Source organism: Lytechinus variegatus, chromosome 19, assembly GCF_018143015.1.
Source record: "Lytechinus variegatus isolate NC3 chromosome 19, Lvar_3.0, whole genome shotgun sequence".
In the NCBI taxonomy this organism is placed as follows: domain Eukaryota; kingdom Metazoa; phylum Echinodermata; class Echinoidea; order Temnopleuroida; family Toxopneustidae; genus Lytechinus; species Lytechinus variegatus.
In genome coordinates this window covers 21,648,581-21,768,401 of record NC_054758.1, presented here as the reverse complement: position 1 = coordinate 21,768,401, position 119,821 = coordinate 21,648,581, and the positions used below count along the sequence as shown (strand labels likewise).

The window sequence follows — 119,821 nt, the reverse complement described above, 5'->3', positions numbered from 1 at the left end:
ACTTGTTCACAGTTACCTGACAAATAAAATAAAATAAAATCAAATCAAATTTCATAACATGACATGAAAAGAACCAAAATAGTATGTTTTTAACGTCTTTATAAGTAAATTCAAGAATCCATATTTCAAAGGTCAAGTCACCCCCCAGAAAATGTTGATTTGAATAAATATAGAAAAATCAAAATATCATAATCCTGAAAATTTTATCAAAATCGGATGAAAAATAAGAAAGTTATGACATTTTAAAGTTTCGCTCATTAATCACAAAACAGTGATATGCACAACTATGACATGCAAAAGACAGTTAATGATGTCCCTCACTCACTATTTCTTTTGTTTTTTTTATTGTTTGAGACATACAATATTTTTACAGATTTGGCGATTTGGCTATAAGGACTGAATAGTATTAAACAATGCTAATTCCACATGTTCAGGGAGGAATTAAGCGTTGTTTCACTTGACAAAAAGGGGAGAAAATTAGAATATTTCATATTTCAAATAATAAAATACAAAAGAAAAAGTGAGTGGATGACAATCATCACCAGTCTCCTCGTTTCTATACCGACCATGCAGGATGTGCATATAACTGTTTTATTTAATTAAGCGAAACTTTAAAATGTCATAACTTTCTTATTTTACATCTGATTTTGATGAAATTTTCAATGTTCTGCTTGTTGGATTTTCCTCTTTTTAATCAAATCATCTTTTTGCTGGGGAGGATGTTCTTTAAAATGGGTACTGCACTAAAATTACAGGTTTGAAATGAAGAAAAAATATTTGCATAATATGCAAATTATAGGGCTACATGAACATGATGAAAATACAGGGCGGGAAGAAGCCTTATAGAACACAACATTAGGTTTGAACATGTTGGATATGTATATAGTTTCTGGAGGAGTTTTATTCTACGGTATACCATGTACATAGCAAACTGTTCTCGTGACGAAAATAAATGATGGATTATAAAAAAAGGTGTTTCTTTTTTTTCTTTCTGGCAAAAATGCAAACATGAGACTGAGTGTTGGTATGTGCACAGACAGTGCTTTGGCTGTTTGGAGAGATTACTAAAGTGTTGATGTTAAGTATTAAGATCTTAAAATATTTTCAATATCATTATTATATATGATATTTATTATCGGCATTATTTCATCATATACAAATCTGATTATCCAAATTAGTTTTGTTTCAAAATGTTCGTACGCCAAGCGACTACTCACTATACAACCTCCTAGCAAAAGCTGTTGAATAAAGTTCTTCTTCATCACTAAAACATGAAAACGAAGGAAAACATTGGAAAATCGAAATATCAAATATATTCTTTTCAACTGGAATACATAATCAACGGAAGACCGGTCCTTAATTCTTATACTGTGAATAAATGCAGGACGAATGGCCAAATGTTAACGTTGTAAATCATCGTAAACAGTGTTGCGGAAGTCGATTTTTATACATTACAACACGATTGATTACCACCGTTTTAATGGGAGGGTGATTTCTTACATATACACTCTTCATAATTATGTATACACTCATACTTAAAATGGAAAGAAATAAAATAAAATGGTCGAATACTATAACGTAGGTATGGTGATATCAGTTTATACTTTAATAATAATAATAACGTTTTATTGTCCCAGGGTAGCCACTTCAGTTAACAACTGCTTTACAATCGGGCCCTACATAAAAAGATATGTTATTATTGCTATAATAACCCTTCTCCTATCCAACTGCCTGAGCGCATAGCAAGAAGGCAGAAGGCCCCATTTTTTTTTAATAAGTTTTGGGTATGACTCGGCCGAGGATCGAACCCACGACCTCCCGTCGAGCAAATCAATCTGAATGGGCATCAGGAGAGATGCTGGTTCTATTTGGTTCTAAATACACATCACTGGAACTATGAGAACCATCAGAGGACGAGCTATAGGAAGTACTACAATAATATGACGAAGTATTGCCAACGGATTCCTCTGCCCCAGTCTTGCTATAAGGGTACATTCGGGTAGCAGACGAGAAAGCAGATAAACCTGGCAATTTCGGGTCGGATTCAAGGTTAGGAAAATCATACACGGGATCAAAGTCTTCACTTCGGCAATGGTTCTCGTTATCTGCTTGTCTGATGCTCAATTCTTGCCCTGACTGTGCATCATTTGAGTTGGTGATCTTAAAAAGCCTATATTTGACGTAGACCAAGAGAGCTACGATGCATGCCATAAGAACCAAAGCGCCCATGGCCACAAGAAGGGAAAAGGTAACAATGCCATTTGGCAGAGAGAGAGAAGAAGAGCGGTAGTCAAAAGTTGTAGGACTTGCTGTATACACGATGTCAGTGGCATGGTATGGCTTTGGAAATTGTTTGCTATTTCCAATGTTTTGAGTCAGGTTGATAACAGAAGACATGTACGTGAGATTATCAAGTACTACCGAACAGTATATTTCGCTTGGTGGGTTCCTCCCAACATGCCCAAGCGAATTTGAGCATGTGATATTTGATCTAAAGGGGCTTGTTTGGGTTATCCTGCAACTGATATTCTTCTTTTTATTCGTCTTTATGGCTCCACCGAAATGCCACTGGATCTCGACTGTCTCATGAAAAATAGTAATGTTTTCTAAATAGCAGGAAACTGTAACATCTTCAGTGCTCTCTGAAAGCGTTTCATTGAGTTTTTGTACCTCAATGCTCAACGTTACGTTTTCTTGTGATGGTACATGAGGTTCAACAATCGTCGGAGGAGTAGGAACACTTGGCACGTTCGGGTTAACAACAAAAGGCAAGACCTTCACGTAAGAACTGCCGGTGGCTTGGCCTACAGAGTTAGAAGCCCTGCAAATAATCTCAGCGTCTATGCCTTCTGGAGGTACAGCAGCATCAATACGGGTAGAAATGTCAGCCGTTGCTGAAATTGAATCACATCCTACAAATATGCCATCCGGTAGACAAGACCAGGTAAATGTGAAATGGTCAGGATATCCATCGACGACGCATAAAAAACTTGTTTGGCCATTTTGAAGCACTACGATTTTTGGCGGATGAACAACTACGTTTGGAGCATGATAGACCTTGATAGGACCTACGACACATTTCAACAAGCGTCCTGGAAATGCCATTTCACTAGTCACTTCACAGACAAGCTTCTTCAAGTGAAAGTCCTTCGTTATCGTCAATTCGAGTGACAAAGTACGGTAGACTGATCCATCGCGATGAGGTGGAAATGGTAACAGAGTGGCATCAGGAAACAGCTTCCACCTCATATCAACAGCCGGGTTACTCCTAGAGACTTCACAGAAGATTCTTAGGACGTCGCCTTGGCGCAACTTTTCTGGATTTCGTGGACCACACGAAAGCTCATTCTTCTTAGGAAAATACTCAGGCCTCAATTGAGCAAGCCGTGATGAGAAACAGATATGTTGATCCAAGGTAGACCGCACGTCACATCTGAAGTACTGGACTGATTTTGAAACGTTAACAGTAATAATGAGTGTTATTTCATCCTTTGCAGGGTCGTATAATTCAGAAACTTGAGAATTGTTCAAGGCTGGGTTGATATACGTGGTGATGAAACCAGAGGGCTGTTTCTTGAAACGACATGTAAAATTAAGAAAGTCTCCTTCCTTCTCAACTGCGTAATGGGGATCGATTGTAAGGACTCCCGATGAGCTCTGGCAAGCAGATGATGCTCTAAAATGAGTCATAATAAATAAAATGATCACAAAATATTTCACTTGAGTGACTAGATCGAATCGCGCTATCATCATCACCATTATGTATTTTCGATAAAGTTGGTATAGTACTGGTATTATAATGACTCCTTCCTCAGATTTAGTGTAAACCTTAAATTGGAGATGAGATCATGAAGCAATATCTAACAGAGATTTCTTGAAGCTCATGGGAACAAATTGCACGTATTTTACCGGTCACTTCCTGACAAAGGACCCAGATACTAATACACAATAATTATGATAATGCCTGGAAACGCGTAAACTTCGCTGCTGGGGTGGTTTTTCTTGCGCCAATATGAATGTGAAATTAGATCCTTCTTTGATTTTCTTTTTATTTTACATTTGGGTCATATATCTTGATCTTGTTCGAATTTAAACACATTTGTCAAATAACTACAGGAAATGAATATCATTGAAGAACACTTAACTACCGTCGATTTGTTTTGTGAAGATGCAATCATTCTTTCGAAAACAAAACGTAAGGTATTTGTATTGAGGACTATCGATAGTATTGAAATAAACGAGTCCAACCTATTTCAGGGGCAGAGGTGTTGGTTGCATGATGGGGAAAAGGGGGTGAGGGATGGAATTTGATATAAGTCCTTTCGCTTTACGTCATTGATGCTTGTCGAAAGATCTGGTAAAGATTCAATAATGTAGTCCGAAGTAGACCCTGTCATCATGATGAAAGTGATCACTTCCCTCTTTTCAGTACAATATGTTTCTAATTAGATATTTGCATCTTGTCACCCTTTTTGCATGTTCACATCATTTTCAGAATCTAATTCAATCGGTCCAAATAAAGGTCAAGTTTACTAAAGAAGGGAGAGGCGTCTTAGTTTAAATTTGATAAAGCATTAAATGATTCGCGCTTCGCGCGTGAACGAGAGAAATGACATACCCACTTCGTGCAACTGCCCCAAAGATGGAGCGCGCTTCATGAGCTCTGCATTTTTGTTTATCTTTATTTATTCATTAATTTGTTTTTATTGATTATTTTTGTTTATTTATCATATTGTTTATTTCTTTCTCTCTTTTTTTTCGGGGGGGGGGGTGTGCGTAATTAATTGGTTTACCCAAAAAAATGTTCTCCTTTCAATTTGGTACAATTGCCGCTTATGCTTGGTCTAATACCCACTTAATAAACTGATGTATGTTTTGATTCTTCTAAGAAGAAAGAGAAATAAACGATAAGAAATAAATTGGATCATGTGGATTTACTGTTTGAAACGGTAATCCAAAAAAATCCTCGGCGTCTGAAAGACAATAACTATTGAGCATCGCCACGCCACCAAGCGGCTACGATGATTTCCCGCCAATTCAAACGAGCTGAAGAAGCGTCCCGGATCGGACGTGAAACTTCTCTCCGTTTCAAACAGGAAGTCCCGATGATCAGTTTTTTTATTATTTCTAATCATTAAAATACCCACTTGTCTCATATCTTCTTTCAAATGCCCAGTTTGTTCGATTTCCGCTTCGTCCAATTTCTTTTGTTTTCTTTTTCAAATGAAAATTTGGGGAAAATAGTTCATCTAACCATGTAGACTAACCGTCCTTTCACACGGTAAAACAAAAATCGTAATTTGAATGATGATTCCAGTGAAAAATAAGCCTCCTGAATATTTAGCGCGTGTGAAACCAAACTTGAATATGCGTACACGCTAATCACAATCATGATTACAATCGCAATCATAATTACAATGATGATTCAAGATTCACTTGTCAAAAGGTCACAAGTGGTGTTAGATTAAGGGCTTTTTCACAAGTGATTTTTGAATCATCGTACCTTTCACACGTTCACTCAAAAACTGATTTGAATTCGAATTCCTGAGCGAAGGCAGTATGTGTCCTTGGAAACTTGTCGATCAAAGCACTGCATCGCAAATACAAAGTACGATGGGCAGATGAGTGCATGACAATTGTATTATCTCCGGAAGTGCTTAAGAGGTTACGTTAGCTCCGCCCCAAAAGATGATTTGGAGGTCAAGCCTTTCACACGCAAAATTCGTATCATAATATGAGTGAAATTTGACTGGAATTTACATCCGAAATATAATTTTAATTCGTGCTTTTGATTGGCTCGTGATTCTAATCATGTTCTAGTTTGGTTTCACACAATTGCTTAAAATTCTTCATTAGCCTTATTTTCCCCTGATATCATTCATATTATGATTTTTTTACCGTGTGGAAAGGCGGCAAGATATTATACCAAATGGGTAAGGCGTAACTTGGAGTGACAAATTTAACCTTTAATAATGGCAATATTAGACCAAATGTTTGATGGACGAATCGGCAATTTACCAAGTTTATCACGTTTCGGTTCATCCCTCCCCTTCAAAATTACACTCTGGCTGCAGTGTTTACCTGCTGTGGAATAACATGTATTATGTACATCAAAGTTATCACCATTAGCGTGCCAAATACTGCCGTAGCACTTGTAAATCCCGTTATCAGTTTAAGGTAATTGAAAATCTGTTCAAATTGGTCAGTGGTAGAATTTTGCCAGTTGCATTCATTTCTGTAAGATGTATCCTCAACCGTTGCTTGAGTTGCACTGTCTGCAATGGATACCGAATCTGAAGGATCTATCGTTTTTCGTCCTGGAGATGTTTTTCGTGGGCATGGATCCAATCCTGGCCATCGGGAATTAGTCACTGGGTCCCACACAAAATCATTACATCGACACCTACCCTTGGGCTTCCCAATCAGAGATGTACAACAGTAGATGCGTACTGATCTTTTCATTATAACAACCTGCCATATAGTTGTTCTATTCATTGAAATACCTGTCAGTAACGGCATCTGCTCACCATTTTGATAGCATTCAAATATTGCCAGTTCTGTTCCGGTACCAGCAAAACATTCAATAGCACTCCATATTTGCTCAACCGAGCCAGCGATATTAATGTGTGGATATGCGGAGTAGGGAAGTGATCTGCAAAATGCCTCCCCTGGCAGTATTCGAATGCTTAATTTTCTCTTTTGTTCGTATATTTCTACCGTATGTTCGAGAATAGCTAACGTAAAAGTTCCCGCGTCTTCTTTGGAAACGTTGAGTATTCGAACAACGATTATTCTACAATCTTCCACGCCCTGTACTACAGAAAACCGTCCCCGTTGACTTTCACTAAGTATGTCATCATATATGACACCGCTGTCATAAAAGGGTTTATGCTGGCCTAATCTAATCTGAATTCTCCTATTTTGTACAACGTCGATATCATCTAATCTAAAGGTTATGTTACCTGGTTTTCCTAAAGTTAAAAGATCCGCATGGTGTTCATTACATAAGGATATGTTGCTATTCAAAATCATTAGACTAATAAACATTATACAGTAAACTTCTTTTGCCCAAGTCATGACGTCGCTATGAACCTCTAAAAAAAACACACGAACCACCTATTCCCCTGTCGCAATTTTTTTGGGGAAAAATCAGCTGCAAATGACATCTATATATTGCTGAAACGGTTTTTGGCATCGAACCTGCAAATTATCAATAAAAACATACAATAACATTTAACATGCTATCTGAACCTTTGAAACTCAGTGGTCTTTCTTATTTGAAATGTATTATTTCGAAATATGTAGATTTTGCAAACAATTTTATTTTCATAACTAAATGTCAGTCATGAAAGAGGTAAAATTAAAAGTACTGAAACTAATACTGAAATGATGCTGAAATGAAACTTATGTTTATTATTAGCGTAATCTATCATTAATTCAGCTTCTTGTTAATGTCCTTGACGATGGATTTCCCAGACACATCAGAAATAAGAAAATTAATTGCACCACCGAGTGCTTTTGGGAGTATGTCAATTACTAATAAAACTGACGTTTTAGTATACACTATTGTGACTATCAATACTTTTGCAGAAGATTAATTACGCGAATCTATCTTAATATCTATCGTAACCGGAGAAAGTTTAATTTTTATTCCTCTCACATTTTCTTCAAGGTATTCGACTGTGTCTGATTAATGCAAAATTCACTTTCATAGTCGTCACTTTTTATTGGGGCCTTTGACATAATTTACAAAATCTCGTTGCCCATTTTACAATCGACATTTTACCTCATATAGAATTTGAAAATAAGACTCCTGCTACGAAAAAAAATCATAATTGTTTTTTGTCAAAACCAAAGGTTACTCATGTTATTATTTTCGTTGATTACTGCTTTTCTCCTAACTATTTAAATCGACAAATGTATAGCTCTATTTTTTTAACTTGGGGGGGGGGGCGGGGCTGCGTTGTGGAAGAATTTATAAACAGAACCCCCCCCCCCCAAAAAAAAAAATATGCTAATCAGCGATCAAAGTGTTTTTGCGGTTGTTAAACATTTGGAAGGAGACAAAAATAAAGAATAGAACATAACATTTTAATAAACGGAACATGTTTCGAGGTGTCGCACCTCATCCTCAGCCTGAAAATTATTAACAGAGTCATTGGTATTTATGCAGTTGAGATGTCAAGTAAAAATTTCAAGAATGTAGTTACACAGGATTACAAGGAATGCAATTGTTGAATGGAATGAAGTAAAAAGTTACAAAGTCTGGATTTATCAGATAGGAGTGGCTGAACATGCTAATTGGCCTAAAATAAGACTACCGAAAAATTCAATGCAGCACGCCCGGGCGGCACTACAAGTTGGGGTGGTAAAGGTGACAACCGCCGCATATGACTGTCAAAGTAGTGAAGAACAATATGAGAAAAAGAGGAGGAATGGAAAAGAAGAAAGAGCATAAAAGGGAAGGAATCGGTCATATAACTCTATTTCACACCCTGAATTAAATGGATACCCCCCCTCTTGAAGAAAATTTATATAAAAGATTATATTAATTATAATATAATTATATATATAGAAAATTTATCATCAACTTACATGCAAAATTATTCTTTTTTTGGTGGAGGTTGATCAGGAAATTCGTCGTCAATTTTCTTTCCCTGAAGAAAGGTCATAAATAAAACTACAGTCACTTGGCAACTGATAGAAGCTACGATCAAGTCGTTGCAAGGTCCATGCATGGACCTACTACTACTCAGAGTAGCAGGTCCATGTTGCAACAAACTGTTTTATGAGGAAAATAATCAGGAAATATTAACTGAAAAATATTTCATTTAAATGCACTAACACAAATGAACATAATGTGGGACATTGCATTATCATTGATTTTCGAAAAGCCCGACATTTGTTTGTGATGTCATGCTTATTTTGCTCATCTCGCAGAAATTAAACACATCTTCCAGAGTCATTTGGCACACTAAAATAAGTACAAAACATGGGTGTCATTTTAGTGGATTTTGTTTGAACTTGTTTTGAGATCAATTCCACAACTGGCATTTATCTTTCAGAAAATGAATATACTCATGTCAATATGATAGTTATATACAGTATATACTTGTATAAACATTATAATTATTCCATTGTTTTTATTCCTTTTAAAAATAAACTTACAACTAAGACGACGACGTTGCCAATTAATGAACCTACAGCACTGCCGATGACTGCTCCAAAGGGGCCAGCCACCAAGGCACCGACCCCTGCTCCTGCTCCAGTCGCTGTTGTGATAGTGGAAAAGGCCTAAAAGAGATATATGTTACAAAATATAGATATATTTTTGGGTCCCGCACATTGACAATGTCCATAATTTTATTTTTCATTCATTTATTTCCACTAAAAAAAATACGAATGTACATATATAAATGGATATATCAAACTGATTAAAACGATACAAATACCAAATATGATTTTACATAATATGCCAATGATATATCAAGAAATTAAGAAATATAATTCTAAAACAATAATGGAAAAGAGTGCATCCGTAACAGACAATACGGTTTAATGAATATGCACCAAAACGCACCATAATCATGACTATATTGGTTTCTCAATACAACGAACGCCCAGTTGAGAAGTCCCAGCAATGTATATGATTGATGAGATGAAAACTTAACCAAAAAGAGGGGGGGGGGGGTATTAGTACTTAAATGAATTAACACGTAGGCATCATAAAAAAGGAGAAGATCACTTTTATGGAGTGTTTTAAATGCATTATTAAAACGTACAGACCAGGGGCCGTGGAAGCGGGGGGGGGGTGCTAGGGGGCCTTCAGCCCCCACCTTTTCCAAAACCGTGTACAAAAACGCAGAAATGACTATTATGATTGTGATTTTTTTCATAGTCAGCCCCTCCCTTTAAAAACCATTCCGCGGCCCCTGCAGAGTGTAAAGAAGAAGGTAAAGCGTTCCATATTCTGGGACCAATGACAGAGAAAACGATGCAGCAAATGTGAAGAAACGTTCCACTGATGAAACTTAGAACGTGTTTAGGTGTATATACCAATAATATAAATGAATAAACAAATAAATAAATAACTAACTAAATAAAAAAATAATAAAAAATAAAAACAAATGAATAAATAAATGAATAAATAAATAGAATAAATAAATAAATGCCATCGATTCAGTTCTTTCTCTATAAGTGCAACATGCAAGGGAAAGAAAAAATGATACAGCCAGGTCTGAGATTTTGGGTCAGTCAATGTTCCCTTTTCTCAAAATGATTACCAAGTCAATGATATGTGTTTATCTCCAAAATAGTATGTTTTTATTTTTTTTATTGCTCACGTCACGCTGATACCATTTACCTCTACAGCTTGTGGGTTGAGAAATTAGAAGCAACTGAGGTTTCCACCCACATTTCTCTATGATTTCGGATTATTTTATCCTACTATTTACTTATCGTTCATTGTTCCATCATTTTTGTTTACACGCATAAACATTTAATACGCAGAAAAGAACAAAGTCTACTTCAGTATGGTATGTCTTGTTTGAGAAATAATGCATTCTTGCTAACTCACCAAGGTCTTCTTTATATCTTTCTGAAGAAAAAAAAGGAAAAAGAGAGGAATTACTCAAATATGAAAAAGTGATTTTGTGATGGGTTATCTCATCATGACAGACTTCCTTTCTTATGTTGAATGAAATGAAATTAATCTGTAGATAGAATTGATTTTACATTCTTTTTTTTGATTTTGTAAATAATTCTACATCTGTTTCAATTTAACAATCTGTTCTAAGAATGTATACTTTTTGCATTACTTTATGTATTTTTAGCAGCTTTTTATCATTTATGAAAGCAGAAAAAACAAAGCAAACAAATTCGACCTATTGTTCTTACTTTAACTTATGTAATAACTGAAGAACACTCTTTATTATTAGGTTCTTTGTTTTAGTAAGTAATGCATCTAAACATATATTGTCATTTTATACCGATTTTATTTTTGTATATTTGTTAACATCGACTAGTAAAGAGAGCTTCATAAGAGAAATTAGTTTTTCTTTTAGTCATCCTCAGGCACTAGTCGGTGGTAATTTCTTTCTGTTGTCTATATTCTTGTTTTTCTTTTGCCTGGAAATGAAATAAATAAATAAGTGAAATTTAGAGATAAATGGCTATAATACGGTTGAAGCATTTACGTTTCTACCATATCTTAGGAGTGAATCGAAAGCTTAGTTTAAGAATTATTAGTATTACATATTAATAAGTATGAATTCAGTGTTATATGATTATAATAAATTATATTTTATAGATCACGCTGTGTTGAAGATGCTATCTGAAATCGAAAACTCATAGGTGCAATTAATCAAACTACATTTTCCATTCCTGAAACTGTTCCAAAGTTGTACGACGTCTGAGTATGACTTCCATACTGGTTTTATGTTAAAAACAAATACTAGTTATGGTAATGCCTTGAAAATTTCGTGCTGAATCTGGACCGTCCGTGCATCTGTATGTATTCCTCAAACAGATTATGTAATTGCTGAGAAATTAACAAGAAAAACATGACATTTGAGCCCGATGTCGAGGTTTTTTCCAAGCAGTAAGATCGTTTTCAGCTTACATTATTTCGTCGTTACGAACATGTCAAAAAGTTCAGTCAATGTAATTGGACCCGCATGACGGGATCTACCTAGCTAGAACACCTTCACACTGTTAAATTTGAACATTTCAACAATTTGAATACATATTACCTATATTAGACCATGTTTACGCGCTGTGAACAGTAACACTGTCTAGGTGTCCATAGTGTAAAAATATCTTCACTGTCGAGTTTGAGCATTTCAACAGTGTGAATAATATTTCACATCGTCCACCGCGTGAAACATTAATAATGCAAATACAAAAGTGACGATTAACTTATGGTTTTTATAGACTTTCTCTTAAAAATATGTAGATTGATTTCCATCGTTTTTCGTTTCCGCTTTAAATAGAGTTTTTAAGACCACTTACCTTATCCATATCACCACCAATGTGTTGTAAAAAAAATCCTAAAACAAAGAGACAAAACGAATTAGTGAAAGCGATAATAAGCAAATGGCACATCAGTCATATCTGAGTTATTGTTGTTTTTTAAACACCACTTCTATGTTGCACGTTCAGGCAAAATTTGGGGAAGAAATTATTGTTCTATGGAAAGATATTGAAGGAAATGTGCTGTTAAATTGCATTGACGCCTAACTAAATGACGAACCCACATTGCTCATTTACAACAAACAATACTTTATAAATTAATTCCTTTTGCAAAAGTACAGCAATTATTCTGATTCTTATTCTAAGGTCTTGCAAGTAGCGTTTTTGTCGTTTGTAGGTTCCTGAAATTATATTAAGGAGTTTTTGCACCGCGGCGCAAAACACAAAGAGTATAGACATATATTGCCAAATGTCCTTCCAAGAAGTCACTTCCGAAACTGGTAAATCAAAATAGCAGTTTCGTCATGGACTCTGAACGGCATTTGCATTTTTCGTCAACTCCGAAACTTAGGAGGAACTGCTATTCCGTACCACCAATTTTGGACAAAGACCTCCAAGCTGTTAATTGTCAATTGAAGGAATTTTAATATATTTACTGTGTTCTTAAATTAGTTCTGCGTGGCAGCTCGAAAACTCGCTATTATATTATCTTGCAGATACTATTCTGTGAAATCATGCAGCAAACAAGGATGTCATGTATCTAGATGTTAAATTACCGGATAAGTGATGATGATGAGGAGGATTGAGAGATGGTGTTTGATGGTAACGATGATGATGATAGTGGTGATGGTGGTGGTGGTGTTGGTGTTGATAATGATGATGGTGATTAAGATGATGATGATGAAGTAAATTACGACGACGACGATGACGATGATATTGATGACGAAATAATGATGATGATAAAGATAATTACTACAACGATGATGATGATAGTAATGATGATGTTGGTGAAGATAATTACGACAACGATGATCAGATGATGATGATGATGATGATAATGAGGATGAAGATAATTACGACGACGACGATGATATTATTAATGATGATGATGGTGATGATGATAATGATAATAACGACGACGACGACGATGATGATTATGGTGACTATGATGATGATAATGATGACGGATATAATTACGACGACGACGATGATGGTGATGAAAATACTGGTGGCAGTAGTGTCGTTGATGATGATGATGATGATGAATATGATAATGACAAAGTTAAGACACATATAATTCGGGATGATGAAGTAAATGGACAGATGTGGTAATTTCATCATATGCAAATATTTAATGGAGTTTAGTTTCTTATATTTTTGTATAATAACTCACCTTTAGGTCGAGTTGAAACTCACTTATTTTTCATTTCATACATTTGATTATTAGGTTCTTCGGCCTCAAGGCCTTGATCTATTTCTTTTGTATTATTCGCTGGAAATTTGTCGTCAATTTTCTTTCCCTGTAAATTTGATATTGTTGAAATGAAAAAGAATAAATGCAATCAATTAATTTCGTAAATATTTATAGTTCAATTTAACAATTACTTGTATAATTACCATAATTACAATTGATAGTAAGGGGATACTACGACTACACCACCATCACCACCACCACCACCATCACCGCCACTACTACTTCTACTACTACTACTACTGCTGCTACTTCTTTTTACTAAGCTGCGACAACTACTACCACTATAACAACAACAACAGCAACAACTACTACTATTACTACTTATACTAAACTACGACAACTACTACTACCACAACTGCTACAACTACAACCAATGGCGTAACGTGCGTCATGGCATGGGGGGGGGGCACCAGCAAATTTTAAGTACGGTGCCATTAAACGGATATGTATCTCACTTGTCAAATAATGCGAGCGCGAAGCGCGAGCTGAAAATTTTTGATATTCAGACCTATAAAGAAAGGATATCATAAGCAATTTTTTGTAATCATGATACGTACCTCTCTCACAAAACAAACAATGCGAGAGCGAAGCACGAGCTGAAATTTGTTGTATATATTGACCCGAAAAGGGACATTTTAAGGACTGTTTTAGGGAATTCATAAAGAACATACATATCTAACCATAGTCATCTAATGCAAGCGCCATGATTTTGTTACAATTACACCTAACACATGAAACACCTTTTATAGTCATTGTTATCACGATCATTATACATATCTGACTAATCAAATATCGCGAGCGCGAAGCGCGAGCTGAAAATTTTTGAAATTCCTACCTGAAGAGGGGCATTCTAAGGCTTGTTTGTAGGAATTTACTAAGACCATACGTATTTCACTAACCAAATGATACGAGCGCGAAGCGCGAGCTGATTTTTTTATGAAGAGCAGACATCTCGCCAGTCCACTAATGCGAATGCAAACACGGACAGGAATTGTTTGATATTCTTGAAATTGTCATTAAAAAGCAATTATATCACTCCATAAAACAATAAATACTCGAAGTGCGAGGAAACATATTTGATGTATATTGACTTGAAAACGGGATGATTTAGCACAACATGATTATATATATATATATGTGTGTGTGTGTGAGGGTGTGTGTGTAAAGTTATACATGTACAACAGCTTTTGGCAACTCTTTTTTTATTCAAATATTGTAAATAAAATAATGGATGAAGAGAACATTGGTAGGCGTAGCTTAAATCAAGGTTCCCCAGAGCCATCTACCCTTTGGAAAAATGGGTGATGCCGAAAAAATGTCTCTGCCGGGAATCGAACCCGGGCCCCCAGCTTTCAACGCCGGTGCCTTAAACACTAGACCAAAGAGACGGGTTAGTGGTTAGGGCGAACCCAATCCGATTGACCGTCAGATAGACAGATTTACGACACTTTACCAATTATAATTTCCTTTGTTGTTCTAAACCCACCTTCGCCCAACAAAGGAAATTATAATTGGTAAAGTGTCGTTAATCTGTCTATCTGACGGTCAATCGGATTGGGTTCGCCCTAACCACTAACCCGTCTCTTTGGTCTAGTGTTTAAGGCACCGGCGTTGAAAGCTGGGGGCCCGGGTTCGATTCCCGGCAGAGACATTTTTTCGGCATCACCAATTTTTCCAAAGGGTAGATAGCTCTGGGGAACCTTGATTTAAGCTACGCCTACCATTGTTCTCTTCATCCACTTATTTACAATATATATATATACATATATATCATTACTCAGACAATGCGAGCACCAGAAATGATGAACACATTAGCCCTCTATATACGCCCTAAGCCAATTATTTTTCATAAATTGAGGAAAAAAAATCTTATGCAATATGATGTAATATATATGATATAATATAACATAATATATAAAATAAAATAATTTCTTCTTTCCCACCACGTTTCTTTTTCTTTCTCCTTCTTTTTCTCCTTTTCCCCCGTTTTTTTTTTGGCCAGCCGATAGAGGGGGGGGGGGGCACGTGCCCCATGCCCCCGTATTCACGCCACTAACTACAACTACTACTGCGACTCAACAGTTAATATGCTGTTCAATTTTATGTACGAAACCCTGTTTTCTACGTTATGACAGTAGTTGTTTAGGCGCTTTCAACAAGTAAACAAGGCTGTATGAATTTGTAAATAGCCTTTTACTGTTTACTTCTCTTCTAATATATTACAACCTGTTCAGCACCTATTCCACAGAGGAAAAAACTGAGTCTAAACCCCAAAAATATCTCTGTAAACAACGAAAAAAAATGAACGCCACTTACCGCTAAAACAACAATGTTGCCCGACAATGTACCAACTGCGCTTCCGATGGCCGCTCCAAAAGGACCACCGATTAAAGCTCCAATGCCAGCACCTACACACGTAGCAGTGGTGACTGTTGTGATGGCCTAGGTAAAAATAGAATATACTATATACTGTATATATATATATATATATATATATACATATACATATATATATATATATATATACATATACATATATATATATATGTGTGTGTGTGTGTGTGTGAAGTTATACATGTACAAGTTTGGCAATTCTTTTATTTAAATATTGTGGAAGAAATGGATGAAGAGAACAATGGTAGGCGTAGCTATAGGTAGAGTCATTCTTTCGGCATCACCAATTTTTCGAAAGGGTAAATAGCTCTGGGGAACCTTGATTTAAGCTACGCCTACCATTGTTCTCTTCATCCATTTCTTTCACCATAATATATATATATATGTAATAATCAAAATCACAATCAAATGGTACTTTTACCTTTTAATGCACGGTTTTGGAAAAAGTGGAGCTCAAGCCCCCACCCTCCCCTCCTTTGTTCCCCGATCTCTCATTAATAGAATAGTTTAAGTTAGAACAACAAGTTTTTTTTCCGTCGATGCAACGATAAAAAAAATTATTAAATGATATCCCTCATTACCATAAAGGAAATAAAATGATAAGTATTAGTAACTTACCAGTGTTTTCTTTACGTCTTCCTAAAAGCAAAGTTGTTCAAGAAAGAAAATAACGAAATGTCAAGTCACGTTTTTTTTTTCAGAGGAAATATATCACGTGAAGAGTAATGCTCGAAAATGTGTTCTGTATAATCATTAGCAAATCTGTGTTAATTTGCTAATAGTAGTTCCTTGTGTTTTTCTTATTGTCTTTCTCAGATCTTGAATTAATGATACTTTTAAATGATATAAAAGAATTCATTTGTTTTACAAGAAGGTGCTATTTACTCTTCGTATTTTGAATAGATGTTATATGATCCTTTAGACTGTTTGAAATTCCAAATGAAGAGCCTGTGAAAGACCTAAACAAACAAAAGACTTATGCGACGAATTTTCTTCTCAACAAGCATGACAAGCTATTTACGTGAACTAGTCTTGCCAGCATTAGAGGCGGAAGCCAACAAATTTAGGGGGGTCCACCTGAAAATTTGGGATGGGCACAGGTAAAAAAATTGACAAGCAAAAAAAACAAAAACAAAACAAAAACAGGGTAACAACCAAAATTTTAGGGGGTAACCACACAAAAAGGGTTATCAACAAAAAGATTAGGGGGGAACGTCCCCCATCCTCAAATAGATGGGGGGGGGGGGCAGGACCCCAGTCCGTCCGCTTCCGCTGCCTATGGTTACCAGAAGTAATGTATTTTTTATAGAGTTGTATTTCTACTAAGAACTGGATTTTTAAATAAACCTGGGGCGGTGTCATGTTATTTTAAATGCAAAGCGACCTATTTTTTTGTGTTTCTCGACTGAACTTCAAGGATATATCGTCACATACCTTTACCTCTCATATAGATCGGTTACTTCTCTCTCTTACTCTATCTCTCCCTATAACCTTCAGTTTCCGGGTAAAACACGTGATTGGGGGCAGTCACCCCCTGCCCCGTCGTAGCGCCGCCCCTGACATAAATGTAATAAAAATATGGAAATCCATACCTTTTCCATTTGCGTCAGTCTTGTGTAGGCATTGTAGAGAATGGAAGACCTATAAAAGTAGCAATCGAATAAAAGTGATAAATGTGATAAAAAGAATCATACGAATTAATTCGATCGCAAGGGAGCTGTGGGTGTATTTAAAGTATTTGAAAAAGATAGACCATTGGGAATCCAGAAGGTTTAGAAGATAATCTAGTTATGTACACTGGGTATCAAAAAAGGTAACACTATAAAAACTACATGGGAATTAAAAAATATACAACATGTGAGTATTTTTTTTCACATATAATCTTGGGTTTGTGTCTATCCAATGACAGTAAAAGTTTTGACAGAATGTTACACTTGAGTGAGCACTGTCCATTTTTGCAAGGATCGCAGAAATCTGTATTTAATAATTGTTTCTCCACACTTCTTCCAAGCTTGACAGTGATTAACATAATGAAAATCAAGCCTAAGCCATATCATTTACATCACAGCTCGGTGTAAAGCAAATATCGTCACGATGGCCTCGGTCACGTCGGTGTGCGGAGGAGTGGGGTGGAGCACAATGCACTCTTCGACATGTTCGAAGTGTTTTGGGCAAGGAAACAAGTTAAAAAAAGTAAAAGATATCTTCGAATCATTTTTAATTGCTAAATTTCACGTGTTCTTCATGAATAAGTTCTACTTTTATTCGCATAACTTTTTCAAAGTTCTGCGCAAATCATTTTCACTAACTTTTCAAAAGTAAGTGGTGCTCACTCAAGTAGAAATATTTTTCGACAGTTATACCATCATTCATTTAAATATAGGTCTGTACCAATGTTAAAATGTGGAAAATCTTCAGGATTTTACAATAATTTTCCAAGATTTTTTCAAAGTGTAAACTTTTTGATACGCAAAGTACGCAATGTCAAAGTTCATCCCGCTTTTCCTACATATGAATTAGAATATGAGAATATGAATTATCCTCCCTGTTAATCTAGTATTCCGGTATATTGCATATAATTTACGACCAATCCAATTTTAGATTGCTCTTCTTGCATGAGAACCTTTATCATTAAAATCGGGCTGATAAAATATTTGCACATTGCGCCAAAACTGCACATACAGCACGCATGAAAATCATGACAAGGTACAATGATAAATATGATAAACAAAGTTAATAGCACCCTGAAAAATCAGGTGCAATATTGAAGTCGAACTTTGTAATAAACATTACAATACACTGTCAGAAAATTAATCCTTAAAATAAAAAAGTTCCTGCAGCAGAATCTCGAAAACACCTGTAATCCGTTACAAGATTGCGTAATCTTACAGGAAATTTGTATTTAGCGTGTAGAACCTTACAAATTTCCTTAAATAAAACACCCTTTTCTCCTTTCTAAACAGACCTGTTCTGTTACACTGCAAAGAAATTCCTGTTTTATGAATTTACAGAATGATTCTGTTATTGCTTTTGCAAAAAGCTTCTTTTTCCCCTGTAATATCAGGGGTTTTTTTATCAGTGTGGTCTAACCACCGCAAAGCAAATATTCCGAATAACAGCATCTTAAATGAGTAAACATATTAAATTATTGCGAATTTACAATCATCTTAATTACAGATAGAAGTTGGAATACTTAACTTCAGCAAAACCGACGAAATTATTTATTCTTTTCCCTGGCTCACCGCTACACTATGCTTGGTCCCTCAAAACATACAATTTGAGGTTAAAATAGACTTAAACTCAGTGGCAGCACCAGGGGAGGGGGCACGGGAGGCATCCCCCTGTAAGGATCTTTGCCCCCACCCCCACCCGAAATTTCGAAAACTGAAAAAAAAAATGTATAGAATTGCTGTCACAAGCAGTAGCATCCTACTCATTAAGCTGTAAAGTGATCCGAAACATTATTTTCACTCTTCAAATTTTGAAAAGAAAATCACCCATTCACCGTTAGATCCCAACCATAGTCACTATTCAAAAATATTTCAGGTCATTATATAGAATTAAAAAAAATCGTTAGCGCTTCGTGTTCGCAGTTCCTGTTGAATGAGCGAAATAAATGATATGTTCAATATAATAACATGGGGCTTAAAATCCAGTGTTCAAGTCAATAAATATGCACAAATTAGTTTTCATGTGATTCAAATTTCCATCCGTTTTTAGCCAGATACTCATCCTGCGTGTTCATAATTACAAAAAAGTACTGAAAAATCCAGATCGCGGTACGAGCCTGCATCAAGTGTTTAGTTAGACACCCAATCCTTTAATGGTTACAAGAGCTTAGAAAGTTGGCAAATCATTTTGATCAACGAAATGAAATAACCTTCATTGTAATGGTTTTGATGAAACACTTTTCTTTCTTTCTTTTTGAAAGGGTAATCCTGCTGTAAGTCAGATAGATTATTAAATGAATACTTTAAAAAAAACTTAGTGAAAGCGTGCCCCTATTCCAAGGAATTCGGAAGCTGACCATGAAATTGGAAAAAAAGAACACATAGCCCCGTATTCTGATGTCAGGGTTACCTCTGTGCTAATATCATGGGAGCCAAAAATTCAGAAATTATGTTTATATTGCATATTTCTTATTTTTTCTTTACTATTTTGTTTCCTTTTGCTTTCACAACTGTTGCTTACGTAATGAAGAAAATACTTCATTTATCATTCCCAGACAATTATGAACAATTTGAGTGTCAAATGAGTTAATAAATTGCATGAGTACTTTTGAGGAGTTGTGCCCAAATTGGGTCTTTTAAACCAGGGTTTAATTTAAACCTGATCTGAGTTCAGAGTACAGGCCATATGTCATGTAGGTCCAATGCTATTCCTTACTTCCCGGTTGTACATACACCAACAAACAATATGAAATTTATGATATTCTTCTTCCTCCTTCTTATTTTTCTTCTTCTTCTTCCTTCTTCTTCTTTTAATTCTCTCCTTCTTCTTTTTTCTCCTTCTTCTCCTCTTCCTCCTCCTCCTTCTTCTTCTACTTCTTCTTCTCCTCTCTTTTTTTCTTTCTTTCTTTCTTTCTTTCTTCTTCTTCTTTATTCTTTTTCTTCTTCTCTTTCTCCTCCTCCTTCATTTTTTTTCTCCTCCTTCCCTCCTTCTTCTTTTTCTCCTCCTCATCCTCCTCCTCCTCCTTCTTCTTTTTATTCTACTTCTTCGTATCGCAAAATAAAAAAATGAAAGTCAATTTCAGGTCAAAATCAATCATTCTTCCAATTTATTTCAAATTTGCACTCAATCGATGATCTTCTTTTTGAAACAAGATTTGCAAATTGACTTGCTAAAGATAAACTTATACTATTTTATAATTTGAAAGAGAAATTTGCAAAAGATAACAAATATATTTTTTGCAACATCCTCATTGTCATGATTGTTGATGTTTTGAAGAATAACTTACTGCGCATGCTTGACTTGCCAACCATTTGCCATTTCTGTCTAATCGAAAAGCGAATACAGTTATAGCAGCTGGATCGGTTATTCTGAAAACTACTATAGTTACTTTCATCTTTCAATAAGTTTCATATGCTTTAGGTGTTAAAGAGTAGAGTACACGAACCGTCCATTACTGATGTACATTTTATAACGATAAGTTCTCTGACGCTATTTCTTTCTTTATTGTTTTAATACAAGTGCACACCTAGTTTCACATACATGAGGTGATGAAGAGTAGAGTGCCGCGGCCTGGATCGAACCCCGAACTTTCATGTAAAGCCAGGCGCCTTATGAGACCACTCGACCACGGCACCCTACTACATACTTTCTGTTGAGGTACACTTCACTAATTTCGGAGTATCCAGTGCATATGCTTTTTTTTTTTATTCAAGCCATTGCAGGTAATTATTCACGTTTACAGAAATACATATATATTACTGTTCAAATGACGAGAATTCACAAACATTTTACATGGAAAAGATGTACTTACCACCACTGACTTACAGACACCCACCCGCTGGACCAGCTTGTTCAAAAAGAAAGCAGGAGGCTTTTTTGGCGGAATTATGTTTTCCCGAATATCATAAAATTATCAAATCAGCACGTTGGACAGATTATCAGCGCTGATAAAGGGAACAAAGTTTCTCTATCTGTCTATGAAGTACTTGAATGAGGGTTAAAGGTTTGATAGTATAATACTAAAATGCAAACTTAAATTATGTTCAGTGAACAAACAAGACATTAATATCAGAAAGGTGATAGGCCTAGATACATGTACCACATTTGTCTGCATCTTCTTTGTTATGGGTCCACTGTTATCTCTAAATTCTGAGTATCATTACGAGCAGAGGCGGACCCAGGAATTTCCAGGGGGGGGGGGGCCAAAAGAGGTTTTCAACCATAAATGAAGAATATTTCGTGCCTAAAATTATTTGACAAGCAAAAAAAAAAAAAAAAAAAAACGGCTTTTAACCAGAAATTAAGTAAGCAAAAAAAAGAAGGTTTTCAACCAAAAAATTAAGGGTATTTCGTACCCAAAAATTTGACAAGCAAAAAAAAAGGTCTTCAATTTCAAAAGAGGGGGAACACCTTTGTTTTTATGGCATTTTTACATTACAGATTCTTAATTTTGCTTCTCAAAGGGGGGGGGGGCACGTGTTCCCTGTGCCCCCCACTGGATCCGCGCTTGATTACGAGTGAGCAATGTGTTGTTAGCCCCATTTCGGTTTATTAATCAATTAAGTTTAAAGTGTCCTACATCGGTACAAGAACTCGAGATGATGAAACTCGATCAGCACCCCCCCCCCCCTCAATAAGTGAAAGGTCTAAAGTTGTAAAAATATATATACGAAAAACGATAGAAGCCATTCAGGATCCTTCTTCGTTGTCTGCAGGGCAGAGCGTGTGTTTGTGTGTGTGTGGGGGGGGGGGGTGTCTAATTTTTAAACAAACAAAATTGACAAACCAAAAAAGCAGTGAATATTAGGGTATATCATAAGCGTTACATATCCGACACTCATCCATTTTGTGTCTCCGTTCCTTTTATCCCTCTTTTCTCCTCATTTTTCTTCTTTTCCCTTTTTCCCCTAAATGAAAAAGAAGGGGATAGGCCTAATGAAGAGACCTATTATGGAAAGTAAAGGAGGAGAAAAAAGAGTGAAATAAAAGAAAGAAAAGAGAGGTGTGTAATATGACAGGTCTTGGTAAGGCAATATTTGAATAGCAGTTGAGTAAGGAGCAAAAAAGATTGAAGGGGCAGGTATGGTGTATCAGACAAAATATAAAATAAAAGTAGGAAATAAACATTTCGACATATTTACAACGAAAATCCAATTTGTGATAGATTTTGACATAATATTCGTAAAATGATGTCATGTCTCACCCATCTCTCTTTATTGCCTGTTCTCTCTCTCTCTCTTTTTTCTTGGTCGTGAGTTCGCCACTTTTGAATAGACATACCTGTATTATTCTTTTGAACAAAAATGGCATCGCTCTTTGGTCAAACTATAGGGTCTACCTGTCCCCTCTCCCATAAAAATCAAGAATTAGCATTAGGGGAAGTCACCTGGCTTATTACTGTATTGTATCCTTATTTCTGCTTTATTCGAGAGAATGCTAATTAACATCTATGACGAACTCATCGTAGTGTCATTGATTTAGAATACACAATTATGATAAAAGTAGTTCGAGTTTATCTAACACCTGATTAAATAAACCTTTGGTTGTCTTGACAAAATAATGATGTTAGCTCACGTCAGGTCACAACATGTTTTATGATTATTATATATTGAGTCCAAATCAAATATTTTCTTCGTTTTAATCACCTCCATAAAATGTATTGGCACTGAAGGGAGTCATCACATGGGCACTCGCCACCCCGCCCCCCTCTTTCCCGGTCGTCCTAGTATGGCGCCACCCGATTCAATATTTAAACCGCGAAGTTTTCCCGCCACTTACGTTGACGTCGTAAATAAGTGTCAAAGATCGGAGGTGCATAAACCCTTTTCCTCCTACTTGTAAGTCTCAACGACAAAGATTAATTTTCTTTATAAAAAAAGGAAAACAAAAATTACCTCTGATCAAATTGTGTAGGTGCATTCTTGTACTAGGTCCAATATGCACTGGCCTTAAACGAGTACCCCAAGCTGAAAATAATATGATTTAAACAGATTTAGAAGAAAAAAAAACAGACAACCAAAACACTAAAAATTTCATCAAAATCGGCCAAGGAATAACAATCTTATGATATTTTAAAGATTAGCACTATTTGATGAAACAGTTATATGCATGTCTTCATAAATATTCAAGAGCAAACTGATGACGTCATATCCCCACTTATTCTTTGTATTTTATTATGTAAATCCATTCCCCCCAAGAATTAAACGTGGATTGATGACTGATTTAATGTATTTGATATTCAATGCTGGAACTCATTCTATTATAATGGATACATTATCATCCACACATGTACAAACATTAGATATTTATGATTTCTTTTAATGATATAAGAAAAATGAAAGTGGGGATGTGACATCATCAGCCCACTTAATGAATATTCATGACGACGTACATTAACGGTTATCACAAAATATTGCTAAAAAAAACTTAAAAATTCGATAACTTCATTTTGTTATCAGATTTTGATGACATTTTCATCATTTTGATCGGTAAATTTTACTCTATTTATTCAAATATAATTATTAAAAACTAACACAATAATGCTGAATTAAAAAAAAGTATGAAAATAAGGACTTATTCCGAGAAAAAATAAATTGTAAATACATTCAAAATCCCCATTCAACGTGGCTTATCAGAAGTATGGCGATGCTAGTTATCAAAAGGCCAATGACTTTTAACATGTCCATCGTGTTCTCGAGTGGTTACGTAATTTTGATTTGCGATGTCATTCTGTATGAGGATAATGATTAAAGTAACTCACGCCTTTAATGTGTCACTCGCCATTTAAAAAGGCCGTCGATGACTGAGTGCACACATAACCGATAACGGACAGCTTAACGTTATCCCGTTCCGATTACCTCTTGTGCATGTTCCATGTATTACCATGGACCTACTAGCAATGGTATTACAAATATAATAGTAGGCACGACCTAAAAAATACAACATCATGTAAGAGCAGCGTGATGGTAAAAATATTATGAGGGGGCCCACTTGTGGCGTACGGGAGGATCGAAAGCTGTGTGCAAAAAAATAACGGATTAAAAAAAAATCAAATTCTGTGAATTTGACGAAATATTCAGAAAATGATACGATATTTTATAATTTCCGTTCATTTTCTTTCTTTTTCGCATTATTATTCTTGGTCGTGAAATTGTCCGGGTCCCATGCCCCCAAGGCCCCCCCCCCGTCTGTATAGGACCTACCGAGTGACATGTAAGGAGATAATCAAAAGGCCCATTCTCTTACCACTTTCATGTTGGTACAGTTTACGGGAAAATCTAAAGCCCTGAATATGTTGTGACTTCATTACGCTCTCTAATATACTAGGCATGCATTTTCTTATTTCTTGCGAAAAAAATCCTTTAAAAAGCAGCTTTGAGAGGGGGGGGACAATCATTATAATGATTTTTTTTAATCTAGGGAGTGTCCCCCAATATTTATAATTGCTTGCCAAGTGAAGCTAGCAAATTAATTGCTGGGATAGCTTCAACGACGGCAAATAAATCGTTCCGTAAATCAATTTCATTGATTTGTCTGTATTATCGATTATATTGTTACTTTGATTATATTTTGTAAAAAAAAATTGTTGAACGAAAACAAATAAATCTAAATCTGATAATTGGGATTAACACCTGTTGTTCCAATATGCAGTATACGTTCCAAAACGATGAGCATATTTAGGCAAATGTAAAAGATAATAATAATAATAAACAGCCCTTTGTCTCGGATGTCATATTACCAGATTACAGGAGGAGCATATTATCATGATAGTCATGATAGTCACGATAATCAAGGTAGTTAATTTCCTATTTTATGTTACTCGTTAATTTATCGGTATTATTTCCCCCTTTTTAATGCGCTATTCATGACCCTTCAGTTGGTTTTCGCAATTCGCATAATACCGAGTCTGAAGTAGTAAAGACTAGATTCACATGTGGCTGGCTTTATCAAGGACACAGACGTCTGGCTTCTCACTCCAGAAATGGTATAATTGGTTAAACTGTCAAATATAAGTCTGAGCTTGTATAGTCGTGCCCCCCCCTCATCCTAACAAAATATAGTGGCCCCATCCCTGTGCAAAACAAATGTCGTGTAGTGATTTACATTGCCATACCCAGGGTATTAAAACTCTACACAAACTCTGAGCACAAAGAATGTATTTATCGATTGTTATATAACTCGAATAGGGCGAAGTCTGGAAGGCAAACGAATAGACCATTGTATTCATCTGTACGCTGCTCATTCGCGGAAATATTGGAGGCGTCGAGTTCCATACAGGTGAGTTTATTATGTTGTTTTTACCAATTATATTTATATTACCATATGCACTTAACAACAGCAGCAACAACAACTACTACTACTATTACTACTACTGCTACTACTACTACTACTACTACTACTCTACTACTACTATACTACTACTACTACTACTACTACGACTAGTACTACTACCACTGCTACAAAGAGTGCTACAACTACAAAGAGTGCTACTACTATAATTATATGATATTGACTCGCCTTGAGGGGAACATCAAATTTATTGCCAGCAAAAGAATCATATTGGCCCGAGTCTTTAGACGAGGGCAATATGGGTCTTTTAAGGGCAATATATTTGATGTTCCCTGAAAGAAGAGCCAGTCAATATTTTTATTATCATCAAATCAGATATCTAGAGCAAAAATCGTGATAATGGTGATATATTTCTTTTTAAAATAGTTATATTGTGTCTTGTTAATATAAGGGTCTAGGCTCTGCACTTTACCATTATGACGTACTTGCAAGCGCTTGGATCCAGTGATGATGTCTTTATTATGACGTATATCGTTGGCGTGTAGATCCTATGAAGCGTATCTCTTTATACGCATCCTCAAATGCCCGGATGTGAGACCAGGGGCCCGTTGCAGAAAGAGTTGCGTTAAACGCAAGTCAAAAAATCAATTGCAAGTCCCAAATGCGCGCTGTTGATTGGTTGAAAACAAAGGTTGAAAATCAAGTTGCGCATGATTTTTAGAGTTGGGATCGATTGCAACTCTTTCTGCAACGGGCCCCAGGGAAAATACAAAGGTATATTTTGCGTCGTCTCTGCATGCAAAGTAAATATGCGCATTGAGACCGAGGAAAATACAAATAATATACCTATATCCCTTCCCGATATTTATGAATCTAGGGCAATACGGTTTTGTAAATGACCAGCTCAGATGTCTGATACGTATGATAATTGCCAATACTATCACCATCATTTACTACTGCAGCTAGCTCATTTACATCTGATCTACTACTTAAACTAGGAGCGGATCCACAGATTCATTTGGTTTTTTTTTTCTAGTCAAAAATATGTATAAGGGGAAAATTTTTCATGTGATTGGTTCTAACCTTGTTTTGGTGATTGCTATTTTCATTCCTGTTTAAAATGTGTATGTTATTGATTTATTTATTCATTCATCCATTATCTTAATTATTATTTAATTATTTTTTTTTATGTATGTATGTATGTGTGTATGTAATGTGTATGTTATGCGTATATTTATTTATCTCGTTTTTGTTTCTTTATTAATTTATTTGTTCTTATTTATTTATTCATTCATTTAATTATTTATTAAGGGAGTGCGATTGTTGATGCAACTTGCTCCTGTCCTATCTGGTAAATCTTGCTCACTTAATTGACTATTCAAACGAAGTTGCAACTAAAAACAGGGTATAATTCGGTATAAGATTTTTAAAACTTGTAAGTAGGCCTATATATATATAAACATTAAATTGATTTTATATGAATATGTTATTGATTAAGAAATTAATAAAATGAAATAAAAAAATAGTCATAGGAATGAATGCGTAAATTAATTAATTGATTAATCAATTAATCGCCCAAAATGTCGCTTCTTTTCTTAAATGAACACAGAGTTGGGAATCATGGCTCCACTTATCACCCTCATCTCCGGGTGCTCCACCGGGATCGGAATGGAGCTCGCGGTCAGGTTGGCCAAGGATCCTAACAGCAAGTACCTGGTCTATGCCACGATGAGAAACCTAGGAAAGAAGGACGCCCTCACGGAGGCTGCGGGTGACAATCTGGACAAGACACTCTTCATACGTCAGCTTGACGTCACTATAGATGATCAAGTTAAGAGCATCTATGATTTCATCATGGAGAAGCACGGGCGTATTGATGTTTTAGGTGAGAGTGTGATTTGACCTAGCTCATGAGCAACTTTTATGAAATGACCTTGCTTATTTTTTGGACAGTAGCTAACCTCTCCAAGATGCTACGCATGCTTTCACAGACAAATCATTCAGGGGTAACCAAATATATACATACTATAAACAATTAAGTTGACTAGAATATTATAATCGATGATAAAATCTGGAAAACGTATTTGTTTTAGCAGATTGGATGTCTTCGGGCTAAAAATATCCAAAGTCTACTACCGTGATTATGGGCACTTGTTTTACTGCCCTTCGGTAAATGAGGCGAAAATGACATTTTACTGGAACAGATCCTATACTCACAAATGCTTATGGCTGTGACTGCCGCACTTTACCCTTGGTAACCAATGCGGAGTTTCAAAGTCAATACACTCCAAAAGAAATATATTCACAAAAATGGCGTTGGCTTATGTGAAATGGTGCTTTATTTCATCATCCCAGACGAACCAAGATTGAGATAAAATACTGCAAATACAAACAAAGAAACATATAATAAATCATAATGTATATATAACAACTGAAACTAATAACTAAAGCACTAAAGAATAAACTTGCCTATTCATACAAATACTATACTACCAAGGACTCTTAATTCTACAACAGAATGAAATACGTATTGATCTACATTACTTTACAGGTTAATTAAACTTATAGAGATAACTATTTTCTCATAACAGTCGATATGTCTGTTAACAAATACGATCCATTGCAAGTATGTCAGAGTTACATGTATATCGCATTATATAATACTAAAAATTACTGAAACAACTTACCAATTGGAGGCTTTAAGCAGATAACACCTTATATAGCAAACTTGTAAAATCTAGATGAGAAGCTTGTCAAAAGTACAAATTAGGAGTTCTATCTCTTTCTCTGAATCTCTGTCGCTCTCTCTCTCTCTCTGAAAACTTTGATACAACTGATAGCTGAAAGCTTTTTCTCTCTATATAAAGCATGCAGAAACTGAACCAACATAGATTATTCTTTTACTAAGTTCTAAAGTTACTTATTGTTACCCAATTAGAGTTGCTGGTACTTTGACCATGTCTTAACAGAAAACCAGACAATGAACTTGATTAACCCATTCAAATTGGAACAATATAGGGTGGACCTACAGTTTGCTCTTTGGCTTGGCTTTCTCTAAGCCTATACATTAACACATATAACCTGCCCTATGGGACTTAATGTAGAAAAGGATTAAGAATGAAACATCTAGGAAAGTGGAAATTCAATTGAAACAAAATATAACAAGAAATGTTAACGGCCTAAAAATTACATATATCTCACTGCACACTGCTGCAGTGACATGGCTCCTTTAACTGATTGCCATCAGTTACCTAACTAAAAACACACACAACATCAATTATGTCTGAATATCTCAAATCAACCAATAAACTCAAAACCATATATACATGTAAGATACTTTAACTTATGCATATGTACAGAAAAACTGGAAATAAAGAGAACTATAACACTAGAAGAAGATAAAGACTAGCATGTGAACAAGAAAATTAGAAAAGAGGAAAGATCGAAACCATATGAAAAACTGAAATGACAACTCCAGTGAAATGGTTAGACTAATACTGAAAAAGAAACGAGAAAAGGGAAAGAAGAGATTGAAAGAGATAAGAAAGTGGAAAACAAAGAATTACATCAAATCAAATGTTCATTTTGTGTTGTTGGCTCCTTGATCGGGAATTCCCTGGTCTTCTGTCTTTTTTGACCTGTCTTCATGTAGACATGCATGTTAGGTGTCTGCCTCTACAGATTCTACACATTCTCTTGTGCATACATTCCCTACCACGATGTTCACATGTAAGAGCACAACCAAAACACAACATTCTCTTCGAAAAGAATAACTTCCTTTCTGCGATAGGTTTCATCATGAAACTTGCACATGATTCAAGGTGATGGCTTCCATCACAGAAAGGACATGTCGAATTTCCATCCTCCATCCCAGAGATAGAAAAAATCCGTGCATTTTCGTTTTGAGCTCGCTTTGATAGGTTTAATCTTAAAGGTTCCAACTCAGGAATGTTCGCTCTGTCTGCTGCTTTCTTCACAAAACCAACGAAATACGAGAACGAGGGATAACTTTGGGGGCTCTTAGTCTCGCGCCAGCTATCAATTTCCTCTCGCCATTCATCTTCCAAGTACTCTGGCAACTTTGCTACGAGCTTTGCATTCTCTTGGGGAAAGTCTAGGATTCCAAGATTCTTGACCTTCGTCTTGGCTGACAAGACCTTCTGCAAGAAGTCGGAAAAGTCTCTCAATCCACTTGCATCTTTGCTTTCAATACTTGGCCATGAACAGAGCTTTCTGGTGTAAGCAACACTGAGAGCACTTGGGTTGCCAAACCTACTATCAATTTCTGCACGAGCCTTCTGATAACCATCATCCTCTCCTAATAACAAATAGTGTTCAACAATATCTTTAGCCTTTCCACAAACGTAGGTGTTCAAGTAGTTCAGTTTATTAGAGTCACTGATTGGCTTAGCATCCACCATGCAATCAAATGCATTCTTCCACAAAGGATAATTCATCGGTTCACCACTAAACATTGGAACATCGATCTTTGGTAGTTGGCTAGCTGCTGCCAACTGGTTACTTATTTCACTTTGTCCAATAGCAATGCGGGTGATTTGGGCGACAGAAGCTTCTAGCGATGATACTAAACTGTCCAACCCAGCTGGCACCCATGGGTTACTGAGATCAGATACTGCCTCGGTTTTCTGATGAACTCCTGTCTTTTCTGACTGATGGGGGTGGATCTTTTCTTGGGAATCAAAGAATCTCTGCATTCCCTCACTCTTCTCTTCCTTTCTCATTCCTCTAAATGAAATCTCTGAATCACTTTCGCCCAATTCTTCATCTTCAAATTCCTCTAATACTTGCTTTATGGCACTCAATTGAGCTAAACGTTCGCGTTTAGCTAGGCGATCCTTTCTCATTGCAATCTCCTTCTGTTGCCGTTTGAAGGTAGCTTCTTCCTTATCTAGTTGCTGTTGAAGAGCTATCCGTCGCTTTCTAAAAAGTTGTTCGACTTCTGTTTCTTGCTGCAACAGTTTTAGATGGTCACCTTCAAATGACTGCTTAACTTTAAGAGAGGCTTCATGTTTCTTAATGGACAGTCTCTCACTCTTCACTGACTGAAGAGAACTTGCATGACTCTTTGCCACTTGGCTAGTTCTACTCTTCATGCTGTGAACACTTATCCCACTTCGAGTAGATCTATCTTCACGTATCTCTTCTACTAAGTTAGACTCTTCTATAGCCGACATCTTCCCTCTCAGTTTCTCCTAAAAGCCAGGACTAGTGGTGTCTGTCACGAACTGCTTTAAGCACTTGTATTTTATTGTGACTGCCGCACTTTACCCTTGGTAACCAATGCGGAGTTTCAAAGTCAATACACTCCAAAAGAAATATATTCACAAAAATGGCGTTGGCTTATGTGAAATGGTGCTTTATTTCATCATCCCAGACGAACCAAGATTGAGATAAAATACTGCAAATACAAACAAAGAAACATATAATAAATCATAATGTATATATAACAACTGAAACTAATAACTAAAGCACTAAAGAATAAACTTGCCTATTCATACAAATACTATACTACCAAGGACTCTTAATTCTACAACAGAATGAAATACGTATTGATCTACATTACTTTACAGGTTAATTAAACTTATAGAGATAACTATTTTCTCATAACAGTCGATATGTCTGTTAACAAATACGATCCATTGCAAGTATGTCAGAGTTACATGTATATCGCATTATATAATACTAAAAATTACTGAAACAACTTACCAATTGGAGGCTTTAAGCAGATTACACCTTATATAGCAAACTTGTAAAATCTAGATGAGAAGCTTGTCAAAAGTACAAATTAGGAGTTCTATCTCTTTCTCTGAATCTCTGTCGCTCTCTCTCTCTCTCTGAAAACTTTGATACAACTGATAGCTGAAAGCTTTTTCTCTCTATATAAAGCATGCAGAAACTGAACCAACATAGATTATTCTTTTACTAAGTTCTAAAGTTACTTATTGTTACCCAATTAGAGTTGCTGGTACTTTGACCATGTCTTAACAGAAAACCAGACAATGAACTTGATTAACCCATTCAAATTGGAACAATATAGGGTGGACCTACAGTTTGCTCTTTGGCTTGGCTTTCTCTAAGCCTATACATTAACACATATAACCTGCCCTATGGGACTTAATGTAGAAAAGGATTAAGAATGAAACATCTAGGAAAGTGGAAATTCAATTGAAACAAAATATAACAAGAAATGTTAACGGCCTAAAAATTACATATATCTCACTGCACACTGCTGCAGTGACAATGGCAATTAATTTGGCGACCATCTTGACTGTTTATCTCAAATTACACTTTCTGATCATGGACAGAAATGCTGTTACGACAAAAGTTTATCACCTGTATAATTACAAACCATGTCTCTTCCCGAATACTTATTTAACAATGGTTAACATTATGTAAGCTGATGGGTCAATTAACAAAAGATCTGTTTCCAGAATGGCTCCTGCAATAAAACATTTCAGGAATTAATATTTGCCAAGAATATCGTTTTGTTTCCAATACTTGAAAAGGGTAGGGTTTCACACGCCAATACTTGTTAAGGGGTGCATTTTCAGAATATGGAAATTACGTGTTTAGGGTGCTTTACGAGACCCCATGGTCGCGCATGGTATCCACTTGTGAATGGAAGTGGCCCCACGGGGATAACTCCGAAACCTCGTTCCATCCCACCGTAAAGTCTGAAATAAGAAGTGCGAATTTATACAAGTATACATATCAAGTTTAAAGTGAATGCATGGGAAAATGGGGTTCGCTTTTACGATAGAAGGTTTTCGCATCATGACGCAGAATGCTTTCAAGAAGTGGAAAATGTATTGTCAAAAGCCCTTCATGACAATAGCGACGAAGGAGTCTTTGTCGAAAAATTGTGCATCGAAACAGCAGTCCTGTCCTGGACTCTATACGAAAGACTTATTTGAAATTTTTCGTCAGCTCAGAAACTTAGGGCAAAACTGCTCTTCCGGTTCACAAATTTTCGACAAAGACCTCCCAGCTGTTCATTGTCATTTAAATGACATTTTCAAAACATTTCCTTTGTTCTTGATTTGTTCCACATGACAGTTGCAAAGAATCCCTTATGTTAATTATCTTCTTTTTTTTCTTACAAAGTTGTTGAAATAGTGAATGAGGGACATCATCAAATCTTTCATTTGCATATCCACAGTTGTGCATCATTCTGTAAATATTTGTGAAAAATAAGCGAACATTTAAAGTGTCTTGAATTTTATTTTGCATCCGATTTTGATGAATTTTCATTGTTATTCTTCTTTTATTTTTCACTTTATTCAAATCAACATTCTTTCTGGGGTGGGCTTGACCTTTAATTTACAAGTATACTAATTAAGAAAAAAAAATAGGTTTCGGATTTTTTACAGCCCCTGTTCTTCTTATTCTTTCTCTCAGTTAACAATGCTGGTTATGGTTTCTTCGGACCTCTGGAGACGATGAGTATGGAGAAAGCTAAGATCATGTTTGAAACAAACTATTTTGGTACAGTTAGATTGATCAAAGGAGCTCTTCCAGCCATGAAGAAACAGAAGTCCGGTAGTATCGTCAATATCAGCAGCATTGTCGGACATCTTGGTAGGTCATAAATTCCAATTATTTTGCTTCATTTACACAGTAAGAATGATGTAATTTTGATCAATATTATGTAAGATATACACCGCTGTTTACTAAACTTTGGAGCAGTTGTTCAGCAGTTACAACAAACGTTTGAAATTGAAAACAACAATTTTGTTGTTAATGTTTAACGTTTTAATCGTTAAAGGCGTATGGTTGCTTATAATTTTTAAGAACTTTTTTACTCTACCACTTTCAATACTTAAATACTCTTCTCTAACGAGTACAGGAACAACACTGTATAGTCACCTGACGAAAACTTTATTCGGTTTTCGTCTTTTTAATCGCAAATACAGGATTGAAAGCAACCGCAAATCAGTCTACATCAAAGTCCGTCAAAATGTTGTCCAATAAGCCTATGGACAAATATTAGGGTACGATAGATTGATATTACGTAATGTGGACGTTCTATGGGTAAAGGGGTTATCGCACCAATAGGTTGTGGCAATTGATCTTCTTTCTCATCATTCTATTCTCGAAATCAATTAATATCTTTTAGTATCGAGATTAGAATTATGAGAATACGGATCAATCAATCAACGATTCTATATTATTGCATTTAGTTAAAGGCACAAATTATCACGAAATTAAATTCTTCATGTATATATATATATATATATATATATATATATTGTAAAGATTTTTTTTTCACTATTTCTCTCACCCCCATGCCCCCCTTTTTTCGGATACCTCTTTACCCCCTCTATATCTTCAGGTATTCCGTTTATGGACATGTACAATGCGAGCAAGTTTGCAATGGAAGGATTAACCGAATCATTAAGGCCACAACTCAAAGAATTTGGAATAGGGTAAGTGGTACAAACCAACGAACATTGAGGGGGTCAAAACTGTGCAATGTTGGTTGCAAACAAAACGCCCTCTGCATTCTTTGGTATGAATGTATGAAATGTCAAATACAATTGATATGTATTAACTACCCCTCTATTCGATTGAATGTTTTAGGTTACATTGATAGGAATGATAGCAGCAGTGCAGAATCAAACAAACGGGGTTGACAATCTTTAATTTTGAAAAATTTGGAGTTAAAGTGGAATCATTAACATTATTTTCCCTGATATAAAAAAATGCTGTTAAAGATAAATGAATAGAGTTGGAGTAAACAATGACTTTATGAGAATGTCTCTGAAATCAAGTTTAATTCTTTGTATGCGTAGATCAATATAATAGATCTGGGGTAGTTATAAGAACTGAGCTTTCGAAGGCATGAAATCTAAGCTGAAAAAAAATCAAACTAAAAATCACCAACACAGAATTCTAGATCACATGTTGGACAAAATGTAACATCTGGCAGGAATACCATGCCAATTTTGGGAATTCCTCAGCAATAACACAATATCTCCCAGAGTAGAAAAAACACTTTGAGTTTTCGATGGATTTTGTAGGTACCACGTTCGGTGGGTGTTTCATAAAGCTGCATGTTCATAAGTTAGACTGGTGATCCTGTCGTGTGGTCATGTACCTACGCCAAAATGTTCATTGGTGATGGTCTCGCATTTAAAGGTCAAGTCCACCTCAGAAAAAATGTTGATTTGAATAAATAGAGAAGAATCAAACAAGCACAATGCTGAAAATTTCATCAAAATCGGATGTAAAATAAGAAAGTTATGACATTTCAAAGTTTCGTTTATTTTTAACAAAATAGTTATATGAACGAGCCAGTTACATCCAAATGAGAGAGTCGATGATGTCATTCACTCACTATTCCTTTTGTATTTTATTATTGAAATATTTTTATTTTCTCTTCAATGTCATGTGAAATGAAGTTTCATTCCTCCCTGAACATGTGGAATTTCATTAATTTAACATTTCGTGCTTCAGGCAGGGGGTCCTAATCGTCAAATTCGTAAAAATTGCAATATTATATAATTTAAAGAATAAAAAACAAAAGAAATAGTGAGTGATGTCATCATATCCTCATTTGCATACCAACCGAGATGTGCATATAACTGTTTTGTGAAATGAAGCGAAACTTTAAAATTTTACATCCGATTTTGATGAAATTTTCAGTGGTCTGCTTGTTGAATTTTTCTCTTTTTATTCAAATCAAGTTTTTGTTCGGGTGGACTTGTCCTTTCAGAAAGGTTCACGAGTCATTCTTAAAATCGCTCTTTACTTACAAACGGCTTTATGAAACACATCCCTGGCATTTATTGTTAATGCTATGTTTAACTCAATGTTTATTTTCAAACATTCATGAATTCATGATTGATGAAATGATACCGTAGTTTACTGATTCATCAATTAATCTAAAACAAATCTTTTTTCCAACTCCTCCATTTTGGTTACTTTATTTCGCAGTATTAGCACCGTGCAACCTGGACCTGTAACGACTAAATTTGGAGAAAATATGATGGCGATCTCTGATTTCGATGATAACAGTGTATCTGAAGATACAAAGAAGGTAAAATTCACATTTAACGAACGCAGAGGAAGGGTGACGCCCTCTACGTTGCTTCTCCGTTTTCCTCCTGGTATCCGTTGTTGATTCGTTATTTTGATGATAATAATTAAGATCACCTCAAATGTGCAAAATCACTAATTACGTTTGTCTTGCCTGCATAGCAGAGTTTGAAATGGTAATAACTAAGAAATTATAGATCCTTTTTTTATGAAACTTAAACATATCGTAATCAGGTGTCATTGATCTTCTGGGAAGCGTTTGATCATGAAAGGACTTGTCGTACACTCTTAAAAAAAAAATTTTGGCGACCCTTTCTTGTGGTAAATGATATTCACCATTAATGTTCGTTGGTGATTATTTAGCGCATAAGAAAGGTTCACCTGTCGCTCTTATCTTACGAACAGCTTTACGAACAGGCCTCCAGTAGTCAGCTGGGTACAACTGATATGACAATCGCTGATAGTCACATTTCTGACATATATTCTAGTCAGAAATTACTATATATGTTCAAGTAAAATGCGACTAGAAAATAGTTAAATATGACAAGAACAACAGTCTCACCAACTGATCCTATTAACTAGTCATTTTTGACTGATTTGTTTTTAGAGTGTACGTTTAATCCTGTTTAAGTCCTGTTATTATCCGACAGCTATAGTAACATTGGTTCTCAGCCAATCAAAATCAAGGAAAGTTGTCAGATCTGACAACGTGTCAGATGAAAATGTTTGTGAGACGCTCTCCAGGGGAGCGTTTCATGAAAGGACTTGTCGGACGTTTTATCCGACAAGTCCCATTTTATCCGACAGTTACTATAGTAACAGTGCCTCTCAGCCAATCAGAATCAAGGAAAGATGTCAGATCTGACAACTTGTCAGACAAAAATGTTGATGAAACACTCCCATGGTTTGTGTTGCAGGTCACACAGTCAAGATCAAATGTCATTCTGGGTAAACGAGCTTTGACCATTTTGTGGTATCAGTACAAAGAGGCTTTACCGATGATACAACACTGTAAAAACTGTGGTGTTAAAAACTGACACCAATTGGTGTTAATAGAGGAACACACCCTGAGGTGTTAAAATTACACCCTAAAGATTGAACATAACACCAAAGAGTGTAAATGTAACAAAGAAAGGTGGTGTAATAATACCTATAGGTGTAAAACTAACACCATCAATTTAACACCGGTGTAAAATAACTGGTGTGGTCCTCTATGTATACCGGTTAACACCACAATTTTTGCTTTGAAGATTGTGGATTTTCAAGATAATTTTACTGGTATAAATTCCTTTATATAAAATGGATGAATGTAATTTCAGGACACTAAGCAAAGGTTGAAATGTCTTTTGAAAGTCAATAAACTAATACCGACTTAAAATAATAACCAAAGGTTAGGATCTCGCATTTTCCATGTTTTCAAAATGCTATAATTGTCAGCCCACCATCTTAGGCCCCCCCCCCGCTTCGCGGCCCCTGTTTATTCCTGAACAATTGCTGTAAAGGTCGTGCAGCGTATATATCATCATTGTAAAACTTACAGAGCGTTTTTACCAAGAGAAACAATAAATCAAATTGAATTAGCTTGGTTTAAATAAAAACTTTACATTTACCCGTCTAATTATCATTATAATTATTCTCTTGCAGCAATTTCTGGAGTTTCGGAAAGTTATTAGCAATCCCGACATTTTCAGTCCTCAGACAGCCGAGCCGGTCATTGATGTCATCGTTAAAGCCATTGAAGCTGAGAAACCACGACTACGCTACCCAACCAGTCAGAATGTAGGTGATTGGTTAGCCAAGAGATACGTCAAAGAAGATGTAACTGGCACGGAGGGTTGGTTCTAAGATCGGCGCGTGTCCTGTCCGGGGCGATTTTTTTTTCTTTTCATACGGAAACTTCGGCTTTTATTTGTTCCTGTATACCACAGATAGTTGCAACTACGTTTGAGAGACTTTGAATTAGGCTACATTGCTTTGACTTATCCAAAGGACCCCCCTATTTTGTTCTTAATAAAAAGACGGAAAAATTGTTAATCTGAAGTACCTGCCTTTATTTGGATTCGAACCCGCACCTTGCCATTGTAAGCAAAAGGATTATCCCATCACGCTACGCTGGCCGGTTTACTCAGTTGATGCCTAGCCTTACATTATTCAAATCCTATATGACGCCGGGAAGAAAATGTTCGTAAACTGTTAAAAAACCGTGAATTTACAGAAAAAAGAGAAGATTTAGCAGAAAGCAATAATCATGATAACAGAATCCTTCTGTAAATTCATAAAGCAGGAATTTTTCCGCAATTTAACAGAACAGGTCTGTTTAAAAAGGGGAAAAGGGTGTTTTATTTAAAGAAAAATCTGTAACGTAACATACACCAAATACCAATTTCCTGTAAGATTACGCAATCTGGTAAGATTACAGGTGTTCTCGAGACTGCTGCAGGAACTTCTTTTATTTTAAGGATAAATTTTCCAACAGTGTAGGATAAAAAATCGCGTCCAGGGCAGCGTTTAATGAAAGGACGTTTCATCTGTCAGTTACCGTAGTAGCAGTGTTTCTCAGCCATTTGTAATCAAGGAACGTTGTCAAATCTGACAACTTTTCGGACAATAAAAGATTAGTGTTCTCCTTTGTCATGTATGTAAGATCCTTTTCACAAATAGTTACAACTACGTAACTTTGTCATTATTGTAACTGCCATGTTAACCTTGATAGTGATAGACTGCTGAGGCCTGAGACTATTGTATTGGTCATGATTACAAAGTAACCATATTCTTAACCCTTTTTTTAGCTGAAATTATGTAAATTATGTATCAAAAGTAATGTGTTTCATAAAGTTTTTGGTATAAAGTCACGCACAACTTTAGCGTGTTCTCAGATGCAAAGTTTAACACAAGAAAGTGTTACCAGTCTTTTAATCCACAGGTGACCTATACGAGCAACTTTATGTACGCCCCCCAAAAAAGATACAGTAAATGAATGAATGAATTAATTAATCATTTAATAAAGTAAAATGATAAATAAAACGAATTGATAGTAACACTAACATTAATCAAATAATATTAATAATGATATTATATTATATTAAATAAAAAGTATATAATTGAATGAATGAATAGTGATGATAATGACATTATCAATAAATAAAGTAATTGTAATTAAATGAATAAGTGAATAAACAAAAAAGCCTTATTTTGTTGTGTTTGTTGAAAGTTCTTTGTTCTGTTTCATCATCAAACTGAGAATATTTCGCTATTGTTTGGACCGAAATGAATAAACGATTTTGAATTTTACTATGAATTTCTGACGTACTGTGTTTAATCTCGTGTTTGCCATCCCAAACTCCAAACCTTTGTAATTACTATAATGATCATAGCCCCTGGGCCCGTATTCCATAAACGAGATAAGCATGCTTAAGTCAAAAATCTAAGCAATTTGTCTTATTTTCTGTCTAAGATAACATTCTTAGCCAAAACGCGTATTCCATAAAGAATTGACTAAGAATTTTGTCTTAGAATTTGGCTAAGAGGTTTTCCACAACTAAGACAGATATAGGATGAATGGCTAAGTAACTTTTCTTAAAACAGCAGATTCTGTATTTCATAAATACAACATGGCTAAGAATTTAGCCCTAACTTTAAGACAGTTGTGAGCTCTCTTAATTGTTTTAGTTCCCGAGTGACATCAAGGCAATTTCAGCCAACAAAATTTTATAATTTACACCTATATTGCATTTCGAGCTCCTACCTCATTTTGTAAACCGATTTTCATGAAATTTGGAACACACATTGGTCTTAAGGTAAAGAGGTGGAAGAATTTTCTTTTTCTTTTTCAGAAAATGTTTCCAAGGTAATTGGTTAAATACCAGCTTGGCGTTTACCAGCAAAATGCTGTCCTGTCGAGTTCCTACGGGAGTTACCACTAACAGAAACAGAAATTGTGTTGCCATGGTAACAATATATTATGGCCAAAATTTTGTTGTTTAAAATAGTTCATTTATAGTTTTCTACCAATTCTCATGAAAGTTGGCTCACACATTGGATTTGAGGAAAAGATGCACAAGACACATTTTTGCATGTGTCTGAAATTGTGTTGCCATGGTAACGGTATATTATTGCAAATATTATGTATAAATCTTGCTGTTCCAACTACTTCCTCAGTTTTTAACAAATTTTCATGAAATGTGGCACAAACATTAGTCTTGATGTGAAGATGTGCAAAACATATTTTATACCTACATAAAAAAATCTTGTTGCCATGGTAACAAATAAAATACCAAAATATTTTAATGAGGGAGATTCAGCAAGCGAACGAAAAAAAAACTTTTTACATAAAATTGAAGGTCATTTCGTCTACGCAAAATTTGAAAAGCAAAAAAAAAAGAGTAAAAAAGCCCTCACTTGTGTATAAACGACATATTCCCATTACAATAGATGAGGTGACTTTCAAAAGGGGGGGGGGGGGGGAGGTGAGGCACTTGTGTTAGAACGGCATGTTTACAATGAAAAAAGTGATTATGGCTCTCAAAGGGGGGGGGGGGCACGGGCTGGATGTGCCACCCCCTCCTTCCCCTTCTGGATCCATCACTGAGTTGGTCCTTATAGCTCCGACGCGTCGGAGCAAGAAGCAGGTGGGGCATGGCCGTTTTTTTACAGTGTCGTGGTAAACCGAGATTTTAAGGGGGCAGATATGTCATAAAGAGCGGAAATTTCTTTTTTTTAAAGGTGCAAGAGAAGGCACCAAGCGATCAAAAACTTTTTAATGTAAAAAAGCTATTTTTGTAATACGTTTGACTTATTATTCAGAAAGTATATTTCACCCTCTTTCCCTTTCCCTTCCCCATTTTCTCCTCTCCTTTTCCTATGTCCCGAAGTTATGGGGTCATTTTGACCCCAAGTCCCCCGTCTATTTACATTCAGTAGCCAATCGAAAGCAAGACTTCCGTGGTATAATCAATGGAGAAGTGATTAAGGCCTAACAAACTTTATGAAATGGGAAACCTTACTCCTCTATGTCTAAAATAGCTTTTGATTGGTGGAAACATTCGACCAATCAATGTCATCACTATTACGTCATACTACATTATGCGCCTTGCGCAATTCGCGCGCGCGCATCATAAGTTTTTGGCGTGCGCCGCGCCAATTATAATTTTAATTGAGTTGGCAAGATTTTCAAATTCTATTCAAATTGCGTTGACTACGGTATGTGCAGCCTAGCACAGGGCATGCTTATCGTTCATATATTTTTCTTCAACATTGTTCCATCAGGATTCGAACTTTAAATTAAAAAAAATCGTTCTTTGTTTAAGTTGAACTTAAACCTCAAATCTCGGCCGTGTAACCATGACCGACGAAAGAGCACTTGAGTCAAATTTTGATCGAAATGGAAGAATCGTCCAATTCCAAGAAAAGATTCTGAACAAAAATGTCAGCAATAGGCCTACCCCACTCTTCATCGATGACCGGCAGCATAAGCGGTTTGATGTCGCAAAGCTATCTGCTGCAGGGGACCAAGCCAAAGTCGAGACTGTAGTCGATGCTGGTCTTGACAAATTTTACGAGAATGATGCAAAGTGTGAAGACACGAGAGAACCGCTCGGCAGTGAAGATACCCTCTCGGGTGGCTATTCAGGAGGGGAAGAAATATTTCTTGAAGGTGAGTAATAAAAGGGAAGTGAAGTGATTCATATGACTCCCTTGCATGGCCCAAATGATGATGATGATGATGATAATTATGACAATGATGAGGATAATGATGATGATGAGGAGGAGGAGGAGGAGGGTGGTGATAATGATGATGATGATGGTGACGATGATTATGATGGTGATGATAATGATGATATTGATAAGATGATGGTGATGATGAGGATGAAGAGGAAGAGAATGATGACGATGATGATTAGGATGATGATGATAATGATTGATGATGGTGGTGATGATGATGATGGCGATGATTATAATGAGCTTTGATGGTACCGTATGGGCACTAGATCAACCCGGCATAATTCAAAGATTTTGACATATTCCCCAAAATATTTAGAAATAGGGAATTTATCTTAATTTCATACTTTTGTTATTTCCAGGGTAATCTGTGGTAGTGGCGATATAATGAGGATTTATGAAAAGTAAGGGCCTTCGCCATGACGATGATGATGGTGCATGTTAAAGATGGTGATATTTATAGAGAATGATGCGTGTGCTGATGATTGTGATGATGACGAGGGGGTGACGTTAATGGTGATGTCGAGGATCATTACAGAGATGATAATGATGAAAATTAGGGGGTGGAAGAAGAAGAAGTTCTAGAAGTAGAAGAAGAAAAAGAAGAAGGAGAGAAAGAAGAGGATGAGGAGGAATAAAAAGGGGTGAAGCAAAAAAAAAAATAAAAAACTCAGGAGCAAACTCATAAGAATAATCTTGACCTACCAAGCCTCAATACCATGTCCGTTACTTGTAGATCATTCCCCGATGGACGAATCTGAATCGACCGAGGATGAAGTCGATGATGATGTCGGCATTGATGTTACTTACAAGAACAATCGTCAATGTGATAATCCATCATCTCTCGTGGTCATTGGTCGAGGAATTCGTCTCCACACTCCTCCTCGTGACGGACCAATAGAGAAAGAAGAAGGAAGCCAACGACCACAGCCGGAAGGAGAAGGTGATTTTTCTTCAAAGGCCTATTGGTTTTGTTTTTGTTTTCATCCTTCTCCCCCTCCCTCCCTACCTTCTTTCTAAGACAATTGATCAATTTTCTTTGCGTTATCAATAAAACATTGCAATTGCGTTAGAATTATTCCATCATTATTTTCCTTGGGGTATCTTTCATTATTTTGTTATGCATTATGTCAAGAATTTAAAAGTATGTATTATTAATGACCCTACCTTCAATCATTGAATCCGAACTGCACAATATCGTCACTTCATTACACTGTCAGATGCAATACTAATATTACGCGGGAATCATATCAAAGCCTCTCCAACAGATCTATATTTCTCTCTTGTCACAACACTAAGCAGAATCTGACGCCTCCTTTCCTGCAAGAGAAGATGTCCAGAGAGATCCTGAGATCTTCCTACCGTCACCATCGACACCCCCGGAGACCAAGCGAGCGGGATCGTCTCGACGTCCGACACTCAGTCCCGTCATCGAAGAAGACGTCCGTGAATACATGCAAACATGGCGTTACGAAGACGAGCAAGACGAGCGCGAGGATGATGACGATTCTGGGGCTGGAGACTCGACGTCGAACGTGGTAGAATCCGTCATCAACGTGGGTTCCGATGATGATTACGCCAACGAGATGTCGAGGGTTCTATCATCGGCAGCTGTGGATGCCGCACTCGCTGAGATTGATAATGGTAAATGTGGAGCATGAGGAAATAGAAAATTTTGATCCTTTCTCGTAGATTCATTATTAACCCAAAACAGATAATCACCGTAGCTAATTAAATTAAGGATGATGAAGCCAAATAGATTCATGTAAAACAAATCTACTACTTTAATTCTGGTCGGCGCGCCATGGCGAGGGTGGGGGCAGGTTTGACCACCCTATGATTTTTCAAGTACCAAGTACTAAAAAAGAAAAAAAAAGTTTAAACGAGTGAGTGAGAGAGAGAGAGAAGACAGAAAAATAAGAAGGATGAATGTCAAAAAGATAGGGTGGGTCTTGTTACTCTGTTCTATTATTTAAATGGAAAAATTATATAATTTTTCAGGTTCCTTGCCTACCATCCGCACCCCCCTCCAAAGCACTGCGGCGCTGCCCCTGCTTGGATTGATAAATTAATAAATTTTATATTAACGTAAGGATTAGACTATCTAATACTCGAATACTCAAGGAGTGAATAAATGAATTAAAAATGCTTTCTCTATAGATAAACGAAACAAATTAATTTGTCAAGCAATTATTTAATCAAACAATGAATTAACTGAATCACTAAATATGCATTTTAAAATCGCTTATTTCATAAACAAGTTTTTTATAATAATAGAACTACAGAAATTAATGAAAACTAGTAATTTTGATGAAATTTATCAAATATTTTAAAAATGATGTCTTATGATTTTTTTTAGAAGAAGAAAAGATACGGCAACCAAAAAATCAGCTGACCGGATGCAATGAGGACTTGGATGATAGCTGTGATGGTAACCAATTAATATATTTCATACATTTTTTTTTCAAATTTCAGATAAATTGATGATAACCAAAAGCAAAAAATAAAAAATAACTTCATCATATGGGTCTGTGCTATTGCGTACATGTAAATTGAGGCCTATGTTGAAATATTATAATCGATATTGATGGGAAATACTCATAGGCACAAAATATGTGCCTGTGTTTTTTTTCCAAGAACCTTTTCCAATATTTATGGTGGCTCTCATTATCCTCCCATCACCCAGACCCGCCTCCCCCTCTCTCTCTCTTCGTGGCAGGTGAGCACTTCTCGTCTGAAGACATGATTTTAGTCAGATGTTTTTTCGCTATTCTTGATAAATGTTCATTAAAAAGGGGCTAAGAGCCCAGCGATGATTCGAATGTTCTTTTTCTGAGGTTTGCTATGTTAAAAAATTAACTATTATCATTTGGGGTTTTTGATCATTTGATATGATAAACAAATCATTGAAAGACTTTCACGACGTTTATTTGTGTCAGTTAATAAATAAATAGAGGTGTAAATGTATAAATCTTCATAGAATATATTGTTGTAGTCGCTATTTGTGAATGTGTCATTTTATCTGTATTTTCCAGATATTGTCATCATTCTACCAGAGGCACAGGAATTAAACTACTACAACGTCCCAGTCGGGTGTAGTCTTGAGGACAGCCTCCAGGATGCGGCAAACGCACGGGCTCAATTGGACGCACAGGCAGATTTCTTAGAGAATAGTCTTAATTGCCTGGAGATCACTCTAGATCGCATGTCGCTCAATGAGGCCGTGATGCCGGATGGAAGTGTGGTGAGTGTCATCGTCCATCTCGTCATCGTTTTCATCCAGGGGCGGCACCACATAGGGGCAGGGGCTGCCCCTATGATTTTTGCTTTAAATAGTAATGAAATAAATAAATGAATAATAAAAAAAATTACTGAATAAATAAATAAATAAATAAATGAATAAATAAATAATAAATAAATAAATAAAGAGGAGAAAATGGGGGAGAAGAGTGAAAAGGGAATGTCAAATGACATCACAAGGTCTGGGCCATTTAACTTGTTCATAACCCTATAATTATATTGAAAACAAAACAAAAAAGACGATATGATATCTTGAACCCCTCCTTCCAGTCCGGCGCCACCCTTGATATATATAACATTCTCCTCTGACTTGAATTTATCACCTTGTCCCATTTTATATTCCATTTCATATCATTCCTTATAGCGTTTTTTTTTATCTCCCACTCATTATCGTTGTCGTCAACATTATCATCATAACCATCACCAATTTACCATCACTATCACCACCACCGCCGTCGCGTCGTCGTCGTCACCATCACCAACATGACAATAACTATCTCCTGATTACGACCAAATTATGCTGCTATTAGCCGCATAATTGGGTTTATGAAAGGGGTATTCATCGTCATTATCAGTCATCATCACCAACATCATCATCATCACAACCATCCACTCTAGTTTGTAACCGTTTAATAGCAAAGTCTACTTTCAAACTAAATTAGATATTCGAGCGTTTATGTCACGTCTTTATCTTGTGTGGCAAGAAACCAACTCCACACCTATCAAAGCTAATACGTTACTGTGAATAGCGAATCATAATCGATGTGTGGTCCGTTTTGTTGAAGTGACTTGGTCATTAAATCAACATTGGGAACTGGGTGAAAGTGTTCTGCTTACTTCTCTTCCCTTTCTTTTCTTTTCTTTTCGTCTCTCCTCTCTTTTTTTCTCTGTCTCTTTCTCTCCTTTTCCTTCTCTTTATTTGGAAACTGTGGTAATAGCCTTCTTTGGTTGTTTCTTTCTTCTCTCTTCTATTTCGAATGGAGGTGTTCTTGAGAGATCAGCTGAGGAAGGCAAAGACCGGTCACCTCTTGAGGGCCTGGGAAAAGACAAAAGATCAACCCACCGACGAGTATCTGTCATGTGGTACATACATTGTATGATGATGTAAATGATGCTGATGGCGGAATGGATGATGATGAGGAGGAGGATAATAATGATGATGCTGCTGCTAATGATGGGGATATTGATGATGATGATGCTGCTAATATTGAGGATATTGATGATGATGATGATGATGAAGACGATGATGGTGATAGAAATGGTGATGACGGTGATGATGATGATACGGTGTTGGTGGTGGTGGTGGCAGTGATAGTGATGATGATGATGGTGGTGATGATGATATTGATGATAGAAATGGTGACGAAGATGATGACGACTACGATGAAAATGATGAAAAAGAAGAGGAAGTAGGAGAGGTAGGAACATTTAAGGGGAAACGAAAAAAAAGGAGAAAAGGAGAAGAAAGAAGGATGATCGAAGAGTGTAAAAATGAGACGAGTGCATGTGTAATTCTACCATTTATCAAAAAAAAAAAATGATACGAATATTTTTTTTTATCCCCACCCATAAACCCCTGCCCCCTTATCGAAAGATCGTGGCACCGCTCAAGGGGTCACTCCTAGTAGGCAATAAATGACTGTAATCTCTCTTGTTTTGTCCCTCGTGAAATAAATCAGCTGAATTAGAGACTCCTCTAGCCCAGATACAGAGGGAGCTATACCAGGAACAGATCAAGAGTTACAACGCAGCCAACGAAGAGATGAGGACTGCAGTCACACAGGCAACACTGCAGGTAAATCAAAATGGTTTCAATCATCAACAATGTCGTACAAAAATTAAAATACAGACCTGGGGCTCGTTTCATAAAGGACTTGCAACTGTTGTAACTTTGCCATAATTGCATCTACCAAGGTAACAGTGCTCAACAGCCAATCAGAATCAAAGTAGCCAAGGTAGTTACCATAATGGCAAAGCTACAACAGTTACAAGTCCTTTATTAAACGGGCCCCTAATAGGATGGGAGGGAGGGGGGTGGGGGCCATGGACCCCCCAAAAAGAAGAAATTACGACCTTGAAAGAAGGGAAAGGAAATGAAAAAGGGTGAAATACGATTATTTGTTCTGAATATTACGTCAATATCTACCAACAAATTACATTTTGTATTTAACAAAAAAGTTAACATTTTTGCTTACATCCCAAAAATCAACGACTACGAAAAAACAATAAAGAAAACGATTGAAAAAAGATAAAAAAAAATATGTTAGATATGATGTTAATTTATTAATATCACGTCAAACTACAGATCACAAAATCAAGGTCACATTTTTAGCTCGCTCGCTTCTCGCTTCTCTCCCTCGGGACTTTAAAAAAGTTGCCACTGACATGACATGTAGTAACCTCTCAATTTCGGGTTCATTACAGCGATGTCCTTCGTTTATTTTTTAAGTAAATAAAGTGTTTTGATATGATATCAGAACATTGTTCTCGACATACCGGTGTGTTGGTTCAGTTGGTAGAGCGTCCACCTCACAACCGGGAGGTCGGGGGTTCAAACCCCGGCCGCGTCAGACCAAAAGACGTTAAAAGATGGAAGTTGCTGCTACCCTGTTTGGCGTTCAACGATTAAAGGGATAGAGCCTCATCGATCTGGCGCTGCACAGTAGCTGCCGGGCCCACGATCAATTGGGCAAAGCAAATTTTCGGAGTATTTCGTTTCATGTCTATTTCGAACAATAAAATATGGAGTTTCACTTTTTTCATATTTTGATTTGTGTGTGTATGTGGGGGGGGGGGATGTAGAGTTTTTTCCGCGCTCATTCCTGTTATGGAACACATACATTTTCTAAACATATTGGGTGTTTTTATCCAGGAACAAGCTCTCCGTGGTCAGGCTCGCCAGGTCCAGCAGACGTACAACGGCCTGGAACAGAACATCGCCAACCTATCCAATGAACTTGTTGGGCTCCAGAACAGACAGCATCACTTGCAGAATGCTATGATGGAAGAACGGGTTGCAAAAGAGGCTGCACAGCGTGAACATGAGAGGATCTATCGCAGAAGTAAGTTTTTTCTTTGGAATAGAATTTAAAGAAATATAATGAACAATAAAACGCGGAACACATGTGATTTTAACCAAACCGTTGTCTTTGAACATATTACTGATGCTTGTTATTTTCATCATTTCCATATTGTGCTTCTGGTTTTGATTTTCACAGTAAAACGCACCCAAGTTGTCCTAGCTATTTTTAAAATATTTAGGAATAAGTTTTGAATGAGTTTTGCACACAAATTGATGTTTACCATTTAAACATGTTTTGCCTAATAGGTAGTAGTGACGTCATCGACGCCAACAACGACATTCTGAGGGAGAGCCACATTCGACGACCAAGACAGCCCGAATGGATATCAGATCAATCTGCCTCGACGTCATCAAGCGAAGACATCCCAACATCGGGACCCTACCAACACGATGGTGGACAGCGATGGTGGTCGCAAAGGGGGAGCAGGCAGCGGGAATATGATTACATCCAGCCTCCCCCATGGCGGAGAGGCTACAGACCTTCAGGTGGGCGGCGCTTCGGGTTTGGCCAACGACCAAATTGGAGGAGCAACCACGGTAACTGGAGATGGAGCGAGACGCGAGATGGACCACGCCCATGGGAGCGTCGAAGACCACCACCACCGCCACACGTGCACCGCCCATTTGTTGACCGGCCACGCCCACCTCCTCCGGCGCCGTTCACGCCTCCGTTCAAAAGAGAGACGGAGGTTATGCTGACGCAGTACTTCCATGAGATGGGACGAGTGGAGAATCTCCTGCGGGAACGCGGTTTCGCCAAGGGTCCTGCGGCTACCGCGCCAGTCACGCCCTACCGCCCTCATCCGACGCGGTACCAGCGTTACTCCGGTTGTCACCGCGGAGGATGGGATCAGAGGATGGGATCCAGGTCGTTGCCGTCAATGAGAGGATATGGGTTTCCATACCGTGAACGATCTCAACGAAGCACCGATTGGTTTGACACTAGTCGATCGCAAACCAATAACCAAATGAGCCAAAGGTCCTCTGAGGAAGAGATGCCAGCCACTACTGTTGTACATGCTGCTGCTTCGGCTTAGGTCATTCTGCTTGTCTAACGATTTCATGAAAGATTAAAAATACTCTGAGATGAAAGGGGAAGGGGAAATGAGTCATAATAAGGCGAGAGGCCTCACTACTGGAAGAGTTGTAGTAAGAGATGGGTTTCACAAAATCAAGCACAACTCCCGAATATTCAATTCAGCCTTCAGGGAGATGGAACTTGTCGGACGTCTTATCCGACAAATCCTGTTCTATCCGACAAATACAGTTACAATGCTTCTCAGCCAATCAAGATCAAGGTTCCGTAACACAAAGATAAGCGAGGAATAGCAAATATGAGAGAACACTTCTGATTGGTTCCTGGTCAGTATTTTGCGCCTAATGCACGTGTAACTTTGATCTTGATTGGTCAATTAATTTAGCGATTGATCGCTAATTGTGTTATAGAGGCCAGAAGAGTTGTCAGATCCGACAACTAATTTGTAGGACAAAAAAAAAAATGTTGATGAAACGCTTTCCTGATTTGTTGAATCTATTGTGATTGAATCTTGAAGTTGCGTTTGATCGTAGCCATTTTATTCAAAGGCGACCGCACACCTTACGATTGGTCTGCGACCCGATTTTGGAATAAAACCTGGTAGAATTTGATGCTAATATTGAGACTTGGAATATCTTACTGTGTAGTGTTCGAAATCATCGTACGAATACCCATGTTCAAATCTGTGAGTATGCTATCATCCTCCTTAGAATAAAAGCAAATTTAATATATAGTCGTAATGACGTCATAGCAGTCGTAGGATTAGCTACGATTTGAAACTAATTTTGCATTTACTCCAAAATAAAGGCTTGCCATCTTTCAAAATGGTTATATATTAGTATCCTTTCAATTAATTTTAACCTCAAATAAAATGATATGCTTCATTCACATTTTCAGAAAATTTGCAAAATGCGATTTGTTTTAAAATCGGATCGCGAACAGTCGTAAGGTGTGCGGTGGCCTTAACTGGCCCCCGCGGGCCTTGTGAAGTTACTTATAGCTTTATAGCAGGCAAAAGTGACAAAATGATGACAATAGAATATCCCGAACCCCTCGAAGTCAATTAATGGGGGTATTTGACACCTCGTGAGCAAGTTGGCTTTGAGACATGAACAAGATCCGGAATTTTAATCCTTTCCAACTGATCCAGCGTGTAAGTTATAATAATTTTTTACAATTTATAATAAACGTATAAATATACTTTCATCATTAGGTGTATAAATCTATAATAGATTTGCAAAGGAATGAAAAATACAATATCTCTGAATAGATTTTAAAACATTGTTAAATGAATAATTACTTTCATACTGACAATGTATTACTTTTACTCAGGCAATGAAATGTATACTTCCTTACTAGGATGAGTTTATTGCACGGTGATTAATGCAAAAATAGACAAATTAAAAGATATATGGCCTATTAATCTACTTTTTTTAACAAAGGTAAATTTCATCAAATTTGTATATTGGTAGATAATGTTTATTTTTAGAAATGTGACAGATTTACAGATAATTATGTATATAGATATAGATAAATAGAGACATCTAGATATAAAAGGATTAATACAGAAGAAAAAAATAACAGTTATGATATGATATTTATTTTGAATTTGTTTATTAAAGTGATTACTGATGAAAAAGGGGATAGCAACATTCCTCTAGAAAAAATGTTGGTATTGATTAATATGAATGAAATATATTTGTTTATTTTTTTCCTGAATAATGTATATATTCATGTTTGTAAAACCGGTATTTTGCTTAAGAAGCTTCAGTCAAATATTCACTCTGTTTACTCGTGGTTAACCCTCCGATTGTCGTGGGTCGATATTTAGGTGAAAAGATATGAAGGGCCGCCGTTTTTCAAGTGACTTTTCACATTTTATAATAGATCTCTATCGGAGCATTGATACCTATTCACCTCCCGTTCCTTCCAGCTTATTATCTCCCATCCCTCATTTGTAGCAAATGATTATTATACTTTCTATAGATATTATATTTCCATAGTGTACAGCGAATTAAATGAAGAATGTGTTGTCAGTATGTGTATCGTTAAATCTTTGTCAACTTAATTATATTCGAATATCTTGTATTTTATCGCCATTTTAGAGTTTAATTTCGTTTTGATATTATTTAATCGCTTCAACTTGGATGATAAGAGAGCATGAAATTTATTGCAGTCTATTGTAATTCCATGCAGAGCTAATTCAATGTCAAATCTGCATAAAATAGAACTTTTGCATGGTTTACATTAAAACCTTTTTTACTCATTAAGTTAATGAGTGTGTTACATCATTGACTCTTTCATTTGCAAGCCACTCATGAGAGTCTTGTGAAGAAAATAAATACTTTGAAATGTCATTATACATCCGATTTTGATGGTTTGTTTTTCAGCATTGTGCTTATTTTAATATCGTTCATTAATTCAAATAAAAATCCACTTGAGGTGGACTTCACCTTAATTAATGAAAATAGAGAATAGCAATGAGAAGTTTAAAGGGGAAGTTTACCCTGAAGAAAACTTTGTTGTAAAAATAGCAGAAAAAATAGTAAAAAATATTGGTGAAGGTTTGAGGAAAATCCGTTGAAGAGTAAGAAAGTTATTAGAGTTCAAAGTTTTGGATTTGTGACGTCATAAACGAGCAGCTGCCCCATGTGTTATGTAATATAAAATGCATGAATTTCAAATTTTGTATGGTTCCTGATGACTTAATTTTGTTTTCTATTCATGATCGGTGTGAAATGATTTGTCTATTGACATACAAAAGTTACAGTGAAAACTATTTTCAATTTTCTGAGAAAATGACATTTCATTGATTTTTTACCATTCGCTATGTAGGAATGCTGCTCGCATATGACGTCACAAATCAAATAATTGAAATTCTAATAACTTTTTAATTACTTGATGAATTTTTCTCAAACCTTCGGCAATATTTTTTATTATTTTTTCTGCTATTTTTACAATAAACTTTTTGTCAGGGTGAACTTCCCCTTTAATAGGGAAGGAGAGTGACTGCTGCGAAACAGGATGTATCCGTGATGATTCTGGCATAACGAGGCAAGAATTCGTACGATGTTTAAAGACCACCGCACAAATAAAGGTGATCCGATTTTGGAACAAATCGCATTTTGCTCACTTTCTGAAAATGTAAATGGAACGTATCATTTTGCTTGAGGTTTAAATTAATTGAAAGAACACTAATATAACCATTTTGAAAGATTGCAAGCCTTAATTTCGGAGTAAAGGCCAAATTAGTTTCGAATCGTAGCCAATCGTACGACTGCTATGACGTCATTACAACTAGATATTAAATTCGCTTTTAATAATAATAATATAGGGTATTTATATTGCGCACATATCCACCTTGTTAGGTGCTCAAGGCGCTCCTATATTACCCGGCTAAGCTAGGCGTTCATAGCGCACACAGCTTTTTAAGGAATTACTTCCTACCGGTACCCATTTACCTCACCTGGGTTGAGTGCAGCACACTGTGGATCAGATTCTTGCTGAAGGCTGGGCTTTTATTCCAAGAAGGACGGTAGCATAGTCACAGATTTGAACATAGATATTCGTACGATGATTTAGAACATTACACAGTAAGATATTCCAAGTCTTAATGTTAGCATCAACTTATACTATATTTTATTCTGAAATCGGGTCGCAGACCAATCGTAAGGTGTGCAGTCGCCTTTACGATTGGTCTGCAACACGATTTTTAGCAAAGTAAAGTTAATTTTCAAATATTATTGTGATTTTGTGCATGGACAGCTCCCTCCCCCTCCACTTTGAAAACCTTTCCAAGGCCACCGATTTGTTAATTTAAGCTCCTATGATTCTCAAGTTTGTTGAAAAAAATTAATAACTGATATTTCCCCTCTTCATTTCTTTTTCCCTTCCACTTCGATGTCGCTTCTCTTTCATGTACCGTTTTCCTTCTCTCTCTCTCTCTTACTTCTATTTTTTCTGTTTCTTTCATTATGTTCTTTTATCTCTCTTTCTCTTTCCTTTGTCATTTTTTTATTTTCTGTTTCTCTTTTTTCCTTCCCCTTTCGATTTCCCTCTTCTGCTCCCCCTCTTTCTCTCTCCTTCTTCCTATTTCGTTTTCTCCTTATATTTTCTAAACTCTTATATCTCTCTATCGCTTTTACTCGCTCTATCTGCTACTTAATTTATCTAACTGCAAGAGAAACCACAATTGAAATACTTCTTGAGGTTAATTTACAATTTATTTACAATTATGTACAATTTCTTCAATCAAATGAACTTCAAGAGTGTCTCCTACGCCTTCGGCAACAAAAACAGCAATGTCTTTTCCACCAATTCAGTCTCCTTCCAGCCATTCCTCTACAGTCATCCCTGCAATCTTCAGCTCCTCCTTCTCCTCCTTAGCCATCAGGTCTATCTTTCCTGTCTCAACCTCCTCCACCAGCTCTGTTTCCAGCCCTTCCACTGCAGTCATCTCTGCAATCGTCAGCTCCTCCTCCTCCATAGCCATCAGCTCTGCCTTTCCTATTTCCACCTCCTCATCTTCCATTAGCCCCAGCTCCCCCACCGGCTCCATTCCCTGCCCTTCCACTGCAGTCATCCCTGCAATCGTCAGCTCCTCCTCCTCCATAGCCATCAGCTCTGCCTTTCCTATTTCCACCTCCTCATCTTCCATTAGCCCCAGCTCCCCCACCGGCTCCATTCCCTGCCCTTCCACTGCAGTCACCCCTGCAATCTTCAGCTCCTCCTTCGCCTCCTTAGCTGTCAGCTCTAGCTGCCTTTCTTGTCTCCACCTCCTCATCTTCCGTTAGCTCTAGCTCCTCCACCAGCTCTGTTTCCAGCCATCTCTTGCTGTCATCTCTGCAATTTTCAGCTCCTCCTTAGCCATCAGCTCTATCTTTCCTGTCTCAACCGCCTCCACCAGCTCTGTTTCCAGCCCTTCCACTGCAGTCATCTCTGCAATCGTCAGCTCCTCCTCCTCCATAGCCATCAGCTCTGCCTTTCCTATTTCCACCTCCTCATCTTCCATTAGCCCCAGCTCCCCCACCGGCTCTGTTCCCTGCCCTTCCACTGCAGTCATCCCTGCAATCGTCAGCTCCTCCTCCTCCATAACCATCAGCTCTGCCTTTCCTATTTCCACCTCCTCATCTTCCATTAGCCCCAGCTCCTCCACCGGCTCCGTTCCCTGCCCTTCCACTGCAGTCATCCCTGCAATCTTCAGCTCCTCCTTCGCCTCCTTAGCTGTCAGCTCTAGCTGCCTTTCTTGTCTCCACCTCCTCATCTTCCGTTAGCTCTAGCTCCTCCACCAGCTCTGTTTCCAGCCATTCCTTGCTGTCATCTCTGCAATTTTCAGCTCCTCCTTAGCCATCAGCTCTATCTTTCCTGTCTCAACCGCCTCCACCAGCTCTGTTTCCAGCCCTTCCACTGCAGTCATCTCTGCAATCGTCAGCTCCTCCTTCTCCTCCTTAGCCATCAGCTCTATCTTTCCTGTCTCAACCGCCTCCACCAGCTCTGTTTCCAGCCCTTCCACTGCAGTCATCTCTGCAATCGTCAGCACCTCCTTCTCGTCCTTAGCCATCAGCTCTATCATTCCTGTCTCGACCTCCTCCACCTGCTGTTCCCTGCCCTTCCACTTCAGTCATCCCTGCAATCTTCAGCTCCTCCTCCTTAGCCATGAGCTCTACCTTTCCTGTCTCCACCTCCTCATGTTCAGTTAGCTCTAGCTCCTCCACCAGCTCTGTTTCCAGCCATTCCTTGCAGTCATCTCTGTAATCTTAAGCTCCTCCTCCGCCTCCTTAGCCGTCAGCTCTGCCTTTCCTGTCTCCACCTCCTCATCTTCCATTAGCCCTGGTCAGCTCCTCCACCTGCTAGGTTCCCTGCCCTTTCACTGCAGTCATCTCTGCAATCGTCAGCTCTTCCTACTTCTCCTTAGCCATCAGCTCTATCTTTCCTGTCTCAACCGCCTCCACCAGCTCTGTTTCCAGCCCTTCCTCTGCAGTCATCTCTGTAATCTTCAGCTCCTCCTCCGCCTCCTTAGCCGTCAGCTCTGCCTTTCCTATCTCCACCTCCTCATCTTCCATTAGCCCTGGTCAGCTCCTCCACCTGCTAGGTTCCCTGCCCTTTCACTGCAGTCATCTCTGCAATCGTCAGCTCTTCCTACCTCTCCTTAGCCATCAGCTCTATCTTTCCTATCTCAACCGCCTCCACCAGCTTTGTTCCAGCCCTTCCACTGCAGTCATCTCTCTAATCTTCAGCTCCTCCTCCGCCTCTTTAGCCTTCAGTTTTGCCTTTCCTGTCTCCACCTTCTCCCCTTCCATTAGCTTTAGCTCATATACGGGCCCCGGGGGGGAGGGGGGCACTCGACCAAAAAAAGTGGTAGGGGTGTGCCGCGGGCGAGACAAATAACGGGGGCCTTGGAGCGGGCTTATTGTAAAAAGGAGGGTCCTCGGAACGGGCTTCTGAACTTCAATTTTGTGAAAACGGGGGTCTTTGGAACGGATCGCCAGCGTGTGTGTAAACGTGCTTATGCACCCCCATGGAAAGGCCATGCGTGCATGATGCAGCTAGCGCGGCCTCCGCCGGGTGCGCTCGCGCAGAGACGATGGTCGGACATTGCTCGGCGGCCGCTTTTCACCAAAATTGCAGCAGATCAATGCGACCGGTACGGCGTAACGAAAAATATGCGAAGCTTTGGAGCGGATTTCACTCTTCTTTTTTCTCGATAAGAAAAAAATACTATGCCTTGGAGCGGCTTTCTTTTTTTTTTCTCAATAAGACAAAAATGCTATGCCTTGGAACGGAAATTTGGGTGTAAAAATGGGGTCCCCCCCGCGGCACATACCCTCTATGCATTATATACTGAGTGCCCCCCCCCCCCCCGATACCGGCTCTGTTTCCAGCCCTTCCACTGCAGTCATCCCTGCAATCTTCAGCTCCTTCTTCTCCTCCTTAGCCATCAGCTCTATCTTTCCTGTCTCAACCGCCTCCACCAGCTCTGTTTCCAGCCCTTCCACTGCAGTCATCTCTGCAATCGTCAGCTCCTCCTTCTCGTCCTTAGCCATCAGCTCTATCATTCCTGTCTCGACCTCCTCCACCGGCTGTTCCCTGCCCTTCCAGTGCAGTCATCCCTGCAATCTTCAGCTCCGCCATAGCCATTGTTAGCTCTACCTGTCCTGTCTCTACCTCCTCATCTTTCATTAGTTCCAGCTCCTCCACCAGCTCCATTCCCTGCAATTCCACTGCAGTCATCCCTGCAATCTTCAGCTCCTCCTCCTCCTTAGCTGTCAGTTCTGCCTTTCTTGTCTCCACCTCCTCATCTTCTGTTAGCTCTAGCTCCTCCACCAGCTCTGTTTCCAGCCATTCCTCTACAGTCATCCCTGCAATCTCCAGCTCCTCCTTCTCGTCCTTAGCCATCAGCTCTATCATTCCTGTCTCGACTTCCTCCACCGGCTGTTACCTGCCCTTCCACTGCAGTCATCCCTGCAATCTTCAGCTCCTCCTCCTCCTCCATAGCCATCAGCTCTGCCTTTCCTGTTTCCACCTCATCATCTTTCATTAGCCCCAGCTCCTCCACCGGCTCTGTTCCCTGCCCTTCCACTGCAGTCAGCTCCTCCTTCGCCTCCTTAGCTGTCAGCTCTAGCTGCCTTTCTTGTCTCCACCTCCTCATCTTCCGTTAGCTCTAGCTTCTCCACCAGCTCTGTTTCCAGCCCTTCCTCTGCAGTCATCCCTGCAATCTTCAGCTCCTCCTTAGCCATCAGCTCTATCTTTCCTGTCTCAACCTCCTCCACCAGCTCTGTTTCCAGCCCTTCCACTGCAGTCATCCCTGCAATCTTCAGCTCCTCCTCCTCCTTAGCCATCAGCTCTACCTTTCCTGTCTCCATCTCTTCATGTTCCGTTAGCTCTAGCTCCTCCACCAACTCTGTTTTCAGCCATTCCTTGCTGTCATCTCTGCCATTTTCAGCTCCTCCTTAGCCATCAGCTCTATCTTTCCTGTCTCAACCGCCTCCACCAGCTCTGTTTCCAGCCCTTCCACTGCAGTCATCTCTGCAATCGTCAGCACCTCCTTCTCGTCCTTAGCCATCAGCTCTATCATTCCTGTCTCGACCTCCTCCACCTGCTGTTCCCTGCCCTTCCACTTCAGTCATCTCTGTAATCTTCAGCTCCTCCTCCGCCTCCTTAGCCGTCAGCTCTGCCTTTCCTGTCTCCACCTCCTCATCTTCCATTAGCCCCAGCTCCTCCACCTGCTAGGTTCCCTGCCCTTTCATTGCAGTCATCCCTGCAATCTTAAGCTCCTCCTCCGCCTCCTTAGCCGTCAGCTCTGCCTTTCTTGTCTCCAACTTCTCCCCTTCCATTAGCTTTAGCTCATCTACCGGCTCTGTTTCCAGCCCTTCCACTGCAGTCATCTCTGAAATCGTCAGCTCTTCCTACTTCTCCTTAGCCATCAGCTCTATCTTTCCTGTCTCAACCGCCTCCACCAGCTTTGTTCCAGCCCTTCCACTGCAGTCATCTCTCTAATCTTCAGCTCCTCCTCCGCCTCCTTAGCTTTCAGTTCTGCCCGGTTTCCTGTCTCCACCTTCTCCCCTTCCATTAGCTTTAGCTCATATACGGGCTCCGGATACCGGCTCTGTTTCCAGCCCTTCCACTGCAGTCATCCCTGCAATCTTCAGCTCTGCCTTTCCTGTTTCCACCTCCTCATCTTCCATTAGCCCAAGCTCCTCTACCGGCTCTGTTCCCTGCCCTTCCACTGCAGTCAGCTCCTCCTTCGCCTCCTTAGCTGTCAGCTCTAGCTGCCTTTCTTGTCTCCACCTCCTCATCTTCCGTTAGCTCTAGCTTCTCCACCAGCTCTGTTTCCAGCCATTCCTCTACAGTCATCCCTGCAATCTTCAGCTCCTCCTTCTCCTCCTTAGCCATCAGGTCTATCTTTCCTGTCTCAACCTCCTCCACCAGCTCTGTTTCCAGCCCTTCCACTGCAGTCATCCCTGCAATCTTCAGCTCCTCCTCCTCCTTAGCCATCAGCTCTACCTTTCCTGTCTCCATCTCTTCATGTTCCGTTAGCTCTAGCTCCTCCACCAGCTCTGTTTCCAGCCATTCCTTGCTGTCATCTCTGCCATTTTCAGCTCCTCCTTAGCCATCAGCTCTATCTTTCCTGTCTCAACCGCCTCCACCAGCTCTGTTTCCAGCCCTTCCACTGCAGTCATCTCTGCAATCGTCAGCACCTCCTTCTCGTCCTTAGCCATCAGCTCTATCATTCCTGTCTCGACCTCCTCCACCTGCTGTTCCCTGCCCTTCCACTTCAGTCATCCCTGCAATCTTCAGCTCCTACTCCGCCTCCTTAGCTGTCAGCTCTGCCTTTCTTGTCTCCACCTCCTCATCTTCCGTTAGCTCTAGCTCCTCCACCAGCTCTGTTTCCAGCTATTCCTCTATATACAGTCATCCCTGCAATCTTCAGCTCCTCCTTCTCCTCCTTAGCCATCAGGTCTATCTTTCCTGTCTCAACCTCCTCCACCAGCTCTGTTTCCAGCCTTTCCACTGCAGTCATCCCTGCAATCTTCAGCTCCTCCTCCGCCTCCTTAGCCATCAGCTCTACCTTTCGTGTCTCCACCTCCTCATCTTCCATTAGCCCCAGCTCCTCCACCTGCTAGGTTCCCTGCCCTTTCACTGCAGTCATCCCTGCAATCTTAAGCTCCTCCTCCGCCTCCTTAGCCGTCAGCTCTGCCTTTCTTGTCTCCAACTTCTCCCCTTCCATTAGCTTTAGCTCATCTACCGGCTATGTTTCCAGCCCTTCCACTGCAGTCATTCCTGCAATCTTCAGTTCCTTCTTCTCCTCCTTAGCCATCAGCTCTATCTTTCCTGTCTCAACCGCCTCCACCAGCTCTGTTTCCAGCCCTTCTACTGCAGTCATCTTTGCAATCGTCAGCTCTTCCTACTTCTCCTTAGCCATCAGCTCTATCTTTCCTGTCTCAACCGCCTCCACCAGCTTTGTTCCAGCCCTTCCACTGCAGTCATCTCTCTAATCTTCAGCTCCTCCTCCGCCTCCTTAGCCTTCAGTTCTGCCTTTCCTGTCTCCACCTTCTCCCCTTCCATTAGCTTTAGCTCATATACCGGCTCCGGATTACCGGCTCTGTTTCCAGCCCTTCCACTGCAGTCATCCCTGCAATCTTCAGCTCCTCCTTCTCCTCCTTAGCCATCAGCTCTATCCTTCCTGTCTCAACCGCCTCCACCAGCTCTGTTTCCAGCCCTTCCACTGCAGTCATCTCTGCAATCGTCAGCTCCTCCTTCTCGTCCTTAGCCATCAGCTCTATCATTCCTGTCTCGACCTCCTCCACCGGCTGTTCCCTGCCCTTCCAGTGCAGTCATCCCTGCAATCTTCAGCTCCGCCATAGCCATTATAAGCTCTAGCTTTCCTGTCTCTACCTCCTCATCTTTCATTAGTTCTAGCTCCTCCACCAGCTCCATTCCCTGCAATTCCACTGCAGTCATCCCTGCAATCTTCAGCTCCTCCTCCTCCTTAGCTGTCAGTTCTGCCTTTCTTGTCTCCACCTCTTCATCCTCTGTTAGCTCTAGCTCCTCCACCAGCTCTGTTTCCAGCCATTCCTCTAAAGTCATCCCTGCAATATTCAGCTCCTCCTTCTCCTCCTTAGCCATCAGGTCGATCTTTCCTGTCTCAACTTCCTCCACCAGCTCTGTTTCCAGCCCTTCCACTGCAGTCATCCCTGCAACCTTCAGCTCCTCCTACTCCTTAGCCATCAGCTCTACCTATCCTGTCTCCACCTCCTCATCTTCCATTAAGCCCCAGCTCCTCCACCTGCTATGTTCCCTGTCCACTACTGTAGTCATCCCTGCAATCATAAGCTCCTCCTCCGCCTCCTTAGCTGTCAGTTCTGCCTTTCTTGTCACCATGCACCTCCTCATCTTCCGGTAGCTCTAGCTCCTCCACCAGCTCTGTTTCCAACTATTCCTCTGCAGTCATCCCTGCAATCTTCAGCTCCTCCTTCTCCTCCTTAGCCATCAGCACTATCTTTCCTGTCTCAACCTCCTCCACCGACTCTGTTTCCAGCCCTTCCACTGCAGTCATCCCTGCAATCGTCAGCTCCTCCTTCTCCATCAGGTCTATCTTTCCTGTCTCAACCTCCTCCTCTTTCATTATCTCCAGCTCCTACACTAGCTCTGTTCCCTGCAATTCCACTGCAGTCATCTCTGCAATTGTAAGATCCTCCTTAGCCATTACCTCTATCTTTCCTGTCTCCCCCTTCTACTCTTCCATTAGCTCTTGCTCATCCAACGGCTCTGTTTCCAGCCCTTCCACTGCAGTCATCCCTGCAATCTTCAGCTCCTCCTTCTCGTCCTTAGCCATCAGCTCTATCATTCCTGTCTCGACCTCCTCCACCGGCTGTTCCCTGCCCTTCCAGTGCAGTCATCCCTGCAATCTTCAGCTCCGCCATAGCCATTATAAGCTCTAGCTTTCCTGTCTCTACCTCCTCATCTTTCATTAGTTCTAGCTCCTCCACCAGCTCCATTCCCTGCAATTCCACTGCAGTCATCCCTGCAATCTTCAGCTCCTCCTCCTCCTTAGCTGTCAGTTCTGCCTTTCTTGTCTCCACCTCCTCATCCTCTGTTAGCTCTAGCTCCTCCACCAGCTCTGTTTCCAGCCATTCCTCTAAAGTCATCCCTGCAATATTCAGCTCCTCCTTCTCCTCCTTAGCCATCAGGTCGATCTTTCCTGTCTCAACTTCCTCCACCAGCTCTGTTTCCAGCCCTTCCACTGCAGTCATCCCTGCAACCTTCAGCTCCTCCTACTCCTTAGCCATCAGCTCTACCTATCCTGTCTCCACCTCCTCATCTTCCATTAAGCCCCAGCTCCTCCACCTGCTATGTTCCCTGTCCACTACTGTAGTCATCCCTGCAATCATAAGCTCCTCCTCCGCCTCCTTAGCTGTCAGTTCTGCCTTTCTTGTCACCATGCACCTCCTCATCTTCCGGTAGCTCTAGCTCCTCCACCAGCTCTGTTTCCAACTATTCCTCTGCAGTCATCCCTGCAATCTTCAGCTCCTCCTTCTCCTCCTTAGCCATCAGCTCTATCCTTCCTGTCTCAACCTCCTCCACCGACTCTGTTTCCAGCCCTTCCACTGCAGTCATCCCTGCAATCGTCAGCTCCTCCTTCTCCATCAGGTCTATCTTTCCTGTCTCAACCTCCTCCTCTTTCATTATCTCCAGCTCCTACACTAGCTCTGTTCCCTGCAATTCCACTGCAGTCATCTCTGCAATTGTAAGATCCTCCTTAGCCATTACCTCTATCTTTCCTGTCTCCCCCTTCTACTCTTCCATTAGCTCTTGCTCATCCAACGGCTCTGTTTCCAGCCCTTCCACTGCAGTCATTCCTGCAATCGTCAGCTCCTCCTTCTCCTCCTTAGCCATCAGCTCTATCATTCCTATCTCGACCTCCTCCACCGGCTGTTCCCTGCCCTTCCAGTGCAGTCATCCCTGCAATCTTCAGCTCCGCCATAGCCATTATAAGCTCTAGCTTTCCTGTCTCTACCTCCTCATCTTTCATTAGTTCTAGCTCCTCCACCAGCTCCATTCCCTGCAATTCCACTGCAGTCATCCCTGCAATCTTCAGCTCCTCCTCCTCCTTAGCTGTCAGTTCTGCCTTTCTTGTCTCCACCTCTTCATCCTCTGTTAGCTCTAGCTCCTCCACCAGCTCTGTTTCCAGCCATTCCTCTAAAGTCATCCCTGCAATATTCAGCTCCTCCTTCTCCTCCTTAGCCATCAGGTCGATCTTTCCTGTCTCAACTTCCTCCACCAGCTCTGTTTCCAGCCCTTCCACTGCAGTCATCCCTGCAACCTTCAGCTCCTCCTACTCCTTAGCCATCAGCTCTACCTATCCTGTCTCCACCTCCTCATCTTCCATTAAGCCCCAGCTCCTCCACCTGCTATGTTCCCTGTCCACTACTGTAGTCATCCCTGCAATCATAAGCTCCTCCTCCGCCTCCTTAGCTGTCAGTTCTGCCTTTCTTGTCACCATGCACCTCCTCATCTTCCGGTAGCTCTAGCTCCTCCACCAGCTCTGTTTCCAGCCATTCCACTGCAGTCATCCCTGCAATCTTCAGCTCCTCCTTCTCCTCCTTAGCCATCAGCTCTATCTTTCCTGTCTCAACCTCCTCCACCAGCTCTGTTTCCAGCCCTTCCACTGCAGTCATCCCTGCAAACTTCAGCTCCTCCTTGTCCATCAGGTCTATCTTTCCTGTCTCAACCTCCTCCTCTTTCATTATCTCCAGCTCCTACACTAGCTCTGTTCCCTGCAATTCCACTGCAGTCATCTCTGCAATTGTAAGATCCTCCTTAGCCATTACCTCTATCTTTCCTGTCTCCCCCTTCTACTCTTCCATTAGCTCTTGCTCATCCAACGGCTCTGTTTCCAGCCCTTCCACTGCAGTCATCCCTGCAATCGTCAGCTCCTCCCTCTCCTCCTTAGCCATCAGCACTATCTTTCCTGTCTCAACCTCCTCCACCGACTCTGTTCGCAGCCCTTTCACTGCAGTCATCTCTGCCATATTCATCCTCCCTAGCAATCAGCTCCAACTTTCCTGTCTCAACCTACTCATCTTCCATCATCTCCAGCTCCTCCACCAGCTCTGTTCCCTGCACTTCCACTGCAGTCATCCCTGCAATCTGCAGCCCCTCCATAGCCATCAGCCCTACATTCCTTGTCTCCATCTTCTCATCATTTAGCTCCAGCTCCTCCACCGGCTATGTTCCCTGCCCTTCAACTGCAGTCATCCCTGAAATCTTCAGCTCCTCGTCCGCCTCCTTAGCCGTCAGCTCTGCCTTTCTTGTCTCCACCTCCTCATCATCCGTTAGCTCTAGCTCCTCCACCAGCTCTGTTTCCAGCCATTCCTCTGCAGTCATCCCTGCAATCTTCAGCTTCTCCTTCTCCTCCTTATAGCCATCAGGTCTATCTTTCCTGTCTGAACCTCATCCACCAGCTCTGTTTCCAGCCCTTCCACTGCAGTCATCTCTGTAATCTTCAGCTCTTCCTCCGCCTCCTCCGCCTCCTTAGATGTCGGCTCTACCTTTCCTGTCTCCACCTTCTCTCCTTCCATCTTTCACAAGCTCAAGCTCCTCCACCGGCTCTGTTCCCTGCCCTTCCACCGCAGTCATCCCTGCAATCTTCAGCTCCTCCTCTTTAGCCATCAGCTCTACCTTCACTGTCTCCACCTTCTCCATTTCTATTAGCTCCTACTTCACTGCCTCTGTTTCCAGCCATTCCTCAGTAATAATATCAGCATCCTTCAGTTCTTCCTTTAGCTCCTTCTTCTCCGCTTCCTACTTTTCCTCCATCTCCTCCTCTGTATCGATCCACCTTCTCCTCGGCCTTCATCCCCTGCTCTGTCCCCTCCCCCTTTGTCTCCAGCTCCTCTACTTCCTCATCCTCCGATTCTTTCCTGCATCTAATTTCTTGTCCATTAGTCACATCTTCTCCTGGCTCTATCAGACACTGGGCAAATCCATTTTTCAGAATTGTCGGAATGGCATACAAAAATATATACTCATTCAAGGCAAGAACCTTCTCAAGCACGCCGCCGTGACGAAACCTCGGCACCACACGATTTGCTAATAACAAAAAGACATAAATAATAGACACAATGTTTGTTATTTCTCATCAAATGTAAAACTTACAACTAAATAAAAACTAGGATTACTTTAGGTTATTGTACACATGTACACGGTTTAAAATTTGTTGACTTTTTGCTTCATTGAAATATCTTGAATAGTTTTCAATAATTGATATAAAAAATAATATTTGGAACGTAATAAAAATCATTTTAAGTATAGTAACTTAATATAAAATAATTAATGAAGTAAGTCAATAACCCTGTTGTAGATTCTGTTGAATAATTGATTTTTGAAATAAAAAAAAGAAACGCAAAGGGGGAACCAACCTAGGTTAAATTCCTCTGCCTTTGACACAGAGTTGATAATGTAATCAAAGGGTTGATAAAAAAGGTGAAAGGATATAAAAATGTTTTGGAGAATAATACTCAATATAAAAATTATAAATCGGTGGGCGTGGGACTGTATGACTTACGTTCTCCACTCACGATGAAAGTTTGAATCAAGACCAAAATACTCTGAAACTATGAAAGATATCATAAAATTATAGCGAATAATGATGAAATTTTTCAAAGTAAACTTTGTTACCATGCGCAGATCATGATGCGTGTGCGTCCATGAAGCATTTACGTCACAATGTCTTGAGTGTCAAATCAAGATGTATGCGCGAATGGGTTTCATTAGTTTCTTTTATTACGTTGGTGATTTATAATAAAAACCTAAATATGGAAACTGTATGCGCGATTGGGATGAGGTAAAACAGAAATTCTCATTCCATAGAAGTTTGAGAAATAATTCATTGCTTTTGTCGATATTTCTATAACGATGATATCAAATAAATGTTGTGTTGAACTGAAATTATTTCAGGATGCAAGAGTTGAGAAGATACAACTTTTATTTCGACCTCAAACTGGACATTCTAAGTATTTTTTTTTCTCACCATGACATAGTGTGATTTATCTACACAATTGATGTGAGTGCAATGAGCGAGCTTAAAACTTTGATAATTTACCGACATGTAAACTGAACAGTTTGAGCACAAGTTTTCAATAAAAGAACAATGTTTTGTATGTATCTGATATAAACAATTAAATGCGAGTCCGAAGCGCGAGTTGAATTTCTATATTTACATGATTTACTGTCCCGGAAGGGAACCTGGTAATAAATGTTTAACATTAACAAAATGATCTTCTTATTTACGTCTTCTCAATAACTATTCTCATTTTCGTCTTCCCTCCCCCTTTTGTTTATTTTTTGTTTATTTCTTATTTTATTTTATTTTTTTGCTTTGCAGATAGGGGTTGAAGCCGCCCCGGCCCGGTAGATCCGCCTATATCTTCACATTATCTTTAATTCTAAATTTGTCAGGGGCCGCGGAAGCGGGAGGGGGGGGGGGGCTTCAGCCCCCCTCCACTTTTTTCCAAAACCGTGTACAAAAAAGTAAACATGACCATATTATTGTGATTTTTGCATGATGGTCAGCCTCCCCCCCTGAAAACCGTTCCGCGGCCCCTGGCAGCCGTGTATCGATTAATATTACTTTGTTGTATATAGATACGTATAAATGCAAAAAAATGTGCAAGTAGGCCTACATAATATAACAGTATTTTAAATCAAGTACTAGTAATGGAATACTCAAACTTAAACTTAAATTCATTCAATGTAGGAGCACCACGAATTCATTCCAGGTATCTGGACCAGTATGTCTTGTATATGGGCTAAAGTAGTTAGCGGGTTTGATGCATGTAAATTTGTTGAGATTCTCGAAGGATGATTATGGATAAATGAGGATAGGAACATAATTATGATCAAATATCATTGGGAATTGGCGACAGTGAAACCTAAACATAAACAAAGCAATTTGAAATGTTTGTATATCATCATATTTTAAATAGGCCTACATCTTAATGAATTCCTACAATTCCTCTTTATGACAGTTTTTCCATTAAAGCTAAGAAGTCTGACTGCTCGGACAGCCCCTTAAAAAACAGTTTTGAACAGCTGATTGGGGAAAATGTGAATGACCCCCCACCCGGCCCCCTCATTGGCGTAAGCTCGATCAACATCTGTATGATTAAATGTGTATATTATACTGTATAGGGCCTACACATAAATGTGAATAAAAGTGTGCACCCTCCCCATTCCGAAAGACTGACTACTATGGCTGCGGACTCTTGCCCGCCCTATATAGCAAAAAAAGGGGGTGCTTGAGGTCCAAACAATCACGCCCCCCCCGCGCTGAGCGATGTTTTTTTAGGTTTTAGGTTTATAAGTGGTAAATATTCAATCAAGAATTTATATCGGAAGTAGACATTTTGAACTTTGACAAAATAATTTCAACAAGCATCAACCAGCCCCGCGATATTTGATTTGATAACTTATATATGATAATAATCCTGCTCTTATATTTCGTTAATATTAGTTTTCTCGTTGAATGCATTTATGTTTTCCTTGTTCGATGTTCAGTAGTTTATTTTTTTAAGTTGTAATTATTGTAAATACAGTATGGTCTTAATTGTACCTTAACGCGTGCGGTCCATGTTTATGTTTAAAGCGGATAAATAAAATGAATGATAAAATAAATGTTTCCAGGTCTGCATGGTCTAGCGCAAATGAGAGATGAATATTATGATCACGATGAGCCAGGCGCGTACGCAAGGGGGGGGGTTAGGGGGTTCAACCCCCCTTTTTTTGTTGCTTGTCTCCCCAGAGGTCGGTCTGATCAAGGAGTTATCGGGCAAGCGCCTGATAACTCCTTGGGCTGGTTACGGACAGTTCCCCTACCCAATAATGTATATGACAGCAATAATGAACAGAATCTCATGTTTCCGACGAAAAACACAGAAAAAATTTCCGCTCGCTTCGCTCGCTCCATTTTATTATACCTTTTATTTCCGCATGTCGCCGACATGATCACGCTATCGCCATTAACAAGGCCATACATGATTATCATGATGTATACTTATGAATACAAGTGAACCAAGACACTGAGACATACGTTTTCTTACAAAATATGTTTTACCAATAGTATGAAAAACAAAATGACGGAAAACGCTAAAATGTCGGTTAGCTCGCTCCGCTCGCTCGTAATAATTTATGAAATTCCATAAGTATCTAGTCTCCTGTTCAAGGCCGTATTATGAGTGTTACGAATAGAAGGACATGTAGCATCGACTAATACTTGATTTACTAACAAACTATTGACAAGAAATGTATGTTTTGACGGGAAAACGCGAAAATTTCGGCTCGCTCACTCCGCTCGCTCGTAATCATTTATGAAATTTCTTAAGTTTTTAGTCTCTTGATCAAGGCCATATATCATGAGACTTACGAGCAGAAGGACATGTATCATCAACTAATATGTAATCATTACCAACAAGCTATTGAGAAGAATTGTATGTTTTGACGGAAAAACGCAAACATTTCGGCTCGCTCGTAATTATTCATGACATTTCTCAAGTTTCTAGTGTTCTGATCAAGGCCATATCATGAGTGCTACGATCCGAAGGACATGTAGCATCGACTATGATACCAACAAACTATTGACAAAAAGGTTATGTTTTCAACGCAAAAACGAGAACAGTTCTGCTCGCTCGCGGGTCATGACCGCACTGTTACATACCCCATCCCCACTTCTTCTTCTTCTTCCAGTAGTGTGCATAAACCTCCACGGAGTATCGTCGCACAACAGTTGGTTGTCTATCGGCTAATTAAACGTGTTGCTCGTAGCAAAGCTCGATGAAAATAAGTCCAAAAACGAACGCATATACACTATATACAAATTGTTCTCATATTTTGAGTTAGTTTAAGACGACATCTCTGACTCGTGTCTTGAAGATGTCGATCGATGGTGAGATGACCACATTTTCAGGTAGACCGTTCCACAAACGGATGGTGTTTGGGAAGAACGTATCCTTCAGTAGTGATGTGCGTGATCGTGGGATTAGAAATCTCTTGCTGTGGCCTCTGGTTGGAGTGTTGAGCGGTACCAACTGGTCGTCGGGGATGTCAATCAGATGGTTGGTGATTCGGTACATCATAGTAAGCTTTGACACTGCTCTACGATGTTGCAGGGTCTTCCACTGAAGCGCATCAATCATGGTTGTGACGCTACATCGTCTTGAGTAATTGTTCATCACATAGCGAGCTGCACTCCGTTGCACAGATTCTGCCTTGGAAATGGCTTTGCTGGTGTGGGGATCCCACACACAACTTGCGTACTCCACGATAGGCCGAACAAGTGTGTTGTAACAGGCAGCTTTGGTTTCCTTGGAGCATGACTTACCGGGCAAGTTTCTCCTTAAGAAGCCAAGTGTCTTCATTCCCTTTTTGGTAATGTTGTCAATGTGTCTGTCAAAGGAGAGATCACTCGAAATCTCAACGCCCAAGTACTTAAATGTTATTGTCTTATTTGCAGTGCTGAAAAAAAAAAATCATCACCTCCCCCCCCCCCGCTCATCACTTTTTTAGAGACTGGGCTGGAGATTTAAAAAAAAATCAGATCGAACCCCCCCCCCCTTTCAAAAATCCTGCGTACGCGCCTGCGATGAGCTATATAGCTTCGCACTCGATCGCATTTTAATTATTCGATTCCCGTATTCTTGAGTCTCATTTCTGGTCAGTATGATTCAGCTCCCACTTCGTACTCGTCTTAAATCTTCTGTTAGATGCAGATTTTTTTAATGATTGCAAAAACTGCTCAGAATGTTTTATTTTCATTTCTTATTGAAATTTCTAAAAGTCTGAGTTTGTTATCCACGCTCGCAACACCTCCCAAGGATGCCCTTATGATAATTGACCCCCTAAACGAGTTTTACAACTTCAGCTTTGATTTTTTGCCCAATTATAACCACTCGCTCGTTACACTCCCTCGCGAAATATGTAACTTAATTACCATAATCAGAAATCACTTCTATAAGGCTTAATTTGCTCTTTTTAATTACTATAAAACACTCAATGAATTCATGCAGATGATGATACCATGGTAAAAATGTCACCAAAATGCCAATTTTAGGGGACAATCCGCGGCCGGGAGGCTGAAGCCCCCAGCCCCGGCCCCCCCCCCCCTGCTTCGAAGCATATAGGGAGGGGGGTACGGGCTTCAGCCCCCGGCCGGCTAAAAATGACCATATGATTGCAATTTTCTGCATGGTCATCCCCCTACCCACTTTGAAAAACCGTTCCGCGGCCCCTGAATTTTGACATGCATGGTGCCATTTTTGGATTTGCCTTCCAAACAAAATTTCGAACAAGATTCGATTTGCGCAAGATATTTAATTGCGTACCCGAAGACCGTACCCCGTTACGTTCGATCATATCGGGCATGCACGTGCATATATACATGCACTTATTACCGGTATACGGTATACCCGGGTACGGTACGGGTAACATACCAAACCGCGTTGAATCTATCTTGCATCATCACATTACAAAATATCCATTGCTATCTGTTAAACGAAAAAAATGGCGAAGAGCATCGCGATCATCGACTTTGATTGCTTTCGTTTAGATACAGAAGTAACTGACCAGAAGAAATTCGAAAAGCTTGTTGATGAAGTCCATGATGCGTTGACAAAGGTGGGGTTTATGTACCTCATAAACCATGGAATTCCAACAGAAAAGGTGAGTAGAATTGGGGGGTGTAATTCTTTATCATGGGGTCGTGCTGCGGAAATTTAGAAGCGATACCACGGCATGGGTACCCGGGTGTACGGGCGGAAGAGACGTGAGAGAGGCCCTCAAAAGTTGGGTCTCGAGACTTGGCCTATACCGTATAGATCTACACTCAATCTCATACAATTTGACGTCAATATCAAAGCATTGAACACTTAACATACCACGGCCCATACCACTTTATCACGATCAGAAACATTTTAAGGTAATATAGATATAGTGAGTGATTGTATTACCGACCGGCCTTGTATTACCGAACGCGCGCATCATATGTGTCAGAAAATAATCAAATACGCTCACCGAGTCAAACTTTTGCAACTTACTCCCAAAGGGAACTTAAATAGAAAAATGATAAAAAATTATCAAAATCACAATTTCGAGTCTTTATATCCTCAAAACAATAAAATATGGTCAAAATAGCTAAAATAGCTCATGAGTGACTTTGTTGTTTTCCCAACTTTTTCCATAGAAAACACACGTTCGGTAATACGATACCTTTTCAAGTGACCAAAATATTTCACTTGCGAAGAGGGGTCCGATTGGAAGCTGATGTCGTAAAAATAAAAAACAATTTCGGCAAAATTTCTGCATGTTTATATTTTGTAGGTATTTGTGTATTTATGGTGAAAGTTTTGTGAATTTTATTGGAATAATGTGTTTGATATGATCAAATTCATGAAAAGTGTTCGGTAATACGATCCACTACCATACCACCCTTATTATCCACAGTTCTCATGACATGAGTCATGCACTCATTCAATGAACAAGGTTATGAATCACTCACACAACATGCGAGGCTAGTAATACTAACCTCGCACAACGCATGTGGTTTCATAGTGGACTTTGACGTTTTCATTCATCACACGAATGTGAGGGAATGAAAAATGCCAAACGTTTCAGTATTTCTCCACTAATGATATCTTTTTTTAAGGATTTAAGTTTGTTTTAAAAATGAATTGGAAATTATTTATAAAAGTGTTTTTATCGCTTACCTCCAAGTCTCAACCAGGATACTCCGTTCGATCCGTCCTTAATACTGCGGTGGAAAGTACGCAAACAACAATCGAAAAGCAATTTTTCGTATCGAACATTCTCAATTCAAGTTGTCAGCGCATAATAGGAAATTGTACCAAAAATCAACAGGTTGCATCTCATGTATATACTTATAAGTTATTGGTAAAGTACGCCATCTTTTTGACAAGATGATGATGAAAGTAGATTGAATGAGCAAGAAAATAATGCTGATCGCCTAGAATGCAGCTAGCTTGCAACACCGTAAACAAAGGTACGGTAGGCACTTAAGAACCAAGTTTGAAAGGACACTCGTAAAATTATGTCACTCTCGCGATGAATATTCATTAGATCGTGGTCGTGCGTGTTCAATACAAACTCTCTGCATGCATGCACTCAGTGTGTATTGAACACGCACGACCACGATCTAATGAATATTCATCGGCGAGAGTGACATAATTTTACGAGTATCCTTTCAAACTTGGTTCTTAAGTGCCTACCGGCTTGGTGAATAATATCGCGCGCCCTCTTTAGGCAAAAGTTGATATCAACGCTGATCAAGAGGCATCTACGTGAAGATTACGAAAAATGCTCTTATTTTATTAAAAAAAACAGCAAAGAGAATTCAACAAACGATCCATATGGTTCGGTAAGTGTTATAGAAAAAGTAGAATTCTTAGCTATGATGTAAAGTCATAGTTATTTTAGTAAAAAGGGTGTGAAAGATTCGCGTGCACCAGGTGCATATGAATCCTTCACACACGAGACGATTTGAAACCATGAGTGGTTATGAATATGATATTACAACAGGGATTCGATTTTAAGGCGCGCGAGAGCGATCGCGCGCTACATGCGCGCCTTAATCCATTTTTGGTAGCGCGATTAATAGCACGCCTCACGATCGTTGACCTGCGCGGAAATGCCTAAAGTCGCCCTCGAAATCACCCAAAGTCATGGTTATTGCCCAGTGAATAACAACTCAATATGCTCGAGCTCCGCTTACCATTTAAAAATCATCTAAAATCCAACACTCAAAGTCACGATTAATCCTTAAAGATAGCGAGTAGCGCAGTTTCAAATTCCAACGTTGCGTTATTTTTTCTGTACCACGTATTTCCATACACATGGTACCAAGTACGGAAAAAAAAAATTGATGCAACGGTCGGGAAACAGTTGCATGTATAGGGGTCCATTATGACTACCACCATGTGCAATTTTGAATGCACATGTTTCCCCTACAGATATCACGATTCTGTGATTAAATAATTCGAATTACACAGGAAATAAATCCCTGAGACTTGTAACCTAGCATTGGTGAGTTGTCATTCGGCTTTGCTTTTCAAAACGGCTTATTAACTTCCAAAATAAGTTACCTTATTTATTAATTATAACTAAAAAATCATTTATTTTCTTTTTCTAGGGGATGAGGTATTATATCAGACAATAAATCATCAAACAAAGCTCCATCTATTTTACAAGGCTGGCGGCAGGCTTACGCATTGGCGCTTTTACTAGCTAGCCAGTTAGAGCTCTGTCTCTGCCAGAGCTCTGGGGGACAATTCACTCAGTAAAGGCCTCAATGATGGTGATTTTCTGTTTCAGACAGAGTTTACATTTCATGAATATTATTCAAAACTGCCAATAAAGTTTGATGATTTCTTCATTGTCATGTATATTTAAGTTCTTAATGAATACATTCTCACCGAATTTAGACTCCCCAATAGAGAAATGAAATTTTCATGGAGATCTGCATTTTCAAAGAACTTCAGGAAAAGTTAGGGGATGTGGGCCTTTATTACATGTACATGGCCGAGTACAGGGTATTGTACTGGAATAGATGGAGTAGAAATTAGATATTGAATTCATTTATATCCAAGTCCAACTCACAGTCACACACACACACACGCACTGCACTCACCCACACACACCCACATCCAAGATTCTAAGCATGAAAAATAACTTTAAAAATCATACAATATTGAACAAAAAGTAATAATTCATTAATAAGTGAACAGGTATATCCAAGTCACACACACACGCACTCACCCACACACACCCACATCCAAGATTCTAAGCATGAAAAATAACTTTAAAAATCATACAATATTGAACAAAAAATAATAATTCATTAATAAGTGAACAGGTATTCCTCAAAATACAAAAAAGTAGCATTTAAATAAGAGCCCCCGAAATGCAAAAGGATCCCCCAAAATTTGCCAAAAAAATTTAAAATGGAGCCCCTGAAAAAAAAAATTGTTAGTGACTTAACTTTAAGCCAAAGTCAAAACCTAACTCAAACAGGTTTTGATAACACATAATCTAATTACAAAACATTGTAAAACGATTACATATACTTCCTTTGGTTGTTGATTGTAACTTTATTGTACATACATTTCCTCCATCTGTTTTGTTAATTGGACAAAAAACTCCCCTTGTATGTTGAAGAAGAGCTTAAAAGATCTAGGAGAGCTGTTTATTGCTCCCCTCATAATTATAAAACAGTCCCTGATTACAACCTTGTTCTCAGTTATATCTCCATGTGTGGCAAAATAAGGGTGGCAATGTTTGGCTTATTTTCTCTTTTTGTTTGGGGCAAATGCCTGATTTTTTTACACTGATAGTTTCCATTACACCTATTATTCATACAACTTGGCTCTTATTTGAATTTGACACTTTAAATAATTTTTTTCTTAATCAAAAATAGAGATCAAAAAATGAAAAATTTCTTGCCATATTACTTTCCACCAATAGAGGGCGTACACAAAAATATGCCCAAAATTCAAGTTTTTGAGCTCTCTGGTGAATACAAAAATTATTCCCAACTTACTAATGTAAAATAAATTGCAACGGTATGGAAATTAGTAATTTTGGTCACAAAAGTGATATTTTGTGTGCTCTGTACAACATTGGCATACCATAGTCCTACCTGAAGATTCCCCACAGGCAGGGTGGTAGCAGTGAACAAGTGGAGTCATGGTTCCGCTTAATTCAAATGAGCATGCCATCGGATCCGGAGATCTGCGCATATTTTGACTGGCCCATTTTCTCAGACTGAGAACGAAAAATCAGATTTTGCCATGAAAAGAAACTGTTCTCTTTTCTGCTCCTCTGTCCTCTGATTTTTTTTTAATGGTGTAGGGGAGACCGGGGTTAGTTGAAACATGGGGTAAGTAAGTTGAAACAATGTAATTTTCTTTAATGCCTGTGAAATAAATTTACACTATACTGCTCTCAATTTATTGCAATAATAATTCAACACTGTTGTATTATTAATAGCAGTAAATTGAGGGCAGTATTGCGTAAATTTATTTTACAGGCATTAAAGAAAATTACAATGTTTCAACTTCCCCATGTTCCAACTAACCCCTGTCTCCCCTAAGGCTACTGTATCTATACCTACTGTACATGTACTTGCCCAAGGCGAATCCAAGCAAAGCGATGTCTGACTGAGAATTTGAATGATGGCATCCAGATCAAACCTGAAATACAGCCGTCCCAGATTGAGATATTCAGAAAAGCAGTGGGTTTATTTGACCTTGAAATGTGACCGAGGAGCTTGCTCTGACATTCAATAACAATCACAGACCTTGGAAATTTGCTCGAAGTCAGACACTGCAAAACTGCATAATAGTGCCAAAAAGCTGTTTAAAATATCCCTTTTGATGCCCCAAAATACTCAGTTCCATACAGTTGTGATTGTTTTTTCATCATACTTTGGAAGTTTGGTATCTTTTTTTTTTCATTTATGGTCAAAAGCTCTATTGTGATAATGTTTTCTGTAGGCCCTCTATTTATTGAAATTATGCAAAGTAAAATTACATAGTCTGCAGGGAACAATTTTCTTCTGGTATCCCATCGCAATTTGCTCCACATTTTGGAAAGACTGTTATGCATAAAGTCTTTTGTATAGCATATTTTTACATAGGACTGTACATTACATTTTATATAGTTTAGAGCTTTTCTGTTTCTGACAAAAATGCTATTAAAATTTGTAAAGCATAATTACATGTATTCCCTGGTCTGAATTCTCACAAACCAATCTCTATTTTTGATTAAGAAAAATAATTATAATTTAGTACCGGTATTCAATTTTAAGAAACCAAGATGTAGACAGCTGGCAGCCGTCTGTTTGGAGGAGTTTTTAAACATTTTCCCCTCTGTAATTGGTGAGTGGAGCCAATGGGTTTCAGCGGAACAACCAATGCAACAGTGACTGAAGCTTTTGGCCTAAGTTGTATGATGAAAAGCTGTTGTGGAAGTTGACAGTGTCTAAAAATGAAGCATTTATAATCCATAAGAACAAGAGAACATAAGCCAAACATAACTGTCAACCTTACATGTATCTTGCCACACAGGGAGTCCTAACAGAAGACAAGGTAAAGGCATGGTCACACCGCCCGAGCGTTGTTGGAGCGGTCATGGAGCGGTAGGGAAAGAAGGCCGAATTTCGCTCACAAAATAGGGGAAGAAATCAAAAACATAAATCGAAAAAACCCAAAACAATCGAAATCGAAAATGGTGAACGGTAGCAAGTGGTGATGATTTTTTTCTCTCCGTTCCACGACCGCTCCAACAAGGCTCGGGCGTTGTGACCTGGGGGGTGTTTCACAAAGATTTAAGTATGACTTAGTCGCACTTAAATACCGAGTTGTGTACGGTATGAAAGGCTTGACCGCATTGGTCAGATCGTGCCATGAGGACGCGCACTACTGCGTATCTATCAATAAGATCGCGCATTGCATATCATGTACACGTCGGCATTTAAGTGCGACTTAAGTCATACTTAAATCTTTGTGAAACCCCCCCCCCCCCGGCCTTTAGATCTATATGTGACCTGCCACACCAACAATAAGTCGACCAAAATGAATATTAAGATTTTCATTTAGATTAAAAATCAAATTTCCTAAGCTTTAAAATGATATATAATATGTTAAAATTGACCAACAATAACCATTATGTACACGTACTTGATTGAATGCAGAGGAAATTCAGCAAGAGCTTAAAAAATAGGGAGAAAACAAGGTTTGAAGTTTGGGGTTTACTCAAGCATGAGATGTGCATACTGTGTAATGTCCATGAATCTTTCAAGCAGTCTGTAAAAGTAGTCCAAGAAACTCTTGTATCTTTTCTTTTCTTCAACTTCACGTCTTCAAATTTGGGTGACTTGGCAACAAAGGCTTGTTTGAGGCTCTATGAATATTTTTTCACCAGCAAGTCAAAAGCAGTACAAAAGAAAAAAAAATGTGTGAAAAATAACATTGATTTTTCACACACTGCTGATGAAATTCATGGTGAATTGATGATCCCATTTCTGTGGTGACAAAGCAGTCTAGACCCAAGGTCATGTGTACCGTAATTGTGTTGTTGGTAGGCCTGCATGTATTGTGATAATTTTACTGAATACATTGCAGTGAGGAAATGACAGATGTTTTACATTGCAGTGAGGAAATCATTGTACGGTGTACGTAGAGTAGCAAAAGTTCATGCCATTTCTTTCAATAAAAGTTTGTAATTTTTTTTTCTATGATCCCTTCATGTATATGAGGGCCTTAGGTTTGAAGCACTATGGCTTTAGGCCCAACAATACATGCAGATGCAGCTAATCCAGGAATTAAGTCAAACCCCTGCAATACATGTACATGCACACCAAATCCAGGAATTAATTCAAATAACGTTCAAATAAAGTTTTTTTCAAGGCCATCAGCTTTTTCTAGAATGCTATTAAAGATTTAAATGAAGTGCGATAATAATCATGATTTTTGTCTCACCTGCGAAGCAGAGTGAGACTATAGGCGCCGCTTTTCCGACGGTGGCGGCGTCAACATCAAATCTTAACCTGAGGTTAAGTTTTTGAAATGACGTCATAACTTAGTATATGGACCTAGTTAATAAAACTTGGCCATAAGGTTAATCAAGTATTACTGAACATCCTATTAGAGTTTCATGTCACATGACCAAGGTCAAAGGTCATTTAGGGTCAATGAACTTAGACCATGTTGAAGGGATCAACATCGAAATCTTAACCTGAGGTTAAGTTTTTGAAATGTCATCATAACTTAGAAAATATATGGACCTAGTTCATGAAACTTGGACATAAGGTTAATCAAGTATCACTGAACATCCTGCACGAGTTTCACGTCACATGACCAAGGTCAAAGGTCATTTAGGGTCAATGAACTTTGGCCGAATTGCGGATATCTGTTGAATTCCCATCATAACTTTGAAAGTTTATGGATCTGATTCATGAAACTTGGACATAATAGTAATCAAGCATCACTGAACATTTTGTGCAAGTTTCAGGTCTCATGATTAAGGTCAAAGGTCATTTAGGGTCAATGAACTTTGGCCGAATTGGGGGTATCTGTTGAATTACCATCATAACTTTGAAAGTTTATTGGTCTAGTTCATTAAACTTGGACATTATAGTAATCAAGTATCTCTGAACATCCTGTGCGAGTTTCAGGTCACATGATCAAGGTCACAGGTCATGTAAGGTCAATGAACTTTGGCCATGTTGGGGTTTTTTGTTGAATAACCATCATATCTCTGTAAGTTTATTGGTCTAGTTCATAAAAAGTGGACATAAGAGTAACCATGTATCGCTGAACATCTTGTGCGAGTTAGAGTAGTATTCAAAGTCAGCACTGCTGCTATATTGAACCGCGTGATGCAGGTGAGACGGCCAGAGGCATTCCACTTGTTATTCATAATTGATAAATTTTAGACAAATCGTTGCAAATTGCTGCTAATTGGCCTTACAATAAAAACAAAATAAAAAAGAAAAACAAACTGTTCCACCAACAAAAGGTTTAATGTACAGGTACTGTACATGTAGTCCCATTCAAATCTGCATGCAATGCACAAGTCTTTCAATTTTTTTTTCTTCCCATTTTGGTAATGTCAAGCTCCCAACGTATAACAGCCAGCTAACACCAGTGGAGTACATTACATTACGGTACACTATTTAGAATCACTTTTGAGACAGTTTCCACCATTATTCAAATATCCAACTTGAACAAAAATATTTCTGAATTCATTTAACAAATATCCTGGTAGGTACTCATCTCTACAGTGTATATGGAGGTGCATATTATATACTCTGGAGCTACATGTACATGTAGGAGAGCATTTCATCAATCAGATAGTGATTTTCAATGGCACTTTTTAAGCTACATATGTGTACTAGCAATCCATCAGTTTATTGGCTATAAAAAGAGCAAATAAAACAAGTAGATTGGAAAGTCATTTAATTTTTCATTTGATTTATCTACAACTTCTCAGAACAAATGGAATAGACAGTATGCAAATAAAAATGGAAATATATAAACAAGAGAGGGAGAGAGAATAAAGGGCATATGGCCAGCATAGGGCAATGGCCTTTCTAAGGCTGTGCTCCAGAAACCATAATATAATCATCATAATTGTAGAAGAAAGAGTAGGTACTGTATACATCTGTGTATGTGGGTGGGTGATAAAAGTCAATCATGTTCAATGTCGCATTCACGATGCTGAAGGTTGTAAAATCTGAGCTGATCACGTAATACAAACGCATCCTTTTCAACATTTAAATTTTCCTCCAAATCATGAATTGAAAGACTTTATGCCCGGGAATGGAGGATATTGAACACAACCTTTGTTTCTCATATTTTATATAGCTTTTTGTAATCACGTTTCAATCATAATTCGTGTTTTGCCGTTTAAATTTGGAAGCCAACATTGACCTCTCCCCATGTTTACTGTATGTATAGTGAATTATTAGAATGGCAATTTATAACCGAAGAGCCCCCACTTAAAGATAGATGTTCATTTGTCATGGCAATTTTGTGTGTCAGGTTTTAAGTCGCAATGCTTTGAGATGAATTTACCGAAATGTTTCCTGTCGAATTTAGTTCAGTCATGAGTCACAACACATTGAGATGATGAATATTAAAAATGTTTTAACTCTTACTTATTTAATCCACTTGTGAGGATTTGTTCTCCCATTCTCTTTCCCACTCTCAGATACGTAACACATTCACAGCATCCAAGAAATTCTTTGAGCTGTCAGAGAAAACTAAGCTGAACTACATTGGCCAAAATGACAACAAATTCTCCATTCATGGTTTTGAAGAGACAGAAAAAGAACAGTAAGTTTATTGGTACTTTTGTATGTATTTCTCATGTTGAATATATTACACCATACATTGCAAATAAAAATCAAGTGAACTGCCAAATCATGCGCATTAATTTGTTGAATATTATACATTCTATTAAAATGAAAACAATGTAGCAAATATTTAGTGGAGAAATTTTCAAACAGGATTTGAATAAAAAGATTTTGACGTCTTTAACTTTTCACTTGTTCTGGCATTCTTTCCAAAAATTTTTATGAGTACTATAAAATTCACCTTCATTGGAGGAGACGAGGATAACCCAGGGAATGATTTTCATGGTATTGCAATGCATTTTGCTCCACATTTTTTTATGACTGCTAAACAAAACTTTGTTTGTGTAGCTATTTCTATATAGGACTGTATAGAATATGAGGTGCAAGCTTTTCTCTAATAACCAGTAATGGCTGCACAGAATCGTTCGCGCTACACATTATGCTTGTAACAGGGGCCACTGTTACAACTGGCAATACTTTAATGTCAGAACAACACATCACATCTTGAATCAACTTTGACATCACGATCTGAATGTGACTGGGCCTAACATTGGCGCCAACAACGTTTTTGTGCAGTCGGTATAGGATCGCTAAATTTTGGAAGTAATATTTTTTCTGGCTGCAACCCCATTAGATTTGCCAGTCCATGATGAATTTTTTATTTGTTTTTGTTTGTAGGTGCTGTCCAGAAAGAGAACGAGATCTCAAGCAGTGTTTTAACTACACAGTCAAAGCAGCAACAGAGGATGTATGTTCTACTTCTTCTCCCTATGTGAGGGACTTTGCTTGGCATCTTTCTATACTAATAAACACTTTCCCCACCCCTCCCCTCACTCCATCCTGACACCTCTATGACACTCATCCTGTCTCTCCCTAGCACCCCTCCCACCATGTTTCTCCCCCTGTGAGGCACTAGGCTTGGCATCTTTCTGTACCAATAAACACCCCCCCTCCCCTCACTCCATCGTGACACCTCTAAGACACTCATCCTATCTCTCCCGAGCAGCGCATGCGAGAGCTGCACGCTCGGCTTCACAACTCCATCTGCTAGCAGCTCCATGCACTACTAGCATCCATATAAACATGCACAGCGTTAGCGTGCACCGTACCCCCATATTTTCCCCTACTAGGTCAGTTCCTTAGACCCCCATTTCAGGGTTTTGTGAGGCACACCCCATCAAAATATAATTTTGAGCCAACTCTTGAACTATGGCTACAGTATTATTCAACGTTATGCATGAATCATCCCCTGGAATTATATGTCTTTTAAGGGATTCACTGTATTCCATTTCCATGTGAGAAGATGACAATTGAAATTCTATATAGATGCTTTGTAGCATAATAAACAGAGTGCTCTTCATCTCTATGAATAGGAATGCTGCTTTAGGCCCAACAGCTTCATGTATTATAGTGAGCTATACAAGTCAGTATGCCATCAGAAAATGGACAATTCCTGATGCTAATACATAAATAGATAATAATAATAATAATAATCCGCTTTTATATAGCGCTTAATCCATCGGAACGACCGTCGTTTCTAAGCGCTTTACAGATATATTACAGATAAGAGAATAACATACATGTAGAAAGAGATAGGGAGAGCCTGTTTCATAGATTGCATTTCGGTACAAGAGAAGAAAAGGGTATTTGAATATTTTTTTGCAAGTGAAGTAACTTATATTATTATAGTGAAATAGCCCCCCCCCCCTCTCATTATGGGTGAGAATGCTTTACTTGTTTGCTACTGAATTGTATAATCACTATATACTTCATATAGACATCAGCAACTTCAGATTTGGCAAAAGGTTACGTGTGACATTTTCTATTGTTTTCGGAGGAAAGGGGGAGGGGGGAGCAGCAGGGGTGATAAAATTAAGTAAAGGGATCAATATCTTTGATAGTGATGGGCGCTGTCAACATCATTATCCAAAGAGGCCTACTTTTCACAATGAGTGGACAATATTTTCTGACATAGCACGCACTGGGAGTAAGAATGTAAAAAAATAAAGTTGTTGGGACGGATCCACAATTTTCAATGGGGGGGGGGGCATTTTTGTACAGGATGACAAAAGGTTATCACTTGCGAACGTATGGCATATTCCCCTAATAAAAATGTATTTATGTTATTTCAAATGGATCTGCTAGTGTAAAGTGTAAATACTTATTTAACTGATTGATGTATCCCAAACACAGTGAAAAGTGAGGTCCCTGGAAAATTGTAATGTTTTAAAGTTCAAATGAGGTTTACAATCACTTTGGAAAGGACACACAGTGATCAATTTATGGTGATGGGTATGAAAATATTGACGATCTGTCACATTCTTCATATTCTCAGTTCACTGCACAAGTTCTGTCCATTGATGTCACAATAGGGCTGCAAATTTCACACGTCTGCATATACATGTATAAAACATGCAAATGATATACTCCTCGGTCTTCACAATTTCCTTCTGAACTCTCTACCCCCTCTGTCTCCTTTACTTCATGAATCCATTCTTGCCCTCTTTCTCCCTTTCGTAGCCAGCAGAGGTAAGTGAAATTGCACCTTGCTTAGTTAAATTAGACCTTTAAAGAATTCTTATGCGGCCCCCATCTGATCATCCCTTAAATGCGAAAGGATTGCTTTGTTTAAGGAGACCAAAAATATACAAATGCAATGTTTATGTGAGGAAATATCAGATTTATGTGAAGAATTTGCTCAAATTTGTATTTCAGTGGCACAAAAAAGCACTGTAATATCCGTTTTGCCATGTTTGACTGCATAAACAAATCTCCCCATCCATGATTTTCTTTGTGCAGCGCAGCAGCGAAGGACCCAACTTTCCGATTTTGGCCTGATGAGGGCCTCACAGCTTTTTCAAGGCCTCTTGTAAACACCTTTTCTAGCATGTAAATCTCCTGTTATGACGAACTAAACACCAACACTCCCTTGCCTCTTGTAAATTCAAGCACAACAATTAATTTCCTTTATAGTTAACAACCAACCTAGAATCTTTCCTTTCTTACGGCCGAAATGCATGCCTTTTTGTTTTCCTTTTGATTTCCAATGTGATTGTTCTAACCTGTGTGTCTACATGTATGTCAGAACTCAAGAGTAACATTCGTATAATTACCGTATCTAATATCAATACCAGGGCCACATCTTACACAGAGTTGCGATTGATCCGATCAACCATATCTATAGAAAGCCAGCAACGTCAATTTCTAAAATGCCTGTTTAGTGCAAGATATTTTGTAGATAGATGTATATTCATCCTTTCCTTGAAAATATAGTGTGGTTCTTTTTCCTTTACAAAGGACATTGTGCAAATTTTTCATAGAAAAAAATTATGATATGGATGGATTTCCATATAGTTGAGGTTGATCGAATCAGTCGTACCTCTATGTAAGACAGACCCCTGGTACCTATTTTGCATTATCAATGTGATTGATCTAGCATTTTGCCCACCAGTGACAAAGTTATGCAATCTGCCTTAGCATTTTTTTCTTGATATTGACTTTATGCACGAAGATAAATACTAGTTGTGGTACAATCTCAAAATGAGTTCATACAGAATCCAATAAAATTATCACCAAATTGTATATATGTATGTATAAATAAAAAATGTGTGCCAAATGGCTCTGGAAGAAAATGCATATTTGCTGAGACATGAGCAAAGTAAGCACAGAATTTACAAATGTCAGGTATTTTTTGTGGAATATTGATACACTATCCCACATATGCTTTTCTGTGTTGGTGATCATCCAAATTATTGATGAGCTATCAAGGTTTCATGATTTTACTAAAATAAGTTTACATTCATGTACCAGATCTCGATATATTTTATATGATACTCTGGTGATAGTTAACCTTGATTTCAAAGACTTTCTCATGTAATAATTGTTTGCTGCAACTACTGTCTCTTACCTTTAACCCTAAATAGACTGGGCTATTTCAACGCCTAAGAAGACTGGGGGGGGGGCTGATTCAGCCCCCCCTTATGATCTCGGCTGTCGATCGCGCGATCGCGACGAAAATTGGCACACGCGTTACCCATGGCATTATCTACAAAACTATAACATCAAATTCTGCAAAAAATCTCATGTCTCATTAATTATGCTAATTTATGCGTAAAATAATAAGTTTGCTCTAATTAATAAAATAATGCCCCTGAAATGCTAATTTTTGTTTCACATACTCTAGATAGGCATCTGATCAAATTGATTTTTTAAAAATTTCAAAATCACATTTATTTTCTTATGTATTCTGTCTGTATCTGTCCGTTGACGTACAATCACCAGCATCTGGTTGTCGCTTACGTTTGGGTTTAGGGGGTCAAGCGCTAAACACAGTTAATTTTGATAGTGTGCTTTGGAGACAAGGGTGTTGATGTCCAAACTTTCAAGTTTGAGTTTGAAAACTCCTACGTCTTTAGAATTTCTGACATCCTCAGAGAGAAGGTTCCATTCTGGGATGGTCTTGGGATACAGGGAGTGTCGGTAGCAGTCTTTATTTGATCTTATAACATTGTATTTCTAAATTTCTTATGTATTTCTTTATTTTTCGACTTTTTGTTTTTAATTGTTTTTTCAATGGAAATTGTCAGGGACTTTATTTTGACCATAAACAAGATAAAATTAATTGATTTTAAGCAGTAAAAGGAAAAATAATGATACATTTATGAATTTTGGTTAAGCACACTATTTGCATTGGATTTGTACACAAATTCACGTTTTTGAGTAATTTTGGGTCTGCATGCACTTACGAAATGCTGCGTAATTTTGGAACCGCGTACCCGGGGGTCACAATTTTGGTCTCAAAAGTTGCGCGAGACTTGAAAGTAAAAAGTCAGCGAGCGACGCGGTCAAAAAATTTCGCGCGGCGGATTTATCGCGAAAAATGTCGAGGGGGGGCTGAATCAGCCCCCCCAGTCTTTTTAGGGTTAAATGTGCAAGGCAAGTAATTGATAGTCAGTGATTTTCACTGACAGCTGTTATAAGCTACTGAAATCCATGCATCTGATTGGCTGAGAGCAAATTATATCAGTGAAACACTGACAAGATGCTCCATGAAACTATCTCCTAAAGTAATATTCAGTCTCTATCTTTCTTCTTGATAGATGTGGCCCGATGAGACGATACCCGAGTTCAGACAATCGATGGAAGAGCTTTATAGATGGTGTACAAAGCTAAACCACAGGATCCTTGATGTTATTGGTCATTGTCTCAAATTACCGGTTAGTATTCAAACTTAGTATTATCTTTGAACGGTATTAGTGTACCTTGACTACAAGCTGATCCTGATAAAAGCTGTAAATTGAGAGAAACGTATCAATGAAAGTTGCATTAATAATTGTTGATTTTTTCAATTTCAATTCAATTCAAATAAACATTTATTTTCCTCCATTTTAAAAAATTACTTCATTTTTGTCTCACCTGCGAAGCAAAGTGAGACTATAGGCGCCGCTTTTCCGACGGCGGCGGCGTCAACATCAAATCTTAACCTGAGGTTAAAGTTTTGAAATGACGTCATAACTTAGAAAGTATATGGACCTGGTTAATAAAACTTGGCCATAAGGTTAATCAAGTATTACTGAACATCCTATTAGAGTTTCATGTCACATGACCAAGGTCAAAGGTCATTTAGGGTCAATAAACTTAGACCATGTTGGAGGAATCAACATCGAAATCTTAACCTGAGGTTAAAGTTTTGAAATGACGTCATAACTTAGAAAATATATGGACCTAGTTCATGAAACTTGGACATAAGGTTAATCAAGTATCACTGAACATCCTACATGAGGTTCATGTCACATGACCAAGGTCAAAGGTCATTTAGGGTCAATGAACTTTGGCCAAATTGGGGATATCTGTTGATTTCCCCTCATAACTTTGAAAGTTTATGGATCTGATTCATGAAACTTGGACATAATAGTAATCAAGCATCACCGAAAGTTTTGTGCAAGTTTGAGGTCTCATGATTAAGGTCAAAGGTCATTTAGGGTCAATGAACTTTGGCCGAATCAGGGGTATCTGTTGAATTACCATCATAACTTTGAAAGTTTATTGGTCTAGTTCATTAAACTTGGACATTAGAGTAATCAAGTATCACTGAACATCCTGTGCGCATTTCAGGTCACATGGCCAAGGTCAAAGGTCAATGAACTTTGGCCGAATTGGGTGTATCTGTTGAATTACCATCATAACTTTGAAAGTTTATGGATCTGATTCATGAAACTTGTACATAAGAGTAATCAAGTATCACTGAACATCCTGTTCGAGTTTCAGGTCACATGATCAAGGTCAAAGGTCATGTAAGGTCACTGAACTTTGGCCATGTTGGGGTTTTTTGTTGAATAACCATCATATCTCTGTAAGTTTATTGGTCTAGTTCATAAAAAGTGGACATAAGAGTAACCATGTATCACTGAACATCTTGTGCGAGTTAGAGTAGTATTCAAAGTCAGCACTGCTGCTATATTGAACCGCGTGATGCAGGTGAGACGGCCAGAGGCATTCCACTTGTTGTTAACAAGAATGCACTTCAAATAAATTTCTATAAAGAATATAAATATAAACAACTTACATGTACAGAGGAAGGCGTATGTCCCTAGAAGCACATGCTTGTGGCGGGATACGCCTGTGGACAAATATATACAATACACAAAATACAATACAAAGATAAGAAGGGCTAGGAAAGGAGAAGAGAAATAGGAAAACAAAACGGGAAGAAAACGAGAGAGGGAGAAGTGAGCAGGAAGACGGGCACGAGTTACCGAGTATGATTTGTAAAGTACCGGGGGTCTGTTTCATAAGGAGTTACAAATATGATAACTTTGCCATTGTGGCAGCTACCATTGTACCTTGATTGCAATTGAGTCCAGAGCCTTGTTTGCATGGTAACAGATCTATGCAGAATGCTCAAGGTGCATGTAAATAAAGAAGATATACAGCAAGAAATAAAAGCTAATTGAAGGGCAATTTAGAGGAATGTTTCTAAAGCTTACATTTCTAACATCATTTTCAACTGCTATATTGTCTTATTTTTCATTGTTTCTTTGCATACTGATCTTTTAATTTTGTTGCCCCTTTTTCTCATCGTCTCTTCTTTTTTTTTCAATTCCTGATTAGGATCCTCACTACTTCAAGAATTTACATAAAGGTCTTGGGACGAAGGCTAATTGTACTATTTTAAGGTCGCTGTACTATCCTCCACCTGAGTTTGAGAAGGTCAAAGAGAATCAGATCAGGTGTGGAGAGCATACAGACTATGGTGGTATCACATTACTCTTCCAAGACAAGCAAGGAGGTCTTGAGGTGAGTCTAACTCTACATTAATCCACAACTGGGCGTTGTTCGAGCCCTGGTCACTTCTTTCGTATGGTGACGTTAAAGGTCGGTCCCAGACGTAAATAATCATATCTGATTGATACACGTCTGAAAAAACTCAAATACACACACACAGATAGGCTATGATGAATACCTAACTGTATCAGATCATATTTGGCAAAAGTTATTTGGTAGAATCACTTTACTCATCAAAGATAAGCAAGGAGGTCTTGAGGTGAGTCTAACTTTACATTAATCCAGATAGGCTATGATGAATACTTTACTGTATCAGATCATAGTTAGCAAAAGTAATTGGGTAGAATCACTTTACTCATCAAAGATAAGCAAGGAGGTCTTGAGGTGAGTCTAACTTTATATTCATCAAACTGTAATCCAAGCTATACAAATGAAGTTCTAAATTGATGCAGAGGTTCAAGCCCTGGTCCCATTTTTCGGATTGTGACATTAAAGGTCTGTCCCAGATGTAAATAACCATATCTGACTGATACATGTCTGTAAAAACTCAAACACACACTCATAATTATTGCTACAAACCGAATCATATCATATTTGGCCAGCATATTCTGGTTAAATCACTTTGCTCTTCCAAGGTTGTCTAGCTCTTGCCTTTGTTGCAAACCTGTATGCCATCTAAATTGTATACTTCCAGTTCCATAGAGTAATATCATTTTATCGATCGCAGCAAAAATTGACAATACCCTTCTAATTTCTGGGTAGTTCAGTGCCATTTCCTATTTAATGTTTCTATCCAAGTTGTGTTTCTTTCTTTTTTTTCGAGCCGTAAATGACAAATGAAATACATCTGCTGGTACAGTGCTATACAAAGAGAAAGATACAAAATATTTCAAAGTGTTGAAAAGATTCTCTTTTTCCCAGGTCATCACCATACAGGGAATAATTGCCCTGGTATTGCAATTTGCTCCACATTTTTGAAAGACTGCAATGTATAAAGTCTTTTGTATAGCATAGTTTTACATAGGACTGTACATTACTAAGATGAGAGCTTTTCTGTATACATGACAAAAAATGTTATTCAAATTTGTGAAGCAAAATTATTCCCTGCCATATTGAAATTTCATTTTCACACTTTTGTTTCAAAATAAGATCTTTGGGGTTTGCATGGTGGTATAAATAATGGAGAAGATGGTTTTGGTTTACCATGTGGTTATGCCTGAAAACAGATTTTTTTTTGTTGCATTTTAATGCCAACTCGATCTCTCAAAACTTCTGTTCATTCCTTTACATCCAAACAGTCCTCTTCAGGACTTATCACTTGGTTAACTAATATAAAGCCTCTTCTCCTTTTATAGGTTTTTTTTTGTTCTTGTACTGGGAATGGATACTCTTATTATAGCTTTTTCTTTGGTATTAGTTTGTATGATTGGTCATTTTCAATAAGAATAGTAATAATAATGATATTATTATTATTATTATTACCATTATTATTGTTAGTAGTACTAGTAGGACATGTAGTAGTAATAGTAGTAGAAGTAGAAGTAGTAACAGTAGTACAGGTAGTAATGATAATGATATTATTATTATTGTTGATTTAATATAATTATTATTATTATTATTAGCAGTAGTAGTAGTAGTAGTAGTAGTAGTAGTAGTAGAAGTAGCAGTAGTAGCAGCAGCAGCAGCAGCAGTGTTAGTAGTAGAAGTAGTATAATCATTTCTTTTATTCCTTGTAACTAGGTTCAAGATGTTGAAGGTGATTGGATATCAGCCAAGCCGGTAGAAGATGCAGTCATCGTCAATCTTGGGGATCTTATGCAAATGTGGACAGCAGACAAACTCATCGCTTCAGTAAGTAAAAATGATGATAATAACAACGATACACATCACTGAGGGCAGTAGTAAGAATTATACCACAAGGCACCTTTGGAACTGTTCTAACATGCCCAAGGCATAGATGAGGGCATGAGGACTGTTTCAAAGGTATTTCAAGCGTGTGTGATCATTCTAATGACCCATCAAAATGACGTATTTTATTTTATTTATTGACTTTGTCTTTATTGAACAGGTTAGCCCCCATCAGTATATTGGATACTGTTAGGTGGGCCTAGATAACATAAAATACATATACATTAACACAGGAAGAAAACGGTTAAAATGTTTATCTCATCTGCATAGTAGAGCAAGTCGATAGACACTGTTTTTGATACAGCGGTGCTGTGGTCAACATTGAAATCTTAAGTAAGGCTTATTTTTTTTATGTCATCATAACTAAGAAAGTATATAGACCTAGTTCATGAAATATTGACTTAAGGTTAATCAAGTAATATTAATTATCTTGCACGAGTTTAAGGTCACATGATTAAGGTTCAAAAGTTATTATGGTTCATGACCATGTTAATTTTTGGAAATGTCATAACTTTGAAAGTTTTTGGATCTAGTTCAGAAAACTTGGACCTAAGGGTAATTGAGTATCACTGACTGTCTTGCGTGAGTTTTATGTCACTTGATTAAGGTAAAATGTCATTGAGGGTCAATGTTGTAGGTTTGTTTTGAATATCAACCTAACTTGAAAGTTTATGGATCTAGTGGATGAAACCTGAGCATAAGGGTGCACACGTTTCAAGCCATATGATCAAGGTCAATGGTCAGTTAAAGTCAGATTTGTGAATAATTATTTAATAGTCATTTACAAAGTCAGCACTGCTGCTATTTTGAATCATGTAATGGAGGCGAAACTGCCTGAGGCGTTAAACTTGTCTACAGTCTGTGATTCCGTGTTAGTCGATCTTCCATGATTTGAATAATCATCAAGAACAGAGTAGGAGCAGTTATATAAAACCATGGAATACAAAGCTTATGTTATTTCCCTTGACTTAATAGTTGAAATGTTGCCAATGGTCCCTAGATATTCACCTGCATAAAATTGTTTTTTTTTTCCTGGTTTAACTCTGACTGCTCGAACAAGCTACTACCAGTAAAAATAAATAATAATTTAATAATACCAACATGCTTATATAGCGCATATCACCGCCAAATGCATCCCTATGCGCTTAATTGGATATTACTACCCTGGCTTTTGCCCCGCAGCCTTTCACAGCACGATGGCATTTGATATTATTCATTTAAATTCCTGCCAGGTACCCATTTACCTCACCTGGGTCGAGTGCAGCACAATGTGGATAAATTTCTTGCTGAAGGAAATTACGCCATGGCTGGGATTCAAACCCACGACCCTCTGTTTCAAAGTCCGAAGACTAATCCACTGGGCCACAACGCTCCACATTTACAAAGTTACAAACATTCTATTGGGAATTTAGCAATTTCAACATTTAATAATTTCAAATGTATTTTGTTATCAACAGGTACATCGGGTTATCATGCCTAAGACTTCTGAACCCAGGCAATCCATTGTCTTCTTTGGTCATCCAGATGATGACGAGATCATCGAATGCGTCGACGGAAGCAACAAGTACCCTCCAGTAAATAGCTTGGAGTACCTTGAGAAGAGACTATATGCAACGTACTAGACAAGAACTATTTCTACATGTATATCAGATTTTTTACCTGCAATATTATATTAGGTAACTTGTTTTTAGAAATCGTAATTTGAAATGAAGATGATTGGATGAAATGTATTGACATTGAGATATTTTGGGCCCGGTCTTACAAAGAATTATGATTGGTTCAATCAATCTCAACTGGATGGAAATCCATTCATACCATCATTTTTTTCTACAAGAAATTTGCACGATCTCCTTAGCAAACAAATAATAATGATAATACCAACATGCTTATATAACGCATATCACTGCCAAATGCGTCCCTATGCGCTTCATTGGATATTATTACCCTGGCTTTAGCCCCGCAGCCTTTTACAGCGCGGTGGCATTTCAAGGAATAAATTCCTGCCAGGTACCAATTCACCTCACCTGGGTCGAGTGCAGCACAATGTGGACAAATTTCTTGCCGAAGGAAACAAAGAGAATCGCACTGAATCTTCAAGAGAACGATGTATGTATGAACATACATCATATCTAGAAAATATTTTGAACAAATCTGCATTTTAGATGTTGGCAATTCTAGCGTCCATGGTTGTGGTTGTTGGGATTAATCGCAACTCTTTGTAAGACCGGGCCCTTTGGATGAATGTAATTACTCAATGATTAATTGGTTATTGATGATCAAAAGAAAACTGCTGAATTCTCTGAATTTTTTTTTGAAATGGGCTGATCAATGCACTTATTTTATTTTAGTCCTGACATAGCACTTCATCCTCAGGCAAGAGCTTTATCTTCCTTTGCTTCTCACCACTCTTTAAACTAGATGGCCAATTGCTGAAAATGTCCACAAGGAGTGCGGAAGGCACATTATTATTTAAGAGTGATGTTTCAGTAAATTTTCCTGAAACATTGGCATATAATCCGTCTTGGTTGCAAAAAGAATATTTGTCTTGAACTGATTAATTATGAAAGAGGGACTTCTTTTTACCTATGTTAGCGTACAATAAACCCAACCCATTCCCTGAGCAGAACATTTTAGAGTATCTGTCATTTCTTTTTGCAAAAGTACTTTTTTAAAAACTCAATGTAATTTGTAAGATTTTTGGGTCCATTTATCAAGGGGCAAAAATAGTTGTTTTACTATCAGCCATTTCATATTAGATATAAAGGAAAAGAAATAAAGCATGTTTTAGGTTGCCTTTATCGGGAAAGTGACATGTTATAAATAGGACAAAAAAATGTTTAGGCTAAAAAAAGGACAAAAATGAATTGTTTCTTGTAGCCTGCCAAAAGTATAATTTAACTTTAAGCACTGAATGAAATAGGAACATAAATATTACTGAAATAATGCTTCTGTGTTGCATATATGTGTAAATATGTATCCTTTTCTAAAAATATAAAGATGAATAGATAAAATGAAGGAGTTCTTCTTAAACATTACCATCTCTTAAAAGAAACGAAAGATTAAGATGGTATCTTTAAAGCAAAAGATTAAAAAGTGCAGCACAGGTATATAAGTTTTGGTTGAAAATTAGACATTTGTACATTGTATGAAATCAGATCGATTGAAAGTGTATGGTTCTTTCCCTTTTATTTTTTCCCTTGTAAATGTACATTAGACAGTACTCGACTATTTTTTAAAAAATTTTACATTTGATGTATTTATCACGTAGAATTATGTAGGGGCTGCATCCCAGGGGAGAGGGGGCACACCCCATGGTTTTGTTTAACCCCATGTAGGTTGGTGTATTTTGGGAGATCATATGCTTGGGGGGGGCAGGCCAAGGTATGTAATAAGGGAGAAAAAAAAATATCTTATTAATGGATTAGTCACATAATGTTATTTGTCCTGCCCCCCGTTCCCCCCCCCCCCAAAAAAAAAAAATCCTTTCAATATGCCCAGGTGCCGCTTCTACAATTTATGCATGTGTTTGTAGGTGCATGTGCCATTGTGTGTTGACCAACTATCATAGACAAAATTTTTATTTTTCCCTATTGCCTGTACAATATTGGATTCTAGAGGGCAGTATTCTTCCTGAGCCCTTAAATATGTGATGCCTTTCAGATCGATGGGGCAGAATTCATTTCTAGTAGCTATGTGCAGTTCACAATATCTTTTTAACAAACTTTCCAGATATATTATATATATATTTTGTTAATCAATCTCTACTTGCAAGCTTGAGTGAGTTTATAAACAATGCACACAAGATGATATTAATTTTTTTTTTAGTAAATTTTTTTATATTATGCTTATCATATTGGAACATCCTCTCCTGGTATTTTACGAATATAATATAAATATTATCTTGGTCATTCGATTATTGTTTGCCCTCGTAAAGAGAATGCCTTCTTTTTATTTCAGAAATTATAGATAATACCTTTGTTAGCTACAATGTATATCTTAGAGCGTGGGATAATGGTCACATATATTTCTCTTTGAGCTGTATCATCATCATTATACATTTTATTTATTGTTAATGTGCTATCAATGTCTTTGAGTGCTATTCCGAATGTGCTATTTTCTTATGCACTTTTTTGATAACTAGATAAAACAATCAGTGCCAGCCACACAGAAATGTTGTCACATCTTTTGGATAGTTAAGTCAATACATTTATTTGATGTGTAAGTGGTGCATTGTTGTATTATTAGGCATCGCTGTGACATCACTGGTTGTTACATGGCCTCTGTTATGCATTGTTAGCCTTAACAACCTTTCTGTTCTGTCAGTACATGTACAATTACTGTTAGTTTCTTATCCAATGAGACTGAGTTTCTCTGCTTTTTTAAATATAAACCCCTCAAAAAAAGTTTTGCAACTCAGTTTTGGGGGATGATATCTGTTTGGTTAATGAAGTATAAAAGATGAAACTGGTTTCATTGGAAAGCTGAATTATTCTTTACAATGACATGCCATTTGCTGTGATTATGTAATCATGGAATATGCAATCACCCTGAACATTGAGAAAAGTCAGAAGTGAAATGTTGCAAAATGCATTGATTTCTAACAAGAGTCTCCATTTCTATAGAATTTCCACCATGCAGGCCGGCCGGTGACAGTGAATGCACTCGATCCATCCTCGAAACAATTGGAAATTCGCTATTGGAAACGACGAATTTTGCAACATTTCATTTCTAATATTGCTGCGTATTATCATGTCTGTGTATTTCATGATAACACTAGCATTACAAATGACACATGATTGTAAAGAGGAATAATCATACTTTCCAATGATACCACTTTTACATATGATGATGGCACACTAAGAAATTTATTAGCACTCAGTTGCAGAACTTTTTTTGAGGGGTTTATATAAATATTTTATGTGTCTGCAGATAAATGGAAAATTTGGTCTATTTAAAATCTTCTTAGATGACTGATCTCACTCAAACTATCCCTTCATTCAAATTTATTCTGTGTATACTAATATTGCACATGATCACAGATTTAGAGGAGAAATAAAAATAAGAAGTTAGTATACCTTTTTCAATGCACTATCTTGTTTCTGAAAGAATAGCCTATCGATTCTTGTCGAGAATTCATCATTTTACTCTCTGAATTAGCAATGAACTTCGGAATTTAGGATGGATTTTGGATTTTAGTTGGAATACTAGTCATTAAAGGTCAAGTCCACCTCAGAAAAAAAATTGTTTTGAATCAATAGCGAAAAATAAGACAAGCATAATGCTGAAAAATTCATCAAAGTCGGATGTAAGATAAGAAATTTCTACAGACTTGAAAGTAAGGACGAACTTGACTGAGCCATTAAATGTAAAACAATGAGTGAGTGATGTCATCAGTTTCCTCATTTGCATACCAACTGGGATGTGCATATAACTGTTTTGTGTAATTAAGCAAAACATTAAAATGTCATAACTTTCTTATTTCACATCCGATTTTGATGAAATTTTCAGTGTTATGCTTGTTGGACTTTTCTCTGAACTATTCAAATAAACTTTTTGTTGGGATGGACTTGTCCTTTTATAATGGTTACCTGTACTGAAATTTAGTTTGTTTCAATGTACTGTGAGACATAACCAAAGACTTCTTGAGTGCATGTTCTGTATGGGGCATAATTCTTTGAAAAATATTCCCTATTCTATACATGCTACTTTCTAAAGCTGTTTCAATAACATAGCAATGTTGTTCCATTAATAAGTATTCATCTTCATTATTGAATATTCTATGGTCTTGCTGTGCTGGAATTTACGAATTTCGTTTTAAATACAACTCAAAAAGACTTTACATTTGCACTGTATGATTATCGCTGATTTAACCTCAAACCAGTAAATTGCAATTCTATGTATTGAATTTGTTCATATTCATTCTGAAAAGTACTCATGAGCAATATATACATTTGTGTGTGCAAAAGCATGTTCGCTTTTCAATCGCTGTGTCAGACTAACCTCTCACATTTTGGTGGCCAATCCACTATTTAAGGCTTTTGCGACATCACAGAAAATTAGCGTTGATATATATTTTCAAAACATCCCTTGTGTGCAAAATGGTATGTAGCATACATTGACTATATTAGGCTCTGAAGACTGTTAGTGTACATGTATCCATATCAACCCATTCTATAAAACAAATAATGTATAGGTAATGATTTTACTAGCGATCCAGTCATCAGGGGTAGGTACAATGTTTTGCTACTTAAAGCAGTCCGCAAGCACTTCTTGTACCTTGTGCAATCTTAGATACCCTAGAGTGCCAATTATCGTCATGGCACACTTACACCTGTGCATTATTTGTTTCATTTACATCATTGCCAAGTGAGTACATCTTTGATTCGTACTAAATTCTCTGTGAAACACCTGGGCTCTGTAACACATAGATTAGCGATCAATCGCTAAATGAACTGTCCAATCAAGGTCAATGTAACACATGCATTTGGTTCAAGATTCTGTCCAGGAACCAATCAGAAGTGTTCTCTCATATTTGCTATTCATCGCTAAGTTTTGTGTCACGGGGCACAGGACTGTGAGTTTTGTTTGTTAATTGACCCTAACACATTGTCCTGTGCAAGACTTGCATGCGACTTGCAGGAAACTATTGTTGCCACCCGCAGGTTCGCCGCATTGACAGTATCTTACTCGCATTTGCTTGCAGGTACGGGGCCTTTAAACTGCCATTCATTGACTTGATCACTTGGCGAGATACTTTATTTTGCCATGTCGACATTATAACATTATGTCGACATGGCAAAATAAAGTATCTCGCCCAGTTGACTTATAAAGCGATTTGTCAACATAGCAAGATATCATAACTTGCCAAGTCGACTTGTAAAACATACGTCGACATGGCAAGATATGAAGTGTCCTAGGCCCGGCGAGAGTCCAAATATCTCGCCATGTCGACATATAACCTTTTATTAGTCGACTTGGCGAGATAACGTATCTCGTCAAGTCAATGGCACTTTAAGGCTCCGTATGCAGGAGCCCTCGCAAGCCTGATTCGCACGCAGACAAGTTTTGAACATGTTCCAAACTTTGTTTGTCGCACGGCTTGCGGGAAACGATGTGACACAGGGCCTTGGCTTGAGCCAGACATTTCTCTTCTGTTGCAATTATATTTCCTCAGATTTTATATTATTTGATACGTAACGTTCTGGCAATGTGGTATTTAAAATTGATAATGTCATATGAGAATGATTTGTAAAATTAGAACATTGTACTTGTGGTATCAGTGGGCAATAATAAAATGCACTTCATTCATCTTACAAAACAACTGTAAACTGATCGTCTTTACATTTTTTTCATTTTCGTATTCATACGAAATATATAAAAAGGACACAAAATAATGTGTATGAAAGATATACAACAGAGTCGCGGAATGAAACAGAGGGGGTGGAGTTTAGGATGGAAGAGAGGGAGGAGGGAGATCAGAGGGTGATGGAGGAAGAGAGAGGGGTAGAGAGGGAGATAGAAGGGGACGAGGTAAAGTGAGAGGAAGAAGAGAATAAGAGGGGATGGGCTTGGCGGAGAATTATGAGAGTAGTTTAAGATTAAATTCGAAGTGTATTAATTGAAATCCATAATAATTGGATTATTCTCAATTTCAATTGAAATTATAAGAAAGCAATTTCTAAGGGAGCAAAAAGCACAAAACAACAAAATGGTTAATAGAATCAAAGCAAATTAATCCACATATAAATATTGGAATCTATGGTAGGTAGGCTACATATAAACTTTTCTTCCTTTGTCTACATTCAATATTAAAGGTATATTTAAACGAGAAGCAACAAATCAGAAAAAAAGGTGTATACATGCTTGTGTACTGCACTCTGTTGCTTGAGAAAAGAGAATTGGGGATATAAGTTACAAGAGGAGAGGGGACAGTAGGCCTAGATACCACTGTTAATACGGTATGATTTAAAGGACAAGTCCACCCCAACAGAAAGTTGAGTTGAATAAAAAGAGAAAATATCCAACAAGCATATCACTGAAAATTTCATCAAAATCGGATGTAAAATAAGAAAGATATGACATTTTGAAATTGTGCTTAATTTCACAAAACTGTTATCCTGGTCTGTATGCAAGGGAACTGACCCGGGAACTGATGATGTCATCCACTCAATATTTCTTTTGTATTTTATTGTATGAAATATGAATTATTCTGATTTTCCCCTTTTTGTCATGTGAAAGAAAGTTTTGATTCTCTCTGAACATGTGGAATTGCCATTGTTTTAACATGTTATGGTTTAGTCAAGTTGGTCCCTATCGTCAAATTTGTAAAAAATGAAATATTGTGTAATTCAGACAATAAAAAAACCAAAAGAAATAGCGAGGAACATCATCGACTCTCTTATTTGCATGTTGCTAACTTGTTCATATAACTATTTTGTGAAAAATAAGCGAAATTTTAAAATGCCATAACTTTCTCATTTGACATCCGATTTTGATGAAATTTTCAGAATTATACTTGTTGGATTTTTCTCTATTGATTCTAATCAAAAATTTTCTTGGTTGGACGTGCCCTTTATTCTATAGATATCTATAGAATAGAGTAAAATTCACAAAGCAAAATGCTGAAAATTTCATCAAAATCTAATGATAAATAACGAAGTTATTGAATTCTGAAGTCTGTCAATATTTTGTGAAAACGGTTGTATGCACTTCGTCATGAATATTCATTAGTTGGCCGGGCTGATGATGTCATATCCCCACTTTCTTTTTTCTTATGTTATTACATGAAATCATGATTGTTTCAAATTTTCATACATGCGTCAGAGTCTCCCATAATGTAAAACAAGTTGGGGGCAATGAATAACTAATGCACTTAATCGGTTATTAATCCGATTGTTTTAGTTCTTGGTAGAAAAAAATTGAATAAACCTAATTTCATATAACAAAATACATAAGAAAAAGTGGATGACATCATCAGCCCACCTAATGAATATTCAAGACATGCCTGACTAGAATCCGATTTAGATCAAATTTTCAGCATTTTGCTCTGTAGATTTTACTCTATTTATTGAGATATACTATATCTCCAGTCTGGACAATCCCTTTAATATTAGACTGAGGTGTGAGTTGAAAGGTAAAGAAAGGTCTTTGACATTTGAGTTGTATGATGTGATGTGATGTGATCCGTTGTTTGGTGTGAGAGCGGATGTCTTGAAAGGAATGAAATTTTAGCGAATGTGTGAGAAGATATGAGATAGGGTGCTATGATTCATGACGTACTGGAATATCATTTAAATGGTGATACTTTCAACAGATACAGGCTCATTTTTAATATATCTCTCTCTCCCTCTTACCCTTCTCCTTTCTCTCCCCTCCACACCACCCCTCTCCACTAGCGTACCTACGGGGGGCAGACTCCCCCCCCCCCACCATGACGAGTCACAACCCATGCAGGGATCTATCCCTGCCCCTCCCCCCCTGACGAGAAGTTGGAGACCTTTTTTTTTTTTTTTTTTTTGCTTGTCAATTTTTTTTCTGCTGTGAAGTGTCCTTTATATTGTGTTGAGGACCTTTTTTTTGCTTGTCAATTTTCTTTCTAGCACAAAATCCTTTATTTGTGGTTGAAGACCTTTTTTGTCATTTTTTTGCCCCCCCCCCCCCGTGGAAAATCCTGGGTACGCTACTGTCCCTCTCTAGGCCTACGTGGCTGTAAGTAAGATGATGTTGTAATTTACATGAGTAATTTATTTGTCACACATATTTAAAAAGGATAGCTTAATCAGCAGAGAAACTGGACTTCATTGGGGCCCTTTATAAAAATGCAATGTAAAATATGCACAAACAACCACACCCCCACACACATACATACAAAGATGATAAAGCAAGACTAAAACTATACACATTGTTTACAGCAATAGCTACAAAATATATATGAATATTTTGGCAGAATCGCGGTAATAACTACATGTTCAGCATATTTAGTAGTTCTTTCAATTCAATTGTTGAATCTGTCCCGGGAGGGGCAGTCATTTCTGCGTTTAAAGGTTGGTTTTTTTCAGTTTTGTACGCGAGCCACGATTTTCAAGAAAAAGAGTGGTTTTTAAAGACTGATTGATCAATTGTTAATCGCGGTATCAAACGTATTTAGGGTATTTTTTCCAAAGCTTTTTTTAAAGACTAGTCAGAGGTGTTTAGGGTATGTTTTTTTCCCCGGAGTCATATTCTGGCGACAACTTGTTTTGACGCCAAAATGTGTTAATAAAGCCCTCGAAAACTTATTTAGGGGGTTATTTTGCACACAGAGAAAAAAAATCGTTTAGGGGATGTTTGGAAATAAAATGGGCACGCATGTGTACATCAATGAATTTGACTGCCCCCCGGGGAATTTGTTATCTTTGGAACTGATTTAAGAATCCCCTTTTCTAGTTATCCCGTAAATCGTGTAATATTATTGATTGGCGTTCAAGGTTCGTTTCTAGCTAGGTCCCCTTTTGACATCATTAGTTTATGTGATTACTATAACCTGATGTTACCTGTTACAATTCATATGTTACCTCTCCAAATCGTGCTAACATAGCCTCTGTCTCATATTTTGTCTATAATGACAAACGAAATGCTGTATATTTCATGACGCACCCCCACGATCCCTTAGAAATCTTCATATTTCTCTATTTAGGAATATGGTTAAGTATATGGTTTTCATGGCCCATAATGAAGCCCTTCTTTTCTCTTTTCTTCTTCCGCACCATCCATATTCTCTTCTTTTTTTTGTTAATCACTTACAGGCGCCGCGGAACGGCCTTGATAGGAGGGGCGGAACCGGAAGTGGGGGGGGGGACTGACCATGCAGAAATCGCAATCAGATGGTCAGTTTGACGATTTTGTACATGGTTTTGGAAAATAGTGGCGGAATGAAGCCCATCCAGCCCCCCGCACTTTCGGCCCCTAACTAATAAAGTCACAGAGACGGCCGCTCATTGGCATGCCCCCCTTCCTCCCTTCACCCAGGAGCCGCCCCTCGATCACTCAGAAACAAATGTTACGGTTTACTTCAATCACCTAACCCCTCTCCGCAGTCGCTGACCATCGCCCACCTATCACCCCGAAATACGAGTCTCCATGGTACCCATAATTCCATAGCCATTTCGAGATACCGGCGTTTCCATTTTCACCTGTTATGTTGTTTTTATCAGCGATCGGAGCCTGACGTCACCCTCTCGTTAATAATAAAGCAAACAGCTCTTTTGTAGGGCTAGAATGTTTTCACCCGATATGTCACCAGAGCATATGTTTAAAATCTATTCTTCATTCAGATGGCGAAAAACATGTCTATATCGGATCTATTTCCTCCCCGCCCCCTTAGTGCGTACTTTTCAATAAAGAATAACATGCGATAGTTTGTTATATTTCCCGTTGATATACCCCCATATTTTCTTATACGGTCTAGGTACAAAAATGCTTAATAGCTTCACGTTTGCAACAATAACACATCTTAATAAAAAGTTATTTGATATTCTGCTTTATTTTCTAAAAATGAGATAAATTGTGATCGAGCTACGTTACTGTTGATACGTTACTTACTTTTGATATTCATAGATTGGTAGATTTGGTTCTTTTAAATCTATTCATTTTTTTAAATCGAACAGTTAATTAAAAAAGCATCATAATACACATATTGATAGATTGTCTTCGATTATGTTTTTCACACTATAAAAAAATTCAAATTAATCTTAGAGTTTGATTTTGATTTCACACACACACGCACATCCCTACCTGTCTAATGCTCTTACCGCTCCCTATCTTTCTGTCAATTTCGAAAATCAAACATATCAAAGAATCTATTACAACTTTTTTTTCGGTCGAATTTTTCTCTTGCTCCCTCCACCGCTTCCCCTCCCTATTCAATCCCACACCCCCTACAATAATTCTACACATTTATTTATTTATTTATCTATTTATTTATTCATTCATTATTTATTTATTTATTTATTCATTCATTCATTTATTTGCTTATCTATTCGTTTCTGCATGTCATGACAATGTACATGGTGTGACCATCACAAAAATTGAATACCTTAAATTTTACATATTAATATTGTATAATTAAGATCATTTACAGAACTGATTATACCAAGGTATAAAGCCCATTCCCTTAGTGGCGGCTCTAGGAAACTTTGGTGGTGTTGGGTCGGGTAGGATGACGTCACATTCCCCCAATTGAATGGTGCAACGCCCAAACCTAATGTTCATAACCTTTTCCTTCTTCCTACCTTCATGACCCTCTCGTGGTCATCCACTATTGGAGAAGCAGAAGGGGAAGTCGCCCCTCTCCCTCTCCATAGCGACCCCATTGTCTCCCCTCATGGTTCCAAATTTTGGGAGCCCCTCCCCTGGTAAATTACCAATTCGTCTACTGCCAACTCGTCCACTCACCACATGGTCTACTTTCATTTAATCTAATGCCATTCCGTCTATCAACATTTCGTCTAACCACCATTTGGTCCAATAACCATCACTACGTCTAATCACCATTTCGTCTATGACCATTTTGTCTCATAACCAGTTGGTCTAATATCCGTTTTAGTTTCATTCATTTTGCACAAAAGTCTTAGTCAAATTAGACCAAATGTTACATGGACTAAATATCTATTGGACCAACTGGTTATTAGACGAAATGGTGAGTGAACGAATTGGCAATGGGACCATGTGGATAGTGAACGAACTGATGGTAGACCAAATGATAGTAGACGAGTTGGCAATTTGACGACTTGGCATTCGACGAATCGGAAATAAACCCCTCCCCTCCCCTACAAACTCCCATTCTCTTGGGAATCATTATTGCCATAGATATTCTCACCTGACCTACTTTTCCCTTTTCGCACTTCCATGACAACGTTTGCAACAAGAACGTTGCCATTCTCCTCCATTTCCTCTCATCTCTCCCCAACATGCCCAATGTTTGAATTCTGTCAGCTGATGAAAATCTCTAGATACGACTCCTTAGTTTAACAGAAGAAGGGGGGAAAAAACCAACATGAATTTTCTTTTACAAGTACACGTTTTTAACCCAGTTTTCTTACGGACAAGCTTAGCACTCTAGCAATTTTGCATACAGATGGGGAAGAAATGAAGTGGGACACAGATATAATTAGTATCCTCAATATTTGCTCCGGCGAAGGCATTTGTAATTCACCAAGATTTGGAGGGGGTGGTAATTTTTAAATCGCGAAGTTGTATTAAGACTTGAAAGTTCGCTTGACATTTCGCTTCAAAGCACATCACATTAATTATGCTTGATAAAATTATGTTTTGTAAGTTTTTATCAACAAGGTATCAATGTCTAGAATATATTACAGACATTAATACATTTACAACGTTTTCTAATTACTTCTTTTTTGGAGAATAATCATAACGTGTTACTTTTTTTATGGGGGTGGGGTGGGTGGGACGGGGTAGACCCTCCCCCAATTATCATTTTACTTATTAAAGCACCACACACCTAACGATTGTTCTGCGACCCGATTTGGGAATAATCGTATTTGGGTCTTCCATTGGGACATGGGAATATATTACTGTGTAATTTTCTAAATCATCTTATAATACCCCCCCCCCCACTGGAAAAAAAGGCACAGACTTGTGTTCAAGGCCTACATATCACGGATCTCAGTCCGTGATGATCCGGGGTGCCAGATTTGTATTTTCCTAGCATTCCCGGAGTGAGTACGGAGTTAACTGGTTACGGATATGTACGGAAAAGTACGGAGTCTACAAGGATAGGCAAGGTAGCAATAGGGATCCTGTTTGATATGCTCCCGGAGCCAACACGGAATACCCGGATGATCACGGATGTTACTGGGTCTTTACACGGACCTTCACGGTTGCTCACATTTTCGTCCCTTTTTGCAGCATCTGGAGCATGCTCGTGCTTGGTTATGAATACGGACTATTGTTCATGTACGCAAACAATACAAACATTTGACCCTGGATAAAGCCGGTATCAACAAGGATCACCCGGTTCTTACAAGGAGCCTCCCGGATGCATTCGGTAGCTACACGGATGTACAAGGACTAAGGAGGCTACAAGGATGAACACGGATGATTATCAGTCCGTGTACTCCGGAATGAAAAATTAAACATGTTCAATTTTTCTCCCGGACAACATGCCGGTACATCAAGGATGGCGCCGGATGAGTAGCCGGAGTGTACACGGTAGTCCCGGACTGTACACGGATGACCCCGGATTGACAATCCGGGATGATCCGTGTTGCTTCCGTGAAGGTGTAAAAGGGGCTTTACACTTTCTGCAATTAAAATAGTTCTGAAAGCTTTACAATATACAGCAATTTCATGTCAATTATTAATAAACTATTTTAGGACTGTTGTCCATTTATACACTATATTAGGGACTATTCACACAAATCCTATATACAACGCACCTATTCCTCTGAAAATTCAAGTTACATAAAAATGTCTTTATCCGACGTTTCAAAGCTGACAACAAATTACAAATATGTCGATTGTCAAGCGTCACGGACGAAACTGCTGTTATATTCACCCACCCTCGACAAAGACTGCATTCTGTTATGCAGTCTCTGTAATTTGACTTGCTTGCAGGATTGAGCGAAAAGTCCATATCGCAAAAACTCTTCAGTTTAATGGCAAGGACGCTCATTTATCTCAGCAAAAACAAAGTGGGGGAACTACTCATTTAGTATTTCAACAAAAGCTTGATTTGATTATTATGGTGACGTCATAGGCAGACATAGAGTAAAGCGCCATTTTTCATTTTCAGATTGTTACTTACTTGTGAAAAGGCTTATAAATAATGATCAATTGGGTTTTGACAACTTCATCTGTGATTGGATATTAATCAATGGTGCAGGTGCTAAAGGCTATCATTAACATAGAAGTTGTCAAAAAATATAAATGATTAGTGATAATTACCAAGAATCATACGTAAGGGGTGTGTGAGGGATGTATGTGTGTGTGTGCCTGCGTGGGTTAAGGTATGCGTGTGGGTATAATGGTGTGTGAGGGTGTGTGTGTGTATATGATGGACTTTGTGGTAGAGAGGGGGGAATGGGGGAAGGAGAACGAAGGATTAGAAGAGTGAAGAGAGAGGGGGGGGGGGGGTAAAAACGAGAGAGAATGGAAGAATGGGAGAAGGAAACGGAAAAGTGCAAATGCAGAGGAGACAGATCCATTTTATGGTTGTTTCTGTTTCTGGCGGGTGTTTCATAAAGCTCTTCGTAAGATACGAATGACTTTATGCACGACTGGTGATCCTTTTTTGTGCTATGTGATATCCCTATATGTAATTGAGTTATGACCCAAGACCAGGTTCCAGTCGTGCGTAAAGTCGTTCGTAACTTACCAACAGCTTTATGAAACACCCACCTGTTATGGTAACTCCCGCAGCAGAATAATATGAGACAGACATGAGAACACGAGAAAGAGAGGGGGGGGGGGGAGAGGCGATGGGGGAGGGAAATTAAATGCTAACTAAAATAAAGTTCAGAGGAAAGGCAAAAGTTATTTACCCCAAAATGCAAATTTAAACAGGCTTGAAAAGTTGTTTTGAACAATATTATCAAATGGATATTCTAAAAAAAATTTGACTGTTTCATTTTTTTTTGCATCTCTCAACTATGCGAAACACTGCTAAACCAAGGAGTTTTAAGACATGGAGAACCATCCAACACTTCCCCTTTATAGCCACTTTGATGCTGCAATGATAAAATATATTAGACACGTGTTTCATTGCATATTTCTTGCAGATTGTAGACAAAAGATTACTGTCTATTATAGACTTACGGCTAATTACACAAGGATACATGATTTTATAATGATAATTACTTTACATTGAGACACATTGCTCACTTTTACAGGGGACAGCAAAATTAAATGTTGCAATGTTTCTTGAAATGTAATTTGAAATTACTCGACTGGCCGCATTTGGCCGCAGTTCTGACACATAACATCACATATTTATACATTCCAATTGACTAATCATAACATTTTTAGAGTGTGGAAGTGCGGGGATTTTGTAAAATGTTGATTTAAAAAATGTCAAATTATTCGGTTTTATCACATTTTAAAAATTGTTATCAGGACACAAAACGCCTTTGATATATATTTCGTCATATGTTCAATAAATATGTTTTTCCTCAAATGAAAATGGAAATATCCCAGTTATCTTCTTTTCGCCACAAATCATTTTTCAGTTTTCCATGAAACTGGCGGCACCACAGGTCGCCACCAAAGGCTACATTGCACCTGTTTTTTTTTCTTTTGTACTTCTTTAGAAATTGTAAGCTATTTGCATATCGTTGTCACTCCATTGTTTTTAACTCCATGGCAAATCCACATGCTAAAAGATGATGTTGGATGCAAATATTCACCATTCATCAAAATGAGGGAAATTATAATGCAAATATCCGAGTTCATGGTAATCGGTTAAAATCTTAGAAAACGAGCTTCTGAAAATGGCCCCGAAACATAGATATGTTTTATCTTTAAAGTGTGGAAGGCTGGGAGAGGATATTGAACAAGATTTGTGGACGATCGGATTTACATAATTATAGGTGACTTCGGAAATAAAAGAAATTATGCAATAGTGTAGAGTAGACAGGAAATATACAGATAAGGGAAATATTGTAGAATCTTTTAAGGTGAGGAATTCCAGAACAAACATGAGTTATTTTTTCCATTATAAGGATGAATAGATGTGGGAAATAAGACCAATCACAAGGTCAATATTAATAAGCTGAGGTGATGCCTGGGGGTGATGCGTGGAAGCTTAGATTAAAAAACAGGATGTCCTTTATATCATATTATATTATTATAAATTATTTATAACCCTGTACCTGGCCTTATTATATACATGTATAGTAATTTGCAGTTTAGCATCCAAAATATCCATAAGGAAATAGGGCAATATATATGCATTCACAACTATTCTTTTTATTATTAGCATTAGCATTAATTTGATTAATCATTATCGTTACTATAAAAACATTCATCATTATTATCATTATTATAAGGTGATAATAATGATTGTGATGTCTTATTGAGCGCAGACAGCGTCCAGAGACGCTCATGGCACTATATAGCTAGTCTACAAATGAAGACCCACCTCTGCAGTGTGTGTACCTCAGCTGATTCAACGAGTCTGCATGGCAGACTAGGTCTACTGAGGCTGCAGCCCTTTCAGGCTAGATCCCACCTCACGAGCCATTCAGAGTCTGCATAGCAGACTACTATATAGCTGCGCATTCCTTCGGATAATTATGATAAATACATATACAAAAATACATATATGAATGTAAATGAAGTCAACAAAGATATCTTTACTACAAGTACAATTTTGAATCAGTAATATAAATTTCTGATTACGTCCTGGTGGGGTCTGGTGCGCCCCTGCTTGAGGCTCCATTCACCAACAATGTAAGGGTCAAAGTCAAGGGCAGTTTGAAAAAAAAAATTAGCTCAGGGCACTTTTAATAGAGGGGAATTTAATTTTCAAAACTTGAAAAATACAGGCTGTTTGGGTCGGAGGTGGCCATGAAAAAAAAAACCCAAACCAATGGGATAGATCAAAATAGATATTCAATAATTCATATATACAGGAATCCACATGTTTATGTGTACAAATGAATGAAAATAAAATGAACTTGCCGTATGGGGGCACTCCCATGCCCATTTTACTAATTTTATCCAATAAGGGTTGTTTAAATATAAAAACAGTGCCTGTGGTATTTTCCAACTTGTTCAAGTAATGACTTAGTCGTCAGGTTGACTGTCTTGCGGATTGATTGTTATATATTAATGTAAACAAAAGGTTTCGTATATTAAAAACTCTTTCATAGAGGCCACGCCCACATTCGGTTTCTCTCACTGCCGATCAATATGTCAGCTATGTTCGTCAACCGTCACTGTCCTCACGCCCTCCTCTCCATCTCTCTCTCTCCCGGCGGACCCGGCTCGAAGGGCAGGTGATTACGGCATCAAACAGCAGCAGGTGTGAGTGAAAATACATGTATCACTTTGCGCCCATGCAAGTGTCGCCACCGAACGCAAAACGCGATCAATCCAACCGATTAAATGATTGATATTGGGGAAGTTTCCTTTTGTATTTGCACTAAAGAGAGTTATATAAAAGCAAGCCAGCTTGGGTAACTTCAACACATTGACAAGCCGCTAATGAAACTCCATCACAAACTTCAACATCAAAGGTCTGGGCTAGATTATCTCGACGTCTGATTGCTTTTTTACCTATAAAATCTACGGTTTCGAGAGAAAAAAGAGAGAGCAGTAGAAGGGAAAAGTTGAAAGACGGTTACGCAACAGGTGGATAAAGATCGGCTGAGATTGGTCAGAGAGCCCCGGAGCTACGGCGCAGGCAAAGGAGAAGGGGTGGTGATTAGCAAGAATTGAGAGGCTTTTATAGATTCTATCCATCGGGTGAGTGTAACACAATAAGTAGTAAAGTTTCACTTCATGCAATAGAATTTGTTAATTTGTAACGTCTTGATTTTGTGCAAGAGTTGTCATGATTATGTCATCATGTTAGATGGTCAAATTACGATTCAAATCTTTGTTGAATGTAATTTTACATTGAAAGCAAAGAGAGAAGCAATAGCAAAGATATTCACAGATCATTTTTTGAAGGAAAGCCCCCCCCCCAAAAAAAAAAAAAAAAATCTGCTTTATCATTTTCTGTTTACTTTGATTAAAATGCAATTTATTTCTCAGCATTGTAGACATTCACGGAATTTCACCTAAAAAAAAACGATTTGGCATTCGTAAACGCCAAATTATTTCATTATCGATCATCAAATTAAAAGTTTCGTCATTTTTTGTTGTTTTAATTGCGCTACATTATGCACCGCATTATTCAATCGTTAGCCTTATCACCCCTCCATTTAGTAGCTACTTATATCTCAAACTACTGTAGGGTTGCTTTTTATCATGGATTATTCATAATTATTATAATATATAACGTGACTACATTCAATTCATATTTGCGTTTTGTTTAGAAAGTAAATTGAATTCCAGCAAACACTGAAAAAAAACCCAGCTAAACATCTTTATTAGATGTGAAGTTCCTCGCATCCCAATACACTGTGATACTGTCTAACGGATTCCCCTTCAGTATTATATACCTCATACCAGGGGCTGATCCAGAATTTTCCAAAGGGAGGGGGGCACATTTTTCCGAGGAAAAATTTGACAAGCATGAAGAAAGAAAGAAAAGAAAGGTTTTCACTTGCAACTTGCAAAAGGGGGCACACGTCTGTTTCTACGGCATTTTTTACATTACAAATTTTGATTTTGCTTCTCAAGAGGGAAAGGGGGGGGGGGTGGGTTGGCGGGCCGGCTGTGCCTCCCCCCTCCCCCTGGATCCACCAGTGCCTCATACACAGATGTAGATCCGGGATGGGGCATAGGACTATGAGCCCCCACCCCACCTGAATACTGAATTTTGATTGCTTTTTACTATTATCTGATAATACCCACTCGTCTTTATACGGAAAGGCCCTCTTTGTACCTTTTCGGGAGTTGTAGCTTCTTCCTATATTTGTCTTCTATCTTTTTCGTTTTATATATATTTCGGTTTATACATATACATTTTATTCTCCTCGTCTCCCTTTTCTTTCTCCTTGTTCTTCTGCTTCTTCCCCTCCTTGTTACATAATCTTCCTTCTTTGTCATATTCATATTCTCTTCCTCCTCATCTTCATTCTTCTCCTTTGCCTTATTTTCTTCTTCTTCTTCTCCCCGTATTTATTTTAATTCTCTTCCTTCATTTCTTCTTCTTCTCCTTCTTCTTCTTCTGATTCTTCTTCTTCTTCTCCTTCTTCTTCATCTTTGTTGTAGAAGGACGTGTCTCGAGCGAGCTCCAGAGTTTTTGTAAGTTTTGTTGAATTTACACTGTTTTATTTACAGTTTTTTAAACTAGTGTACTACTAGTACACATTTATACCCATACCAAACCAAGTCCACCTATTATTTCTTGTTAATAACTTGTATTTTCAAGGATTTTTGTGTTGACCTTGTGTCAGGATTTTTTGGCCACTATGGCCAGTAAAGCCGGACAGGCCTCCCGGGACAAGCCGGGAACCAGTTCGGCCCAGGCTGCCGTTCCTGTTTCTGCTGCCGAGCCTTTTACGTCCGTGAGCCACGTATGTTCATCACCCATAGGTTATGTATCAACCCAGTGGAGTTCGCCATTAAAGGCCTTTGCACAGTTTCAACGTTGGTGTCGTGATACTTTTTAATAAAGAAAATGTGTGTCGTACCCATGACAACATGTATTGTTGCTGGAATTTCCAGGAATTTAAAATGGATATGGTGTGATCAAACTATGAAAATTTATAAACCATATGTCAATGGTCATATCAAGACTTTAGTTCAGAATATCGTGCACAAATAAAGGCAGATCAGCCTAATTTCATATCATTGTCTAATACGTAATAGATCGGGTGTGGGGGTGGGGGTAAAAAATTTCAACATTCTATTCTACCAAGTTCTCAATTTTTTTGATTCTTTCTTTCTATAGTATGTCATTTTGTTGTTATTTCTTTGTATATTTCTGTTGAGTTTGACAACTCTCCGGTTTTTTTTAATGTGTAAGCTAGATGAATAGTCAGTGGATCTTGGGGCATATGGCAATTGAAATCACGTATGTCAAGTGGCGTTATCATCTGATCGGGGGGGGGGGGGGAGGGGGGGGGGGGGGGGGGGGTGAGAGCAATATAAAAGTATCGAGCTGCAATTAAAAAAAATGTCCCCCCCCCCTCCATAAAGAGCTGTTAGTAGACGGGGATATATAAATCGTGTGTGAAGGGGGTGGCGGTCAAAGCAATATATTGACTCAAATTCAAAAAAAATATTTAAGGGTACCACCAAAGAGCGAGCTTTTTTTCCAAGTATTTGTCCTAAAATTTAAATATTCTGGGCAATGTTTGTGATCCTCAATGTGTATCCACCAACTAAATAATTACCGCCAGCGCGAAGCGCGAACAGACAATTTATCTTATCAAAAAGGGATTAAAATATTTGATATTCCTATCTGTAAAAGGGACAATTTAGGCTCTGTATTTCAAGCACTTTGTGGGAAAATTGTTATAGGTGGATATGGATCACAGTTTGAAATAAGCTTATATGTTTCAATATATTCCTTTGAGCTTTGACATATAGCACCCGGACATCCTTAGAACATTATGTCATCAAATGAAAATGATGACTATGTTCATATTTCTCTTCCAAAGCGCGAAATAGAACTTGTCAATATTCCATTTTTAAAAATGACATAGTAATTATTAAATTGACATCTTATCTATTAATGTAATAAGCCTAATGAGCCCGTGAAAATCTTTTAGTATTATGGCTTGAAAACTGGACATTAAAAACACTTTTGAAATTATGATGCGCGACTTAATATATAAGAGGAAAGGATTAAGACAAAGTAATTTTACAGCTACAACTGTAGTAAAGTATATTCATTTGCGAAAAAAAGGTAATTCTTTTTTTATCTTAAAACCGTTCCGGTGATATTCATAATGTAGTTTATATTCAAAGAAGTAAATTGTGTCAGGAACTCGTTGGCTGCAGTAAATAAATAGTTTGTATCATATCCAATTTTAGTCGAAGTGCCGGAATCGAGCTCTTTGGTATTAACACCGCTTGAAAAAACCAATTATGTACATTGAAGACTAAACGCTGACTAAACAAAAGAAAAATATAAACTGATTGAAATTGCCATGCATTGCATACAATGACATACATGCAGTATTTTGTTTCTTTTACACAAAGAAAACTCAGACTATGCAGAAGCGGATCTAGAGGGGGGGGGGGGGGTTGCAACCCCCCCCCCAAAAAAAAAAAAAAAAAAAAAAAAATCCGCGGACCATTTTTTAATTTTATTTTATTCTATTTCTATGTATTCATTTAACCTCTATACCAAAAATAGTGGAGTTTTAGATGCAAGAAAACGCCATTTTCACACACAGATTTTCAAAAAATTTCTCTCCTGTGGGAGGGGGGGACACCCCCCTCCCACACCCTCTCCCCTCGCTCGGTCCGCTCGCTTGGACTCGGTCGCTTCGCTCCCTCGCATACCACCCCAACCCCCCTTTATAAAAAGCTGGATCCGCCCCTGCTATGACACCCATCATGATTTTTGCTTACAATATGATTATATTTACATCACAATTTAGATGATTATAGACACCCCACGCACACATATGCGCTATGTATACAGTCCAATGTGAGTATGTTACATAATGCAATCTTGACTTAAATTTGCCTTTTAGTAATTCAGGAAAGAAATAATAATTCTCGAAAATGAAATCATTCATGTGTCAGGTTTATTCCGAGCATTTTCGAAAATCGTTTAGCCATCAATTTTCACAGATTAAGTGACAAAATTAAGCATTAAAGTGCTAAGTGATCATTACAAGGGAAAAGGTACGTAGAAAATATGACCTTACACCAGTATGGGACTAGATATCCGTCCCCGCAGACACGGCGATCAGCCAGTGTGCGCACGCTAAAATTTATCATTCTGCGGCTCGCGTGCTAGGAAATAACTGGATTTTTCTCCCAATTACGAAACTCATTGTGGAAAAGGTTATCCCCCATGCATTGATATACTCGTAAAATTTAGCGTCATGTATCATTTACACACAAAAAATAGAATATAACCCTTCTTTTGGAGAACTATTAGTAAGTTGTTCGAATCTAACTATTTTCTTTTGAAAATATAAAAAAAAATTACCTGATTTAAAATGCCTGTCTTTTCCTTAAAAAAACTGGAGCACAAAATCCACTGCCGTTATCATTTATGAAAAATTCTAAAAAATGTATTAAGATGCTTTTAAAGAAAATGAAAATTTAAGGGGATTCGAAAATAAGGATTTTTCAATGTTATATCAAATTTCTGTTATATTTTCATCAATTTTGGGATTGCATCGAAATGACTGATAATTCGAAGTCTACCCACACAGTGCTTGTAAATTTGGTATATGTTGGTAAACTGATAGTTAACGTAAATGATAAACATTCATAGCCTCACTAAAATTTAACGATTCTACTGTTTTTATGATTTTAATGTCGCAGACATTTTAGAGAGTGAAAAAAGGGATGCTCACGAACGTCTCTCACAATACGGCTAAGCGAGAAGACCTTTCAATGGCGCGCTCCCCTGATTTGAGGCCGTGAACATACGTGGAGCAGAAACAATGGTATCTCTTTTGTGGCTGCTGCACATGTTCCTATTCATGATTACATAAGGGCATTCGCAGACACAATTCCAGCCCATTGTATAGTGTCTGCTTCCCGCATCAGTAACCAAAGAATTGCCATGTACCTGAATTCTAAAGAAGATGTGCTGAGCGCGGTGAACAACGGCTTGACCTTTAAAGGCGCTTTTATTGAGATCTCACCCTTAGCTTTGCCGACAACCCGTATTACACTGTCTAATGTATACACTGAAATTCCCAATTCTGTTCTTGTCAAACAAATTTCATCTTTCTGTAAAGTAGTCTCACAGATCCGTCTAAGCTATTCCTATTGGTTTCAAGGACAAACATCTAGCTCACATCATGTCCTTCCGTCGTCAAGTTCAGGTGCTACTTAGTCCGAATGTCACTCCACCCGATTTCATTAATTTTACTCATGCTGGTATCAATTATCGCGTTTTTATTTCCACTGAGGCGGCTCGTTGCTTTGAGTGCGGCGAGGCTGGCCATCTCAGTAAGAACTGCAAAAAATCAGTCCGTCAAGATGAGTCTGAAAACCCACAAGCTAAAGGAAAATCGGACCCACGTCATCCCCCTAAAGTATCTAAACCTAAACCACAACGGTCTGTACCCGAAACCACTGAGAAGAGGGCGTCCCCAGTACGCACAGAAAATTCTATTGGCCCCAGTCCTACGCCAGCCTCTCCGCACTCTAATGTTGCCGTGACTGCTGAAGGAGCCTCTGCTAGTTTTCAGGGCGCGAATAATCTGCACAGCAATAATAATAGCCAAACTAGCAGCGACTCCGTGGGCATTAGCCGGGACAAAATGCCTTTTCCCGAGGCCCCCACCTCTCCTTTGACCCAAACCCCTTGCGACACCATTTGGGGAACACCGCCCGCCCCTTCCAGACTCTTTGCAGATGTTGTCGCAAAAAGGAAACAACCTGTCGTACCTCCTGTAGAAGACTCCCCCAAACTTATTTCAATTGCCTCCTCTACCCCACCCCGGAAATTAATGAAAAAAGTCTCCTCTCCTATGACCTCAGAACCTCCCTCCCCAACTCCCGTCCTACTCTCTACATCACCAACCCCACCCTCTCCCGCTTCCACGGTAGACACTACCGACACTGATGACGTAACGGTATGGGATGATGCACAGACTGACGATGAATCCTTTGACTGGGCTTCCTCATTCCCATCCAGTCAAGGACCCCTCTCTTCCAAGGAACTTTGCAAATTTCTGAAAATTGTTAAAGCACGGAAAAAACCCCTAGAAGTAGCAAAAAAATTCACTTCCAACATACCAGGACTTGTTAGACAACTGAGACCTTTGAGAAACAGTCCTCTGTTTACGAAAAGTACACAGCAGAGGATTTACAAATTGATCAAAAAACTAGATCTTTAATATGACCCTCTTTCTTTTTTAGTATGAACGTAGACATGCATGCCTTTCTTTCCTTTTTTATGACTCTGTCGTTGCTCACCCTTAACACTGGAGGTTGCTCCAATGCCATGAAGAATGCCTCAGTTTTTACTTATGTTGATAACATTGCCTTTGATTCTGATATTGTGTTTTTACAAGAAATAAATGACCTCTCCCAGCATTCTCATTGTTGGGATTTATGGTCATCCTATAAACCTTTTTGTGCCCCCGGACATAATCGAGGATCTGGAGTTGCTACCCTTGTAAAGAATAACCATTGTAGCATCACAGATTCCTTAGTTATACTTGATAGTCATATCTTATATGTTAAAATTGAGTTTGATAGTGGCATGTATCATTTATATAATGTTTTAATGCCACAGGATGATAACCTTGCTATTAAGGCCATTCGTCTTCTTGCGCATCATATTAATCAGTGCAGCGACGGTGTTTTTTTAATTGGGGGAGATTTTAACTGTACCCTATCTCCAACATTGGATAGATTGTGCATGCCTAATGAGCATAGACCTAAGATATCATCTGCCCTCAAGAAAGTGATTGAAAGTAATAAATTATGTGATGCGTGGCGAAGACTTCACCCACGTGAAAAGAAATTCTCTTGGCATAGAAACAATCCTCACAGTGTATATGGTGTTTCTAAAGCCAGACTTGATCGTTTTTATGTGTCTTTCCCTCTAATACCTTCAATACACGCTTGTCGTATTCTGCCTTGCACTCTCTCTGATCATTGTGCAATTTCCCTGAAAATTAAAATCCCCCCACAGAAGCCAAGAGGAAGTGCTTTTTGGCAACTTAATAATTCTCTTCTCGATGATAACGACTACAGAAATATCATTCATCAATTTTGGACGGACTGGCAAAATAAAAAAGCCAACTTTCCTAACATTCTATCATGGTGGGACTTTGGTAAATACCACATTAAATCGCTCACTCAAATGTACGGCTCCAAGTTAGCCAATGAGAAGAGAGAAACGTTATTAAATATTACCAAACCATCGACAAATTGCAATCTTCGCCTGACTTCACGCCTGATATTCAGCAGGCCCTTGCTGAACAAAGAAATGAATTAAACATTCTTCTTAAGAATCAAGCCAAGGGTGCTCTTGTAAGGTCACGTTTTCAATATGCAAATGAGATAGACACTAGCTCAGCTTATTTTTTCGGTCTTGAAAAATCGAACTCCACTTTTAAATCACTCTCTCGTACCCGTCTCCCTTCGGGTAACATTACAGAGGATCAGAGTGATATTAAAATTCACGTTCGGAATTTCTATAAGAGTTTGTACAGTCGTGTGCCAACTGATGATAATGCGGTTGATAATATTTTATCTGACTTACTGAAACTTGATACTGAAGATTCAAAAAGTCTTAATGCTCCTTTGTCACTTAATGAATTTGATAATGCTGTTAAACTGCTCGGGAAAAATAAAACGCCTGGTCTAGATGGACTTTCTTCTGAATTCTATCAGACTTTCTGGCCATTGATAAAAAATGATCTTTTTTCTGTATTACAATATGCCATAAGTACTGGAACCCTTCCACATACTTTTCGTAGGACAGTGATTACACTGATTCCTAAAAAGGGAGACCTGGCAGACATTGCCAACTGGCGACCAGTCTCTCTTCTGAATAATGACTACAAAATTTTTGCCAAGGTACTTGCTAATAGACTAAAACATTATATCTCTAATATTGTTTCAGAAGACCAAACGTATTGTGTTCCAGATCGAACAATCTATGATAATTTAAATTTGATCCGAGACATTGTACACTATTCTAATTGTAATGATACCCCTCTTGCAGTAGTAAATTTGGATCAAAGGAAAGCCTTTGATAATGTAGATCATAATTATCTCTTTAACACTATGAGAGCTATGGGTATTGGAGAATTTTTCATTTCTTGTATTCAACTTTTGTATAATGATGCCGAGGGCTTAGTCAAAGTGTGTGGATCCCTCACTGCGCCTTTTCCTTTTCAAAAAGGCATACGCCAAGGTTGCCCTTTGTCTGGCCTTCTGTACTCGATAGCCATAGAACCTTTGCTGCACAAGTTAAAAGTTAATCTTGCTTCATGTTCTTTTTCTTTTCCTAACACGGATATGAATGTCTCAGTCTCTGCATATGCAGATGATATATCAATTTTTGTCACTGAAGACAAAGGCTTTGATATTATTCTTGATACATATAACACTTTTAGTAAGGCCTCGGCCGCCTGCCTTAATCATGTAAAATCTCAAGGACTGTGGGCTGGATCATGGTCGAAACGTACTGACAGGCCCCTTGATTTCAAATGGAATTGTGATGGTCTCCTTTTTCTTGGAGTTCATCTGGGTAATAACAATAATTTTGTATACAACAACTGGATAAAGTGTAAAGAAAAATTAAATAAGACTCTATCTCGATGGAGTTCTCTTTCTTCTTGTCTATCCTTCAAAGGCAGAATCATTATTGCTAATCAACTAGCTGCATCTAAACTGTTTCATTGCCTTGCAGTTTTATCTCCCCCTCAGCAAATACTGGATGAACTCCAAGAAATGCTTATTAATTTTGTTTGGTCCGGAAAACGACATCTTTTAAGAAAGCAAATTCTGTTTCAACAACCTAACAAAGGTGGACTTGGTTTGGTATGTCTCCAAGCACGAACACTCACGTTTCGTTTTGCCTTTTTACAGCGTTATCTCAATCTTTGTTCTCATCCCGCGTATACCTTTTGTTCTTATAATCTTCGGAGATATAAGAAATTAAATTTTGATTTTTCTTTGTTTCTGACTGAATTAGACCCAAAGTTTTATACCAGTCTTCCTTGTTTCTATTCGGAAATTTTGCGTGCTTGGGGTATCTCTGGAGCCAGCATCGAGACATCGTCCTTCACTGTCAACCATGTGTTCAATATTCCTTTGAATTATTATAATTTTCTTCATTACACACTGGATGGCGACAAGATCTTCCCTGCTAGATTATTTGCATGTGGAATCAAACTCGTCAAACATCTTGTAAACCCGAACAACGGTACCTGGCTCCGAGCAGACGAGGTCGCCATCACATCCACCCTGCAGCGTCCATCTTTACGGCTCTTGGAATTTGACCTCTCTCGACTTCACAAAGTGATTTCCAGTTTGTTTCCCAGATTCTTTTTAAATAGCGGACTTAGACTGTCAATAGTTTCAACTCATCTTCACAATCTGGCTGAACCTATCAACTCTCCGTTCTCGATTATAACTAAGGACAACAAGAACATTCTTGCCACACCCACTAAATCGATATATCGAATCCTCAACCGTTCTATTAACTTTCTTCCTAGAACTCAAGTTACTCATTGGCACGAGATTGGGATACTTTCCCCACCTACACTAATCAACTGGACTGAAATCTACTACTATCCTTCGTCTAAGAAAGATGGGGACACTCAGTACAAACTATTACATAATGTCCTTCCGTCGCTTGCCGTTCTTCATCACCTTAATTCCGACATCTCCTCTTCATGTGGATGGTGTGGCAAGAAAGGAACTATATTACACCTCTTTATCGAGTGCACTTCTATTCAACCAGCCTTGGATCTTCTTCACCACCTCCTTTCATGTCTTTTGCCCGAAGTGAACATTGACTTTGACCTCTACTGGACCTTGGTTCCACATGCAAGAGGTCGTAGCAGGGAAGCCGTGCGCCTATCCAACTTTCTTATTGTTAGTCTTAAAAGCACATTATATTGGCTTTACCGAACCTCTCGTTTTTTTGATCCGCTTCCGTTTTGGAAATTTAGAATTAAAAACAGAGTCATTATTGATTATGAATTCCACAAATTACAAAGCAATTTGGCTTTATTTCTTAAAACATGGTCACCCAATAATGTACTCTTTCTTTTGGATAACGATAGTCTCACATGGTTGATTTAATTGTTTTGACGTGATCACATATTTTCTTTGCTATTTTTATGTTATGCCTAAGATTTTGTGTACCTCCTTCGGTATTTTGTGATTAATTTTTTTGAGCAAAGCTCTTTATGGAAATTAATAACTTCCCACAGTAAAATCGTTTTAAATACTGATGATACTGTAGTTCTGTAATCATCTGTCGTCAGTATTCAGTACATTTAAAAAAAATTCTTGTTTTCTATTGTTAAATTTATTGCTTGTTCATGAATTGTTTAATGTCTTCCGCTTTATGTATTACTTATTGATTGTTTTGTCTATTGTTTAGCTCACAAACACTTGACATATTAAGTGCATCAATGTCTGTATATATTTTTATTTGTATTATTTATTATATGTAATGTAAATAAAGTTTTACTTTGAAAAGTCAAAAAAAAAGTCTTCATGTTCTTCTTCTTCTTCTTTATCATCATCTCTTTCTTCTTCTTTTCATCATCATCTTGTTGCTTTTCTTAATTCTCCTTCTCCTGTTTTCCGTCCTCCTCCTCCTCCTCCTTCTTCTTCTATTTCTTCTAACTTCATCATCATCATCATCATCATTATCTTCATCATCATCATCCTTATCATTCTCTTGGGCGCGAGAATTTTATTGTTGAACAGGGGCGTTGTTCCTTTCCTTTTCGATCCGTACAAATTACGGATGTTCCTTTTCCGATTAAAGTGGTCCGTGGAATTTTACGGTACCTGTTTACCATGTTTACGGTATAAAGGAGCGAATCATCTTCGTCTCCCTTGTTCATAAAAGTAAGGTGTTTTTAATCAAATTGTTTCTAGCACGCATAGGTCATGTAAGTTCTTGATCATCATTTTGTTGTTGTTGATAACATATGCCTGTTAATACCTACCCTGACATGCAGGGGAGGATCCAGAATTTTCCAGGGGGGCACATTTCCCGAGGAAAATTTGACAAAGCAAAAAAAAAAATTCCCAAAATAAAGGACATTTTCATCCACGTTAAAATTTGACAAGCAAAAACACACACACAAAGTCTTCACTTTCAAAGGGGTGGGGCACACTCGTGTTTTAACGGCATTTTACAGTACAAATTTTAATTGTGCCTCCCAAGGGGGGGGGGGCACGGGTAGGCTGTGCCACCTGGATTCGCCAATTATATAGATCACTAGTTCCATCCAGAATTTTTTTTATTTAAGACGGCATCCAATTTCAATCTTAACGGAAGCATGTTTTATTGCTTCATTGACATGTCCCGCAACGGTTTTGAAAATGGGTAGGGGGGGGGGCTGACCATGCCAAAAATTACCATCGGTTTTGAAAAAGAGGGTGGGGGGAGCTGAAGCCCACCAAGCTTTCCCCTACCCGTTTTCCTTGGCCTCTGTTGCTATGGTCAGTATGCGACAAGAGAGCCATTGCTGTCTCATACTCACTTTTTTTTGTATTATCGTGATGTCCCAAACAATTTATAAGGGCGTGACATGACGTATGAGGCAGACATTCCTTAAAAGCTTCTAGTGAGCTAAGCGAGTGAGCAAATTTTTGGAAACTTTAATGGGGGATTAGATAGATGTTTAAGTAACATACATAGTATAGTATTACACATAAACCATTTCTTGTTCTTTTATTTCTTTCCCTTTTTTTCTTAATCGGTATTTTTTTTAAATCTATTTGTTAATGGGGGAAGGCCCCAAGCCCTCTACCCTATATTAGCGAACATTGTGCATCTGATTACAAGTATACCCCAATCTCATACACACTCTCACACACACAATACGTGGAGCGTTATGACCCAGTGGATTAGTCTACTGACTTTGAAACAGATGGTCGTGGGTTCGATTCCCAGCCATGGCGTAATTTCCTTCAGCAAGAAATTCATCCAAATTGTGCTGCACTCAACCCAGGCTGGAATTTATTGCTTGAAATGCCACCGCGCTGTAAAATACTGCGGGACTAATTAGCCAGGGTCATAATATACAAGCACTTTAGAAGCGCATACACTGTTAAAAACCCGTGATTTTACAGAAAATAAACAGAAGATTTTGCAGAAAGCAATAACAGAATCATTCTGTAAATTCATAAAACAGGAATTTTTCTGAAATTTAACATAACAGGTCTGTTAAAAAAAAGGGAAAAGGGTGTTTTATTCAAGGAAATTTGTAAGATTCCATACACCAAATACCAAATTCCTGTAAGATTACGCAATTCAATAAGATTACAGATGATCTCGAGACTCTGCTGCAGGAACTTCTTTTATTTTAAGGATAAATTTTCTAACAGTGTAGGGACGTTATGACATGATGTGATAGGCGCTATAGAACTGTGTTGTTGTTATCATTATTATGATTATTATTGTTATTACAATCTTGAAGGGCCCAATTTTTAACAATCACTGAGCAACATATTGCAACTATTGGTTAAAATCTGTCGAAATTGGGTAATGAATTTGCTCAATTGGATAATGATTGCCAAGAATATATATATATATATACCAACATACATTACTCTACTGTGGACAGTATGTTGCCCAACATTTTAAGTGTGCACGTTTAGACTATTTAGGTCTAAATATAAACACGTCTACCTTTTCCTATCATTCTTCTCTATATAATGAATGGAGCATTCAAATGGGTTATTGTAATGAGATAAACTTCATTTTGAAGCATAGAGTCTCATCTCCCCCCCCCCCCCAATGAACACAGATTCCAAATTGTTTTGGGCCGAATTACTTTCAAATTTACGATGGAATCGTCACACTGTATAATGCACATCATATTCCTTTTAGCAGATCATTAGCAGATCATCTTCCATTGATTGTTTACGACCAGTTTTGTGAAATACCCCCGAGAAAGTATAATATTTCCAATGTACGAATCACTATGAATATTACACAGCCTTGAACATGTTAATAGGAGAATAAAATACCTTCAACTGCCGCCTTGCAGCTGTTTGGAAATATTAAGATGTAATTTATTCGTCAGATTTGTTACTAAATGAAATGTCACCATGATAACACCGTGAATGGTTCCGTCATTTATTGGAAGTGTTGTGTTTCAGCTATTGCATTAATACATTGAATGAATTTTAGATTCTCTGTTTCCGAATTAATTTCTATCATATATTGTACATAAAATATTTTATGTGAAATTGTTAGGCTATGGAAAATCAAAACAATTTTATTGTTTCATATATAGTCTTGGGTCAAAACTTTGCTGCCACGGTTTGAATTTTGCGCCACATGTTTACGAAATTCCTAGGCAATAACTTAACCCGAAAAAGGGGGCTTGATTAAACGAGACAGTAAATCTTGGTCGCCCTCTCGTATTCTCCCGATTTTCGTTCATCAAATTTCATGCAAAACGTTATTGTTATCGGCTTAGTCCCTTATTTCACTTTCTCCATTAGACCTTCATGATACATTTTATTACGTAATACTAGTTATCATGTTGTTGCGTTATTGCGAATTCGTTTGATTATTATGCTCTGTACTTCTCAAAATAGCTCAGTAACATTTCGACTCGCTGTGTTATTATCCTTTATTCTAACCAATATATGAAGAGCTCAAATGCAGAAGGGGTTAGATCATTTTTTAATATTTTTTTGTATTTTGTCTCAATTTTCAGTCGCTCTGCTTCAACCAATTAA

The 119,821-nt window shown here is 38.2% G+C and overlaps 5 protein-coding genes and 1 long non-coding RNA gene across 7 annotated transcripts; 5 read left to right on the top strand and 1 right to left on the bottom strand.

The window, feature by feature from the left end:
• Positions 1-25,677: 25,677 nt before the first annotated feature.
• On the top strand, positions 25,678-38,050 carry LOC121405901 (retinol dehydrogenase 8-like). Its single transcript, XM_041596895.1, has 6 exons — positions 25,678-25,786; positions 27,408-27,683; positions 33,218-33,397; positions 34,152-34,245; positions 35,756-35,858; positions 37,502-38,050. Exons 2-6 carry the CDS (start codon positions 27,419-27,421, stop codon positions 37,700-37,702), a joined length of 843 nt encoding a protein of 280 aa, XP_041452829.1. The 5' UTR covers positions 25,678-25,786; positions 27,408-27,418; the 3' UTR covers positions 37,703-38,050.
• LOC121405902 lies at positions 28,029-29,449 on the bottom strand. The gene is made up of 2 exons (XR_005968720.1): positions 28,486-29,449; positions 28,029-28,177 (listed from the first exon to the last, which is right to left on the bottom strand). It is a non-coding gene; the product is annotated as an uncharacterized LOC121405902 (long non-coding RNA).
• Positions 38,051-41,147: 3,097 nt separating the features above from the next.
• LOC121405769 lies at positions 41,148-48,994 on the top strand. The gene is made up of 9 exons (XM_041596721.1): positions 41,148-41,510; positions 42,312-42,518; positions 42,875-43,219; positions 43,935-44,006; positions 44,611-44,819; positions 45,859-45,958; positions 46,555-46,670; positions 47,748-47,937; positions 48,204-48,994. Exons 1-9 carry the CDS (start codon positions 41,198-41,200, stop codon positions 48,992-48,994), a joined length of 2,343 nt encoding a protein of 780 aa, XP_041452655.1. The 5' UTR covers positions 41,148-41,197.
• A 4,300-nt stretch (positions 48,995-53,294) lies between these two features.
• Positions 53,295-62,962, top strand: LOC121405767 (uncharacterized serine-rich protein C215.13-like). Its single transcript, XM_041596720.1, has 2 exons — positions 53,295-53,738; positions 62,447-62,962. Exons 1-2 carry the CDS (start codon positions 53,295-53,297, stop codon positions 62,915-62,917), a joined length of 915 nt encoding a protein of 304 aa, XP_041452654.1. The 3' UTR covers positions 62,918-62,962.
• Positions 62,963-69,010: 6,048 nt separating this feature from the next.
• Positions 69,011-89,439, top strand: LOC121406113 (2-oxoglutarate-Fe(II) type oxidoreductase ppzD-like). Of its 2 annotated transcripts, none has more exons than XM_041597130.1 (7): positions 69,011-69,207; positions 78,271-78,395; positions 79,094-79,187; positions 83,515-83,631; positions 85,526-85,711; positions 87,440-87,550; positions 89,065-89,439. In XM_041597130.1, the coding sequence occupies exons 1-7, from the start codon at positions 69,049-69,051 to the stop codon at positions 89,227-89,229; spliced, it is 957 nt and encodes a 318-aa protein (XP_041453064.1). In that variant the 5' UTR covers positions 69,011-69,048; the 3' UTR covers positions 89,230-89,439. The 2 variants fall into 2 exon arrangements, with proteins under 2 accessions (XP_041453064.1, XP_041453065.1); XM_041597131.1 differs by having other exon boundaries at positions 69,012-69,207; positions 79,094-79,163.
• A 5,620-nt stretch (positions 89,440-95,059) lies between these two features.
• LOC121405766 lies at positions 95,060-116,468 on the top strand. Its single transcript, XM_041596719.1, has 4 exons — positions 95,060-95,142; positions 96,697-96,740; positions 107,486-107,518; positions 115,074-116,468. The coding sequence occupies exons 1-4, from the start codon at positions 95,060-95,062 to the stop codon at positions 116,186-116,188; spliced, it is 1,275 nt and encodes a 424-aa protein (XP_041452653.1). The 3' UTR covers positions 116,189-116,468.
• Positions 116,469-119,821: the final 3,353 nt, after the last annotated feature.

Bases quoted from the DNA above. Each gene is read 5' to 3' on its own strand.
- LOC121405901 (XM_041596895.1), top strand. From the start codon at position 27,419: ATGGCTCCACTTATCACCCTCATCTCCGGGTGCTCCACCGGGATCGGA. The intron at 33,398-34,151 runs GTAGGTCATAAA...CTATATCTTCAG, and splicing joins CAGCATTGTCGGACATCTTG to GTATTCCGTTTATGGACATG. The intron at 34,246-35,755 runs GTAAGTGGTACA...TTTATTTCGCAG, and splicing joins CTCAAAGAATTTGGAATAGG to TATTAGCACCGTGCAACCTG.
- LOC121405769 (XM_041596721.1), top strand. From the start codon at position 41,198: ATGACCGACGAAAGAGCACTTGAGTCAAATTTTGATCGAAATGGAAGA. The intron at 44,007-44,610 runs GTAACCAATTAA...TGTATTTTCCAG, and splicing joins CTTGGATGATAGCTGTGATG to ATATTGTCATCATTCTACCA. The intron at 45,959-46,554 runs GTACATACATTG...GAAATAAATCAG, and splicing joins CGACGAGTATCTGTCATGTG to CTGAATTAGAGACTCCTCTA.
- LOC121405767 (XM_041596720.1), top strand. From the start codon at position 53,295: ATGTCTTTTCCACCAATTCAGTCTCCTTCCAGCCATTCCTCTACAGTC. The intron at 53,739-62,446 runs GTCAGCTCTAGC...TCTCCTCCTTAG, and splicing joins CCTCCTTCGCCTCCTTAGCT to CCATCAGCACTATCTTTCCT.
- LOC121406113 (XM_041597130.1), top strand. From the start codon at position 69,049: ATGGCGAAGAGCATCGCGATCATCGACTTTGATTGCTTTCGTTTAGAT. The intron at 69,208-78,270 runs GTGAGTAGAATT...TCCCACTCTCAG, and splicing joins ATGGAATTCCAACAGAAAAG to ATACGTAACACATTCACAGC. The intron at 85,712-87,439 runs GTGAGTCTAACT...CCTTGTAACTAG, and splicing joins ACAAGCAAGGAGGTCTTGAG to GTTCAAGATGTTGAAGGTGA.
- LOC121405766 (XM_041596719.1), top strand. From the start codon at position 95,060: ATGGAAGAGAGGGAGGAGGGAGATCAGAGGGTGATGGAGGAAGAGAGA. The intron at 96,741-107,485 runs GTAAAGAAAGGT...TCTTTGTTGTAG, and splicing joins ACTGAGGTGTGAGTTGAAAG to AAGGACGTGTCTCGAGCGAG. The intron at 107,519-115,073 runs GTAAGTTTTGTT...TGACTGAATTAG, and splicing joins GAGCGAGCTCCAGAGTTTTT to ACCCAAAGTTTTATACCAGT.